At 40.4% G+C, this 116264-nt stretch overlaps 2 protein-coding genes across 4 annotated transcripts in view; both read right to left on the reverse strand.

The window, feature by feature from the left end:
- Positions 1 to 32454: 32454 nt before the first annotated feature.
- Positions 32455 to 94973, reverse strand: SNX4 (sorting nexin 4). 2 transcript variants are annotated; one of them, XM_060198213.1, is made up of 15 exons: positions 94736 to 94872; positions 89228 to 89324; positions 85498 to 85619; positions 76678 to 76813; positions 76454 to 76603; positions 65451 to 65498; positions 61835 to 61890; positions 56019 to 56091; positions 53775 to 53836; positions 50545 to 50610; positions 48125 to 48214; positions 46179 to 46278; positions 42868 to 43013; positions 38637 to 38751; positions 32455 to 33605 (listed from the first exon to the last, which is right to left on the reverse strand). In XM_060198213.1, the coding sequence occupies exons 3-15, from the start codon at positions 85617 to 85619 to the stop codon at positions 33558 to 33560; spliced, it is 1212 nt and encodes a 403-aa protein (XP_060054196.1). In that variant the 5' UTR covers positions 89228 to 89324; positions 94736 to 94872; the 3' UTR covers positions 32455 to 33557. The 2 variants fall into 2 exon arrangements, with proteins under 2 accessions (XP_060054196.1, XP_007537075.2); XM_007537013.2 differs by lacking the exon at positions 89228 to 89324 and having other exon boundaries at positions 94736 to 94973.
- A 7622-nt stretch (positions 94974 to 102595) lies between these two features.
- Positions 102596 to 116264, reverse strand: part of OSBPL11 (oxysterol binding protein like 11) — an 80845-nt gene continuing 67176 nt past the window's right edge. For both annotated transcript variants that reach the window (XM_060198214.1, XM_007537012.3), the window contains 4 exons: positions 113142 to 113328; positions 110084 to 110266; positions 105598 to 105751; positions 102596 to 104240 (listed from right to left, as the gene is read on the reverse strand). In XM_060198214.1, coding sequence (XP_060054197.1) covers positions 104175 to 104240; positions 105598 to 105751; positions 110084 to 110266; positions 113142 to 113328 — 590 coding nt within the window. In that variant the 3' untranslated portion in view covers positions 102596 to 104174. The remainder of the gene's footprint in view (positions 104241 to 105597; positions 105752 to 110083; positions 110267 to 113141; positions 113329 to 116264) is intronic.

The following is a 116264-nucleotide window of genomic DNA, read 5'->3' on the forward strand; positions in this document are numbered from 1 at the left end:
AGTGATTTATGTAAATAGACGGCAGTGGTTATGTAAATAGAATACAGTGGTTATGTAAATAGAATACAGTGTTAAGCAGGGGGGATTTAAACCAAATGAAACAGAAGGGGTTTTTAAAAGCAGAATCAGAAGATACCAACACAAGAAGATCTGTCTCCCTCATTCTTGTAAATAAATAAATCTAAAAAAAAAAAGTGGGGCGGGGGAGAGGTGGTATTTCAGGAGGTGGCACAGTGGATAAGGTGTTGGACTCTCTGGCAGGCAAACTATTTCACTTGGATAGTGTTTTTCTTTATCATGTGCATGGCCCAGCCCCATCACACTAAAGGAAGCTTTGGTGTTGTGGTCTCTTTCACTCTTTTTATGCCTTTCTTCCTCTCTGTCTCTATGTAAACAAAACAAAACACACGTTGAACTCTCAAACATGAGGTCCAGAGTTTGATTCCAGGCATCACATGTGCCACAGTGATGCTCTGCTTCTCTTTCTTGCCCTCTCCCTTATTTTCATAAAAATAAGTAATAACAATAAATCGTGGGTCAGGGGAAAGAGCATAATAGTTATGCAAAAAAAGACTTTCATGCCTGAGACTCCAAAATCTCAAGTTCAATCACTTTCCCCACAATAAGCCATAGCTAAACAATGCTCTGTTGAAGAAAAAAAAAAATCTATTACATGCATGATCTCTGACCACTATGAGAAGGGACTCTAAGTTTTTTTTCCCCCCAAATGCCAAGTTCTATCTAGGCCAGCACTAATTGGTGGCTCTGATTTCTGTCCAGTGCATGTTGAGTGCATCCATTTCTGTCTAGGGGTTTCTGGGATGGCAATGTGGTACTTGTCTCTGTTCTTAGCAACTCTAACCTGGAAAAGAAGAATTTGGGTTTTGACTTCCTGGGCTCTTACTACTACCCCAATAAGTAATTGTCCTGAGAGTAGTTGCAGACATTTGGACTAATTAACTAATTAAATTTTATGTGTGTCTTGTTAGGACCTTAAATTCAATCTACTAATTAATGGCAGCTCACATGCAAATAAATGGAGTACACACTCCCTAGACTTTATGGTTTTGTCTTTTTAAACAGCTCTACTATAGTCTATGAGCCAGTACACTGGTCATTTCCCCTCTAATTCTAAAAAAAAAAAAAAAAAATGTATTTCTGATTCATTAAGCACTTGATTGCACTGCTCTTGAGGGATGTTCCTACTAAAAATGAAAACTAGCATCCACTAGGCCTCAGCCTCAGCTCCTCAAGTTCAAATGCCTACACAGCTCTCCAGAATGCTTGCTTAAGGGACCTGTCTTGGGGGCTGGGCAGTAGCACAGCGGGTTAAGCGCACATGGCACAAAGTGCATGGAACAATGTAAGGATCCCGGTTTGAGCTCCCGGCTCCCCACCTGCAGGGAAGTTGCTTCATAGGTGGTGAAGCAGATCTACAGGTGTCTGTCTTTATCTCCTCCTGTCTGTCTTCCCCTCCTCTCTCCATTTCTCTCTGTCCTATCCAACAATGACGATGTCATCAACAACAATAAAAAAGGGGCAACAAAAGGGAAAATAAATAAATATGTACATGCCATACATCAGACAAGAGTTTAATAACCAACATATATAAAGAGCTTGCCAAACTCAACAACAAGATAACAAATAACCCCATCCAAAAATGGGGGGAGGACATGGACAGAATATTCACCACAGAAGAGATCCAAAAGGCCAAGAAACACATGAAAAAATGCTCCAAGTCTCTGATTGTCAGAGAAATGCAAATAAAGACAACAAAAAGATACCACTTTACTCCTGTGAGAATGTCATACATCAGAAAAGGTAGCAGCAGCAAATGCTGGAGAGGGTGTGGGGTCAAAGGAACCCTCCTGCACTGCTGATGGGAATGTAAATTGGTCCAACCTCTGTAGAGAACAGTCTGGAGAACTCTCCAAAGGCTAGACATGGACCTACCCTATGACCCTGCAATTCCTCTCCTGGGGATATATCCTAAGGAACCCAACACACCCATCCAAAAAGATCTGTGTACACATATGTTCTTGGCAGCACAATTTGTAATAGCCAAAACCTGGAAGCAACCCAAGTGTCCAACAACAGATGAGTGTTTGAGCAAGTTGTGGTATATATACACAATGGAATACTACTCAGCTGTAAAAAATGGTGACTTCACCGTTTTCAGGTGATCTTGGATGGACCTTGAAAAAATCATGTTGAGTGAAATAAGTCAGAAACAGAAGGATGAATATGGGATGATCTCACTCTCAGGCAGAAGTTGAAAAACAAGATCAGAAAAGAAAACACAAGTAGAACCTGAAATGGAATTGGCGTACTGCACCAAAGTAAAAGACTCTGGGGTGGGTGGGTGGGGAGAATACAAGTCCAGGAAGGATTCAGAGGACCTATTGGGGGTTGTACTGTTATGTGGGAAACTGGGGAATATTATGCATGTACAAACTATTGTACTTACTGTTGAATGTAAAACATTAATTCCCCAATTAAAAAAAAATAAAACAAAACAAAAAAGGGACCTGTCTTGACCTCTAACACCTTATCTCTTCTTCCCAATCTCACCATTCTTCCCCTCCTACCCTCAATCTCACCATTCTATCTGGGTCTATCATAGTTGGAGGAAAGCACTCAATGTTGACTGTCAGGATATGTCAGCTCACCCTGCTGGCTAGTTGTATTGTCAGAGTCATCGTTTCTCTCAAGTTTTCTCATCTAAATCCAGGGTGGTGGTTTCCCCTGAAGGTAATAGGGAACTTTGCTGAGAAGAAGGATCTAAGCAACAATGGTGATGACCCTTGGGAAGAGGACTGAAAAGATTTCCTTTGGGCTTTGGGAACTGAACATGGGGATGTTGGGCAGATAGGAAGCAGATGGTGATAGGTGGATTGGTTCTGACTAGGTGGAGGAAAGACTCCCAACATTAAAAGGTAGCCATCTAACTTTTGCTAGCATCTACAACTGCTTCCAGCTTCAAGGAGATGCACAACTCCTGGACTACATTCTCTTGATTTGTGAGAATGGGCAGAGGCTGATGAACACCTGTGAGTATGTAAGTTCAAAGAGCTTAGTCTCTAAAACATTGTCACCACAGGAACCCTGGCTGACCCTAGACAGAGAACCTAGGCAACCCTGCAGAGAAAGGAGTCTTCATTCATGTTCTGCACCCTGAAATAACTACAACATGGGAAACAGATCTCAGTGGCCTAGAAGCTTCCTGAGTAGACACTGTTAGGCTGACTGCTTTTGTCAGCAGTAGCTCCACAAAAACTGGTTCTTTTGACCTACTTGAATCTTCTCAGACATAAAGTGGCCAAAACCAAATAGACTCAGGGGTCTCTAGATTCACTAATGGGAGAAAAATTAAAATAAAAAATTTAATTAGTGATTTAATATTGATTTACAAAATTATACGTTAAGGGGTGTAATTATACATTTTTCCCACCAATAGAGTTTTATGTCCCTATTTCCTCCATTGGAAGCTGAATTAATTCTCTCAAGATCACAGATATGGGTTGACTATTATTTTTATAACTATCTAAATTTTTATATATGTGCCCATTTTTCTTTTCTTTTTTTTAAAGATTTTTATTGTTTATTTTCCCTCTTGTTGCCCTTGTTTTTTTATTGTTGTTGTAGTTATTATTGTTGTTGATGTCATTGTTGGACAGGACAGAGAGAAATGGAGAGAGATGGGGAAGACAGAGAGGGGGAGAGAAAGATAGACACCTGCAGACCTGCTTCACCGCCTGTGAAGCGACTCCCCTGCAGGTGGGGAGCCGGGGACTCAAACCGGAATTCTTACGCAGGTCCTGTGCTTCGCGCCACGTGCACTTAACCTGCTGTGCTACCGCCCAACACCCCCTTATTAAAAGATGTTATTTATTTATTAATAAGAGAGAGAGAGAACCAGACATCACTCTGGTACATATGCTGCCAGGGATCAAACTCAGGACTTCATGCTTGAGAACACAATGCTTTATCCACTGCACCACCTCCTGAACCACTATGTGCCCATTTTCCTATGGTCCTGCCTTTTCTTTCTCAGTCACACTACTTATGAGTGTCATTCCCCCCTTTTTTAAAAAGAGTAAGAACCCCAACTTGGCTTTTTAATTTTTTAAATTAATTAATTAATTATTGGATAAAGACAAAAATTGAAAGGGAGGGGTAAAAAAGAAAGGGAAAGAGACAGATAGACACCTGCGACTCTGCTTCACCACTTGTGAAGCTTTCCCCTGCAGGTGGGGACCAGGGGTTTGAACTCAGGCCCTTGGTCCTTGCACACTGTAATATGTGCACTTAACCACGTGTGCCACTGCCTACTTCCCCACCCCCTACCCCCAGTTTTTTTTTTCCAGCTCTGGGGTCACTGTTTCCAAGCTGTTTTTCCACTCTTCTAAAAACTTCAGATGGATGGAGCTGGGCAGTGGCACACCTGGTTAAGTGCACATGACAAGGACCATGCACAAGGACCCAGGTTTAAGCCCCTGTTCCCCGCCTGTAGAGGGAAGCTTCACAAGTGGTAAAGTAAGTACTGTAAGTGTCTTCTCCCTCTCTCCCTCATTATCTTCCTGCCTGTCTCAATTTCTCTCTATCAAATAAAGGTGGGGGGGGGGGACTGGCCTTCAGTAGCAGTGGATTTGATGTGCAGGCACCAAGCCCTAACAATAACCTTGGTGGCAATAAAAAAAAATAAAAACTTTAGATGGAAAGAGAGAGAGGAGAAACACAGCAACAATTTGTCTTGGAATCTCCCTGAACTGGGTTAGACACAGGCTCTTAAATGTGCAAGGTAGGCTCTCTAGCACTGAACCATCTCCCTACTATAACTATAACCTACTACAGCCATCTCCCTACTATAACTAGCTCCTACTATAACATTTCTGCAAAACAGGTGTTATACTTACCCCCACTGCCCACTTCAGAAACAGAGGCTCATCAAACTAATAGCTTACTCAAACTCACAGGTAGAACCAGAGCTGGAACTTGACTTTGAAACTCCCATATTTGCAAACTAGGTCCTCACTCCTGGCTTCTTTTCTAGGTCCAGTACCACCTAGACACCCCTAACTCAGAGAAAGAGTTCAGTCTGTGAAGTAGATGCCTCTCCCCCAACTGTGAGGACTGGAGATTGAGAGGTGGTCAACCACAGCCAACGACACTGCTGGGAGTGGCTTACAGTTCAACCTTGGACCATCCAGGCAGTACTGATGTGTGGTAGAAAAAACAAAATCCTTTTTATTCTCTATTTCTACTGAAATACAATAGTCAGACAATGAGAATGTGTGTTCAAAGATTTGAAACTGATGTTGTTGTCCAAGTGGGAGAGATCAGCAAAGTCCTAGTGTTTATTCAGGAAATCTAAAAAGAGAAGAATTTTTTTTAATAGTGACAGGAAAAAAAAACACCTCAAAACAGGGAGACTGATGACATGAAAGGGGTTTTGTGGACCCTTAGATCAGAAGCAAAAAGAACTTTACAGAGGATGAAGGACATATGGGTTTAATGGTGAGAGGATTCTTTCCAAATCCAGGACTTTCTGAATCTCTGGAAGACTTTCACTGATCATGAGAGTTCTCCTCGCTAGATCTCTTGCCTCAAATTCTGATAGGTCCTCCTCCTTAAGAATTTCCTTTTAACCTCCATTATTGCTCTAGGTATCCCAGCAGAGAGGCAATGGCAGAAAAAAATGGACAGAAAACCAGGGAGGATGATCCAAGTGTGGATAGGTTTGGGAAAGAGTGTTCCCCTAAGGAATTATACTGATGAAATCTAGGCTAGAAAGGTCCAAGTCTGTTTACTTTATTATTCCCCCCACCCCCGAATATGGCTGTAGAGTTAATGTTTATTTTATTGAATACTCTAGTTTTAGGCATGTCAGTAAGTGTCAGTGCTAGGGGCCGGGAGGTGGCGCACCTGGCTGAGTGCACATGTTACAACATGCAAGGACTCAGGTTAGATGCTCTGATCCCTATCTGCAGGGGGAAAACTTTGTGAGTGGTAAAGCAGGGCTACAGGTGTCTCTCTCTCCCCCTACCTCCCCTCTACCATCTTGATTTCTGGCTGTCTCTACTCTGTAAATAAAGATAACAATAATAATAATAAAGTGTTAATATTGCTATTATGGAGAAAGAAAATACAGTTTTGTGGCTACTTTCAGATTTCAAACAGTAGGTCCACTGGCTCTACTGCCACCTTGTGGTCAATTTCCTGAGTGGGCTGCCCCTTCTGCTAGCTGGTAAGAGACCAAGTCTAGGGGGGAATTATGGTTTGTCTCCTGGCAGCAGGATGACTAATTACAATTCTTCTCTCTAAACCTCAGTTTCCACATTAGAGACCAGAATATCTACTTTGGGGGGGCCTATTGTGCTATTCCACTGACTTAATTCATGCTAGTACCTAGCATGTGGTAAATGTTTAATGAACTGTTACTATAAGTCTTACCAGAAAAGAACTTGATATCTTCATGGGATTCTGTTCTCTTCTCTTCATTTCCATCCTGCCTCAAGTGAAGCTATAGACAACATGCCCCTACATTGCTGTGCTGAATCAGAGGCAGAGAAATACTGGCAGGTTGGGAGGGATGTGACAGGCTTAATAAGAAAAATTTAATGAGGATAACGTAGTTTTAAATTTCAAGTAAAGTCCACCAAGTCCAAACATGGGAGAAGTGTCATTGAAAAAAAAAAACAGCCTAAACCACAGGAATTTTAGAAACAGACAGCTCAAGGAGAGCCAATAGGACAATTCTGCATTAATTTTTTTTATTATTTATAAAAAGGAAACATTGACAAAACCATAGGATAAGAGGGGTACAACTCCACACAATTCCCACCACCAGAACTCCGTATCCCATCCCCTCCCCTGATAGCTTTCCTATCCTTTAACCCTCTTGGAGTATGGACCCAAGGTCATTGTAGGGTGCAAAAGGTGGAAGGATTTGATGTGCCTGAACATCAAATCCACTGTTACTGAAGGCCAGTTTCTCCCCCCCCCCCTTTATTTGATAAAACAGAGAGAAATTGAGACAGGCAGGAAGATAAAGAGGGAGAGAGAGAGAAGACACTTGCAGTACTTACTTCACCACTTGTGAAGCTTCCCTCTACAGGTGGGGAACAGAGGCTTAAACCTGGTGGAAGCTTCTGTAATTGCTTCCCCGCTGAACATAGGTACTGACAGGTCGATCCATACTCCCAGCCTGCCTCTCTCTTTCCCTAGTAGAGTGGGGCTCTAGGGAAGTGGAGCTCTAGGACACACTGGTGGGGTTATCTGTCCAGGGAAGTCTGGTTGGCATCATGTTAGCATCTGGAACCTGGTGGCTGAAAAGAGATTTAACATACAAAGCCAAACAAATTGTTGCTCAATCATGAACTTAAAGGCTGGACTAGTACAGATGAAGAGTTGGGGGGGGGGGTTCTCCATTTTGTAGATAGCTAGTAGGCATATTTTAGTTATATTCCAAAGGGCCTATGGCTAAACTAGTTTTTTTTTTTTCCCTGAGCCTGAAATCTGATATACAGGTGGATCTAAGTTATTGTCTGGGGAGATGATGTCATGGCTGGAGAAAAATTTTTCTTTTCTTCCTTCTCTTTTTTTTCTTTCTCTTTTCAGTCTTTCAAGATTTATTCTGTTTATTTCATGAGAAGAGAGAGAAACAGAAAAAGTGAGGAAGATAGGTCAGAGTATCACATCACTCTGGCATGTCAGGGTTTAAACACAGGTTACAAGTCTAATCTTCTATCACTGCACCACATCCTGGCTCACTGCACTAAAACTTTTGATTAACAACCTGGAAGGAGTAGCATACATAACCCATCTTTAAAATATTCATACTCAGGGAGTTGGGTGGTGGCGCACGTGGCGCAAAGCGCACGTGGCGCAAAGCGCAGGGACGGGAGTAAGGATTCCGGTTCGAGCCCCTGGCCCCCCACCTGCAGAGGAGTCGCTTCACGGCGGTGAAGCAGGTCTGCAGGTGTCTATCTTTCTCTCCCCCTCTCTGTCTTCCCCTCCTCTCTCCATTTCTCTCTGTTCTATCCAACAACAAAAGCAACGTCAACAATGGCAATAATAACCGCAACGAGGCTGCAACAACTAGGGCAACAAAAAGGGGGGAAAAATGGCCTCCAGGAGCGGTGGATTCATGGTGCAGGCACCGAGCCAGCAATAACCCTGGAGGAAAAAAAAATATTCATACTCATACAACCTGCTCTTGTAACTTACTACTATAATTCTACCCAGAGGAAATAAGCAGGAATATATAAATATGCTCATTACAATATGATTTGCAGAAGTGGAAACTTAGAAAATAATGTTAACTAAATGTAGTTTATCCACATGTAGCCCTTAAGAGTTTTAAGATTCTTTTTTTAATTGTATTTATATATATATATATATATATATTTATTTATTTATTCCTTTTTATTGCCCTTGTTGTTTTATTGTTGTAGTTCTTATTGTTGTTGTTAGATAAGACAGAGAGAAATGAAGAGAGAAGGTGAAAACAGAGAGGGGAAGAGAAAGATAGACACCTACAGACCTGCTTCACTGCTTGTGAAGCCACTCCCCTGCAGGTGGGGAGCCAGGGGCTCAAACCCGGATCCTTACACCAGTCCTTGTGCTTTGCACCATGTGAGCTTAACCGGCTGCGATATCGCCTGACTCCCAGCCCTTAAGATTTTTAAAGGGAAAATGCTCATAATATAAACTGGAGGTGGGCTGGTGAGAGAGTATAATGGTTTTGCAAGACTTTCATCCCCAAGGCTCCAAGGTCCCAGGTTCAATGCCCAACACCACCATAAGCCAGAGCCTCTCTCGCTGTATCTATCTCTCTTTATCTTGCTCATAAGTGTATATATATATATAAATATGTGTTTACATATGTATATAAGAACAAATAACTCTGGTGTGTGTTGGGGGGAAATCAGGGTTTAAATAAAAATAGAGAGTCATAATATAAAAGGATTTTAATTAATAAAGATATAAAATTAAAAGCCTGCATGTCTAATAAAAGAAATTCAAATTACATAAGGAATAAACTGACAAAACTAAAGAGAAATCGACAAATTCAACACTAGATTTTATTATAATTAAAATATTTTATTTACTTTTTATTTATTTATTTTCCCTTTTGTTGCCCTTGTTGTTTAACATTGTTGTGGTTATAGATGTCGTTGTTGTTGGATAGAACAGAGAGAAATGAAGAGAGGAGGGAAAGACAGAGAGGGGGAGAGAAAGACACCTGCAGACCTGCTTCACTGCCTGTGAAGCGACTCCTCTGCAGGTGGGGTGCCAGGGGCTCGAACCAGGATCCTTACACCAGTCCTTGCGCTTTGCGCCACCTGTATTTACCTTTTAACAGGTGAGATAGAGAGACAGACCAGAACACTGCTTAGCTCTGGCTATGGTGGTGCTGCAGATTGAATCTGGGACATCTGGCATCTCAGGCATGAAAATCTTTTTGCATAACTATTATGCTGTCTCCCAAGTCTACTTTTTATTTTTTGTTTTTAATACTTTAATGGATAGACAGAAATTGAGGGAGATGGGGGAGACAGAAAAAGAAACATTTGCAGCACTGCTTCACAGCTCATGAAGCTTCCCCCTTGCAAGTGGGGACCAGGTACTTGAACCCAGGCCCATGCACTCAACATGTGTACACTCAACCAGGTGTACCACTGCCCAGCTTCAAAATAGAAGTTTTTATTTTTAATTTATTTTTATTTTTTTTTAAAATGGAATCTTTTTTTAAATATTTATTTACTCCCTTTTGTTGCCCTTGTTTTTATTGTTGTAGTTATTTTTTTAAATATTTATTTATTCCCTTTTGTTGCCCTTGTTGTTTTGATGTTGTAATTATTATTGATGTCATTGTTGTTGGACAGGACAGAGAGAAGTGGAGAGAGGAGGGGAAGACAGAGGGGGAGAGAAGCAGGCCTGCTTCGCCGCATATGAAGCGACTCCCCTGCAGGTGGGGAGCCAGGGGGCTCAAAACCTGTTGTAGTTATTATTGTTGTCGTCGTTGTTGAATAGGACAGAGAGAAATGGTGACAGGAGAGGAAGACAGAGAGGGTGACAGACACCTGCAGACCTGCTTCACTGCTTGTGAAGTGACTCCTGTGAAGGTGGGGAGCCGGGGGCTCGAATGGGATCCTTATGCCAGTCCTTGCGCTTCATGCCATCTGCGTTTAACTCTGCGCTTAACTTTCTGCCTGACTCCCTTTTTAATTTTTTAAAAATTTTCTTTATTTATTAGATAGAGACAGCCAGAAATCGAGAGGGAAGGAGGTGATAGAGAGAGAGAGAGAGAGACAGAGACAGAGACCTGCAGCCCTGCTTCACCTCTCATGGAGCTTTCTTTTTTTTCTGATTTTTTTTTATTGGGGAATTAATGTTTTACATTCAACAGTAAGTACAATAGTTTGTACATGCATAACATTCCCCAGTTTCCCATATAACAGTCCTGCATTGGTGGTTCAGTGGTAGAATTCTCATAGAGCTTTCAACCTACAGGAAGGGACCAGGGGCTTGAACCCAGGTCCTTGCGCACTGTAATGTGTGTGCTTAACCAGATGCACCACCACCTGGCCCCTGTTGTTTTTTTAAATTTTTTAAATATTTATTTTCCCTTTTGTTGCCCTTGTTTTTTTTATTGTTGTAGTAGTTATTATTATTATTGATGTTATTTTTAGATAGGACAGAGAGAAATGGAGAGAAGAGGGGAAGACAGAGAGGGAGAGAGAAAGATGGACACCAGCAGACCTGCTTCACCGCCTGTGAAGCAACTCCCCTGCAGGTGGAGAGCCAGGGGCTCGGACCTAGGGCTTGAACCTGGATCCTTGCGCCGGTCCTTGCGCTTTTCACCATGTGTGCTTAACCTGCTTTCCTACTGCTTGGCTCCCTAGGAGTTTTTTTTGTTTTGGTCTACAGTTATTGCTGGGGCTCAGTGCCTGCACTGTGAATCCACTGCTTCTGGAGGCCATCTTTTTATCCATTGTTGCTGCTGCTGCTACTGCTGTTGTTGGATAGGACAGAGAGAAATTGAGGGAGCAGGGGAAGACAGTGAGGAAGAGAGACAGACACCAGCAGACCTGCTCCACAGCTTGTTGTTAAAATTCGGAGGCTCCAGCTAGCCGGGCTAGCTTCACGGGCGGGTAACAGACTCAAGAACACACGGCTGGGCAGGGAAGTGTCGTATGCTTTACATTGGTTTGTTCTAGCCCTCCCCCGCCAAGAGAATTGGATCAGTCCTATTAATTTCGCGGGCCTGCTTGGCCCTGCCCCAAGAAACCCCGAGAGAGGGTTCCTGAGTTCTAGAGGAAGAGAGAGAGGGCCAGAGAGTGCCAGAGTTGGAGAGTTCCTGAGTTCAAGAGTAAGAGAGAGTGCCAGAGAGACAGAGTTCCTGGGTTCCTGAGTTCCAGAGTAAGGGAGAGGGTTCCTGAGTTCGAGAGTGCCAGAGTTCCTGAGTTACTGAGTTCGAGAGTAAGGGAGAGGGTTCCTGAGTTCCAGAGAAAAAGAAAGAGTGCTTGCGCCGCCGCAAAGAGACAGCAGAGTTCTGTTTGGTGATTAGTTTGTCTTAGTTTGTGAATCATTGTTCCTGAATAAAGAAATACAGCTTCCCTGCCCAGCCGTTGTCTCCGCGTCTCTGTTACCCGCCCGTGAAGCAAGCCAGCCCGGCCAGAGCCGTCCGAATTTTAACAACAGGGAAGCTGTATTTCTTTATTCAGGAACAACGATTCATAAACTAAACCAAACTAATCACCAAACAGAACTCTGCTGCCTCTTTCCCCCACCTAACTCTCCAACTCTGGAACTCTCTCAGGGTTCCTTGGGGCGGGGACAAGTGGGCCCGTGAAACTAGCAGGACTGAACCAATTTTCTTGGCAGGGGGAGAGCTAGAACAACCCAATGTAAAGCATATAACAATTCCCCCCTTTTTTTTTTTAACTAAATGACCACAGTATCAGGGGTGTGGGATGAACAGAAGCCTATATCATACAGGCATTTCTAAAAAAGAAACTGGCACGAAGCTCCAAATTTTAACAACAAATGGCGCCCACGTGGACCTTACCTGCTCATCTCTCAGATAATTGAAGACAATTTGGCTACCTATGTACTATGCCTTCTCTTCTGCTTGTGAAGAGATCTCCAAAGGCCTCTGCTCTTTCTTCATGAGACTGTTTTGCTGTTTCTGGAACATTTATCTCTGGACCACTCTGTGGTTTCCACTCGCTTGGGCGCATTCAAAACAGCCAGAGGAGTCGGGAAGAGCCAGCGGGCAAGAGGTGAGGCACGGAGCTGCCTTTTCCACCTGGTGGAACAGCCAGCCAGCCGGCTGCGCCCAGACAACCCCGCGCACCGTGCCCACAGCCCCGCAGCCCCGCAGCCTGCAGCCCGCAGGAGGCCGACGCCAGCACACAGGAGGCCGACGCCAGCACACAGGAGCCCGACGCCAGCACACAAGAGCCCGATGCCACCACACAGGAGCCCAATGCCAACACGCTAGAGCCCGATGCCAACATGCAGGAGCCTGATGCCAACACGCAAGAGCCCGAGGCCAGCCCACAAGAGCCGGCTCTCCACCGCATGGCGCAGGGCACTGGACACGTGATCCCTCCACACTGCTCAGCCACTGCGAGCAGGACAGCAGACATGGCAGGGCCATGGGGCAGGGCCGCGGCAGTCTATCATGGCCGCCACCCCAGGGCACCTCGGCCCGCGCCTTCTACAAGGCTGGCCCGCCCGCCCTCGTGCTATGAATTCTGGAACGATCCCGGACCACCTGGACCCCCGGGCTCCCTGCTGAAACTGGGCACACGAGATCTCCAGCTGCCGGTCCGGTCTGAAGGCAGACAAGCTGGAGTATGCAGAGATTTGTACAGAGATTGCAACCTGCAATTCCTAGAAGTGAAGTTGCCCAAGAGACCACCACTGGACAACGCACCCCCCCAACAACTAAGACAGTACAGATTTAAATTCGTGTTTAAAATGACATGTCTTCGTAACAAAGGTTTCTCTCCTTGTGCATTAATGACCATGTTTATGTGTATGTTTAAAGTTTGGTAAACAGTAACTTTAAGGCTAAATTCTTACTAGTCAAAGTTAAATGAAAAAGATTTTCAACGTAATTCTCATAAATGTTGTTAAAATTCGGAGGCTCCAGCTGGCCGGGCTAGCTTCATGGGCGGATAACAGAGACAACCAGAGACATACGGCTGGGCAGGGAAGCTGTATTTCTTTATTCAGGAGCAACGATTCATAAACTAAGACAAACTAATCACCAAACAGAACTCTGTTGCCTCTTTCCCCCACGACAGCGCCAAGCACTCTCTCTAACTCTGCAACTCTCCAACTCTCGAACTCTGGAACTCTGGAACCCTCTCGGGGTTCCTAGGGGCGGGGCCAAGTGGGCCCGTGAAATTAGCAGGACTGATCCAATTTTCTTGGCGGGGGAGAGCTAGAACAACCCAATGTAAAGCATACAACACATAAAGATAAAATTAACTTACATTTAAAGTCTGAGGTAAAAATTAGTTAACAATCAATATATTTTAACTAAGTTGGTCTAAAGACCTGCGCATACCTAGGGTGTGTCTTCATCTTGAATGGGTATAAAAAAAGGTTAAATAGACTTGTTGATATGTAAAACTCTTGATTACCTTCTCTATTAGAAATGGTAGATTACACAATGGCTATGCTAATTATTCTCATGCCTGAGGTTTTCTTACCTGCGCACACCTAGGGTGTGTCTCCATCTTGAATGGGTGTAACAAAAGGTTAAAAAGACGTTGTTGATATGTAAAAGTCTCAAATTCCTTCTCTATTAGAAACGTTAGATTGCGCTATGATTATGCTAAAGACAAGTTTTGTTTCATAGTAAGTAAATTGCAGCCAGCTGCCTTTGGGACTCTAGACCATTCCCCGCCCCCATACAAATGCCTGTCAAGGCAAGTATGCCCCCCAGAGGCAAGTAATGTTTTTTTTAAGCTGATAAAGTTTTGCCCACAGAGGCAAAAAAAAAAAAAAAAAAAATGGCCCCCTCAGGCCTTCCCTTGGCAGCACACTGGTTCTTGTTTCTTGCTTACATGTTTCTCCATGTTTGTGCCAGTTTCTTTTTTAGAAATGCCTGTATGATATAGGTTTCTGTTCACCCCACACCCCTGATACTGTGGTCATTTAGTTATAAAAAAAAGGGGGGAATTGTTGTATGCTTTACATTGGGTTGTTCTAGCTCTCCCCCTGCCAAGAAAATTGGTTCAGTCCTGCTAGTTTTGCAGGCCCACTTGTCCCCGACCCAAGGAAACCCGAAAGAGTTCCAGAGTTCCGGAGTTCCAGAGTTAGAGAGTGCTTGGCACTGCCGCGGGGGAAAGAGGCAACAGAGTTCTGTTTGGTGATTAGTTTGGTTTAGTTTATGAATCGTTGTTCCTGAATAAAGAAATACAGCTTCCCTTCCCAGCCGTGTGTCCTTGAGTCTCTGTTACCTGCCCGTGAAGCTAGCCCAGCCAGCTGGAGCCTCTGAATTTTAACAACACTTGTGAAGTGACCCTCTTGCAAGCAGGGAGCCAAGGGCTCAAACTGGGGTCCTTGCATTTTGCACTATATGCACTTAACCCAGTGTGCCTGGCCTCTGAAATAGAAGATTTTGATACACCTCTCTCAATAATAGACAAGTGAAGGTGACAAAAACAAAAATATTAAGGTAATCCTGGGGATATATCCTAAGGAACTCAACACACCCATCCAAAAAGATCTGTGTATACCTATGTTCATAGCAGCACAACCTGTAATAGCCAAAACCTGGAAGCAATCCAGGTGTCCAACAACAGATGAGTGGCTGAGCAAGTTGTGGTATATATACATAATGGAACACTACTCAGCTATGAAAAATAGTGATTTCACTATTTTCAGCCCATATTGGATGGAGCTTGAAGAAATCATGTTAAGTGAAATAAGTCAGAAACAGAAGGATGAATATGGGATGCTCTCACTCTCAGGCTGAAGTTGAAAAACAAGACCAGAAGAGAAAACACAAGTAGAACCTGAACTGGAGTCAGTGTATTACACCAAAGTAAAAGGCTCTGGGGTGGGGGCAGGGGGAGAGTACAGGTCCTAGAAAAGGATGACAGAGGACCTAGTGGGGGTTGTATTATTATGTGGAAAACAGAAATGTTGTGCATGTACAAACTATTGTATTTACTGTCAACTGTAAAACATTAATCCCCCAATAAAGAAATTTAAAGAAATAGTAAAGTAAAGCTTTAAATCCACAATTTAGAAGCTTAAAGCCCCGTATGGCATTTACTATAATGGTACTGTATAGCTGTAGAAGACATGTTCTTTTTTAATTTTTATTTTACAAAATTACATGTCAACAGGGGTTTAAATCCACACCAGTCCCACCACCAGAGTTCCTGATCTTCAATCTCCCCACTGCAATCCCCAAGGTTGTAGACATGGACCAGCCATCATCTCTACAACTATCTGTCTACATTTACATATAATTGTCCCCTTTTTGTCCTGATTCTATCCTCTCTTCCCCTCCAAGTCACTCATGACAATATTACTACCTCCGTATGTCCCTTTCCTTTTCCTTCTCTCTCTGTGGTTGCTGATGGAGCCTGACTTCAAAGCCCTCTTATCTTCCTCTCACATCTCCTCCACTAGGAGAAGAATCAAGGTTGTTTTTGGAGTGCAGAAGGTAGAAGTTCTGGCTTCTGTAATTGCTTCTCCACTGAGCATGGGCATTGACAAGTTGATCCATACCCTCAGCCTGTTTCTATCTTTCCCTAGTGGACCAGAGCTCTGGAGATGTGAGGGTCCAGGACACATTGCTGAGGTTGTCTGCCCAGAGAAACTGGGATGCAGTCATGGTAGCATCTGTAACTTGGTGTCTGGAAGGTGGCAGAACATAAGTTGAGACAAAATGGTTAATGAACAGGAACTGAAAAGTAGGATTAGAGCAGATGAAATTAGGGATTTTAGGATAAAAGAAAGCTCAGAAGTCCACTTTAGGCATGTTCCTGGGGGCACACAACTATGGTAGTTTTTGCTTGAACTTGATAGCCTAAAGTTGGATAAGAATATTGGAAGAGGGGAGTCGGGTGGTGGCACAGCGGGTTAAATGCATGGGCATAAGGATCCTGGTCCGAGCCCCTGGCTCCCCACCTGCAGAGGAGTCGCTTCACAAGTGGTGAAGCAGGTCTGCAGGTGTCTATCTTTCTCTCCCCCTCTCTGTCTTCCCCCTCCTCTCTCCATTTCTCTCTGTCCTATCCAACAACAACAACATCAATAACCACAACAATGTTAAACAATAAGGGCAACAAGAGGTAAAATAGATAAATAAATAAATATTTTTTTAAAAATTTTAAAAAAAAAGAATATTGGAAGAGGGAGTCAGTCGGGTGGTAGTGCAGCGGGTTAAGTGCATGTGGCGCAAAGCAGAAGGACCGGAGTAAGGGTCCCGATTCAAGTCCCTGGCTCCCTACCTGCAGGGGAGTCGCTTCACAAGCAGTGAAGCAGGTCTGCAGGTATCTATCTTTCTCTCCCCCTCTCTGTCTTCCCCTCCTCTCTCCATTTCTCTCTGTCCTATCCAACAACAACATCAACAACAATAAGAATTACAACAACAATAAAATAAAAAAGCAAGGGCAACAAAAGGGAAAATAAGTAAATATAAAAAATTTAAAAAAAAGAATATTGGAAGATGTTGTTTTCGCCGGGCTGGCTTCACGGGCAGGTAACAGACGACCCTGGACTCATGGCTGGGTTGTACGTAGTATCTCTTTATTCATACAGGACTCAGTGCAATCTATACCAAGCTAAGCTAAACTAACTACTACAAACAATCTTGTCCTTATAAATATACTAGAACAGTAGGGTGGGAACAGGATGCGACACAGAGAGGGTGGACAGAAAAGGGACTGGTGAAAATCAGGGTATGACAAGGAGAGGGGGCCAAGCAGGCAAGAATTCTACCACTGAACCACCAATGCCCTGGAGGGAGGGTGGTGCTTGTTAACAGAGGTTATGTAAATAGAATACAGTGTTATGTAAATAGAATGCAGGGGGGATTAAACCAGATGAAACAGAAGGGGTTTTTAAAAGCAGAATTAGAAGCATACCAACAGGGAGATATGTTTTTTGTTTTTTCTTTCCCCCAGGGCACTGCTCAGCTCTGGCTCATTTTGGTGCTGGGAACTGAACCTGCGACCTTTGGCTCCTCGGGCATAAAAGTCTTTATGCTTAACTATTATGCTGTCTCCCCAGACATGTTATTTTTAAAAGCTTATGGGGCATTCATAAAATGTGACCATAAGGGGGTCGGGCGGTGGCGCAGTGGGTTAAGCGCACGTGGCGCAAAGCGCAAGGACCGGCGTAAGGATCCCGGTTCGAGCCCCCGGCCCCCCACCTGCAGGGGAGTCGCTTCATGGGCGGTGAAGCAGGTCTGCAGGTGTCTATCTTTCTCTCCCCTCTCTCTGTCTTCCCCTCCTCTCTCCATTTCTCTCTGTCCTATCCAACAACAAAGTAACATCAACAATGGCAATAATAACCGCAATGAGGCTGCAACAACTAGGGCAACAAAAAGGGGGGAAAAATGGCCTCCAGGAGCGGTGGATTCATGGTGAAGGCACCAAGCCCAGCAATAACCCTGGAGGAAGGAAGAAAAAACAAAAAAAACAAAGAAAAAAAAATGTGACCATACACACACAGAAACCAGTACATTCAGCACTTAGTATTAAATTTTTGAAATAAAGGAAGAATGGAGGCTCAGTGCACGACCCAAACTGCCCCTGCGGCTACAGACAGACTATGACCCACATAGTCAACGACTGCCACCTCTCCAGATTCAAAGGAGGTCTCGAAACTTTACATCAGGCTCAACCTGATGCTGTTGACTGGCTACGGAAGAAGGGCAAACGCTAGAAGAAGAACAGGTAAGTTTGTAAGGATACATTCTCCAGATTGAAGGTGGGACAGGGGCTATGTGGTGGCACAACTGGTTAAGTACACACATTATAGTGTGCAAGGACCTAGGTTCAAGCCCCTGGTCCCCACCTGTAGGGGGAAAGTGGTGAAGCAGGGCTGCAGGTGTCTCTCTGTTTCTTTCCATCTCTATTTCCTTTGTCCCCTCTCAATTTATGTCTATATAATTAATAAAATATTTTTTAAAAAGAAAGTGTGCTTAGGGGGTGGGGGAGAAAGTGGGACTGAAAAATGAGCTTTATCAGTCAGCAGAAGCAGCAGGTCCAAGGATCCTTGGAAAAACAAAAACCAAATTCACACTAGCAGAAAGTGATCCAGAGTTCTCTTAACCTTCCATTTACTTCCAGACAGGGATAGTCATGAACATCCAGGGGCCTCACTAACCAATGCCTGTGCTTCAGTTTCCACCTTTAATAGTAGATGGGGGTGGGGGGCAGGGAGGGGGTCTTCAATTACCACCACACTGGGCCATGTCCCCCAGAGAGGAACATGAGATGTCCCAAAAAGGAGCCATCCAGGGCTCGGATGTCAGGCAGTCTCTGTCATCTCAAGACAGATGGGAAGGTCACAGCACTCCCAAGGCTCTGCCAACAGCTAAAGAAACCCTCTGCTCACCTCCTACAGTTGCCCCGACAGAGGCTTGAAGGACCTCACTGACGGAAACAAAGTGGGATCCAGGACTTCTAGGCCTGGTGTACCCACACTGTGTGACTCACCTCACTTAGGAGCTCAGGCCATTTGTCAAAACACAGGTACCACCGGCTTCCTGCTCACACAGCAGGCTCATGTTTAAGAGGGAACTCTAGAGGCATTTGCAACAGTAATTGTCCAATGTTCCTGGATGGTTGAAATACAGTGCTTATTCTAAACCTTCATTTTAGCTGCGTTTCTAAAACCACTTTCCAAGTACAGCCTGACCTGACATAGGGACTCTTCACTACTTTACAGTCCTCTTCCTTGGTAACTGGACTCACAGTGGCAAGGTATGATAGTAAGGGGAGTGCTACTCAGTTCTACTGCTGACCAACACCCCAACAGTGGGATAGAGATGGGGGATGGGCTGATAGATGGGAACAGATGGTATTTTTCATATATTATCTTTTCTTTGGGTGATTGTTTCCTATCCACATCTTTTTAAAAAATCAGATTTTTAAAAAATACTTATTTATTAATGAGAAACATAGGAGGAGAGAAAAGAACCAGGCATCACCCTGGTACATGTGCTGCCAGGGATTGAACTCAGGATCTCATGCTTGAGAGTCTGATGCTTTATTCACTGTGACACCTCCCAGACCACGAAAAATCAGATTTTTATAATGTAAATACATAATGGTGCAAAAAATTTCAACAGCATTGAAATGAAAAGAAAATCCCATTAATCCAACAACTGCTAGCCTACACTCTAAAGACAAACACTGAACCAAATAGAGTGAGTGTGTGAGTGAGTGTGTGTTTGTATGTGTTTGAAGCCTAGAAAGTGTGATCTCCCAATTCTGGGCCACTTTTTCATTCAGCTAGAGAGACAGAGACAGGGAAAGACCACAGCACCAGAGTAGTCCCATATGGCCCCAAAGTTTGAATCTGGGCCCCAGGCATGCTAAGTAAGCTATCTCTCTGGCCTTGATTAGTAGCTTATCAGATACTTCCCAGGCATATGCAAACATAGGGGCACAAAGATATAATTAGCCCTTTTTGCTAAATAATTAAAACTGGCTCCTGTTATACATACTGTCCTACAGCTTGCATTATTTGCTTTCTACAAAGGGTGCATGGGCTTAATGTCAAGTCACTTACTTTTAAAGTACTTTTGATCAGCTTTCATATATTTTAAATATTAAATAGCAGTTAAAGATCTATAAATAAAAACAGAAGCCCCACCCCAACTGCTACTTATTCTCATAAATTCTTTTGACATTTATCTATGTATACATACATACACACACACACACACATATATATATATATACACACACATATATATATATATGTCTACCATACATACATATTATTACAAACAGGATTATTTCTGGGGCTCAGTTCCTGCATCATGAATCCACTGTTCCTGCTGGCCATTTCCCCCCCTTTTCTTCCTTCCTTCCTTTCTTTCTTTTTTTCTTTTTTTTAACCAGAGCACTGCTCAGCTCTAACTTATGGTGGTGAGAGGGGAATTGAACCTGGAACTTTAAAGTCTCAGGCACTGAGAATCTCTTTGCATAACCATTATACTATCTACCCTTGTGCCCCCTTTTTTTATTTGATAGGACAGAAATAAATTGAGAGGGGAGGGGGAGACACAAAGGGAGAGAAAAACCTGCAGTATTGCTTTACCACCTGTGAAGTCTAGCCCCTGTAGGCAGAGACCAAGGGTTCAAACCTCGGTTTTTGTACATGCTAACACATAGCACTTGACTGGGTATATCACCACCTAGCCCTGAATCTTTATACTTTTAAATAAAGTTTCTAGTGCTCTATCAAAGCATATTAGAGGAGTATTTGGCTCTCTTAACTTCCCCTCCCAACCAGCCCTCTCATCATAGTTCACTGTTTTGAATAAACTGATTCTTGCCAGTATAATAATTATGCAAATACTTTAAATGGCAGAACCATGCAATGAATTCTCAGTATGCTTCTCTTCTTTTTCTCCTTCTCTCCCCCCCCTTTTATCCTGAATGATAATACTCATGTTTTCTTTCTATGATTAAATCAGGGTTGGGGAGGTAGCACAGTGGTAACACAAGATTTGTATATAAGAGCTTCCAGGTTCAATCTTTCTCACTATCAACAGTCAGAGTTGAGTGGTGCTCTGGTAACAAAAGGAAAGGAAGGGAAGTCGGGCGGTAGTGCAACGTGGCACAAAGCGCAAGCACTGGCCTAAGGATCCCCACCTGCAGGGGAGCCGCTTCACAAGCAGTGAAGTAGGTCTGCAGGTGTCTCTCTTTCTCTCTACCTCTCTGTCCTCCCCTCCTCTCTCCACTTCTCTCTGTCCTTTCTAACAATGATGACCATCAATAATAACTATAATAACAATAAAAAGCAACAAAAAGGATAACAAAAAGGGAAAATAAATAAATAAATAAATATTTAAAAGGAAAGAAAAAGGAAATGAAAAGAATAAAGTCAAGATCAAATATGACTAAGTCACAATACTCTTCAAATACAATATCCCATATATATTAATTCTATATATAAGCCTACAATTCCAACGTTTTCCCAGTCGCTCTTCCTTCTGGTATCTTCCATCCTTGGCTCTGCTCAGACCAGTGCCTTCTTGGAACTTCCTTTCCTCTAACTGTGTTGGCACACTTTAAAACAATTCATACTTTCAACTTTTAAAACTCTATACCTATTCCTTCTCATCAGTATACTTGTCTCCTCTAATTTTTTTTTTTTTTTTGCCTCCAGGGTTATTGCTGGGACTCTGTGCCTGCATCACAAATCCACTGCTCCTGGAGGCTTTTTTCTTCCCCCTTTTGTTGCCCTTGTTTTATCATTGTTGTGGTTATTATTATTATAGTTGTTATTGATGTCGTTGCTGGATTGGATAGAGAGAAATGGAGAGAGGTGGGGAAGACAGAGAGGGAGAGAAAAAGATAGACACCTGCAGACCTGTTTCACCACTTATGAAGTGACCCCTCTGCAGGTGGGGAGCTGGGGGTTGGAACCGGGATCCTTACACCCGTCCTCATGCTTCGGGCCTTTTGCACTTAACCCGCTGCGCTAACGCCCAGCCCCCATCTCCTCTAATTTTTTTTTTCCTCCAGGGTTATCACTGGGGCTTGATGCCTACACTATGAATCCAGTGCTCCTGGTGGTCATTTTTATTGGATCGGACAAGGAGAAATTGAGAGGGGAGGGAGAGATAGAGAGGGAAAGAGAAATACAGACAACTGTAGACCTGCCTCACTGCTTGTGAAGTGACACCCCTGCAGGTGGGGAACCAGGGGCTCCAACTGGGATCCTTGTGCGAATCCCTGTGCTTTGTACAGTGTGCATTTAAGCTGGTGCACCACCACCCGGTCCCTCCCCTAAATTTTGAGTCATTATAAAAATCAGTTGTGCAGGGTGGAGGGTAGATAGCATAATGGTTATGCAAACAGACTCTCATGCCGGAGGCTCCAAAGTCGCAGGTTCAATCCCCCACACCACCATAAGCCAGAGCTGAACAGTGCTCTAGTTAAAAAAAAAAAAAAAAATCAGTTGTGCATGCTAGCTTGCTTCTCAGTATCTCCAACCATAGGCAGGTACATTTCGACTGCTATCATTAAAATAAATTATTTACTTTTGCCACCAGGGTTTTCATACCTACACTATTTCACAGATCCCAGCAGACAAGTCTTCCCCCTCTTCTTCAGATAGAGGAAGAGACTTGATAGCAACACTCAAGTGTGCTCAAGAAGCTTCTGTTTGTCTAGTGGTGGCTGGGTACTGGAACCCAGTTCCCCCACACAGTGAAGATGTAGGGTGAGTTATCTTCTGGTCCCAGCTGCCACCACTTTAAACTAGTACAACCCCATCTTGCTATCTTTAAAGATTCTGAACATTTGTTATTTTATTTTAATTAATTAATTAATTTTTTTACCAGAGCACAGCTCAGCTCTCTGGATTATGATGGTACAGAGGATTAAACCTGGGACTTTAGAGCCTTAGGCATAAGAGACTCTTTGCATAACTATCATGCTATCTACCCCTGCCAAAGATTCTGAATATTTAAAAGCTATTTTTAATTTATTTTTGGATAAAGATGGAGAGAAATTAAGAGGGGGGGGGGAAGAGAGAGGGAGATAACTACAGCACTGTTATACAGCTCATGAGGCTTCCATGCTGCTGGTGGGGACCAAGGGCTTAAACCCAGGTCCTTGTGCATTGTAATGAGTGTGCTCAACCGCGTGCCACCACCTGGACCCAATTCTGAACATTTTTTTTATCTTTAATGGTACTTGAAAAAAATCTTAGCTATAATTTTAGAGAAATTTTTAGAAGACACAAATACAAATCTATTTTAAATCATTGCACTTAACAGGAAATCTTCTAAGACATTTGATCAAAGCCTAAATAATAGTATTATGTTATTATCATATAATTTTTCAGTTTTGATTTTTTTGCACTGTAATTATCATCATCCTACTCCACCTTTATCATTTAGGTATTTGTTTAAATTTACTGCTTTCTTTTTAAAGAAATGGACATATTCATTTTTACTTCTATTCTGAAAGTTTGTGTAGAATTACAGAATTTTACTTCCTTAAATGTTTGATAGAACTCATCAATAAAGACATCTGAATCTGTAGTTTTTATTTGTAGGAAAAATTTTTGGTAATAAATTTGAGGTAAGGCTATTCACATTTCTATTTCACCTTGTATCAAGATATGTTTTTCAAGGAATTAATTTACCTAATTTATTGTTTTAAAGTTACACATGAAACATGGACAACTTCGCCAACGTGTCCAAGAACCTCACCTCTCCAGAGCCCTCCCCAACTAGGGAAAGACAGAAACAGGCTGGGGGTATGGATCAACTTACTAATGCCCATGACCAGCAGAGAAGCAATTACAGAAACCAGAACTCTTACCATCTGCATCCCAAAAAGAATTTTAGTCCAGACTCCCAGAAAGGGAGAAATGTTAGGGGAAGACAACTAGAAGGCTTTGAATCCCAATTCCATCAGGACCCAGAAGAGAAGAGAAAAAAAGGAAGGCCATTCAGAAGTAATAATAGGTGACGGTGACTTAGGAAGAAAAGATATGACCATAGAAAATATATAGAAAGAGACAATTATACAAATAATAGTAGGGAGTGGGGCAGTAGTGCAACAGGTTAAGCGCATGTGGCGCAAAGCACAAGAACCGGCATAAGGATCCCAGTTCAAGCCCCCAGCTCCCCAGAGTCGCTTTACAAGTGGTGAAGCAGGTCTGTAGGTGTCTATCTTTCTCTCCCCCCCCTCTGTCCTCCCCTCCTCTTTCCACCTCTTCTCTCTGTCCTATCCAACAATGATGACATCAATAAAAACAACAATAATAACTACAATGATCAAACAAGGGCAACAAAAGGGAATAAATAAATATTAAAAAAAAGTAATAATAGTCAACCCATATCTGTCATCACCTTGGGAGAACCACTGCAGTTTCCAATGGAGGGAACAGTGATACAGAACTCTAGTAGTGGGAACAGTGTGGAATTGTACCCAATATCTTGTAATTTTGTAAGTCAATATTAAATTGCTAATAAAAAATGCTCAAAACAAATGCTTGTCAGGAAACTAGAAAGAGTTCTATTTTACTTATTTCATATGAGACATCTTTACAAGAGATAGAAGCCAGAGCACCACTCTGGTATACATGCCACTGGGAATTGAATCAAGTCTCAGGAAAGAAGTACTGTGCTCTCTACCAGCTGAGCTATTCCTTTAGATAAACCCGAATTTTTTATTTTACTACAGCATTGCTCAGCTTTAGTTTATAATAGTATTAGGGACTGAACCTGAGACCTCCAGTGTCTCAGAGATAAAAAGCCTGTTGCACTACTGGTGGTATTTCCTAGCTCTTATTTTCTCAGTATCAGTAAGATCAATAACATCTATCTCATTTCTGGTAAGTATGTTAGTGCCTTTTGGTCCAGTTTCATTGGAGTCTTTTTAAACTTTTTAAAAATATTTATTTATTTATTCCCTTTTGTTGCCCCTGTTTTATTGTTGTAGTTATTATTGTTGCTATTGATGTCATTGTTTAAAAAAGAAAAAGAAAATATAAATGGAAGCTTAATGTAAAAGGATGGAGCAAAATGTTCTATACAGAAAAAAAGAGCAGGAACAGCAATTCTGTTCTCAGATAAAATACACTTTCAGGTAAAAGAAAGTCTAATCAGAGATAGAGAGGGACACTACATAATGGTCAAAAGATCAACCTAACAAGAAGACATAACCATTATAAGTATATATGCTCTAAATCTAAGTGTACCCAAATATATAAAACAAGTACTCACTGAGCTTAAGGGATATACTGATAGTAACAGAGTAATAGTATTTTTTTTTTTTGCCTCCAGGGTTATTGTTGGGGCTCTGTTCCTGCTGCACCAGGAATCCACTGCTCCTGGAGGCTTTTTTTTTTCTTTCTCTTTTTCTTCCCTTTGTTGTTTTATCATTGTGGTGGTTATTATTACTGTTATTGATGTAGTAGTTGTTGGATAGGACAGAGAGAAATGGAGAGAGGAAGGGAAGACAGAGGGGGGAGAGAAAGACACCTGCAGACCTGCTTCACCACTTGCGAAGCGACCCCCTGCAGGTAGGGAGTTGAGGGCTTGAACTGGGATCCTTATATCAGTTCTTCTGCTTCACGCCATGTGTGCTTAATCTGTTGTGCTACCACCCACCCGACCCCCAATAGTAGGAGATCTTAACACACCACTCACTCACAGCAAAAGACTGATATCTGGACAAAAAACCAACAGGGAAATAGCAGTTTTAAAGGAAACCATAGACGAAATGGTCCTTATAGATATATACAGAACTTTCTATCCCAAAAGAAATAAAAACAAATTCTTCTCAAATACACATGATCATTTACAAGGATTAAAGAAACCAAGATCTGGTTCTTTGAAAGGACAAATAAAATAGATAAAATAGAGAAAGCTATGGCAAAATTACTCAGAAAGAAAAAAGGATATATTACAACAGATTCCACTTCACATCTGTGAGAATGGGATTAATCAATAAAACAAAAGAAGTTAAGTGTTGGAAAGGATGCAGAGAGAGAAAATTTACTATACTGCTAGAGGGAATGCACATTGGTGCAGCCATTATGAAGAACAGTATGGAAAATCCTTAAACAAATACAAATGTGTGGGACTATGTGAAAGCTTGGTAGAGCTTAGGGGAGATCTCCCATCCTCGGATGGAGGTCTGGAAAGACAACCCACTTGTTAGCCTCTCTCCTTATAGAGAGGGAAAAGTCTCCCAGACTCAGTTTCTCCTTGTTAGTCTCTCAAGCTCACAAGCCTCTCACACTTAGTTTCCCCTGCTAGTAGCAGGCCAAATGGTTGCCTGCTTTAGGGTTCACTCAAAGTTCACACATCCACTTCACCTTTTGATCATAAAGGAGAACACAGTCTATCATACACCCCCAACACCAGACAGTGAAAAGCCCCAAATCTTATTTCCTTGTGTCCTTTGATATCTGTGATTTACATCACGTTTTGTTTTTCTTTTCTCTACCTCACCTTACTGGTTTAACCAGTAATGAAATGCCTTTGGATAATTAACCTGCCTGCATCATGGAGAATAATCGTTTTGACCTTTATGTATCACATCAATTCTTGTCATACCAGCCTGTGCCGCCCTGTCACAAACGCCAGGGAGCCTGACAGGGTCATCTCCTCTGGACCTGCATTCAGACTTCAAAAAAGCTGGGCAGGAGAACAAAAATAGGTCGACGCATTCTCCCCCCATTATTGCTACAAATAATTATACTGTCATAATTGATTAATAGTGCTTTGGCAGTGCCTGGTGGGAATGGAGAGTCAGAAGCACCCCCTCTCCCTTACTCAGGGGCATATTTGAAAGTTACATTATAAAAGTGGGGAAGGTGGGTCAACATAGACGGACAAAAGAAGTCATGTTATGACCTGCCCCTCATAGAAAGAATGCAGAGATTGAGGCCTCCCAGGTACAAGTTGACGTATTGAAACAAAGAAAGATTAATAGTTAAACTGTACCAGACCTAGATGAGCAGTGGTCCACGACTAGGCAAAGATCTGTATGCCCCCCATAAAAGATTAATGATAGAAATAGCCCTCCACAAAAGTCAAAAACAATTCAGGGTATGACATCCCTTGAGAACAGGGAGATACTAAGTACTGTACCATTCTTTACAGTAAAAGGGGAGTAACATATAGCCTGCCAAAGCCACAAGACTATAATGCTTATTGCTACTTCCTTATGAGCTGGTTGTTTAGACAACCTGAATGTAACCTGAAAAAAGTATAAAAGCTAATGCAGTTTCACTATTAAAATGAGTCCAGATTCACCCTCCAATAGAGTGTGGTGTCTATCTGTTCTCCCTCGCACTGACTCCTGACCCAATGGGGAGGTTGCCTTCAAGACCCCTGACCCTCCTGCTGCTCATCCACTGTGGTGGTCCGCAGCACCAGCCCCCTACCATAGGGGCAAGCTGATCTTTAAGAAACCTGTAATTTCTGACATATGTGAAAAATGTTCGTTTAACTCTCTCTATAAACCTGTACCCATCTCCAAATAAATGAGTGTTCATACCAGAGTACTCCCCAATGCCTCCTTTATGAATCACACAGTCCCTGAGAGCCAGTGAAGGAGGGTCGGTGACTTACCCCATGGCTGGATCCACTCCACGAGTGCCAGCACAAATGAACATACCTTATGATCTTACCCAAATAATGCGGGGCAGCACGCTCCAGGTTCCCCACCTCACTGGCCATTGGGCAAAACACAATGTACAGTAATTCATGGCTTTTTAAAAAAATTTATTTTCTCTTTTGTTGCCCTTGTTGTTTTTCATTGTTGTTGTTGTTACTGATATCATTATTGTTGGACAGGACAGAAAGAAATGGAGAGAAGAGGGGAAGACAGAAGGGGGACAGAAAGACAAGACACCTGCTTCACAGCTTGTGAAGCAATTCCCCTGCAGGTGGGGAGCCAGGGGCTTGAACCAGGATCCTTTCGCTGGTCCTTGGGCTTTGTGCCACGTGCGCTTAATCCGCTGTGCTACCACCTGATTCCCCATGGCTTTTAAGGGGAAAGGAGAGGCATGTGTAGAAAGGTAGCCCCCCTTCCAGAGAAGCCATCCATCATTAGTTCAAGAGGTCAGGGGAACCTGCCCTTCTCTTGACCTAAAGGGAGAGCTGGGGGTCAACCTGCTTGAACCTCATGGAAACAGTGGCCTAGACTTCCTGGGACAATGGGCTCTAGTCTCCAACATAATAACACCAATTCAAAGAGATATATGCAACCTCATGTTTTTAGATAAAGCTTTATTCACAACAGCAAAAATTTGGAAGCAACCAAAATGCCCCTAGACAGATGATTAGATAAAAAAAGTTATGGGGTATATACAATAAAAAGATACTATGTCCTCTGGGATAAAGTGGATGGAATTGGGAGAAGATTGTGCTTACTGAAGCAAGTAAGGAGGCGAAGAACAACTACAGAATGGTTTCACGAATATGTGGAACTGAATATACAACTGTGGGAAAAAAAAGTCAACCTGTATCTAAGACTGTGGAAGAACTATAGTGGTTATCTATGGGATGGTGATGGGGATACTGAACTTTGGTATAGGGAGTGGAAAAAGAGAAGAAAAAAAAAGCCTAGAATTCCAGTTACATAACTCTTGGTTTTTCATTTCATTCTAAAATGGGTGTTTATTTTAAAGATGCTTGAATTTTAACAAACCTCAGTTCCTGTTTCAAATGCTATGTTGTAATTACCAATGATTCATTCATCCATACTCAAGTGTTTGGATGTAAATGAAGGCTAAGCATGATTTCAGTTAATTTTAATGTTTTACCAATAATAACTGCATCATTCTTGCATTATCAAGATGAAATCTTCCTCTGTTGCTAAGTATTTACATTAATATAACAAATCACTTTTCTTTAGTTATTACTTACATTATCTTTTTCTATTTATCTTTGAAGATCTAATTACCCCCTTTCCAATAATTTTAGGTTTAGATTTTTAGATATCAAAAGAGGGTTATCGTGGCAATCCAGGAAGTGGTATTGTGGATAAAGTGGACTTTCAAGCATGAGGTCCCAAGTTTGATCCCCACCACTGCATGTACCAGAGTGATGTTTGGTTCTCTTTCTCTCTCTTCCTATCTCTCTAATAAAAATATTATAAAATGTGAAAGGATGTAAATATATTTATTTACATATATACTTTTTTCCTTCACACTTATTATGGATTGTATAAAAATAGCTTTCTTTTTTTTAAATTTCCTTTTGTTGCCCTTGTTTTTATTGTTGTTGTATAGTTATGATTGTTATTGATGTCAATGGAGAAAGGAGGAGAAGACAGAGAGGGGAGAGAAAGACAGACACCTGCAGACCTGCTTCACCACCTGTGAAGTGACTCCCCTGCAGGTGGGGAGCTGGAGGCTTGCTTGAACCCGGATCCTCTCACCAGCCCTTGAACTTTGCACCATGTATGTTTAACCCGCTGTGCTACCACCCGACTCCCAAAAATGGCTTTCATGACCTAAAAAGACACCATAAAGTTCCTAATGAAATAGTTTCTACATATACCTAGATACCCTTCTCATCCACTTCCTATTATACTTCCTTCAGTCACTCCAAAACTAACCTTATCAAAGTAAGGACTACAAAAGCTGAGTAAGGGCAAGAGACTGGCATACTTTAATGATGACTCTTTAGTCAGTATCAGGCCATCCCATCATCTGGAGCCCTAGTCGGGGAATCCTGGGATTCCCCCACAGACATGATGGGCCTAGACCTCGAATAAATCCTTCTCTTTATTGTCACTGGTCATCTGCATCAGCAACAACATAATGGACCCCCATAGGACCCAGCCCTCAATGTGGATCAACACGGCAGAGAATGTTCCATGCTCCGAAGGGAGGCTGGATAACATACTGTTATCTACCACCTGAGGAAGATGGGTCCTGAAATTGGGGCACCTTGGAATGTTCCTACTCATGACCACAGAATGCAAGCTCAGGACCTACAGGGATGCAGAGGTTACATAGGCTACTGTGCTGAATATGGGCCCCAGATCAAATCGATGGGGTTTACAGTCAGTAATATTTATATATGTTTCCCATATTTAGGAGCTACTCTCTTCCCTGATTCAGCTTTCTAGCTCTTTTTCCAGCCATGACATCATCTCTCCAGACATTAACTTAGGTCCACCTGAATACCAAGATGTAAGGCTTAGGAAAAAACTAGTCTAGTTATGGGCTCTTTGGAATTTAACTAAAATAGGTCCAAGAATCACTATCTTCAAAACGGAAACCCCAGAGAGTCGGGCGGTAGCACAGTGGGTTAAGCGCACGTGGCGCAAAGCACAAAATACCTGGCAGAGGGGGTCGGGCGGTGGCTCAGGAACCCACGTAAGGATCCCGGTTCAAGCCCGGCTCCCCACCTGCAGGGGAGTCTGCCTCACAGGTGGTGAAGCAGGTCTGCAAGTATCTATCTTTCTCTCCCCCCTCTGTCTTCCCCTCCTCTCTCCATTTCTCTCTGTCCTATCCAACAACGAACAACATCAACAATGGCAATAATGATAACCACAACGAGGCCACAACAACAAGGGCAACAAAAAGGGGGGTAAAATGGCCTCCAGGAGCGGTGGATTCATGGTGCAGGCACCGAGCCCAGCAATAACCCTGGAGGAAAAAATAAATAAATGAAATAAATAAAAATAAAAAAAATAAAAAACCCAGTGGAAGGATCCCGGTTTGAGACCCCGGCTCCCCACCTGCAGGGGAGTCGCTTCACAGGTGGTGAAGCAGGTCTGCAGGTGTCTATCTTTCTCTCTCCCTTTATGTCTTCCACTCCTCTCTCCATTTCTCTCTGTCCTATCCAACAACGACTACAAGAATAAAGCAACAAGGGCAACAAAAGGGAATAAATAAAATAAATAACGAAAAAAAGAGACCCCAACTCTTCATCTGAACTAGTCCAACTTTTAGGTTCATAATTAGTCAACATTTATTTGGCTTTATATGTTAACTTTTTTTTCAGCCACCAGGTTCCAGATGCTGCCATGATGACAGCCAGACTTCCCTGGGCAGACAACTCCACCAATATGTCCTGGAGCCCGGCTTCCCTAGAGCCCCGCCCTACTAGGAAAAGAGAGAGACAGGCTGGGAGTATGGATCAACCTGCCAACACCCATATTCAGCGGGGAAGCAATTACAGAAGCCAGACCTTCCACCTTCTTGTACCCCATAATGACCCTGGGTCCATGCTCCCAGAGGGTTAAAGAATAGGAAAGCTATCAGGGGAGGGGATGGGATACGGAGTTCTGGTGGTGAGAATTGTGTGGAATTGTACCCCTCTTATCCTATGGTTTTGTCAGTGTTTCCTTTTTATAAATAATAAAAAAAAATTTTAATGGCTTTCATAAAATCTCCTTAAGAGTTTTTCTTTTTAGGGCTGGGGAGATAGATTGATGACTGAGGCTCTGAGGTCTCAGCTTCAATCCCCAGCACCACCAAAAGCCAAAGTTGAACAGTGCTTTTTCTTCTATCTGTATTTAAAAAAGAATTTTTTTTTCTAAAAAGGAATGATTGCCTTATTAAATTAACATTTTTCAAAATCAACCCATCAAGTCATTCCTAGTTAAAACCATGTGACTCCAGAGGCAGTACAATGTGTAGAATGTCAGACTTGGATATGTGGGTTCTGAGTTGATCCTTGGCATCACATGTACTAGAGTGACACCCTAGATCTTGCTCTCATAAATGAATCAATAATAAAAAAAAACCAGATTAATATATACTTCAAGGATATTTTCCTAATTTGCTTTTCAAAATATAGGTAACAATGACATTTCTCAAATTAGCAAGCAAAAATATTTAATTTTTTTAAAAACTATTTTTAATTTATTTATTAGAAAGGTAGGAGGAAAAACAGAAGGAACCAGACATCACTCTGGTACATGTGCTGATGGGGACTGAACTCAGGACTGCATGTTTGGGAGTCCAATGCTTTATCCACTGTGCCACCTCCCAGACCACAATAGATTTAATATTTAGTGTAAAGTTAGTTTAGCATATTTTTAAAATTTATTTTAAAAAATTTATATAGTTTTAAAAATATTGCTATTTATTTATTATTGGATAGAGACAGAAAGAAATTGGGGGGGAGATATAGAGGGAGAGAGACAAGAGAGATATACATGCAGCCTGTTTCATCATTTGTGAAGCTTTCCCCCTCCCTGCAGGTAGGGACCACCAGGGGCTAAAACCTGGGTCCTTGCACACTGTAATGTGAGCACTTAACCAGATGCACAACCGCTTGGCAGCTCATTTTTGAATTTTAAACACCAAATGCAAAGTGTTTTGTCTAGTAACAAACTATAACATAATTCAGTGAAATGAAATGAGTACCTCTGCGAATGGCTTTTGCTTCTAATGTTTTTTTTTTTAATGTTTTTCAAGTTTATTTATTTAATGAGAGAGACCAGAGCACAAATTCTTCTATGATAGATGAGAAGCCAAGGAAGGAACTTGGCCATGTGCATCAAGTCCAGCATCCTACCTACTTTGCTATCTGTCTAGTCTCACAATTTTTCCGTAAGAAAAATAAAATAAAAGTCATATTTCATTTCAGTATCTTACTTAAAAATATAGACAAATATTTTTGTGTGGAACAAATTCACATAAACACTTCAAAACATAACATGGCATGTATTATTTTTCATAGGTCACTAAACATGTAAAGACTACTTTGTTAATATAATAAAAATCATAAGAAAATCAGCATAATACTTTATTTTATAAGTTTGGCCAACAGCACAAAAATCCAGCAACACTTTAAACATGTAAAAAATCCAGATGCTAAGTAGTACCAGGGATTTGTAAATTATATATAATTAATAATGAATACACATTTACGGTAATGAAAAGCTAGCAAAATGAAGGTACTTGGCTTCTGAACATATAATACAAACACACACACACACACAAAAACCAATATAATTTATCTTTACAAAAATTACAGCCAAGCAATAAAAAAGATGTTAATCATGAAGTTGGTTAATACATGTTTCCTACATACATCTCATATACTGAAATGCTACATCTTATACCCTGAAATGCCTTGTGAAGAGAGCCAAGCAGAATAAATTCAGGCTCATCACTGAGGTTAAGAAATATTTCAGAAGAATTTAATGCTTATATGTACTATATGCAATTAAAAATTTCTGTACAGCAATTCCTATATCATAATAATTCATTCTACTATACATCTGAGAAGCTGAGTCATCTTTGTGGCAGTAAAAAATTTCTGACCAGTATCAAAATTTTGGTAAAACACAAATTGAAGGCATTTTCTAGTATATGCCAACATTACTAGGGCATCAATGAATATGAGAGAAAAATCTTAGATTTCATACTGTTTTCTGCTGAGCTTTATCAAATCAAACAGCTCGACTATAAGGCAAGAAACCCCCCCCCCACCAAAAAAACATTAGTGGGTCTTACCACAGAAAGATAGGTATTCTATCTTAGGAAAAAAGTTCCTACATAGGGACCAAGAGATCTGAAATAACATTGAAACAAAAAATGAATAAATTACCTAACATCTTGACATTTAGTCACTGGTTCAGAAGTCTGACAACTTGTTGGTAAAAAACTTTTTGGAAACAGCACCAGCTCCCCAAGCCTCAAATAATAACATTTAATCTTCACTAAAATACATCCTTTTTGTGTTATATTAACAAAGCTAAAGTAAAATGAAAGAAAGTTGAGGCTAGTGAATTTATATTTCTGTTTACTGGGTCAGCAACTTAATTTCTTTCTTTTTTACTTGTGCTTCTGTTTTGGGGCACTTTGATTGAAGAGAAATTCATTTCACAGGATTACATCTTGCTAAAGCATTCCTTAGCATTGGTCCAAACTTGTATCCCCTTGAAAAAAAAAAAAGAGTAAATGAAAAGGGAATATATAAATATGAAAAAAAATGGATTGAATGTCTCAAACTTTTTGATGCATAGACAGCTCTGAGTGTATGTTCCTTCAATCTAAGCACTTAAGACTACAAATTGCTGGGGCCCTAATCATGGAGTCCTGAGACTCCCAAACAGACCTGATGGGCCTAGAACTCAAATAAATCCCTCTCTCCAATGTTACCGGTCATCTCTATCAGGAACAAAAGAAAATAGACCCCTTTGTGGGCCGCCATAGGACCTTGCCCTCAACCTGGATCAACAATGTTCCATCCTCCAAAGGGAGGCTGGACAACATACTCTAAGCTATACCTGAGGAAGATGGGTCAATACTGGGGCAGCATGGAATGTTCTTACTCATGACCATAGAATGTGAGCTCAGATCTAGAGGGATGTAGAGGTCACACAGGCTCCTAAGCTAATTACGGGCCCCAATTCACATCAAATTGATGGGGTTTACAGTCAACAATATTTATACACCTTTCCCATAATAGGGAGCTACTCTCTTCCCTGATCCAGTTTTCTGGTCCTTTTCCCAGCCATGACATCATTTCCCCAGACAATAATTAGGATTCACTTGCATATTAGATTTCAGGCTCAGACAAAAAAAAAAAAAAAAAAAAAACTAGTGTAGCCACAGGCCCTTTGAAATATAACTAAAATATGCCTACTAGCTATCTACAAAATGGAGGAACCCCCAACACTTCATCTGCACTATCTCAGCCTTTAGGTCCATGATTGGTCAACAATTTGTTTGGCTTTGTATATTAACTCTCTTTTCAACCACCAGGTTCCAGATGCTAACAGGATGCGCCAAGGCTTCCCTGGACAGACAGCAGACAACCCCACCAATATGTCCTGGAGCTCTGCTTCCCCAGAGCCCTTCCCCACTAGGGAAAGACAGAGACAGGCTGGGAGTATGGATCAACCTGTCAGCGCCTATGTTCAGCGGGGAAGCAATTACAGAAGCCAGACCTTCAACCTTGTGCATCCCACAAAGATCTTGTGTCCATACTCCCAGAGGATTAAGGAGTAGGAAAGCTATCAGTGGAGGAGTTGGTATACGGAGGTCTGGTTATGGGAATTGTGCGAAGCTGTACCCCTCTTATCCTATGGTTTTGTCAATGCTTCCTTTATATAAATAAATTTTTTTTTAAAAAAAGGCTGCAAATTAATAATGATTGAATTTTTTTTTAAAGAAAGAAATGACATCTTTATTGTGTTTCTATTTTCCTTTTTTTTTTTTTTTAACCTCCAGGGTTACTGCTGGGGCTCAGTGCCTGCACTACAAATGCACTGCTCCTGGAGGCTATTTTTTCCCTTTTGTTGACCTTGTTGTTTATCGTCATAGTTGTCATTATTGCTGTTGTTGCTCTCATTGTTGGATAGGACAGAGAGATGTCAAACAGGAGGGGAAGACAGAGATGGGAAGAGATAGATAGACACCTACAGACCTGCTTCACCTCTGTGAAGTGACCCATCTGCAGGTGGGGAGCCAGGGGCTCAAACAGGGATCCCTGCGCCAGTCCTTGCACTTTGCACCATGTGCGCTTAACCTACTATGCTATCGCCTGGCCCCCTATCAGAATGAATTTTACCAGTGAGCTCAAATTGTTCATACATTTCTAATAATGACTTGTTCTTTGATACATTAAATCTCCTAAAAGCTTAGACCAGGGAGAACAGAAGCAACTGGTGGCATTACTTTATAAGATACAGCTATCTGTGGTCCGGGAGGTGGCGCAGTGGCTAAGGCACTAGACTCTCAAGCATGAGGTCCCGAGTTCGATCCCCGGCAGCACATGTACCAGAGTGATGGCTGGTTCTTTCTCTCTCCTCCTATCTTTCTCATGAATAAATAAATAAATAATTAAAAAAAAACCAGCTATCTGTAAATATCATTAAAGGACATAAATTACGGTGAGGTCTTGTATGATATAGCAAATCCTAACAATGAAATTTTTGAAGTTAACCCAATTGCCAAATAACTTGGTTATAGCAATAACTATCTCTTGTGTTCTTAAATCCTAAGATAGCAGGAATACTCCCCCTTCTCTATAAGGCCTATATTTCTCCCAGTCCTGGAACCTCTAGGATGGGGCTCACTTTCCTGCATACTTCTCTCAATTCAAACCAACTGATACTGCTTCTGCTGATCCCAGCCTAATCAATGCAACCAGTACCACTTCAGCATATTTCACTTCGAACTGTGTCCAGAGACAGAATTCCGTATCTCATCCCCTCTCTTGAAAGCTTTCCTATTCTTTATTCCTTTGGGAGTATGGACCCAGGATCATTATGAGGTGCAGAAGGTGGAAAGTCTGGCTTCTGTAATTGCTTTCCCACTGAACATGGGCGTTGGCATGTCGATCCATACTCTTAGCATGTCTCTATCTTTCCCTAGTGGGGCAGGGGCCTGGGGAGATATAGAGCTCCAGGACACATTGGTGGGATCATCTGCCCAGGGAAGCCAGGTTAGCATCTGAAACCTGGTGGCTGAAAAGGAGTTAACATATAAAGCAGAACAAATTGTTGACTGACTAATCATGAACCTAAAGGCAAGAATATTGCAGATAAAGATTTGGGGTCTCCGTTTTGGAAAAAGCTAGTAAAGGTCTATTTTAGGTATATTCCAAGGGACCCATGACTTTATAGTGTTTGCTTAAGCCTGACATCTAATATGCAGGTGGACCCAAGGTATTGGCTGGGGAGATGGTGTCATAGTTGTAAAAAGGAGTAGAAAGCTGGATCAGGGAAGAGAGTAGCTCCCAAATATGGGAAGTGTATAAATATTGTTAACTGTAAGCCCCATCGATTTGATTTGGGGCCCATATTCAGCGCAGGAACGTATGTAACCTTTGCATCCCAAGAGGTCTGAGCTCGAATTCTGTGGTCACAACTAGGAACATTCCAAGCTGCACTAATTTCAGGACCCATCTTCCTTGGGTGGAAGGTAGAGTATGTTACCCAACCTCCCTTTAGAGAATCTAAAAGTCTCTAACATTTTTGATCCACCTTGAGGGCAAGGTCCTATAGGGGCCCACAAAGGGGTCCATTATGTTGTTCCTGATGGAGATGACCAGCAACAATGGAGAGAGGGATCTGTTAGAGGTCTAGGCCCATGATGTCTATGTGGGAATCCCAGGGCCCCAAGTGATGGGATGGCCTGGTAATGACTAAAGAGTCATCATTAAAGTATGCTAGTCTCTCACCCTTATTCAGCTTTTGTAGTCCTTACTTTCTCTGTCAAGGTTAGCTTTAGAGTGACTGAGGGAAGTGTAATAGGAAGTAGGTGAGGAGGGTATCTAGCTAGGTCTTAAGTAGAAACTATTTCTTTAGGTACTTCATGGTGTCTTCTTAGGTCTTTCTACTTGCTTGCTGCATTTATTGACTCACTGCAGACTATTGTACACTTTTCCTTTAAGGTATATATTTTCACCTAACTTATGGATACATGTACATATGCCCTACCTCATGGGCCTTGGTCTATATCTAGGTTTTGAGACTTTGTTAGGAAGTGCACCAGCTGAAATTGAATTAAGGAGTCCTATGAACTAGGAAAGGTCTCACCAGAGTAATGAAGGTGAAGGGTTGACATTCTACATCTGATGTCTCTGGACACAGTTCGAAGTGAAATATGCTGAATATGGGAGCTGTGTGGAATTATAACCCTCTTATCTATGGTCTTGTCAATATTTCTATTTTATAAATAAAAATTATATAAATAAAAAAAATATCTTTACTCTTGAATGCTACTGCTAGTTTAAGTAAAAGCATACAGGAAAGTGATAGCTCTTAGCCATAATACACACATTGTGGCTAAATTAAAGCATTAATGTTTATACAAATGAGATTTAAAAAATATTTATTCCCTTTTGTTGCCCTTATCGTTTTATTGTTGTAGTTATTACTGTTGTTGTTATTGATGTTGTCGTTGTTGGGATAGGACAGAGAGAAATGGAGAGAGGAGGGGAAGACAGAGAGGGTGAGAGACAGACACCTGCAAATCTGCTTCACCGCCTGTGAAGTGATTCCCTTGCAGGTGGGGAGCCGTGGGCTTGAACTGGGATCCTTATGTCAATCCTTGCGCTCTGCGCCACCTACACTTAACCACCTGTGCTTAACCCGCTGCACTACTGCCCGACTCCCACAAATGAGATTTTTACCCTCTAAGAAAATATTCACAAATATGGGACCATCTTACTTAATGTGAAATAATACACACTGTGAAGTGTTTGACAAATATGAAGTGCAGCAGTAACTGGTAGATCACGGGTATGAAAGAGAGATAGGAAATATTTTATGTTTTGTTCTTATAACAGCCTGTTCAAGACTACTATCAATGTCAAAATGCTTGTTTTAATCAGAAAAAACTTCAATATTCAAGGCACTGTGGATATCAATTACAATTTACTCTGACAATGAACCACACTATAATTTCATTTTCCCAAAAGAAAACTTGAGCTATTATCTAAATAAACTATCTACATACATATCATTATTGGGAAGAGCACTTTACTGTCCTCTGCAAGAATACATATAGTTAAAGTAATGCTATTGGTATACATTTTCAAATAAAGGTTTTTTAAAAATTGGAATTGAATGGGGACTATATGATTAGAATTTGGTTATAATATTTTTTTAGAAAATTAAGTGGAGAAATTAGGAATCATTCCAGAGGTGGATGATGGGTTTTAAAAATGAAAATGAGGTGACAGCACACCCAGTTGAACACACACATTACCAAGCACAAGGACCCAAGGGAAGCTTCACAAATGGTGAAACAGTATAGCAGTGCTCCCTCCCTCTCTCTTCTTCACTACCGAACCCTACCCTTTCTCAATTTCTGTTTAATAAAAAAATATACTTTAAATATTAAAAAGATAAAAATGAAAATAATACATTCTTTAATCTAAGTAAGAACAAAATTGTTTTCAGGGAAATCTATGAGTACTTCTGAACACACTTAACTGCACTGAAGCCCAAACATACCTTTTTACACATACTGATCTGCATGACTGCGTAACTTATCAGGGCCTCCTTTAAATCATGGTTCTTCTGTTCTTTAAAGCGTTCAATATCAGCCCATGCATTTTTCAGAAATTCCCTGAAATAAAAGGTAGTAATTATCATTCTCATTAAAATTAAGTAAACTATATTATTTTTTTTTTTTCTCCAGGGTTATTACTGGGACTTGGTGCCTGAACCATGAATCCACTACTCCTGGAGGCTTCCCCCCCCCCTTTTGTTGCCCTGGTTGTTTTATCGTGGTTATTGTTACTGTTGTTATTGCTGTCATTGTTGTTGGATAATAGAGAGAAATGGAGAAGATGGGGAACACAGAGAGGGAGAGAAAGATAGACACCTGCAGACCTGCTTCACCACTTGTGAAGCCCCACCCCTACCACCAGAGGAGGGCTGGGGGCTTGAACTGGGATCCTTATGCCAGTCCTTGAGCTTAGTGTCATATGCATTTAACTCATTGTGCTACCTCCTGGCCCCCGTAAACTATATTCTATGACTTCAAATAACCAGCTCGCATTTGAGAACTTCTGTCTATATAAAAGAAGCTGTCATTGCTTGGATACTTCTACTGTTTATTTTCTCTAAAAAAAAAAAAACAAAACCAAAAAGTATTTATTAATGAGAGAGATAAAAACCATCATCACTCTGGCTTATGCAAGGTTGGAGACAGAACTCAGAACCACCACCTACGCACAGATCTTTTTTTTCTTTGCCTAAGAATTATAGTGGGTAAAAAAGTCATATATATATATATATATATATATATATATGTACATTTTAATAATTTATAGTTGTCAAGAATTCCAACTTCAAATTATTTCTATAAATAATGCTAATGTGCCTGGGGAGACAACATAATGGTTATGCAAACAACTTGCATACCTGAAGGGCTGAGCTCCTTGATTTTCATAAAATTAAGTGGAGAGGGGGGTCAGGTGGTAATGCAATGGGTCTCTCCATTTCTCTGTCCTATCCAACAACGATATCAGTGACAACAACAATAATATCCACAACAACGATAAAACAACAAGGGCAACAAAAGGGGAAAGAATAGCCTCCAGGAGTAGTGGATTCGTGGTGTATGAAATGAGCCCTGGCAATAATCCTGGAGTCAAAAAAAATTTTTTTAATTATGTGGAGAAATTAGGAATCATTCCAGAGGTGGATGACAATGGGTTGTAAAAATGAAAAAGAGGTGACAGCACACCCAGTTGCACATACACATTATCAAGCACAAGGATCCAAGGGAAGCTTCACAAATGGTGAAACAGTATAGCAGCACTCCCTCCCTCTCTCATCTTCACTATCTCCACCACCAGCACCACCACTGGCCAGAGCTGAGTAGTGCTCTGGTTAAAAAAGGGGGGGGGGGCAAACAAACAAAAAGACAGATACTAATGGTTTCTTGAACCATTTTAAAACTGATGCTGAGCAAGTAACATGATGCTGCCTTTTTGGGGTTATAGGAAAACATATTCTTCTGACAAGATAGACTACATATTTATTGTATATTTTAGATAGGTTTTCTTGTTTGCTTGTTTTGCCTCCACAGTTATTGCTAGGGCTCAATGCCTGAATCACGAATCGACTGCTCCTGGAGGCCATTTTTTCCTCTTTTGTTGCCCTTGCTTTATCATTGCTGTGGTTATTACTATCGTTGTTGTTGCTGGATAGAACAGAGAGAAATGGAGAGGGAAGACGGGGGGGGGGGGGGATACTGGGAAATTGTGCAGATACATTCACATCTGCCATGTTTTCCCCTCAGGCTACTAGTTCCCATGAGAGTTGGGACATTCTGGGAGTGCCTGTTCAGCCATGTTGTGCCCTCAGGACATTGTCTATATCCCAGCGATATTTGGAGTGCTTTGGTTACTCCTCCCCCCTCCCATTCTCACGAGAGTTATCATCCTATCCTGGAGTGCTATGGTTACTCCTCCCCCTTCCCATTCTCGTGAAAGATACTCCTATAAAAACCCTTCGTTTTCCACACCTCGCTCTCTTGCCAGCACTTCACTCTGGTGTTCAGACACAGGAAAGGTTACTGCGTGAGGCGGCCATTTTCGCTACCTCCACGTGGCCCAACCTGCTTCTCTAGCACCCAACTCTGAGGTGCCAGCGCAAATAAAGATTTGTGTTTCCTCTTCGCTCCGGACCCCTCCTCTTTCTCTTCTCCGCAGCCCGCACTCAACAACAGGGGGAGAAAGACAGACACCTGCAGACCTGCTTCACTGCCTGTGAAGGAACTCCCCTGCAGGTGGGGATCCGGGGGCTCGAACTGGGATCTTAACGCCGCTGGTCCCTGCGCTTTGCACCATGTGTGCTTAACCCACCAAGCTACCACCCGACTCCCTATTTTAGATAGTTTTAGAAATTCTGAGAGGCACTTACTTTTTAAGTCATATTTGTTAAACTTTGATTACTCGGTGCCAGTAGTTTTAAATCTACTCACTATCACATGAAAGCAACAATAAGGGAAATTAATCAAGTAACAGATCTTTAAGAATTTGATTTATAGAACTATTTGTGGAATAATAAATCAAAAAAACTTATACAAGGTATTGGGAGATAAAAATGAAAAAGAAAAGTCAGAGGTCAGGCAAAAATGCAAGTTCAACGTTCGGGTTCAAGCCCCTGGTCTACCCATCTGTGAAAGGAAGCTTCATGAGTGAAGCAGTGCTCCAAGTGTTTTTCTCCCTATTTCCCCTTTGTATCCTGATTTCTGTCTCTATCCAATAAGAAAAAAAAAAAAAAAAACAATGACTTCCCCCCTTTGTTTATTTAAGTAAACAAATTTTATTTTTTTAAATATCTACACATTGACTTATATTACTTACTATTTAAATATTTACACATTTTACCATGTGTGAGGACTCAAGGACACACGTTCAAATTGCAGATCATTATATGAGATCTAATGTATGAGGAAAGATTCACGAGCAGTGGATTAGTGCTGTGTTCTAGAACCTCTCTTCCTTCATCTCTCCCACCCTTTTTTAAGAGAGAGGTTATGAAAAATATTATGAAGCTGAAACTCTTCTTCCGTACACCAAAACAACTTAGAAAATGTTTATTATCTTTATTAATAGGATAGAGTGAGTCAGAAATTAAAAGGGAAGGAGGTGATAAAGAGGGAGACAGAGAGACATCTGCAATACTACTTGAGCACTTAGAAAGTTTGTCCCCTGCAGGTGGAGACCGGGGAGGCTTGAACCTGGGCTCTTGCACATTGTAACGTGTGATCAACCAGGTGTACCATCACCTGCCCCCTAACTTTCTATAGTAAGATTTTTTGATAATTCAACTTTTTAAGAAAAGAAATCACTTGCCTTATATATGCAAAGGTACTAATAAAGGAAGGAATCATCATAGAGAATTAATCAAGGTGGGGTCAGGTGGTGATGCACCTGGTTGAGCACATATGTTACAATGCTCAAGGACTCAGGTTTAGGCCCCTGGTCCCCACATGCAGAGTGAAAGTTTTGTGGTGAAGCAGTGCTGCAAATGTCTCTCTTGTCTCTCTCGCTTTCTATCTCCCGCTTCCATCTTGATTTCTGTTTTTATCCAATAAATAAATAGATAATAAAAACTAGTCACGGTTATACAAATTATTTTCATGCCTAGGCTCCAATGTCCCATAATCAATCACTGATACCACCATAAATCAAAGCTGAGCAGTGCTCAGGTAAATCAGCCAACCACCAACCAACCAACCATCAATCATGTATAGTCTACATGTCAGGTGTTTAAGTTAAACATTTTATTATTATTATTTTTTTTTGGCTCAATGGTTATCGCTGAGTCTTGGTGCCTGCACCACAACTCCACTACTCCTAGAGGCTATTTTTTCCCCTTTGCTGTTTATCGTTGTTGTTATTATTGCTGTCGTTGTTGTTGGATAGGACAGAGAGAAATTGAGAGAGATGGGGAGAGAGGGAGGGAAGAAAAATATGACACCTACAGACCTTTGTTATTGGCTAGGACAGAGAGAAATTGAGTGAGGAGGGGGAGAAAGAGGGAAAGATAGATACCTGCAGACCTGCTTCACCGCCTGTGAAGTGACCCCCCCCCACACACACACACACACAGGTAGGGAGCTGGGGGCTTGAACTGGGATCCTTAAGCTGGTCCTTGCGCTCTGTGCCATGTGTGCTTAACCTGCTGCGCCACCGCCCAGCCTCCTATATTTTAGCATTCTTACCTGCCTTCCAGATTTTTAGACTTTAGGTACTGTTCTCCTTCACTTATTTGTTCTTCTAATACCTTTATTCTGGCTTCTCTCTGCTCTGGAGTTTCTTGACCAAAAAGCTTGGTAGTCATTCCTTTCAAAGAAAATGTTCTCACAGTCTAAAAGGAAACAGAAACAGATGAGTGGATAACAAAATGTGATAAGCACATATAACAAATTATCTAGATTTAAAAGGAAAGAAATTATGGCACATGCTATAACATGGGCCAACTCTAAAGACATTATACTAAATGAAGTAAATCAGTTACAAAAGATAAATATTGTATAATCTCACCTAAATGGGGTATGTAATCAAATTATTACTTTTTCCATCACTATGTTTTTATTCGAAAAATGAGGAATGAATGTTCTCCTTTTAGATGATCACATATGCCTGAGACAATTACAGCTTTGAGTCAATAGTATGCCAACTAATTCTCCCAAATTTCCAGGAAGTAAATCAACACTTATTAAGTGTAATCAAATTCTTATAGATAATGGTGTGGGAGATAGCTCACAGGGGAGAATCCCTGCTGTACCGTGACAGGTCTGGAGTTTGATCCCTGGCACCACAAAAAAGCACCAAGGACAGAATAATGGAATTCAGTGTTTTGGTCTTGTCTCTACTTCTTCCTCTTTCCTCAAAAACAGAAAAAAAATTAGGTTGGATGGTACTGGTTATTGTGAATGCCCAAGGTCCTTTGTTACTCCTCAGCAACACACATAAAAAATATTCACAGAAACATACAGACAGAAAATAGAATGGCGGTACCAAGGGTTCAGACAATCAATATTCAACTGGTACAAAGTTTCACTTCTATAAGATGAGAAGAGTTCTGGAGGCTGGGCTGTGCACCACTATAAAAGTACAACTGCGGGAGTCGGGCTGTAGCGCAGCGGGTTAAGCGCAGGTGGCGCAAAGCACAAGGACCAGCATAAGGATCCCGGTTCGAACCCCGGCTCCCCACCTGCAGGGGAGTCGCTTCACAGGCGGTGAAGCAGGTCTGCAGGTGTCTATCTTTCTCTCCTCCTCTCTGTCTTCCCCTCCTCTCTCCATTTCTCTCTGTCCTATCCAACAACGACAACAACAACAATAATAACTACAACAATAAAACAACAAGGGCAACAAAAGGGAATAAATAAAATATTAAAGAAAAAAAAAGTACAACTGCACTATATATAATGGCTTTTTTTGCCTCCAGGGTTATAACTGGGGCTCAGTGCATGCACTACGAATCCACTGCTTCTGGAATCCATGTTTTCCATTTTTGTTGCCCATGTTGTTGTTGTTATTGTCAATGCTGTTGTTGTTGGATAGGACAGAGAGAAATCGAGAGAAGAGGAAAAGACAGAGGGGGAGAGAAAGGCCCATGAAGCGACCCCCTGCAGGTGGTGAGTCAAGGACTCAAAGAGAGATCCTTAAATCAGTCTTCAAGCTTCACGCCATGTGCTCTTAACCCACTGCACTACCACTTGGATCCCAAATTGAACTATACTTTAAAAATGGTTAGGATGATAAATTTTAAAATTTTAAAAAGAGGGGCTGGGTGGTAGTGCACTTGGTTGAGGGCACAAGGACCCAGGTTCAAGCCCACAGTACCCATCTGCAGAAGAGTTTCATGAATGGTGAAGCAGTGCTGCAGGTATCTTATCTCTCTCTCTCTCTCTCCCCCTTCTATCTCAACTTATCACTACCTAATAAATGGGTAAATAAAAATTTTTTTAGTTGTCATTTGACTTTTTAGAAAACAAAACTAATTTTTAATGTATTTTTTCCTTTATTTATTTTGGGGGGGTTTAATCGTTTATAGTCAACAGTAAAATACATTTCTCAATTTTCCACAGAACACTCTAATCCCCCACCTAGGTCCTCCTCTGCCACCATGTTCCAGGACCTGAACACTGTCCCTCACCAAAGCCCTTTACTTTGGTACAATACACTAAATCCAGTCCAAGTTCTGCTTTGTGTTTTCCGTTCTATTCTTCTTTTTTTCTTTTATATATAAAAAGGTTTTTCTATAGCTGGTGTTTTATTTATTTATTTATTTATTTATTCCCTTTTGTTGCCCTTGCTGTTTTATTGTTGTAATTATTATTGATGTCATTGTTGTTGGATAGGACAGAGAAATGGAGAGGAGGGGAAGATAGAGAGGGGTAGAGAAAGATAAGACACCTGCAGACCTGCTTTACCAGCTATGAAGTGACTACCCTGCATGTGGGGAGCTGGGGCTCAAACTGGGATCCTTACACTGATCCCTGCAATTTGCGCCAACTGCACTTAACCTGCACTACCACCCAACTCCCCTGTTCTTATTTTTCAACTTCTGTCTATGAGTATGATTATTCGATATTCATCCTTCTCTTCCTGGTTTATGTCACTTAAAATGATTCCTTCAGGGGTCTGGCAGTAGTACAGTGGGTTAAGTGTATGCGGCACAGAGCACAAGAACTGGCGGAAGGATCCTAGTTTGAGCCCCCCCCCCCCGCTCCCCACCTGCAGGGGAGCACTTCACAGGTGGTGAAGCAGGTCTGTTTCCCCCTCTATCCATTTCTGTCCTATCCAGCAGCGGCGACATCAGTGATAACGATAATAATAACCACAACAGTGGTAAGGCAACCAGGGTAACAAAAGGGGAAAAAAATGGCCTCCAAGAGCAATGGATTCATGCAGGCACGGAACCCTAGCAATAACCCTGGAGGCAAAAAAAAAAGATTCCTTCAAACTCTATCCAAAATGAGGTGAAGAAGGTGAAATCACCATTTTTAATAGCTGAACTGTATAAAGTATTAAAAAACAGTTTATAACAAAAATTTTAAAGTAAAATGAAAATTATTTTTGCCATTCTCCGCTTCAGATGAAAATATTTTTTAAAAATATTTATTTCCTTTTGTTTTACTGTTGTATTTATTGTTGTTGTTGTTATTGATGTCGTTGTTGTTGGATAAAACAGAGAGAAATGGAGAGAGGAGGAAAAGAGAAAGATAGACACCTGCAGACCTGCTTCACCACCTGTGAAGCGACTCCCCTACAGGTGGGGAGCTGGGGGGCTCGAACTGGGTTCCTTACGCCGGTCCTTGTGCTTTGTGCCACTTATGCTTACGGAAATACTATTTATGCCTTATTAAAACCAGGAAGCTGGCTCCTTCTGTAATGAAGAAAGTCTTAGTGCTATAGTGGTCTGTTTCACTAACCTACCCCCCCCAAAAAAAAAAAAAAAGCTATAGACAAACTGATTAATACAAGTTTGCTAAAAGATCAGAGACCTGCATGGTAAAACACTCACCCCAGTTGCTAGTTCTTCACATTGCTGTTTTTTTGATGCTAAGTCTTGAGCAGCCATTTCCAAGTCATACTGCATAAGCTCATGTTTCCTGCATACAGCCCTAGTTATGAAAAAAATGCTGCCATTTAATTTTTCAGGTTTCTGTTTAGTGTTTCCTTTATTATTATTATATTTTTAATTAAGGTTAAAAGGGAGGCACAGGGCCTCCCTGCTTTAGCTCCAGCCTCTAAGGGACAGTAGCAATGCAGACTCACAGTTGCTTTTGGTGAGCCTTAGGGGAGCCTTTCCTCCAGTTAGCAATTTATTTTTTGATAAAATTCAGACCAGAGGTATTACCTCAACTGGCAAACTGCTGGACTGTTACCTGTTGCTCCTGAGTAGGTATGGGCTTTCAGCCCCAAGAATCTCTCCTCAGTCCCCTCTGTCCATGAGCCACATGTGTTTGCATTCACCTGTGACTTGATAGGTTCCCAAAATATTACAAGTCTTGTCTTGTTGCATTCTCAGGTGATCTTCTTTGTTATTCTTAGTTGACCAGGGAGAGGAGAGAGATGCAGCTGCTGCTACTTTCCTATTACATTTTTTAAAGGTAGCACTGGGGAATGAACTTGGGGCCTCACATATATGTGATTACACTGAGCACGTTCCCAGGTTCAATTATTTTTATTCAATATATTAAAGGAAGGCGAGGGAGGCAGGCAGAAAAAGGACATAAGGAAAGAGACCAAAGCACCCCCTACTACCATCCACAGTGTTCCACTTGGAGCAGTGCAGGAGATTGAGCCCAGGACCTCATACATTCTTAGGTACCCTCACACTGAGTTATTTCCTATCCTTCACATCTATATTCAACACTTTTAAAGATCTGTCATGTAGTATAGAAACTAATGCTGTAATCTCAGAAGGAACTGAGTATTCTTTGGAAAGATAATACATGAAACTTATTTCTTTTTTATATAGATATGCATGCCTCAGGAGTGAGGTCTCAGTCCAGGGCCTTTGTTGTTTTTGTTTTATTCAGGGGGGGTAAAAGCACCAGTTTCTGCAGATGTGTTTCCCATGATGTGTTGGGGCTTGAACTTGGACTGTGCCCTACTTGAGGAACTCTCTCTGGTCCTGTTTATTATTGTTATTGTTATTGTTGTTAGCTGAGTTATTTCTTTTAAATATTTATTAATGGGACAAAGAAAGAGTAAGAACCAGAGCATTATTCTGGTACATGCATGCCAGGGATTTAATTCAGGATTTCATGCTTGAGAGTCCAAGGATTTTATCCATTGTACCACCTCCAGAATCACTGGCTCTATTTATTTTTATTATAAAAATTATCTATGCTTACTGTAAAAAGTAGACTCTAATACACAAAAGTTTAAAAGTCTTAAGAATCTTCCCTTTCCCAGTCCCAATATTCAGAGACAATCCATGTTAAAGAATGGTAAATAACTTTTTAGACTTTAACAAGACACTTAGATATATCCACATACTCAAAGGCAGAGGTAACTTTTAGTAATTTTTTTTTGGATCTATTATTATTTTTTAAATTTTTTTTAGTTTTTATTTAGTTTTTATTTATTTATTTCCCTTTTGCTGCCCTTGTCTTTTTATTGTAACTTTTAGTATTTTCTATGCTTATACTCTGTGATACAGAGAGATTCAGTATCTGAAGGAAATATCCATTTAAAATCATTTATTACTATTCTTTTTTAAACATTTTTATTAGTGGTTTAAGATTAACAAGATTGTAAGATAAGAGAGTTACAATACCATATAGTTCCCCACTGCCAGTGTTCTGTGCTCCATCCCCTCCATTGGAAACTTCCCTATAATTTGTTTTAAGTGGTTTAATTATGATTGACAAGATTGTGGGATAAGAGGGGTACAATTCCATACAATTTATTATTTTTATAGTAGCATATGAAGAGACTGGTGACCCGTCATATACTCACCGCAGTGCTTCTGTATAAAAAAGATACTCTTTTAACTGATCTGCATAATGTTCTTCATCTTCTAAAATATCATCAATGGAAGATGCATACCTATTCAAAAGGACATTGAACAGGTGAATTTTATACAGACATAATTATTAATGTTCTAGAAGTGCTAATCAATAATCATTTGCTACTCAATAATAACAAAAGTTACAAACAGTGGCCATAAATATATAAAAACACTAAAAGCATTTTTAAATTACCGTAATGATTTTACTAAATATTATCCAAATATTTCTTTCTTTTTTTTTTTTTTTTAAAGATTTTATTTATTTATTAATGAGAAAGATAGGAGGAGAGAGAAAGGACCAGACATCACTCTGGCACATGTTCTGCTGGGGATCGAACCCAGGACCTCATGCTTGAGAGTCCAAAGCTTTATCACTGCGCCACCTCCCAGACCACACAATCCAAATATTTCAATTAGAAGTATCTTGGGAAAAAAAAGTTCCTCCTCAGAAATAACATATTAAGTGTTGTAAAACTACAGTATTTAGGTGGGAAATAGTATACATATAGAATACAAATGAATTTCATGCAATAAAGTCCTGATACCACCATAAGCAATAGCTGAGCAGTTCTCTGGTTAAAAAAAAATTTAATTAAATTAAATAAAAAATACTATAATATCTTCTGTTCACAGATATTATAAAAGAACTATGTATAGTAGTTTAATATAATATGTGCATAAGTATTTTTGGTAGCAACTATATACAGTAAAGCCAGAAAGCAACAAAAAGGAAATTAAAGAAAATAAAGATTATATAAAATTTTAGAAGTTTTATTTTATACTAGTTCTCATATGTAAACAGTAGTTCAATTTGGATCACATATATAGGAAGCTACAATTACAGTTTTTACTAGAAAACATAGAACTCTGTTATAATCTTGGTATAAGAAAACTTGTGTGTGCTCAGCCACCATCATAAACACTGCTCCTTTGTGATTCTCAGGCTCAGATCCCAGAACTCATAGATAGCAGAGCACGTGATACCCTCAGGTCAGGTCTGTTTATTTTTATGCTAACGTTTCAATATCATTTTAACTATATAGCTTTATTGCAAATCTTGAAAACTAGGTAATACATTCCAGGTTTGCTTTTTTGAGATTGTTCTAGTTGTTTTAGGTCCACTGAGTTGCCATGTAAAGTTTAGAATCAACATATGAATTTCTATAGAAAGTCACTAAAAAGCTAGTGGAATTGGTCCCTTGAATAGTGTGCTACTTTGCCATGTGTACAGCCCAGGTTTGAGCCTGGATCCCACCACAATGAAGGAAACTTTGAAACTGCGGTCTCTTTCATGCTCTCTCAGCCTCTTCACTTTTTTGTCTCTATCTGAAAATAAAAAGTCAATAAAATTTTGATTGGAACTGAAATTCAAGAAGGGACATAATAATACTATTGAGTATTTTAGTCAACGAAGGTTATTTATTTGTTCAGGTCTTCAATGTCTCTCATCAGTGTTTTACATATAAAGGTGGTAGTGAGTAAGCCTTTCACTACTTCCTAATATTTATGGCTCTTATTTGATTTTCTTGCCTCAATTCACAGAATAGGAATTCCATTGTAATGCTGACTATATAGTAGTGGGAGCTAATCAACTTGTCTTGTTCCTGATCCTACAGAAAGATTTTTCCTTTTACTTCTAGTCTGTGAGTTTTCTGTGGTGGTGGTTTTTTTTTTTTAATCTATTTATTTATTTGCTTGCAGAACTGGGACCTGACACATGTGCAACTTATGCCCATGCCTACAAAGCTTTTACATTCAGGTAGAAAGAGATACTATACACTATCTAGCTTCTTCCAGTACCATAGCAATTTTTAAAAAATATTTATTATTTATTCCCTTTTGTTGCCCTTGTTTTATTGTTGTAGTTGTGACTGATGTCATTGTTGTTGGATAGGACAGAGAGAAATGGAGAGAGGAGGGGAAGACAGAGAGGAGGAGAGAAAGATAGACACCTGCAGACCTGCTTCACCGCCTGTGAAGCGACTCCCCTGCAGGTGGGGAGTCGGAGGCTGGAACCGGGATCCTTACGCCAGTCTTTGTGCTTTGCGCCACCTGCGCCTAACCCGCTGCGCTACTGCCCGACTCCCTACCATAGCAATTCTTAAGTGGTGCCAGGGCTCCAAGCCAAAAGGCAACATACCATAAGACATATGGCCTACCTTGTGAGCTGGCTATCTCTCTTGATACCAGCTGAAAAAAATTATTGATTTATTTGAAGAGAGAAAGACATGCATGCTCTAGCATGTGTAGTACCAGGGATCCTTGAGCTTGGGGCCTTGAGTATGCAAATTTTGCACTTAACCCACCAAGATACCTTCCTTGCCACAACTTTACCTCATGTTTTACCTTAAATTCTCCAGAAACTTACACATCCATATGATGACCAGCACTCTGTAGTCCATCACCCATTTCTTTTTCTATGGCACTCCATTCACTAGGAAGAAATAAACACTCCCAAATATTAGATATAGAATATTATTATTTCATTGGAGAAATGTTATTTCATTAAGACTTACATGTAGAATGTTATTAAATGGAGTCATTTAAAAAAATCATCTGTTTACAGTTAACGATATTTATACACCTTTCCCATATTTGGGAGCAACTCTCTTCCCTGATTCAGCTTTCTGGTCCTTCTGCCAGCCATAATATCACCTCCCCAGACAATAATTAGGATTCACCTGTATATCAGATTTCAGGCTCAGGAAAAGAAAAAAAAAAGTATAGCCACAGGCCCTTTGGAATATAACTAAAATATGCCTACTAGCTATCTACAAAATGGAGGACCCCCCAACTCTTCATCTGCACTATTTCAGCCTTTAGGTCCATGATTGGTCAAGAATTTGTTTGGCTTTGTATGTTAACTCTCTTTTCAACCACTAGGTTCCAGATGCTAACATGATGCCAACCAGACCTCCCTGGACAGACAACTCCACCAATGTGTCCTGGAGCTCTGCTTCCCCTGAGCCCTTCCCCACTAGGGAAAGAGAAAGACAGGCTGGGAGTATGGACTGACCTGTCAATACCCATGTTCAGCGGGGAAGCAAATACAGAAGCCAGACCTTCCACCTTCTGCATTTCACAATGACCTTGGGTCCATACTCCCAGAGGGTTAAAGAATAGTAAAGCTATCAGGAAGAGGATGGGATACAGATTTCTGGTGGTGGGAATTGTATGAAGTTGTACCCCTCTTATCCTATGGTTTAGTCAATGTTTCTTTTTTATAAATAAAAATTAAATTTAAAAAACTTACCTATTAACATGAGTGTGTGAAAAGAACCATATTATCACTCTGACATATGTGACTCCAGGGACTGATTCCATGATCTCATGGATCCAAACCTGGCACCCCTTGTTGTTAAAATTTCGGCGGCTCTAGCTGGCCGGGCTACCCAATGTAAAGCATACAACACACCCCACCCTGCCTGTTGTGTCCTTAACTGCTTAAATGGAAGTCTGTTACATGGGTTTTCTGTGGGGTTTTTTTGTTGTTATTTATAAAAAAAAGGAAACATTGACTAAAATCATAGGATAAGAGGGGTACAAACTCCACACAATTCCCTACCACCAGAATTCCATATCCCCTCCCCTCCCCTGATAGCTTTCCTATTCTTTAACCCTCTGGGAGTATGGACCCAAGGTCATTGTGAAATGCAGAAGGTTGAAGGTCTGGCTTCTGTAATTGCTTCTGTTACAAGGTTTTTGAAGGTGTTAAATTTTACTAGAATACAAAAGACTAAAGAAACCGATATTAGTTGTTCAGGAGACCTGGTTGATGGAGGAGAGGTTTCACTATATAAACTTTTTGTTCTTTTAAAATTTGGTTTCATATAAATGCATTACCTATGAGTTATACTTTAAAGGTAACTAAAAAGACTTAGCTTCTTCCAGTACAGTAGGTAATACATTTCTCTTATGTAAAGGTTTAGATAATTTTTTTTTCATGTGGCACTAGGACCTCATACATACTGAGAACATCATTTGGCAAATGTGGTAACAGGGATCAAACTCAGAACCTCATTCTTACAAGTCCTACCACTGTGTGCCTCTTGGGCTGTAGTATAATAAACTTCTACAATGTCATAATCTGTTATGGGACGAGGGAGGCACAAAACTTTGGTGGTGGGTGCAATGTGGAACCATATCTCTGTAATCTTATTATCCTTTAAGCTATTATTAAAACACTAATAAAACTATATTAGCTTTGGGGAGATAACATTAAAGGTTATAGAAAAGACTTTTTTGGGAGTTGGGCTGTAGCACAGCGGGTTAAGCGCAGGTGGCGCAAAGCACAAAGACCGGCATAAAGATCCCGGTTCAAACCCCGGTTCCCCACCTGCAGAGGAGTCGCTTCACAGGCGGTGAAGCAGGTCTGCAGGTGTCTATCTTTCTCTCCTCCTCTCTCCATTTCTCTCTGTCCTATCCAACAACAATAACAACTACAACAATAAAACAACAAGGGCAACAAAAGGGAATAAATAAATAAAATAAATATTAAAAAAATTAAAAAAAAAAAAGACTTTTTTGTCAGAGGCTCTACGGTACCAGGTTATATCTCCAGTACCATCATAAACCAGAGCTGTGCAGTGCTGGGGGGGGGGGTTGTTTTGTTTTTTTCTCTGCGGTATGCGTGTGCAAGCTCTCTCTCATTAAAATATAATGTTTTAAAATTATATTTAAAAATAAAGAAAAGCCACAATCAAAATAAATCACATGAAAATTCACAAAGGCTAAAAAATAATCAACATACAAATTACATACACAGATATTCAAATGTATGTTAAAATTACCCTAAAACTTAAAAACCTGTCATGTAAAACCTTCAAAATAATGAAGTAACATGAAAAAAAAAGAGGAAAATCACTTGTTCTATAAGACAATGATTTCACATAATACCTTTTTGGATATATGCCAAAAAGTAAAGGCACTGCTTACTGCTTTATTCAGAGTAATTTACTTTTCTCTGCTCAATATATTGGATTGAGGTTTGAGCCCCCACTCCTCACCTGCAGGGGAGATGCTTCACAAGAGGCGAAGAAGGTTTGCAGCTGTCTATTTTCTTCTCTCCCCCCTCTCAATTACTCTCTATCCTATCTAATAAAAAATAAAAAACTGAGAGAGAGGTTTTCCTGGAAAAAGTTTGAAAATCACTACTAAATAAGGCATTATTTTGAAAAATAAGATTATTTACTATATAGTCTCATACATGTTCAAGAATTATATTTCTCAGCTAAAATTAGGCTAATGAGAGCTAATAATTTATTTTAAAAGTATGTTATAATGCGGGAGTCGGGCTGTAGTGCAGCGGGCTAAGTGCAGGTGGCGCAAAGCACAAGGACCGGCATAAGGATCCCGGTTTGAACCCCGGCTCCCCACCTGCAGGGGAGTCGCTTCACAGTCGGTGAAGCAGGTCTGCAGGTGTCTATCTTTTTCTCCTCCTCTCTGTCTTCCCCTCCCTCTCTCCATTTCTCTCTGTCCTATCCAACAATGACAACAACAATAATAACTACAACAATAAAACAACAAGGGCAACAAAAGGGAATAAATAAAATAAATATTTAAAAAAAATTTTTAAAAAAAGTATGTTATAATGCTTACCTGAAAACTCGGCCATAATTCCCATGGACTTTATATACACCATAAAGACGATCTGCTACCCTCTGGAATAAATATGTATATTTAAAAGTGGTGTTAGGTCAAAGTTTACATATACATCACTTTTTAAAGAAAGATTTCAACTACTTTAAAAAAAATGCTTAATACAATAAACTTGGAAAATAATGGGGAGCTGCAATTTCATCATGGAAAAAACTACTGCTATCATATTTTAATTGTTTTTTTATTTTTCTATATATAAATTTTAATTATTCATCTTAAATTTCTTATATGAAGGGTGGCTAATACTTTTACCCAAAGGTTAACAATTCTCTTAGGAAAAGGCAATTTAAATAATTTTACAGAGTCAGAAATCTTTATTTTACTAACATGCTGGGTTTGATCCCCAGCAACACATGGGAACATGATGAAGAGCATCAGTGGTACACTGGTGTCTCTCCTATACGTATTATTCTCTTCCAATAAAAATACAGAATTTTAAAAATGGGCCCAGGAGGTTGCTTTGCAATACTGTGCATGTGCAACAGCCTTGATGCAGTCCCAGATTCAACCCCCGGTGCCACCATAAGATAGAGCTGAGCAGTGAGTGTTCCAATCTCTCTCTCTTTCATTAAAATAAAATCAATAAAAATTTTAAAAAAGAAAACAAGTAAATTATTCTGGGAAATCTCATGCCATCAGTATTTGAGACCTAGGTATCACAATAAAAAAAAAAGTGACGGAATCACCATTGTAGATATTTTGACAAAGTATAAGAGGATCAAACTATTTCCTATCTTTCCTTGTTCTTTTTTTTTTTTTTTAATGTTTTACTTATTTGAGACAGAAAAAAACTGAGAAGGTATGGAGGAAATAGCGAGAAAGAGACAGACTTGCAGCACTGTTTCACTGATGCCCTACCAGGTGAACTCTCTTTCCAGTCCCATAAGCCTTCCTACTCTCCCTCCCCTCCTCCCAATTGGGGTTATCACTTGAGATGTGGTGCCTTCATGACTCCACTGCCTTGTGGCCTTCCCTCCACCCCTTTCCTTTTGATACAGGTTGAAAGACAAAGAAAAGAGAAAACTGCAGCACTGTTCCACTGCTCATGAAACTTCTCCCCTGCAAGTAGAGAACCTGGAGATTTAAACCTGGGTCCTTGTGCATGGTGGCATGTGATCTTTACCAGGTGAGATACCACCTAGCCCTCAAGTCTTACTTTTCTTCCTTTTAATTTCAAGAAAGAAAGGGAAGAGAAAGAGATCACAGAATTGTTCCACCACCCGTGGAACTTCCCCTGGTGCCATGATTTCCTGGGTGGTACCAGGGCTTTAATCGGGGATTTTTAAAAAAATATTTATTTATTTATTTATTCCCTTTTTGTTACCCTTGTTGTGATTATTATTGTTGTTACTTATGTCATTGTTGTTGGATAGGACAGAGAGAAATGGAGAGAGGAGGGGAAGACAGAGAGGGGGAGAGAAAGATAGACACTTGCAGAACTGCTTCACTGCTTGTGAAGTGACACCCCTGCAGGTGGGGAGCCGGGGGGCTTGAACAGGAATCCTTAAGCTGTCCTTGTTCTTGGTGCGACATGCACTTAACCCACTGCACTACCACCCAACTCCCTCAATCTGGGATTTCATGCGTGGTAAGCTATCCAGTAAGCTATACCCCCACCATTATTTTGATTGATATTAGTACTGTCTATGACTGATTTCACAGCAAAATTGAACAGATTCTACAGGGAACATATCGCCAAAAGCAGAAAAATCAGTAGCCCTTGCACTAGACATACTTTCAGGAGTAGAATTAGTGGTCTTTATATTGCTTGAAATTATCCAGGGTTATCAAACTAGTATTTCCAAACCAATATCTTCTAGGATGCTAATTAATTATTTTGTGAGAGCAATACAAAGTGTTAAAGATTGTTTGCTTAATATTTTGTTTTATTTATTTTATAAAAGACACAGACATCACAAAATCATAAGGATACTAATATGCCTAAAATCCCACAAATTGTACAAAACAGAAAATAATTATTTTGACAAGTTGTCAAGTTACAAAGAAAACAGTAAGTTAAAATTATTCATGTTGTTTATGCCGCAAGAATTGAGGAGAAATACACCAAGTTTGAATGTAAAAATTAGCTATTAATCATAACATATTTGTCTATTATCTAAAAATATGAAAAATAAGAAGCATTTCCTAATAAGAATGTATCAAAAGCTCTTGAGAACCACTTACAGCTCTAACCCGAAGAAGATGCGAGATGATGGACTGCAGTTCATCACTATAATGTTTAAGATCAGTAAATCTCCTGAAATAAGAAAAACAAAGTTTTTTTTTCCTTGAAAAACATGTCAAAAGCTGAAAGACAAACAAGTAGTCCCTGAGAATGAAACTGATTTTATTTAACTATATGTTGGCCTTGGACATTCACACAGTACAATAAAAATTTCTAAAATAAAACAATCACATTTTCTCCTTTCATAATTTGTAATGTAGGACTGGGATAAAGATAAAATCTGCTGGCACAAAAATTACTTAAACAAGCCAGTTTAATAGCTCACATACTGCTTTGGTATGTGTGTGACCCAGATTCAAGCTCAGCCCCCACTGCTTTAAAGAATGGTCTATGAAATAGCTCACCTGGCTAGTGTACTGCTTTGCTATGTGTAAAACTAAGCTTCAAACTTGTCCCTCACCATATTGAAGGAAGCTTTGGTACTGTGATCTTTCTCACTTTCTTTCTCTCTCTAACTCTATCTTAAAAAAAAAAAAAAAGAATGGTAGGAAGGGAGAGGGAGGAAAGGAAGAAAAAAAGCAAGAGAGAAAAATAGGGCAGAGAAAAGGGGAATCTTGATTCCTCTACTCTTTTTTAAAAAAATATTTATTAACATAAAAGAGGGGAGAATATATATACATCTACATACATACGTGAGGATCAAATTAGGAACCTCAGGCATATAAGTCCATGCTCTATCAATTAAGCCATCTTTCCAGGTGATATATATTACTTGAAAACAAAATACAGGATATAAAACACACGGTGCTAAATACCTACTTTACAGTGTAGCCATAAATTCATGCTTCTTAATCTCAATCCTAATGATACTCAATAATTTTGTTTCCCAAATCTAGTAAGAGTCATTCTCCATAAGGACTTGAAACTTTTGATGGCACTCCCTAATCAAGCCCATGTGCCAGAATGATACTCTGTTTTTTTGTATATATATTCTCCTTCTCCCTCTCTCATGCTAATTCTCTATAGCATGAATATCAAATAAAATTTAGCAATCTAGAAAAATAAGGTGAGAAAAGGGAAGACAAACATCCATAGACAATAAAAAATACCCCCTGGTGTACTGCTGTTATTACACCAAAGTAAAAAACTCTGGGGTAGGTGTGTGGGGGGGAGAACAGGATGGCAGAGGACCTAGTGGGGGTTGTATTGTTGTGTGGAAAATTGAGAAATGTTATGCATGTACAAACTATTGTATTTATGATCAACTGTAAACCATTAATCACCCAATAAAGAAATAAAAATATGTGGTCCAGGAGGTGGCACAGTGTATAAAGCATTGGACTCTTAAGCATGAGGTTCTGAGTTCAATCTCCAGCAGCACATGTACCAGAGTGATGTCTGATTCTTTCTCTCTCCTCCTATCTTTCTCATAAGTAAATAAATAAAATACCAAAATAAAATAAAAAAGAAATGCAAATAAAGGCAACAATGAGATACAAAAAAATTCCCCCCCAATTTATGTACATCTAATATTTGATAAGGGGGCACAAAAATATTCAACAGGGAAAGGAGTTTCTTCAACAAATGGTGTTGGGAAAAGGCTTAAAACATGCAGAATGAAAATGGACCACTATATCTCACCACATAAAAAAGTAAACTCCAAATCAATCAGATCTGGACATTAGGCCAGAAGCTATCAAATATTCAGAGCAACACATTAGGAGAACTCTTTGATCTAAGCTTTAAAAGCATCTTCAATAATTCAAGTTTAATCACAAGGAAAGCAAAATAAAAATTACATAAATAGGATATAAAACTGAAAAGCTATTTTGCATGGCAAAAGGAACCACAACCACACATGAAATCCTTACAGAATGGGAGGTCTTTACATGCCATCTATCAGAGAAAGGGCTAATAACCGAAGTACACAAAAAGATCTCAAAACCAACCAACTAACCAGGCAAATATGACTCCACCCCAAAGTGGGGAGAGGATATGAACCAAAAAAAAGGTATATATGTATACCAAAAAGGTATATATGTATAAGATATAATGAAAAACAAAGAAGAGATCCAAAGTGCCAACAGATATATGGGGGGGGAGCTTAAAGTTACTGATTATCAGATAAATGCAAATAAAGACAATAAGATAATAAGATACAAATAATAAGATACTTCATTCCTGTGAGACTGTCATACATTAGAAAGGACAGTAACAACAATGTTGGAGAAGTTGTGGATATAAAGAAACCCTACTACTACACTGCTGGCAGGAATGCAAAGTAGTCCAACCCCAGTGGAGAGCAATCTGGAGAATTCTCAGAATTATAGAAATAGATCTATCCTAAGTCCTGGTAATTCTGCTGCGGATATATCTCAGCAATCATCATCTGTGTACATCTATGTTCACAGCAACACAATTTATAATAACCTAAACTGGGAAACATCCTCAGATGCCCAACAACAGATAAGTAGCTAAAGAAGTTGTGATAAATATCTACAATGGACTACTACTACTCAGCTGTTAAAAGTGATGAAGTCATCTCCTTTGTCTCATGTTGGATGGTATTTGAAGGAATTAAGTAAAATAAGCCAAAAAGAAAAGGATGACTACCAGATCTCACTCATGAGAGAAACTTAAGAAACAAGGACAGAAGGGGAAAACACAAAGCAAAACTTAGACTAGTTTTGGTGTATTACACCAACGCAAAGGACTCTGGGGAGGAAGAGGGAGGAGGATTGGGTTCAGGTGCATGATGGTGGAAAAGGACCTAAGTTAAGAATGAGAGTGTTGTGGGGTTCAGGAGATGGCACAGTGGGTAAAGCATTGACACCTTACTCCTCACATTTTACTCTCTACATCACCTCCCGTGCCATACTTTTTTTTAAGATTTACTTTCACAGATGATTTCATTGCAGCAGAAATACTTGCTGAATACAATGATGAATGCAAGTCATTTTGTCTTTGTTAAACCCATATGATATACCAAACCAAGAGTAATAATGTAAACTATGAAAGTTGAATGATAATGGCAAGTCAAAGTAGTTTCACACCAACAATAACTACAACAATTAAAAAAAAAAAGTAGTTTCATCAACTTTAATAAATATACAAACAAAAAACCCCACCAATATGGTGAGGGATGTTGACAGTAGGGGTGAGGAGAGATAAATCTCTGAACTTTTACTCAATTTTGCTTTGAACCTAAAAGCTAATCTGAAAATAAAGTCTATTAAAATAAAACTCAAAGCTCCCGGCTCACCACCTGCAGGGGAGTTGCTTCACAGGTGGTGAAGCAGGTCCGCAGGTGTCTACCATTCTCTCCCCTGTCTTCCACTCCTCTCTCCATTTCTCTGTCCTAACAATGACGACATCAATAACAACAATAACTACAACAATAAAAAAAAAAAACGAGGGCAACAAAAAGGGGAAATAATAAAACTCAAGTTTCTCTCATAATATCATTTTTTTAATATTTATTTTCCCTTTTATTGCCCTTGTTGTTTAACATTGTTATGGTTATTATTGTTGTTATTGATGTTGCTGTTATTGGGGTAGGACAGAGAGAAATGGAGAAAGGAGGGGAAGACAGAGAGGGGGAGAGAAAGATAGACACCTGCAGACCTGCTTCACCGCCTGTGAAGTGACTCCCCTGCAGGTGGAGAGCCGGGGACTCGAACCAGGATCCCTAAGTTGGTCCTTGTGCTTTGTACCACATGCGCTTAACCCGCTGCGCCACCGCCCGACTCCCTCATAATTTCTTAATGACTAAAACTTAAAAATATTTATTTTTAAAGGCCAGGGGGTGGTTCATCCAGCAGAGTACACATTTTACCACACATGAGGGTTTGAACTCCAGGCCACTACATAGAAGCACCATGCAAAGAGGAAAGTTTATGAACAGCAGAGCATTGCTATGGTATTATCTCCTTCACTCTCCATCTTTCACCTTATTTGGAAAACAGTCTGACAGGAGCAGTGGAACTGTATAGGGTACAAGCTCCAGCAAAGTTCTAGTAGCTTAAAAGGTTATATTGAGGGCTGGGGAGATAGCATCATATGATTATGTAAAGCACCTGGTTAAGAACTCACATTACAGTGCGCAAGGACCCAGGTTCAAGCCCCTGGTCCCCACCTGCAGCAGGAAAGCTTCACAAGTGGTGGAGCAGGGATGCAGGTGTCTATCTCTCATCCTCTCTATCTCCCCTTCCGCTCTGAATTTCTCTCAGTCTCTATCCAATAATACAGAAATAAAATATAAAAAATATTTTTAAAAAATGGTTATGTAAAAAAAAAATTCATGTTTGAGACTCAAGTCTAAGGTTCAATCCCAGTACCATCAAAAGAACTCAGAAGAGAGCAGTGTACTGGAAAAAAAAGAAAAAGAAAAAAAAGGCATATGTGTATAAGATATATATATATATCAAATTGTCATTCACTTTTATTTTAAATCGTTTTTAAATATTTATTTTCCCTTTTGTTGCCTTTTTTATTGTTGTTGTAGTTATTATTGTAGTTACTGATGTCGCCATCGTTGGCTAGGACAGAGAAGAATGGAGAGAGGAGGGGGAGACCGAGAGGGGGAGAGAAAGATAGAGACCTGCAGACCTGCTTCACTGCCTGTGAAGAGACTCCCCTGCAGGTGGGGAGCTAGGGGGCTCGAACCGGGATCCTTAAGCCAGTCTTTGTACTTCAAGCCATGTACACTTAACCCACTGCGATACTGCCTGATTCCGTCATTCACTTTATTTTAAAGTTCCATATCTTTTTAATTTATTTATTTGCCACCCGGGTATCTCAAATCCACCACTTCTAGTGGTGATTTTTTTCCCTTGTTTTTTATTTGATAGGACAGAGAAATTGAGATGGGAAGGGAAGACAGGGAGACAGAAACAAAGATATTTGTAGCTGCTTCATCCTTCACTGCTGATGAAACATTCTCCCTGAAGGTGAGGACTGAGAGCTTAAAAACCCTGATCCCTGCACATGGTAATATGTGTGCTCAACCTAATGTGCCATGGCCCATTCCCTCTATCAAATTTTCTTGGTATACAAAGGAGAGAGCATATGTTAAACTAAGTATAATGTATACTTTTATCTTAAACTTTGATTATATTTGATAAGTAAAATCATAATACAAAAAATTATTTATGAGCAGTTCAAGAGGTGGCCTAGTGGATAAGGAAGGCACTGTATTCTTAAGTATGATGTTCTGAGTTCTATCACTCGCAGCACATGAACCATAGTGATGTTCTGGTTCTCTTTTCTCTCTTTTCCAATCTCTTTTACTAATAAATAAAATCTTCAAAAGAAATCATCATATATTTTCTCATTTTTATTTCTTTTGTTTTTGAAGGTTTATTTATTTATTGATTTGATGAGAAATTGAGAAGGAAAGGGAGAGAAAAAGAGAGACACCTGCAGCCCTGCTTCACTGCTCATGAAGCTTTCCCCCTTGCAAGTAGGGACTGAGGCTTGAACCTGGGTTCTTGTGCATGGAAATGTGTGCACTAAGCTGAGTGTTCCACCACCCAGTCCCTTCTATTTTTCTGATACCTTCAAAAGAACTTAAACCCTTATTATGGAAAAAGTAGTGATTGAGTTTTCTAAAACTTCAGTTAGTTAACACCCTACGATCCAATTAAGTCACCAAATTTGAAAGTCAGTTTCAGATTACAAAATGTTTTTACTAGATGGGAATTACTATTCAAAATATCTAGCAAATAGAGTGCATACATTCAGAAATGAAAAATCAAATAGACTAAAATGCACCATTCAAAACAACATTATAACTGTTATTAAAACAAAACCTTACTTATCTGGGTTTTTCACTCTGAATGTTGCATTAAGCGCTTTTAACCTGGAGTCTGCCTGGAAAAAATAATTTGTTCACTTAATACAATTACATTTCATAGTATAAATCCAAACAGTTTTACTTTCCCTTAGAAATAAGATGTTCAAATACAGGTTTCTTCTTAACATTTATTTTACATGGTGGTACAGAGGATAGAACCTGGAACATTGAAGCCTCAGGCATGAGTCTCTGCAAAACCATCAGGCTAGCTATCTACCCCTGCCCCTTTTTTCTTTCTTTTTTTTTTTTTTTGCCTCCAGGGTTATTTCTGGGGCTCAGTGCCTGCACCATGAGTCCACTGCTCCTGGAGGCCATTTTTTCCCCTTTTGTTGCCCTTGTTGTTGTAGCCTTGTTGTGGTTATTATTGTCATTGCTGTCATTGTTGTTGGATAGGACAGAAAGAAATGGAGAGAGGAGGGGGAGACAGAGAAGGGGAAAGACAAGACACCTGCAGACCTGCTTCACCGCCTGTGAAGCGACTCCCCTACAGGTGGGGTGCCGAGGGCTCGAACCAGGATTCTTCCACCTGTCCTTGTGGGCACTCAACCCGCTGCACTACCGCTGTACCCCCGCCCTTTTAGCATTTATGACAAACACATTAAACATATCTAGGAAACAGGTTAGTAATTGTTCTAAACACTACAAAAATGTTGCAGATTAAACTGAACACATAGCATTCAATAATACCAAAGTAAAATAACTAATAAAAGCAAATTAAAATAACTACAAACACCAACACATTAAAAGATACAAACACCAACACACTAAAAGATATATATAGCAAGTTATGTAATAAGTAAGTCTGTTGTTATAACTTGCTACTATAACTTAGGTTGTATAAAGAAAATAGTTTACTTTCTCTGTAAATGAAGAATAACAATGCTCTCTATATATACATATTAAATAAATGTAATGCTCTGTGCACTACTGAGCATAGTTCTTTTTGGAATTCAAACCAGATATACTAGAATTTCTCTTTCATGTCAGTAATTTAGAAAACAATACAAAAATATTTACTAAGGTAATACTCTACAGAGGTTAAAACAAACTAGGTAACATGATAAATATTCTATCTAGCAGGCATAAAATGTTGAAAGACAACACAATTTTAAAATTATCTTTCGTTATTTCTAACTAATTGTTACAGAAAGAGGGACAGAGTAGGAACATTCCAAGCTGCCCTTATTTCAGAACCCATCTTTCTCAGGTGGAGACAGAGCATGTTGTCCAGCCTCCCTTCAGAGGATGGAACATTTCTCTACCGTTGTTGATCCACGTTGAGGGCAAGGTCCTATGGGGGCCCACAAAGGGGTCTATTGTGTTGTTCCTGATAGAGATGGCTGGTAACAATGGAGAGAGGGATTTATTTGAGGTCTAGGCCCATCATATCTGTTTGGGAATCCCCAACAAGGGCCCCAACTGATGGAGGGGCCTGATAGTGACTAAAGAGTCATCATTAAAGTATGCTAGTCTCTTGCCCTTATTCGGCTTTTATAGTCCTTCCTTTGATAAGGGTAGCTTTGTAGTGAGTGAGGGAAGTGTAAGCAGGTGCAGAGATTATCTAAGTCTAAGTAGAAATGATTTCATTAGGAACTTTATGGTGTCTTTTTAGGTCTTTCTACTTGCTTGCTGCATATATTGACTCACTGCAAACTATCGTGCACTTTTGCTTACAGGTATATATTTTGCCCTAATTTATACATACATGTGAACATGAGCTCATATCTACAGGAATGCAGAGGTCATATAGGCTCCTAAACTGAATATGGGCCCCAGGTCAGATCAAATCGATGGGGTTTACAGTCAACCATATTTATATACCTTTCCCATATTTGGGAGCTACTCTCTCCCCTGATCCAGTTTTCTGGTCCTTTTTCCAGCCATGACATCATCTCCCCAGACAGTAACTCAGAAAAAAAAAAAAAAATACGAGTATAGTTATAGGCCCTTTAGAATATAACTAAAATAGGCCTACTAACTATCTACAAAACGGAGATCCCCAAATCTTCATCTGCACTATTCGAGCCTTTAGGTTCATGATTAGTCAACAATGTGTTTGGCTTTATATGTTAATTCTTTTTTCAGCCACCAGGTTCCATATGTTACCATAATGCCAACCAGACTTCCCCGGGCAGATGACCCACCAATGTGTCCTGGAGTCCTGCTTCCCCAGCGCTCTGCCACACTAGGGAAAGAGAAAGACAGGCTGGGAGTATGGATTGACCTGTCAATACCCATGTTCAGCAAGGAAGCAATTACAGAAGTCAGATCTTCCATCTTCTGCATCCCATAATAATCCTGGGTCCATACTCCCAGAGGGTTAAAGAACAGGAAAGCTATCGGGGGAGGGGATGGATATACAGAGCTGGTGGTGGGAATTGTACCCCTCTTATCCTATGGATTGAGTCAATCGTCACAAATTTTTAATTTTCTATTTGTAAAGACATCATTAAAACAATTGTGTTGTATGTATGTGTATATAAAAGATTTATTTCATGGGGAGGGGCGAGCCAGAGCAAAGTTTGAGACTATTTGATACCCAAAATTGACCTCTAGGCCTCATGTATGCAAATCCTTCCTGTACTCTACTGCTATTTAATTAACTTTTAACATATCACAGACTCATTCTCAGAAAAAAAAAGCAACTATTAAATTATAAATAATTTGAGATATTTCAAATCTATCTCTAAATCAAATCCAGTGTTCTCATTGCAATAATGAATTATAGCCAAGGTAATTCTAATTTTTTATGTTATCTGTCAATAAAGTATTTATAAATATGAAGTCTATAACAGTTAAAATATTCAGTTATATTTCCTATGCAGAAAAAATTCTCTTCGCAACATTTTTGTGTTAAATCTTCACATATCAATATGTTAATACATAGTTCTGGTATTTTAAAAGTTACTCTATGGAACCAGATGGTACCACACCTAGTTGAGCAAATACAAAACAGTGTGAAAGGACCCCAAACTCCTGGTCCCCACCAGCAGGGGGGAAGCTTCACAAGTGGTAAAACAGTGCTAGGGGCAGTCTCTCTGTCTCCCTTTGTATCTTTCCATTCCTTTCTGATTTCTCAGTCCTAACAAATAAAAGAAAGAAAACAAACAGGCCAGCAAGAGTGGTAGATTCATCATACTAACATTGAGTGTCAGTAGTAACTCTGGTGGCAATTAATAGTAAGAATCATTATCACCATCATCATCTTAATAGTAAAACTAAAATCACACCAATCAATAGGAAATTGCAGTCTTGTGAACTAACATTCCCTTTAAAAAAAAAAAATACAGGCTAGGGTAGATAACATAATGGTTATGGAAAAATACTCTCATGCCTGAGGCTCTGAAGTCCCAGGTTCAATCACCCACACCACCATAGTTGAGCAGTGCTCTGATAAAAATGATAATAAGTAAAATATACTTAAATTACAATGTTTCTTTAAAAACTCTACTACTAACATTACATACAAAGCTGATTTCTAACCTTTCTTTATTCAATAAATACTAAGTATCCACTAAATGTACAGCATTGTGCTAAGAATTGCAAAAGAACAAATTATTTCACTAAATATTCTTACCTTCAGCTGAAATCCAGTTTCATTCACTGTTTCTTTCCAGTTACCTTCCTAAAATTAAAGTTAATGTTAGAAAACATCACAATATAAAACAAACTGTAAGTGATATTCCACATTAAATAGCTATTGTCCACTATTCTCTCAGGAAAGATAGACAAAAGATTACAAAAAGGAAAACTCTTTATTAAAAAATTAAATACACTTGTGGCACTATATTGTTTTGTCAATATTTCCATTTTATAAATATATTTTTAAAAAATTAGATACACAAGAGACTACAAAAAAACCTACAGAATTTTATAGATCTGCGTTTTAAAAGTAACTAAAGATTATTGTATTTACTGTTTAATGTAAAACATTAATTCCCCAATAAATAAAAAAAAAGAAAAAATAACTAAAGACTAATTGCTATTGAAGTGCTACCAAAGTGTCATTTTTAGTATCCTTAAGCATAAATATTAGTTAAAGAAATATAATCCAGGGAATCAGGTGGTAGCACAGCGGGTTAAGCGCACGTGGCACAAAGAGCAATGACCAGCTTAAGAATCCCGGTTCGAGCCCCCGGCTCCCCATCTGCAGGGGATTTGCTTCACAAGCGGTGAAGCAGGTCTACATTTGTTTATCTTTCTCTCCCCCTGTCTTCCCCTCGTCTCTCCATTTTTCTCTGTCCTATCCAACGACGACAACATCAACAACAACAACAACTACGACAATAAAACAAGGGCAACAAAAGGGAATAAATATTTTTAAAAAAGGAAATATAATCTAGCAGTTTCAGAGGTGGGACAATAAAGCACTTAAGTGTTTTGTTTGTTGTTGTTGTTTTTTTGGCCTCCAGGGTTATCGTTGGGGCTTAGTACCTGCACTATAAATCCATTACTCCTGGCAGCCATCTTTTTTTCCCCCATTACTATTATTGTGAAGTAACCCACCACTTTTCTCTCACCCTCTCTATCTTCCCCTCCTCTCTCAATTTCTCTCTTCTCTACCCAACAATAGCAATGGCTACAATAAATAACAATAACAAGAGTAACAAAAAAGGGAAAAATGGATTCCATTAGCAGTGGATTCATAGTGCAGGAATCAAGCCCCAGCGATAAACATGAAGGTAATAATAAAAACAACAATAAGCTGGGGTCCAGGTGGCAACGCACCTGGTTAAACATGAAGTTACCATGTAAAAGTGAAAGTTACCATGCACAAGTAAAAGTTACCATGCATGAGTGTTGGGAATATGTGATTCATTATGACTATTAATTGTTAAAACCAATAAACTAAGAGAAAGGCAGGACCATATGGGCGGAATTAGCAGACAATTTTAGCATTAGTATAAAACATAACACAAGATAGACTCCCCATCCTTCTGTTACTAACTTATTTTACTTAACATGATTTCGTTGGCTCCAACCAAAATGGGCTGAAAACGGTTAAGCCACCATTTTTAATAGCTGAGTAGTATTCCATTGTGTATATAGACTACAACTTGTTCAAGCACTCATCTGTTGCTGGACACCTGGGTTGCTCCCAGGTTTTGGCTATTACAAATTGTGCTGCTATGAACATAGGTATACACAATCTATTTGGATGGCTATATTGGGTTCCTTAGGATATATCCCCTGGACAGGAAGTGCAGGATCATAGGGTAGGTCAATTTCCAGCCTTCTGAGAGTTCTCCAGACTGCACTCCACAGAGATTGTACCAATTTACATTCCCACCAGCAGTGTAGGAGGGTTCCTTTGACCCCACAACCTCTCCAACATTTGTTGCTGCTATCTTTTCAGATGTATGACATTCTCACAGGAGTGAAGTTGTATCTCAGTGTTGTCTTTATTTGCATTTCTCTGACAATCAAAGACTTGGAGCATTTTTTCATGTGTTTCTCAGCCTTTTGGATCTCTTCAGTGGTGAGTATTCTGTCCATGTCCTTTGCCTATATCCCTTTCATTCCTTGCTCATGCTTGATTGCTATGGCAAGAACTTCCAACACTATGTTGAATAATAATAGTGATGGTGGGGGAGTCGGGCTGTAGCGCAGCGGGTTAAGCGCAGGTGGCACAAAGCACAAGGACCGGCATAAGGATCCCGGTTCGAACCCCAGCTCCCCATCTGCAGGTGAGCCGCTTCACAGGCGGTGAAGCAGGTCTGCAGGTGTCCATCTTTCTCTCCTCCTCTCTGTCTTCCCCTCCCTCTCTCCATTTCTCTCTGTCTTATCCAACAACGACAACAACAATAATAACTACAACAATAAAACAACAAGGGCAACAAAAGGGAATAAATAAAATAAATATTAAAATAATAATAATAATAGTGATGGTGGGCAGCCCTATCTAGTACCTGATCTGAGTGGAAATGCTTCCAGTTTTTCACCACTGAGTATGATGTTGGCTGTAGGTTTGCTATATATATAGACTCCACTATCTTGAGGAATTTTTCATCTATTCCAATTTTTTGTAGTGTTTTGTTAATAGAGGGATGTTGTTTTTTTTTAAAGGATTTCTCTGCATCTGTTGATATAACCATGTGGATTTTGGTCTTGCTTTTATTGATATGGTGGATCACGTTGATTGATTTCTGTATATTAAACCAACCTTGCATGCCGGGGATAAACCCCACTTGGTCATGATGAACAATCTTTTTAATATACTGCTGTACCCCGTTGACTAGAATTCTGTTCAATATTTTCGCATCTGTGTTCATCAGAGATATTGGTCTGTAGTTTTCTTTTTTGGTTGTGTCCCTGTCTGCTTTTGGTATCAGGGTGATGTTGGCTTCATAGAAGCTGGCAGGGAATATTCCAGTGTATTCAATCTTCTGGAAAACTTTTAAAAGTAAAGGTATTAGTCCTTCTTTGAAGGTTTTGTAGAATTCATTTGTTGCTGGGAAATTGTGCCAATGCAGTCACATCTGCCATGTTGTCCCCTCAGGCTACTGCTAGTTCCCGCGAGTCCCACGAGAGTTGGGACATTCTCGGAGTGCCTGTTCAGCCATGTTGTGCCCTCAGGGCATTGTCTATATCCCCGCGATATTTGGAGTGCTTTGGTTACTCCTCCCCCCTCCCATTCTCACGAGAGTTATTATCCTATCCTGGAGTGCTATGGTTACTCCTCCCCCTTCCCATTCTCGCGAAAGCTGCTCCTATAAAAGCCTTTCTTCTTCCGCACCTTGCTCTCTTGCCAGCACTTCACTCCGGTGCTCAGACGCAGGAAAGGTTACTGTGTGAGGCGGCCATTTTCGCTACCTCCACGTGACCCAACCTGCTTCTCTAGCAAACAACTTTGAGGTGCCAGCGCAAATAAAGATTTGTGTTTCCTCTTTGCTCCGGACCCCTCCTCTCTCTCTTCTCCGCGGCCCGTGCACAACAATTTGTAAAACCATCTGGTCCAGGACTTTTATTTTGGGGAAGATTTTTGATAACTGTTTCAGTTTCATTAGCTGTGATAGGCCCTTTCATGTTATCTACTTCCTCTTTACTTAGTTTTGGAAGTTCATAGGTATCTAGGAAATAGTCCATTTCTTCCAGGTTCTCTAGCATGGTGGCATATAGTTGTTCATAGAAGCCTTGCATGATATGTTGAATTTCTGCAGTATCTGTTGTGATATCTCCTCTTTCATTTATGATCTGATTTATTTGGGTCTTCTTTTTTTGTTGTTGAGTCTGGCTAAAGGCACAGGCGCCGCCGTGCGAGCTGCTTGACACAGTACCAACTTCACAGTACCAACTTCACAGTACCAAGTTCAGCACAGCTGGACTCTCCAGGCCAAACTGAAACCATCTTTCCTTTTGCTATGTATAGGGCTTGGGATTAAGCTCTGTGTGGTCTTAATTAATAGTCTTTGCCTATGGCCAGGTTCAGAGTCTGATCAGTAAAAAAATAATGACAAAACCTGCACTGGACTCTGTAAGACTGATCATAATGAAACAAACAATATCAGTAATGCAGAATTTTTTAGGAGACTCCTAGAGGAAGAATTGTTTCCCCTTTTATCTACACCACTTTCTTTAGTATTCCCCCTAAAATACAGAGAAAGATTGGTGCTTCCCACAGTGGAGAGGCCACCTTACAGAGCATAATTAATCAATGGAAAGTTATGGCACCCGCCTAGATACAATGGGCCTTTTAATCTAGCACCCAACACTATGCTTCCACTTCCTTACACAGGATTAGTACATGAGAACCTAGGTCACATAGTGAGCATACAAAAAAGATGGATTAACTTTATGGAGAGGCTGGCGAGGTCTTTTTATATACAAAAAAGAGAGCTTAACTTTATGGAGAGGCTGGCAAGGTCAGCACCACCTTGGTGCCTTCTCAGTAAGGAACAAAACAAAACTTGATCAAACAATGGAACAGATTTTATGAAAAATGGGCTGCTCAATTTGTTTAAGGCCCCTAGAAACATAACAAACTTGAACTTTCTATGAACCATGGCTTCTGATGCATAGGGACAAAAAGATGGCATAAACAGACAAGCAGAATATTAATCTTAGTCAATAAGACATCTGCCTAGCACACAGATATAGGAATAACAAAAGACATAGAAACTGTGATGTGATCTCTAGGGAGAAAAGTGCCCCTAGAATGTGAATGTTCCACAAAGCAGGAGGTGTTCCCTACATGTGCTGTTCTTACTTGGTGATTTTTGTATTAATAAAGTCTTGGCAATTTAGGTATTAGTAATCAAAGCCAATAGTTCCAGTTTATCTATGTCCTCATTTAGCTTTCTCATTTCTTTACTGATTTTCTGGCTAGATGATCTGTCAAGTTGATAGAGTGGGGTGTTTAAGTCCCCCTACTATGACTGTGTTGCTGTTAATATATTGCTGTAGCTCTTTCAGTAGACGTCTGATATAGTTAGATGGCTTCTCATTGGGTGCATAGATGTTAATAACTGTTAAGTCCACTTGATTGACTGATCCTCTGAGTGTTAAGTAATGTCCATCCCTATTTTTTTAAGTTTTATTTATTTTAAAGTCTATCATGTCAGATATGAGAATAGCTGTTTCTGCCTTTTTGTGGGCCATTGCCTTGTATGATAGTTTTCCATCTATGTTTGTTTAGTTGAGTTAAGTGGGTTTCCTATAGACAGCATATTAGTGGCTTGTGTTTTCTGATCCATCTTCCTACTCTGTTCCTCTTAATAGGTGAATTCAGGCCACTGACATTTACTGATATTATACATTGAAGATTTTTTATTAAAATATTTATTCAGGATTCGACTTCCGGAGGCGGAGCTACGAGCAGCTTTCTCTCCTCTCCTCTCCTCTCCTCTCCCGGATCAACTAGGAATACCAAAGGAGACCACCCGGACCGAAACAAGACAGGACTAGAATGACCACAGAAACCCAGTAAATCACCCGTGAGTACAAACACGCGTGGCTGGTGACAGAGAGGAGAGAGGGGCCTAAGGAGAGATTAAGTGACTGCTAACAGTTCGACAGTTTGTTGGTGGAGACACCACCTCCAGTCTGCTCCACCAACAAGGGGACAGCTGAAGGGAGGAAAGGACTCCCCAGAGACTCACCAAGTACAACTCTGAGTCTCCATTGCTACTACCCTCAGAATCTGGAGCAGCAACAGGGAGGGACACCAGGGCACAGAGATCTAACCGGGAAACTCAGGAGAAGACCTATACCTCGGTGGCATAGCTGAAGGGCTGTGAAAGTCTCTTTGCATAACCACTGGATTATCTCTGCCACACCCTGCTTTATCTCTTGGTCAGGAGTCATTGATTAAGCCAAGAAGCCTATTGATAGTTTAAAAGCCCTCAGGCTACCATAGCCTACAGGGGAAAAAAAAAAGGCTTTTACACCACTGAACTCCAACTCAGGGATTGAAAAAACTGTTAACTTATATAAAATGGTTAAAACAACAAGAAAAAATAATGGAGACTCGAACCAGGACAAGAGTCCAGCTAAAAGTCCTCCAGAGGGCAAAGCACAAAACAACGAGTTCAACATCCAAACATTAGCTAAGGAAATAATAACAGGAGTGAGTAAAGAATTTGAAAAAATTGTAATCAGAACTGCAGGAACAACAAATGAGAATATGGAAGAAAATTCTAATTATCTCATGGTTATTAGAGAGCTGAAAGCTGAAATTGCTGAGCTAAGAAGGCAACTAGCTGAACAAGCTAAAACAGTATCAGAGCAGGGCAACAAAATAGATGAACTCCAGAAAGCAGTAGAGGGCAGAGAGAATAGAATCAATGAGGCTGAAGACAGAATTAGCAAGATTGAGGATGAATTAGAGACAACTAAAAAAGAAGTAAGAGATCTCAAAAAGAGATTAAGAGATGCTGAAAACAACAACAGAGTCCTATGGGATGACTTCAAAAGAAACAATATACGCATTATTGGCTTACCAGAGGAAGAAAGAGAAGGGGAGGAAGAAAGCATTCTCCAGGCCATAATAGCTGAAAATTTCTCTAGTCTAGACAACACCAAAGACATAAAGATTCAAGAAGCCCAGAGGGTCCCAAACAGAATTAACCCAGACCTAAAGACACCAAGACATGTCATACTTAGATTGGAAAGGAATAAGGATAAAGAAAGGATCCTCAAGGCTGCAAGAGAAAAACAAAGAGTCACCTACAAAGGAAAACCCATAAGATTAGCAGCAGACTTCTCCATACAAACACTACAGGCAAGAAGAGAATGGCAAGATATCTATCGAGTGCTCAATGAGAAAGGCTTTCAGCCAAGAATACTATATCCTGCTAGACTGTCATTCAGACTAGATGGAAGCATCAAAACCTTCTCAGACAAGCAACAGTTGAAGGAAGCAACCATCACCAAGCCTGCCTTGAAAGAAGTTCTGAAAGGTTTCCTATAAACAACAGACCACCACAAATAGAACATATATCAAAACACTCTAAAACTCTACAAGAATGGCGTTAAAATATCTTCAATCTTTGATATCAATAAATGTGAATGGCCTGAATTCACCTATTAAAAGACACAGGGTAGGAAGATGGATCAGAAAACACAACCCAACAATATGTTGTCTACAGGAAACTCACCTAACGCAACAAGACAAACACAGACTTAAAGTGAAAGGATGGAAAACTATCATTCAAGCCAATGGCCCACAAAAAAGGGCAGGAACAGCTATTCTCATATCTGACATGATAGACTTTAAAATAGATAAGATTAAAAAAGATAGGAATGGACACTACTTAATGCTCAGAGGATCAATCAATCAAGAGGACTTAACAATTATTAATATCTATGCACCCAATGAGAAGCCATCTAAATACATCAAACTTCTACTGAAAGAGCTACAGCAATATATTAACAGTAACACAATCATAGTAGGGGACTTATCTCAACTTGACAGATCATCCAGGAAGAAAATCAGTAAAGACATAAGGGAGCTAAATGAAGAGATAGATAACCTAGAACTATTGGACATTTTCAGAGTCATTCAGAGCAAGTTGTGGTATATATACACAATGGAATACTACTCAGCTGTAAAAAATGGTGACTTCACCATTTTCAGCCGATCTTGGATGGACCTTGAAAAAATCATGTTGAGTGAAATAAGTCAGAAACAGAAGGATGAATATGGGATGATCTCACTCTCAGGCCGAAGTTGAAAAACAAGATTAGAAAAGAAAACGCAAGTCGAACCTGAAATGGAATTGGAGTATTACACCAAAGTAAAAGACTCTGGGGTGGGTGGGTGGGGAGAATACAGGTCCATGAAAAATGATGAATGAAATAGTGGGGGTTTTATTGCTAAATGGGAATCTGGGGAATGTTATGCATGCAAAAAAAAAAAAAAAAAAAAGTAGAAACGCAAAGCAGAAATTGACTGAGTTTGGAGTATGGCACCAAAGTAAGAAAGCAGAAGTATACTAGAGTTTGCAGTGAGTACCTCCCTAATACTTCCTCTCCACTTTTCCAAGCTTTGGGTCCATGATTGCTCAACAGTTTGTTTGGCTTTGTATGTTAACTCTCTTTTCAGTCACCAGGTTCCAGGTTTCATCAGGATGCCGGCCAGACTTCCCTGGATTGAAGACACCACCAATGTGTCCTGGAGCTCAGCTTCCCCAGAGACCCATCCTACTAGGGAAAGAGAGAGGCAGACTGGGAGTATGGACCGACCAGTCAACGCCCATGTTCAGCGAGGAAGCAATTACAGAAGCCAGACCTTCTACCTTCTGCAACCCTCAATGACCCTGGGTCCATGCTCCCAGAGGGATAGAGAATGGGAAAGCTATTGGGGGAGGGGGTGGGATATGGAGATTGGGCGGTGGGAATTGTGTGGAGTTGTACCCCTCCTACCCTATGGTTTTGTTAATTAATCCTTTCTTAAATAAAAAAAAAAAAAAAGGGAAAAAAAATAAAAAATAAATGAAAAATAGGGCGGGGTAGACAGCATAATGGTTATGCAAAGAGTCGCATGCCTGAGGCTCTGAAGTCCCAGGTTCAAGCCCCTACACCACCATAAGCCAGAGCTGAGCAGTGCTCTGGTAAAAATAAAAAATAATAATAAAAAAAAAATATTTATTCATTCCCTTTTTGTTGCCCTTGTTGTTTTATTTTTGTAGTTATTATTATGGATGTCATTGTTGTTGGATAGGACAGAGAGATATGGAGAGAGGTGGTGAAGACAGAGAGGGAGAGAAAGACAAGACACCTGCAGACCTGCTTCACCACCTGTGAAGGGACTCCCATACAGGTGGGGAGCCAGGGGCTTGAACCTGGATCCTTATGCCAGTCCTTGCTCTTTGCCCCATGTGCGCTTAACCCTCTGCGCTACCGCGCAACTCGTGGTTGAAGATATTTTAATGCCATTATTGTAGGCTTTTAGAGTGTTCTGATATATGGCGTATTTATGGTGGTCTGACTGTTTATAGAAGACCTTTCACAACTTCAGGGCAGGCATGGTGATAGCTGATTCTTTCAACTGCTGCTTTTCTTGAGAAGGTTTTTATGCCTCCATCTAGTCTGAATGAATGTCTAGAAGGATGCAGTAGTCTTGGTTGAAAGTCTTTCTCATTCATCACTCGATAGATATCTTGCCATTCTCTTCTGGCCTGTAGACTAGAGAAGATCTCAGCTATTATGTACTGAAGAATGCTTTCTTCCCCTACCTTTCTTCCTCTGGTAAGCCAATAATGCATATATAATTTTTCTGAAGTCTTCCCATAGGTCTTGTTGTTTTCAGTATCTATTCATCTCTTTTTGAGATCTTTTACTTACTTCTTTTTTAGTTTTCTCTAATTCGTCCTCGATCTTTCTAATTCTGTCTTCAGCCTCATTTATTCTATTCTCTCTCCCCTTTACTGTTTTCTGCAGTTCACCTATTTTGTTACCATGTTTTAACTTAGCTTGTTCACGTAGCTTGTTAACTCATCTAATTCAGCTCTCAGCTCTCTAATAACCTTAGTACAGTGTTTTCCAGAGTCTCTCTTGTTGTTTCTGCATTTCTAATGACAATTCTTTTAAACTCTTTACTCACTCCTGTGATTATTTCCTTAAGTAGTGTTTAGATGTTGACCTCATTATTTTGTGCTTCAACTTTTGGCTGCACTCTTGTCCTGGTTCATTTCTCCAGTATTTTTTCTTGTTTGTTTAACCATTCTATATAGTATGTTATGGGGTTCCTCTCTTAGTACTTTTCAAATTACTGATCATTCTTGCCTGGAGTGATTTGTGTCTAAGTAAAGCACTTAAAGGGTTCACAGTTGTGGAAATTAACAACTGTTCCAATATTATTCCAGTCCCTGAGTTGGAGCACAATGGCTGTTAAAGTCTCTTTTGTTTTGTTCTTTTTCTTCCCTGTAGGCTATGGGAGAGTGAGGGCTTTTAAACTATAAGTAGGCTTCTTAGCTTAATCCCTCCCTCCTGACCAAGAGATAAAGCAGGGTGGGTGAGAGATAGCACAGTGATTATGCAAAGAGACTCTCACATTCCAAGGATCCAAAGCTGTGGGCTCAGCTTCTCTGCCAGGCCAGGCAGCACTCCTGGGCCCTATGAGTTTCTAAACAAGTCCCATTTATAGTATGTAGGTTCTGAAGGAATTATTCACCATGTTCTCATCAGGAGAACAATGTGGAAAGGCTCCCACTATACAGCCCCACTGCTAGGCCACTGAGGTGTAGCTCTTCTCCTGAGTTTTCTGGTCAGTTTTCTATTCCCAGATGTCAGCACAGGACCTCCCCCCTACTGTTCCAGCTTCTGAGGGCAGTAGCAATGGAGACTCAAAGTTGCATTTGGTGAGTCTTAGGGGAGTCTTATCCTCCCTTCAGCAGTTCTTTTGTTGGTAAAACAGACTGGAGATGGTGCCTCAACTGGTAAACTGTGGGACTGCTACCAGCCACTTAATCTCTTCTCAGGTGCCTCTCTGTCCATGAGCCACATGTGTTTGCACTTACCGGTGATTTGGTGGGTTCCTGAAGTTGTTTTAGTCCTGCCTTGTTGTGGTCCCAGGTGACCTCCTTTGGTATTCCTCACTGACGCGGGAGAGGTGAGGAGAGAAACATAGCTGCTGCTGCTCTGTAGCCCCACCTCCGGAAGGCTCTTTAATTTTTTTTTTTTTTTTTTTTAGTACTAACCTTTTTTAGTATTAACCTGAGCTTAACCCGCTGCGCTACCACCCGACTCCGGTCCCACATTTAATACCCATTGCTAACATAAGGCAGAGCTGAGCAGCGCTCTGGTAAAAAATAAATTTACAGATTAAAATAATACTAATAATAAGCTTTTTTTTTTTTTTTTTAAAAAGCAGACTGGGAGGGAGATTGTACAATGAATAAATACAATGGATAAGGTCCCAAGTTTGTTCCCCAGAGTAGTAGTCTGGCTCTCTCTCTCTCACTACTCTCTTGTAAATAAATAAATCTTTGTGTGTGTGTATTTTATATACAAAAGAAAACAAACAAAACCACAAATTAACAACGCTGATCCCAAGAGCCCTTAAGAATAAGCACTTTATAATTGGGGGAAAAAAAAAAAACACTCAACGAATTCTTTAAAGACAAAATTAAAGAAAAATACCTGTGTTAAAAACAAATAGAAGATTTTGTCTCTGCAGAGGATAGGATGTGAAGAAACTCTCAAGAGAAAATTTTCTAGACCGATTCGTCGTCTTTCCACAAAATCCGGGTCCATGTTGTCAGCAGATAGTTTATGCCAAACAAATTCTGCCTAGGTAAACAAATTAGTCATGAAAAACAGTTTTAATATTAAATAATTCTAAGCTATACTGTCATGTCACTTACCCTTTTTTCTGGTAGAGGTGGCACAACAATATGTGGATAGTAAACTAAAAGGTAGTTTCTCAACAACTCAAATTCACTATATCGCCTCCAAAGTGAGTCTGTTAGGACACTTTGACCATCAATATTTTCAACTGACCTAAAAAAGAATAGAATATGATTTCTGTCATTTTTTTTTTATTTCCTCCTCCAGGGTTATTGCTGGGCTCGGTGCCTGCACCATGAATCCACCGCTCCTGGAGGCCATTTTCCCCCCTTTTTGTAGCTTCGTTGTGGTTATTATTATTGCCCTTGTTGACGCAATTCGTTGTTGGATAGGACAGAGAGAAATGGAGAGAGGAGGGGAAGACAGAGAAGGGGAGAGAAAGATAGACACCTGCAGACCTGCTTCACTGCCTGTGAAGCGACTCCCCTGCAGGTGTGGAGCCGGGGGCTCAAACCGGGATCCTTACACCGGTCCCTGTGCTTTGCGCCACATGCGCTTAACCCACTGCGCCACCGCCAGACCCCGATTTCTGTCATTTTTAATACAAGTATATGTACACAATTATCTATAAAATTTAAACACCAGGGCTGGGGAGATAGCATAATGGTTATGCTGAAGACTTTCATGCCTAGGCTCTGAGGTCTCAGATTCAATCCCCATCACCACCATAAACAAGAGTTGTGCAGACTCTCAGGCCGAAGTTGAAAAACAAGATTAGAAAAGAAAACACAAGTCGAACCTGAAATGGAATTGGAGTATTACACCAAAGTAAAAGACTCTGGGGTGGGTGGGTGGGGAGAATACAGGTCCATGAAAGATGATGAATGACATAGTGGGGGTTGTATTGTTAAATGGGAATCTGGGGAATGTTATGCATGTACAAACTATTGTATTTACTGTTGAATGTAAAACATTAATTCCCCAATAAAGAAATAAATTATATATAAAAAAAAAAGTTGTGCAGAACTCTGGTCCCCCTCCCCCCACCTCTCTCTACCTATCTCATTAAAAATCAATAAAGATAATTTTAAAAAACTTCAGCTTCATTTACTGAATGAACCAGAAATGAAGTTTTTTTTAAAAAAAACCTTTCATGTATTATCTGATTTAATCCTTACAACAACCCTGTGAAGCAGGGATTACTGTCCCCATTTTACAGATAAGCAAACCACTGCAAAGCATATGTTCTTAACAATCACAGAGATCTAGGGGTAGAGGACTTAATTTATCTAAGTGTAAAGTCCTAAGTCTAACTCCTTTCTTACTGTTAAAAACTTTTTTTGAGCTCAAAACTGATAGTTACATTGGAATAGTCTAAAAACCTTAGTGTATAATTGATGTACAATAGTTGATTTTATAACAGAAAATCTGGTTTTGCTAGTATGTCATTAAATAAAAAGCATTTCTAACTGCCCTCCTGACACAATGAAGGGATATTGACGAAAACCAAGTTATTACAAGTTATTATTGATTCAAGGTTATAAATAAATCAGATGCATGAGATTGCCAAAAAATATCTGTTTATTATTTTTATTTACTAGGGGATAAAGACAGAGAAACTGAGTGGTCTGGGAGGTGGTGCAGTGGCTAAAGTGTTGGACTTTCAAGCATGAGGTCTTGAGTTCAATTCCCAGCAGCACATGTACCAGAGTGTTATCTGGTTCTTTCTCATTCCTCCTATCTCTCTCACAAATAAAAAAATAAAATAAAATAAAAGACAGAAACAGAGGGAAAGAAGAGTGATAGAGAGGGTCAGAGAGAGACGTGCAGCCCTGCTTCACCACTGTTAAGCTTTTCCCCCTGCAGGTGGGGACCAGGGGCTTAAACCTGGGTCCTTGTACACTGTAATGTGTGTGCTTAACCCAGAAAATATCCATAAAGGCAAAACATTACTTAATTCTGAAAAGATGGGGGAGAAGGAATGTAAAAATTCATTTCTACTGGTATAGTAGGAAAGTGTTGAACTCTCAAACATGAGGTTCTGAGTTCAATTCCTAAGCAATAAATATGCCAGAATGATGCTGCTCTAGTTCATTCCCCTCCCATAGTAACTACTTTAAAAATTAATTTCTAGTCTTACCTTTAACATAAAAGCTGCAGACAATGCCCTATCATATCTACACAAATGTCAGTTTACATAATTGGGAGGAAATTAGGGTATAAAGCATGTATGAAATTATTTTTGACAATACTAAAGAGTTCTGCTGCCATAATCACTGTTAAGACCCTCAATCATTTGCCTGACAATAATGTACATTCTCCAAAACAATGCCCATACCACCACAATGTATATTTGCATAAGGCTACCGAAAATAAATCTATCTTGGAATAAAGTCTGAGCAAGTATATATGCAGGAAATCGAACACACTTGTTACCATGTGCAAGGAACTGGGTTCAAGCCACAGGTCCCCATTTGCAGAAAGGAAGCTTCAGATGGGGTAAAATAGTGCTGCAGCTCGATTTTTTTCTATGCTATCTTCCCCAGCCCTCTCAATTTCTGCCTATCAAATGAAAGGAGAAAAAAAGAAAGAAAAACAAGCACCAGGAACATTGCACTTGTCATTCAGACACAGAATTACAGAAACAATCCCGGTGGAAAAGAAAAAGAAAAGTAGGTATACTATGCCATGCTCAGTACAAGGGCTGGTAAATATGTATAGTTTGCCACTAAATTATTAAATATTAATAAAAAGAAAAAAACGCAAGATGTACAAAAAATAGCTTGCATGGCAAAAATATAGGTCAGAACTGACATTAATTATGACTAATATTATTCTAATTCAGATTCTCAACTTGAGTGCAAATATGTGTATTACTCAAATTACAAATTATACAAAGTAACTACCAACAGAACCTATAGCAAGTTAATAAGAAGATATAGTTTACACACAGTGGTTATTTGATTTTTCTTTTTTTTTTTTTTTTTTTTAAGATTTGACTAAGAACCAAGGCATCACTCTAGTACATATGATATTGGGGATCAAATTCAGGACCTCATGCTAAGTTTTTGCCTTTTTTTTTTTTTAAGGTCACTTAAAGCAGGGCCTAGTAACTGGAAAATTCTCAAAATGCATAAATATTTCTATTGAACTATAAAATCACTGTATTATCCAATCCTTTAACAAGGCACATAATTTGTTTTACATACAGCATCTAATTTTACCCTCACAATAAAGTATATGATGTCATTATTAACTCTGTCTTACAAACTGTTATGGCTTAAATTATGACATCATACAACTTCATATTCTTTTTAAAATATTATTTAAATTCATTTTATTTTTGGACAGAGCAAAGATAAACTGAGGGGAGGGAGTTGAGAGGGAAAGACAGAGACACATCTGCAGCACTGGTTCACCACTCTTGAAGCTGGGGGCTTAAACCCAGCTCCTTGAGCACTGTAAAGTGTGCACTCAACCAGGTACACAGTACTCAGCCCCTACCTCTCATATTCAAATTCATTTTTATTTAATGGATTTCTGGTCTACAAACAGGAAAACACAAAATTTGGAGGGGGGAAAAAAAACAGGGGCTAGGGAGATAGAACAATCATTATGCAAATGGTCCCTGATTTAATCCCTAGCATGATCTTGTGAGAAATAGCCTAGTTGGTTGCAGCCTTTTCATTGATGTCTATCAATGCAGTCTGACTACAGACCCCTGACTTTTACATGTCTACATGACTACAACCATGCCTTGTTTTTCTTCAAAATTAGTTTAGACTTCCCATCCCCTTGCTATATCTCTCATTCCCATTATAGCCACATTGTAAACTCAGACTTCCTGGCCAAAAGCCCCTTCCTCAATCTGTCTTTCTTAGTAATAGTCACATTGTCCTGGCCAGAATCCTTGCACTTCCTTTCCCACTATAGTCCCCCATCCCCTTTCCCACTATAGTCCCCCATCCCCTTTTCCTGAACCTGGTTAGATTGTGAGCCAATTCCCTTTCACCAAAGGGGAAGAGGACAGGTTGTTCCCATATCCAGTAATGTATAAAAAGGCTCCGAAGATTGCCTTTGGTGTGCTTGCTGGTTTATACCCTTGCACCCATATATACATATACATACGTGTGTGTGTAAAATTTTTGTGCGTGCGCGCGTGTGTATGTGTGTGTGTGTGTGTGTGTGTGTGTGTGTGTGTGTGTGTGTGTGTGTGTGTGTGTGTGTTGAAACTTTTGCTTTGCTTATGGCTCTCGGTGTCTTAGTCCTTGTTTTAAGGCATAGACAGAGTGAATTTTGCATTATTTCCCACAATCATAAACCAGATCTGAGCAGTTCTGTGAGGGGGGAAAAAAAAGAGGAAAAAATGGTGACATTTAGCTTTATTCAATTGTAGTCTACTAAAAGATAACACTATATGAAACTACCAGGTAGAAAGTATTTGTAAGGTAAGCTATATGATAGATGTTCAATTTTTCTTATTTATTTATTTAGTTGTTGCTGTTGTTTTGGCCTCCAGGGTTATTGCTGGGACTCAGTGCCTGCACCATGAATCCACTGCTCCTGGAGGCAATTTTTTTCCCTTTTGTTGCCCTTATTGTTTTATCGTTGTTATTATTATTGTTATTGACTTTGGATAGGACAGAGAGAAATGGAGAGAAGAGGGGAAGACAGAGAGGGGGAGAGAAAGATAGACACACCTGCAGACCTGCTTCACCGCCTGTGAAGCGACTCTCCTGCAGGTGGGGAGCCAGGGGCTTGAACCAGGATCCATCCTTAAGCCGGTCCTTGTGCTTTATGCCATGTGCGCTTAACCCACCATGCTACCACCTGACCCCCTGATGTTCAACTTTTAGTTAATAGTAAGAATAATACCCACCTTGCCCAAAATTATCTACATTAACACTGAATTACATGAATCCTGCTTTAAAACAAGAATTCTGTGGTTGCTAATGATTAAGGATACTGATAAAACAATCTGTTCAAAAACGTTAAATTTCAAAGTAAATATCTATATAATATGAAGTAGGCAGTAATTCAAGATAAGGAAAACACAAGAGATAAAAAGATAGATAAACTGACTTTTTAAAATGTAAAAGTCTTTCTTGTGAGAACCATAATGGTTATCTTTGGGAAGTAGGAGGGTGGGGATACTTTTGGTAAATTTTGGTGGTGGGTGTGGTGTAAAATTATACACTGTAACTTTACAATCTTATAACCTACTATTAATCACAATTTTTAAAATATATAAATAAAATTCAAAGTCTTTGTACCCTTAAAGATAACCAAAGCAGGCACAGGAAGGTGGCAAAGTACAGGAGATCAGGACATGAAAGCATGAGTTTGTGAGTTTGATCACCAATACTACATACCTCACATCAGTCATAGTTGGTCTCCCCCCTTGCATTAGTAGATAAATTTATAAGAAAAAAGACGATAAAAATTATGGCCCACAGTCCATGTTTCAACACCTGGAGCCTCAGTAAAAGTTGTAAATTCCTGAAGTCGGGCAGTAGCGCAGCAAGGCTAAGTGAACATGGCACAAAGCGCAAGGTCCCGCATAAGGATCCCGGTTCCAGCCCCCATCCCCCACCTTTAGGGGAGTCACTTCACAGGCGGTGAAGCAGGTCTGCAGGTGTCTTTCTCTCCCCCTCTGTCTTCCTCTCCTCTCTCCATTTCTCTCTGTCCTATCCAACAACGACGGCATAAACAGCAACAACAATAACTACAACAAGAGCAACAAAAGGGAAAATAAATAGATAAATAAATATTTTTTTAAAAGTTGTAAATTCTTAGACTCCATATAAAACTTAGCATCTTGTGGTCCAGGAGGTGGCACAGTGGATAACGTGTTGGACTCACAAGCATGAGGTCCTGAGTTCGATTCCCAGCAGCACATATACCAGAATGCTATCTGGTTCTTACCTCTCTCCTCTTATCCCTCTCATTAATAAAAATAAATAAAATATTTTTAGAAATTAAAAAAATCATTAAAAAATAAAATAAAACTTAGCATCTTAAAAGAATTCTCCAAATAATTCTATAAAGTCTGAGAACCACTATCTTAAATTTGTAAATAAAGTAGTTGTGAAAGTCAACTTGGGAAACCTTATGTGTCTATTTGCTGGTGATTCACTTATATATTTATTTAAAGTCTAGCTATAGTACTCAAGTTTGGTCACTACTAATTTCTAAATTTTAAATTACTGGAGAATTGAACCTGGAATCTTAGAGTCTCATGCATGAAAATCTTTTGCATAACCATTATACCCTCTCCCCAGCTCCATAAAAGGTCATTTAAGTGGTCTGGGAGGTGGTGCAGTGGCTAAGGCACTAGACTCTCAAGCATTAGGTCCCAAATTCAATCACCCGCAGCTCTCCTCCTATCTTTCTTATGAATAAATAAATTCTTTTTTTTTAAAAAAAGGGTCATTTAAAAGTAAAAACTAAGTAACTGTAAATGATTCTAGGTTATTAAAACCAATTGGGGGGGTAGATAGCATAATGGTTATGCAAAGAGACTCTCATGCCCAGGTTCAATCCCTCTGCACCACCATAAGCCAAAGCTGTTCAGTGCTCTGGTATTTTTCTCTGTGTCTTTCTCTGCATCTCTCTCAAAAATAAAAATAAAATAAAATAAAATAAACCAATTACCCTCCAGCAGTAAAAGCTAGCTAAACTAAAAATATCCTTTTTAGTTTTCTATATGTTGGTTTTTATTTCTGAGAAACAGAAAGACACCAAAGAAGCATTCCAACCCTGATGTTGTTCATGGTGTTCCCATGTGAGGCCAGAGATTCCAATTTACTTTCAAAAAATAGTAATTTACTTTAGGTTCAAGCTCTCAATTCTCCCCTAGTCCTGCAGGGGGAGATGTTTCAAGCAATGGAGCAGTAAACTAGCCATCATTAGCTATTGTCTCCATTTAGCTAGTCTCCATTTAGCTACTGTCTCCTAATTCCCCTCAAACCTGGTATCTATTTTCTCAAAATTGCACAGAAATTATCTCTAACACCAAGCATGTACACAAAGCAAGTATCAGGCAATACTCCTCATTCTCAAAACAATTATTATTATGGCTACCAAGAGCACCACAGTAACAGACACATCCGTCTACCTGTGCAAGGAAAAGTAAAGAAACAAAAAATTTCTCATAAATGTAATGACTTCCAGGGGCTGTTCAGGTTCAAGCCCCTAGTCCCCACCTGCTAAAGAAGTTTTCTGATCCCAAATTTCCTGATATCTATTGTTAGAAATCCTACAGATTTTTTGTCTAAGCCTCCCATGTTTACAAAATGTCTGACTGACTGTTATCAGGTGCATTCCTTTGGTACACTGAGCCCCAGCAATAACCCTGGTGGCTAAAAAAAGATAATTAATTAATTAAAAACAAAAAGGGGAGACAGTAACGCACTAGGTTAAGTGCACATAGTACAAAGCGCAAAGACCCATACAAGTTTCCCAGTTTGAGCCCCTGGCTCCCCACCTGCAGGGGGGAGGTCACTTAACAGGTGAGGCAGGTAAGCAGGTGTCTATCTTTCTCTCCCCCTCTCTGTCTTCCCCTCCTCTCTCAATTTCTCTGTTCTATCCAGCAACAACAATAAATGGAAAAGATGGCACCAGGAGCAGTGCCAAGAGCAGTGGATTCATGGTGCAGGCACTGAGCCCCAGCAATAACTTTGGAGGGAAAAAAAAGGCTTCAGGCATTCCTTCTGTCATAGCTCCCTCTAGCCTAAAGGTTAATGCAGAAGAGTGTTAAAGATTTAACTATCAGCCCACAGGCATAGGGATAACGCAAAAGTGCATTCATAACTCTGACATTTGGCTCAATCCCTGAAGGGTCTGGGGGTTGTGCAGAGTGATCTGACAATAAATATAACTTGGGGCATCAAGAAGTACACCTGACTTAATGACTTTCAGACAAAGAATACTGTAATTAAGGCTTAACATATTCTTTTTTTTTTTTTTTTTGTATCCAGGATTGCTGCTGGAGTTGGGTGCCTACACCATGAATCCACTGTTCCTAGATGCTATTTTTTTTTTTCCCTTTCGTTGCCCTGGTTGTTTTTTGTTTTTTGTTTCCTTAATCATTGTGGTTATTATTGTTGTTGTTGGCTGGAACAGAGAGAAATGGTTGTTTTTTGTTTTTTGTTTCCTTAATCATTGTGGTTATTATTGTTGTTGTTGGCTGGAACAGAGAGAAATGGTTGTTTTTTGTTTTTTGTTTCCTTAATCATTGTGGTTATTATTGTTGTTGTTGGCTGGAACAGAGAGAAATGGAGAGAGGAGAGGAAGACAGAGGGGAGAGAAAGATAAGACACCTGCAGACCTGCTTCACCGCCTATGAAACGACCTCCCCTGCAGGTGGGGAGCCAGGGGCTTGAACCAGGATCCTTATGCCAGTCCTTGCACTTCGCTACTCGCTGCGCTACCGCCAGGCTAAACATATTCCTATTGATGCAGTATATGATTTTACCAATAATCTGCCAGAGTTCTGATCAGCATACCTGACACTGTCCCATCTCAAGATGTCTGAGTGTGTCTGGATACAACCCTTCAAACTTCATCAGATTAACTATATGATGATTTGAGTTATGTTCTCTCAACCCTGAGATGCTTCAGATCTCAGGGTCCAGGCATCTGGCAAAGGTTCTCTACCCAAGAATTATATATACCCATCCGCAGAGGAGAAGCTTCACTAGCAGTGAAGCAGTGCTACAGGTATCTATCTCTCTCTCTTCCTCTCTATCTCTCCTTCCCCTCTCAATTTCTCTGTCATATCAAATAAACACTAAATTAAAATGTTTAAAATGATGACTTGCAAATAATTCCATATACAACAGAAACTACATAAACACCTACCAAACAAGTTTTTTCTGGATAACCTCACCACTCACCTGGTTTCAATGAGGTAAGCAGTATATGTTTCTTGCATATTCATCGCATTTCTTCCAGTTCGTTTTTCTGCTTCTGAAACACTGATTTCTATCTTCTTTAAACTAAAGTTATTTTCTGTCATCTGAACAACAACACAAAAATGGAGCAACATTTTAAGATAGTATTAGGGAAAAAAAATCAATACATTATTAGTACATATTTCAAGATTTTTTTTTTTTAAACCAGAGCACTCCCCAGCTCTGGCTTATAGTGGTGCTGGGGACTGAAGTGAGAAACCTCAGGTGCTGTAGTTATGAAAGTTTGTTGTACTGAGAGTATAGATTGACCTGTCAACGCCCATGTTCATCCGGGAAGCAAATACAGAAGACAGACCTTCCACCTTCTGCATTTCACAATGACCTTGGGTCCATACTCCCAGAGGGCTAAAGAATAGGAAAGCTATCAAGGGAGAAGATGGGATACGGAGTTCTGGTGGTGGGAACTGTGAGGAGTTGTACCCCTCTTATCCTATGGTTTTTTTTTTTTTTTTAATCCTATGGTTTTGTCAGTGTTTCCTTTTTATAAATTAAAGAGAAAAAAAAAAGAAACCTCCCCCAATCATGCTCTTGGCAGAACCTGAAAATGAATAAAGTCCAACATTCTTAATAAGTATTTATTGAATTAATAAATTCTCCCCAAACCAAAAAAAAAAAAAAAAAAGTTTGTTGTTCTATCACTGGTACTGTATCCCTAGTCCCAAAATTTTTCGTATTTCTTGAACTGTCAGGGTTAGTGACAATAATAAATGATGTGCTATCAGCATATTGAACTTTTCTAGAATCAATTTGTTATTAAAATATAGATATCTATTACCATTAATTTTAATGTTTTGATCATGAGGAATATTGGATCTTGTTGAAGGTTTTCCTTTTGTGGATGTGGTGAATTACATTTACTGACTTGAGTATGCTGAATCAGAATCAGCCATTCATCCCTGGGATAACTCCCACTTGCCCATGGTGTATAACTTTTTTGATGCACTGCTATAGTTGTGTTGCTAGGATTTTGTTTAAGATCTTAACATTTATGTTCATTAGGGATATTGGTCATTTTTAGTTGTACTTCTTGTGATTGGCTTCATAGAATGTGGAAGAAAATGTATCTGAGTCTTTGATATTTTGGAAGAGCTTGTAAAGTTTTCTAGATCTTCTGGGTTCAGTCTTGGGATGCTGTATGCTTCAAAGAACTCATCCATTTCTTCCAGATTCTCTAGTTGAGTGGCATATAGTTGTCTGTAAAAACCTCGTATGATGGGGGGGTCGAGCGGGTTAAGCGCACATGGTGCTAAGTGCAAGGATGGGGTAAGGATCCCGGTTCAAGCCCCCGGCTCCTCAACTGCAGGGGAGTCGCTTCACATGCGGTGAAGCACGTCTGCAGGTGTCTATCTTTCTCTCCCCCGTCTCTCTCGATTTCTTTCTGTCTTATCCAACAACAATGACAGCAATGACAAGAAGAATAACAATTATAAACAAAAAGGGGAAAAAGTGGTCTCCAGAATCATAGGGAAAAAAACCTCGTATGGCGAGTTGAGCTGACGCAGTGGATTAAGTGCAAGTGGCGCAAAGCACAAGGACCAGCATAAGGATCCGGTTAGAGTGGGGAGTCCCTTCACAGGCAGTGAAGCAAGTCTGTAGGTGTCTATCTTTCTCTCCCCTCTCTGTTTTCCCCTCCTCTCTCCATTTCTCTCTCTGTCCTATCCAACAACAATGACATCAATAACAACAGTAATAACTACAATAAAAAAACAAGAGAAACAAAAAGGGAAAATAATAAATAAATATAAATGTATATGACTTGTATGATATTCTAGATTTCAGTGGTGTCTGCTATGATTTCTCCTCTTTGATTTGTTATTTGATTTATATGGGTCCTCTCCTTTGTCAGTCTGGCTAAGGGTTTGTCAATTTTGTTTACCCTTTGGAAGAACCAGCTTCTAGATTAATCAATCTTGCATACTGTTTGTTTTCAATACCATTTATTTCTGCTCTCATTTTTAATATTTCACACTATCAGTATTTTGTAGCCTGTATACACATGAATTTCACCACTGAGGAAAGGTCTAGCATATATCCAAAGCAACTCCACTTACAAGCCAAGACAAAGTCAAAGTGGTAACTATTATATCTTGGTTTTCCTTCTCCTTTATTCACTTTCAGGAGTAGATTTTTAAAAATATTTTTATTTATTTATTCCCTTTTGTTGCCCCTGTTGCTTTTATTGTTGTAGTAATTATTTATGTCATCGTTGTTGGATAGGACAGAGAGAAATGGAGAGAGGAGGGGAACACAGAGAGGGGGAGAGAAAGATAGACACCTGCAGACCTGCTTCACCGCCTGTGAAGCGACTCCCCTGCAGGTGGGGAGTCCGGGGCTCGAACCGGGATCCTTACACAGGTCCTTGCACTTTGCACCACGTACATTTAACCCGCTGTGCCACCGCCCGACTCCCAGGAGTAGATTTTAATTAATGATAGACTAGGGGCTGTATGGGTAGATCACCAGATAGGGTGCCTACATTGCCAAACAACAATCTAGGTCAAAGCAGTGAAGAAGTGTTTCTCTTCTCTCTCCTCCCTTTCTCTCTTCCTGTCTCCCCTTCCCTCTCAGTTTCTCTATCCAGTAAATAAATAATAAACAAACAAAACCTATGAGATTTTTCACACAGAAAAATAAACCACTTTTCCAGCCTTTAGGTTCATAACTAGTCAACAATTTTTTTGGTTCTATTTATGTTAACTCTTTTTTCAGCCACCAGGTTCAGATGCTAACATGATGCTAGCCAGACTTCCCTGGGCAGATGACCCCACCAATGTGTCCTGGAGCCCTGCTTCCCCAGAACACCGCCCCATTAGGAAAAGAGAGAGACAGGCTGGGAGTATGGTTTGACCTGCCAATGCCCATGTTCAGTGAGGAAGCAATTACAGAAGCCAGACCTTCCACCTTCACCCCATAATGACCCTGGGTCCATACTCTCTGAGGAATAAAGAATCAGAAAGCTATCGGGAGAGGAGATGGGATATGGAGGTCTGGTGGTGGGAATTGTGTGGAGTTGTACCCCTCTTATCCTATGGTTTTTGTCAGTGTTTCCTTTTTATAAATAAAAATTAAAAAAAAAAAAACCTATATGCTATGAGGACAGAAAAGGTAAGTGAAAGTGCAAAAAATTAAATCAGAGGGCCATGTGGTTCCGCACCTGGTTGAGCACACATGTTATAGTGCGCAAAGACCTTAGTTATAGACCCCAGTCCTCACCTGCAGGGGGAAAGCTTCATAAGTGATGAAGCAATGCTGCAGTTATCTCTCTGTCTTTTTCTTCTCTATCCCCCATCCCCCTCAATTTCTCTGTCTCTATCCAATAATAAAGAGAACACATTTAAAAAGTGTTCCAGTTCAATCCCCTGTACCACCATAAACCAGAGCTGGACAGTGCTCTGTTAAACAAAACTAAACAAAACAAACAAACAAACCAAAAAAAGGTAAAGAAAAGTAAAGAATGTTAAAAAGAAGATAAAGGGAAGAGAACATAAGAGTCAATCCAATAAAATTAGCATGATGAGTCAGCAAGAACAGAAAGTATTCAGTTGTTAAATAAGACATTACATAAAGCAGAAGTTGTATGTTTATGTTCTAAGAGAGAAAATCAAACAGATACAAGGAAATCAAAAGAAATCTGAAGAATTTACATATGCACCAATTATTCAGCAGATTCTGAAGCCCCCACTGGTTGAAAAAAAAAAATTCCAATTTCAGCTAACAGCAAAGCACCAACTCTTCTAGTGAGAAACTCCCTGAAACACATGAATGGAAAAGCAAGTTATCTCTCTTAATAGAAATAGACTCCATCAGTCATGAATTTTATACTGTCATGCCATCCAATTACACTGAAGAAAAAGAATTAAATAATTATCATATAAACTAAAGAATAAAAGCAAAAAGTACAATAATAACAGTAGTGCTTGACAAATAAAATAAAATTGCTTATGCTATGAATATTAAAGCATAGAACAGTAGCTAGGGAGGAGGTTCAGCAAACAAAAACATAAGATTAGAATGTGTAAGGCACTGCATTTAAAAATCTTAATGGTGGGGGTCGGGCGGTGGCGCAGTGGGTTAAGCGCATGTGGCGCAAAGCGCAGGGACCGGCGTAAGGATCCCAGTTCAAGCCCCCGGCTCCCCACCTGCAGGGGAGTTGCTTCACAGGCGGTGAAGCAGGTCTGCAGGTGTCTTTCTCTCCCCTTCTCTGTCTTCCCCTCCTCTCTCCATTTCTCTCTGTCCTATCCAACAACGAATTGCGTCAACAAGGGCAAAAACAATAACCACAACGAAGCTACAACAAGGGCAACAAAAGGGGGGGAAAAATGGCCTCCAGGAGCAGTGGATTCATGGTGCAGGCACCGAGCCCAGCAATAACCCTGGAGGAAAAAAAAAAAATCTTAATGGTGTATGTGTGTGTGTGTGTGTGTAAGACTAATATACAGGGGGCTGGAGAAATAACTTACTAGCATGTCTTACCAAGTGTACATGTATGTTAGGTTCAAACCCCAGCACCAAATGGAAACACCACAAGGCACGTGGTGAAGCTCTGTGTTAAGGTGTCTCTCCCTCTCTGTAACTATGTATACAGAGATATCTATATGTATATCTACATGTATATGCATACATACGTATATCTATGTATACAGAAACCTGTATCTCTATCTAAAGTAAAATAAATAAATAAGTATACCTGTAAGCAGTTCTACTGTGCATACTCAAGGCCTTGGTCCAACATTTTAAAAAGTACTAATAGTGGCTGGGCATTGACAAATCTGGCAGAACGCATGTCACCATGCACAAGGACCTAGGCTCTGGGTCCCACCTACGGGGTGGGGGTGGGAGGGCGACTTCACAAGTGGGGAAGCAGTACAGTAAGGTGTCTCTCTCTTTCCTTCTCTATCCTCCCTTCCCTCTCAATTTCTGTCTCTATCCAATAAGTAAATTAAAAAAAAATAAAGTAATAATAAGGGCCTGTAAGAGTTTACCTAGAGGGACCCTGTCCAGCAGTAGTGCAGCAGGTTAAGCGCATGTGGTGCAAAGTGTAAGGACTGGCTTAAGAATCCTGGTTCGAGCCCCCGGCTCCCCATCTGCAGGGGAGTCGCTTCACAAGCGGTGAAGCAGGTCTGCAGGTGTCTATCTGTCTCTCTCCCTCTCTGTCTTCCCCTCCTCTCTCCATTTCTCTCTGTCCTATGCAATAACAATGACATCAATAACAATAAAAACAAGGGCAACAAAAGGGAAAATAAATAAATATAATAATAATAATAATAAAAGAAGTTTACCTGGATAGTGCACCTGCTTTATCAAAAATGTGACCCAGGTTTGAGCTTGGCCTCCACTGTACTAGAGAAAGTTTGAATGCTGTGGTGTCTTTACCTCTCCCTTTCTAACTCTCTCTTCCTGAAAAAGTCAGCCTCCAGCAATACAACTCTGGTTAAGCAGGAAAGTAAAGCTTCACACCTGGAATGTCTGAAACTCTAGGCTGTTTCATGGCACTACAAGAGATTACATAGTTTAGGTGTGTGTGGGGGGTGCAGTCTAGATGGAGACATAAAAGCAGCAATGAGACAGACTCTCCCAAAAGCTGATCCAAACCTTATGCTGGTCCTTGTGCTTTGTGCCACCTGCACTTACCCCGCTGCGCTACCGCCCAACTCCCTTTTTTGTTTTTATTACTGATTTTTTTCCCCTTCTCTCTGGTTTGACCAATCTTGGATTTTGTTGATATCACTGTTGTTATATTTACTGAGGTTTGCTTGTGATTTCATATGTGAGAGAAACCTAGTGTTGTGTGCCTTTGCCTTCTAAGTATTTTTTTTTTCCTTCTTGCTCCCTAGCTTGATTAGCAAAAGTGGTTGCTTTTGTTGCATTGGCTGGTGGTAGATGGTGTTCTCTGCGGCGGGAGGGGTGTGAATGGGTCTAGCTGGTACATTTTGTTTGTTTTTGTTTCTTTTCCACCTTTTTATCTTACTAGGTTTTTTTTTTCCCCCTGCTTTTTGGTTTAATTCATCTTTGCTTTTGTTGCATTTGCTGAAACTTGCTATACCATTAGTGGGAGGACTTTGGTAGGAGGACTTAGTGTGGTTTCCCCTCACACAACACAGTAATAAACAGCAACAGCCAGAACACAAAACTACAAAACACACCAAAAAATATAATAAGTAAAAATAGGAGGGGGGACTTCCGGGAAGCGTGGCCATGGAATAACTGGGACCAAATCACCTCTCCTCCCAAGACAACAAATAAATACAACAGGAGACCCAACTGAAGCCATAATCTACAGCTGAAAGTTCTGCAGCCTCAGATGGGTGCTCACGTGTGGTTGGAGCAAAGAGGGGCACCTGTGAGGGTTGAACAGCAAAGTCAAATCAGAGCTCTGGGCTGCGACATTTTGGCGATTTCATTTAAGTGCAGCAAACAACACTGTTCCTAGTGCCGGAAGAAAGAGACGGGCTTAAAACCTCTGGCCTATCCAACATCAATGGCAAAAAAAACACAAAACTGTTGAATAATGACACTGCAATGCCTTAAATCCATAATGTCAATGGCTTAAATTCACCCATTAAAAGGCACAGAGTAGGAGGATGGATGAGAAAACACAACCCAACCATATGCTGTATATGCAGGAATGGCACCTGACCCAACAAAACACAGACTTAAAAGTGAAAGGATGGAAAACTATCACACAGGCTAATGGACCACAAAAAAAGCAAGAACAGCCATTCTCATTTCTGACACACAGATTTTAAATTAAATAAAATAAAGTAATAAAAGATAGGCATTGGGAGTCGGATGATAGCGCAGCGGATTAAGCGCACATGGAGCAAAATGCAAGGGCCCAGCTTAAGGATCCCGGCTCGGGCCCAGCCCTCAGCCCCCCACCTGCAGATGCAACCCCTCCTCTCTCCATTTCTCTCTGTCCTATCCAACAACAATAATAACTACAACAATAATAACTACAACAATAAAACAAGAGCAACAAAAGGGAATAAATACTTATAAAATTTTTTTTTAAAAGATAGGCATGGACATTACACAGTGATCAGAGGATCGACCAATCAAGAAGACTTAACAATTATTAACATATATGCATCCAACAAGAGTCCACAGCACTTGCTTAAAGAGCTACAAAAACATATCAACATACAGCAAACCATAACAAAAGGACTTTTCAAAGTTAACCCAATTACCAAGTAATGTGATGATAACATTAACTATCCATTGTCTTTTTGAACCCTAAGACAGCAGGAACCTCACATCTCCACTATAGAGCTCCTACTTCCCCCAGACATAGCGCCCACTTTCCCGTATGCCTCTCCCAATCCATACCAAATAATATTGCATCCGCCAATCACAACCTAACCAACGCAACGATTGCCACCTCAACATGCTTCACCTCAGACTGTGTCCAGAGACTTCATGTGTGGAATGACAACCCTTCAGCTTCATTACTCGGGTGAGACCTTTCCTTTTATAGTACACTCTAATTTCATCTCAGGTGGTTCACTTTCTAACAAAGTCCCATAACCTAGATATACACCAGTTTCTGTGAGAGAGAGCATATGTTCACACGTATCCATAAACTACTGCAAAATATATACCTGAAAGCAGAAGTACACTAGAGTTTGCAGTGAGTAGCTCCCTAATACTTCCTCTCCGCTATTCCAAGCTTGGGATCCATGATTGCTCAACAATTTGTTTGGCTTCGTATGTTAACTCTCTTTTCAATCACCAGGTTCCAGATGCCACCAGGATGCTGGCCAGGCTTCCCTGGATTGAAGACCCCACCAATGTGTCCTGGAGCTCCGCTTCCCCAGAGACACACCTTACTAGGGAAAGAGAGAGGCAGACTGGGAGTATGGACCGACCAGTCAACGCCCATGTTCAGCGGGGAAGCAATTACAGAAGCCAGATCTTCTACCTTCTGCAACCCTCAATGACCCTGGGTCCATGCTCCCAGAGGGCTAGAGAATGGGAAAGCTATCAAGGGAGGGGTAGGTTATGGAGATTGGGTGGTGGGAATTGTGTGGAGTTGTACCCCTCCTACCCTATGGTTTTGTTAATTAATCCTTTCTTAAATAAAAAAAAAATTTTTTAAATAAAATAAAAACATATCAACAGTAACACAATAACAGTAGACTTCAACACTCTACTCTCACACTTAGACAATCTAAGCAGAGAATCAGCAAAGACACATAAGAATTCATTCAAGAGATGATAGACTAGACCTCCTAGACATGCCTGAGGCTTCCAAGTCCAAGTTCAATCCCCAGCACCATCATAAACCAGAGCTGAGTAATGTTCTGGTCTCTCTCTGTAGGTTTCTCTTACTGAAATAAATAAAACACGAAGGAGGAGAAGAAAAGGAGTAAGGGTAAAAGAGGAAGAAGATGAAGTAGGGGCCGGGTGGTGGCGCACTTAGTTGAGTGCACACGTGACAGTGCGCAAGGACCCAGGTTCAAGCACCAGGTCCCCACCTGCAGGGGGAAGCTCTGCGAGTGGTGAAGCAGGGCTGCAGGTGTCTCTGTCTCCCTATCACCCCCTCCCTCTCAATTTCTGGCTGTCTCTATCCAGTAAATAAAGATAATAAAATTTTTTTTAAAAAGATGAAAAAAATCAACTTTTGGTTGAAAGAGATTGCACAACGCAGGTACCTGAGGCGTCAATGACAAGTCTCCACCCTGAAGACCACCCCCCCCTGAAGAAATTGCAGCTGAGTGGGGTCTCTCTCCAGACATTCTTCAGTCGGCAGCAGGCCGGCCCAACACCCTCACCACCCCCTTAGTTGTACATCGAAACCTGGCCAAGCCCCTCCTTCAGCAACAGCACCGCTCACAGCCTCCCAGACGCCCAGCCCGCCACCCGCAGCTCAACCCTCACGCCCACAACTGCGGCCCCAGCCACCCGGACGCGCGCCGGGCCCCGCCCTCGCCGCCACGTGACCGCACCCACCATCTTCTCCGCTGTCCCTCCGCCGGCCTCTGGACCCGCCGCCCGGGCCCGCAGCACCTGGCCTGCCTCCGGCCGTTTCCCCGGAGCCTGCCGCCCACTGCACCTGCGGCCGGGCCTTGTCAGCCCCCGCGCCCGAGCCCCGGCTTCGGGTCAGCCCGGCTGGCCCTCTAGGCCCCACACAGGCCCCGTGGCCTCTGCCGCCACTTCTCACCGTGCCGTCTCCCGGGCCCTCTTTCCTGGTGTCCTCCGCGTCCTCACTGACCGCAGCCTCCAGCCCAGCGGCAGGGTGGCCCAGCGGTTCCAGGGGTGCGGATTGGAGCTGCCTCCCTGGGTCCTGTGGAGGTGACTGCTCCATGGCTGCAGCTCGGCGCTGGGACTTAATGCGCCTGCGCAGCCGCATTCCGCAAGCGTCGCCCCGCCCCTCGCTCGGAGCCCGCAGGTCCCTGGGGCTGAATCTAGAAGACACCCTCCACCACCATCGAGGGTTGGGGCTAGAGACTGGTCAGACTTTAAATCTGAGAGCCTATGGCGGGTAAGAAAAACAGTAAGGCAAGGTGAAGTTACTTTTAAGTGTTCAGGTAGTGGACTGAAGAAAAACTGGAGCACTCCTATGTCAACAGTTCTGTAAATTGGACCAGCAAAATAGCTCACTTGGACAATGCAGCTTCTTCACCATATATGGACTTAGGTGTAAATCTGGCTCCTACTTCACTGAAGAAAACTTCTGCGCTGTATTCTGTCTGTCTTTCTCCCACTCTTCCCTCTCTCTGCCTCTGCAAGATAGCCTGGAGCAGTGACAGGTCTAGAGAGGCCTAGAGATACATCTCTGTAGATACATAGGGGAGATTTAAAATCTCTCTTTCTCTCTATATATATACACTGTGAATCAACATTTCCTCAATAAAATTATATATTGAGTTGTTTAAAAAAAAGAAATAAAACTAGAAAGAATAGGGGGTTGTGGTCTGAACTTTTTCAGTTTCAGCCTTTTTTTTTTTTAACCACTGTTCAGTTCTGGCTTATGGTGTCGGGGGCGATTGAACCTGGGACTTTTGAGCCTCAGCATAAGCATTAAGCTATCTACCCTCCGCCTGGTTTCAGCCAGTTTTACCTACCATTACTATTTTCCCCCCAGAAGGAGCAGCATAAATTAACATTCAACAGGTTGAGTGATACATTAGAAAAAGGTAAAAGTGTTAGAGGGAGTGTGAAGTGTTTGGCTGAAGGAGTGCTTGAGTTCAGTTGAAGTGTTTCATGAAGCCCTGGAGATGTCTCACAATTTTCCAAAAACAGGTAGTTGAGTTTTCAGACCCTGCTTTTGTTACACACATTCAGTATAACCTGACAGAAACATTGGATGTGCTAGACTGTAGTGCCTTGGGGTACCTTCTATATACTAAGCCTGTTCCCCAATTTTTCACGAAGAGTAACTGACCTTTCTGTCCCAATACCTGGCTATTTTAGGCTATAATAATATCCTACTTCTGAGAGCTTTCTTTGACTTTGTGAATTTCCGATTCTTAAAACCTCAAAAGTATGTCCACATGGCAATACTCTTACCCACAACTTGGTGGTATCGCTCTGTTAAGTGTTGTCATTGCTGTAACATTCAATCAGCAAACAACTAAATTTCCATTTTCACTAGGAAGGATAATCTGGAGAAAGGCTGAATCAGTATTTCCAAAGACCCCCCCCCCACTGTAAAGTTCTAGGTGGTGTTGTGTGTGTGTGTGTGTGTGTGTGTGTGTGTGTGTGTACACACACAAGGATATGTTCAGTTGAGAACTGAAGATGACAGCTAGCCAAGTGTCTTTAGGTATATATATAATTAATCAGCTAACTGTTGGGTCATCAGAAAGTCAGGTATGTATTTTTCCATGTTTTTCTATGAAAAAATGTATATAACTTTCCCAACAATCCAGCATGTGCCAAGGGGGATGGTGTGTTGAGTTATATACAATTCAGTGTCAACTATAAAGTCGAACAGAATGAGACCTCTGAGAGTCAACATGGCTTTAAGACCTGGTGTGTGGTGCAGTAGCTACAGTTTTAGACTAATAAACATGAAGTCCCGAGATTGATTCCCACCCCAGCATTGCATGTGCCAGAATTATCTTTTGCTCCTTCTTTAATGAATAAATAAATAATGGGGGGAACAGAGAAGATAGCAAAATGGTTATGCAAAAAGACCTTCATGCCTCAGCTCCAAAGTCTCGATTAAATCCCCTGAGCTGAGCAGTGCTCTGGGGAAAAAAAAAAACAAAAACTTTTTTGCCCTCATACAGACTGTTGACAAGGTGTCTCAAAACATCAAATGGGGGAGTCAAGCGGTAGCACAGCAGGTTAAGCACAGGTGGCACAAAGTGCAAGTATCAGCTTAAGGATCCCAGTTCAAGCCCCTGGATCCCCACCTGCAGGGGAGTTGCTTCATAGGCAGTGAAGCAGGCCTGCAGGTGTCTCTCTTTCTCTCCCCCGTCTTCCCCTCCTCTCTCCACTTCTCTTTGTCCTATCTAATGACAACATCAACAATAATAACTACAACAATAAAACAAGGTAAACAAAAAGGGAATAAATATTTTTTTTAATTATTATAAAAAAAAACATCAAATGGAGGGGCCAGGTAATGGCACACCTGGTTGAGCATGGTTGCACAGTGGCTAGAGCAAGAGTTGAAAGCATGAATTCCCAAGTTTGATCCCAGGCACGACATGTGCCTGAGTGATACTTTAGTCCCCTGTCACTAAATAAGTGAATCTGAATAGTTTCGCCCCCCTTATCAAAAATACTTCCCTCACTCACTCCAAAACTATCCTTATCAAAGTAAGGACTGCAAAAGTTGAATAAGGGCAAAAGACTGGCATACTTTAACAAGACTATTTAGTTACTATCAGGCCAACCCATCAGCTGGAGCACTAGTTGGGGAGTACTGGGATTCCCAGAGACATGATAGGACTAGATTGCAAACAGATCCCTCTCTCCATTGTTACTGGTCATCTCTATCAGGAACAACACAATAGATCCCTTTGTGGGCCCCCATAGGACCTTGCCCTCAACATGGATCAATAACGGCAGAGAACGTTCCATCCTCTGAAGGGAGTATGGACAACATACTCTGTGCTCCACCTGAGGAAGATGGGTCCTGCAATGGGGGCAGCCTGGACCATCCCTACTCATGACCACAGAATATGAGCTCAGATCTATAGGGATGCAGAGGTCACATAGGCTCCTAAGTTAATTATGGGCCCCAGATCATATCAAATCAATAGGGTTTACAGTCAACAATATTTATACACCTTTCCCATATTTGGAAGCTATTCTCTTCCCTGATCCAGCTTTCTGGTCCTTCTGCCAGCCATGACATCATCTCCCCAGACAATAACTTGGATCCATCTGCATATCAGAGGTCAGGCTCAGGGAAAAAAAAAACAAATAAACAAAAAAACTAGTATAATCATGGGCTCTTTGGAATATAACTAAAATAGGACTACTAAATACCTACAAAATGGAGGACCCCCCCCCCAATTCTTCATATGAATCATTCCAGCCTTTAGGTTCATGATTAGTCAACAATTTGTTTGACTGTGTATGTTAACTCTTTTTTCAGCCACCAGGTTCCAGATGCTACCATGATGCCAACCAGATTTCCCTGGGCAGACAACCCCATCAATTTGTCCTGGAGTCCTGCTGCTCCACGAGGGAAAGAGAGAGACAGGCTGGACATATGAATTGACCTGCCAACACCTGTTCAGCGGGAAACAATTATAGAAGCCAGAACTTTCACCTTCTGCACCCCATAATGACCCTGGGTCCATACTCCCAGAGGGATAAAGAACAGGAAATCTGGGAGTCGGGCTGTAGCACAGTGGGTTAAGCGCAGGTGGCGCTAAGCTCAAGGACCGGCCTCAGGATCCCGGTTCAAGCCCCCGGCTCCCCACCTGCAGGCAGGTCCCTTCACAGGCAGTGAAGCAGGTCTGCAGGTGTCTGTCTTTCTCTCCCCCTCTGTCTTCCCCTCCTTTCTCCATTTCTCTCTGTCCTATCCAACAACAACAACGACATCAATAATAACTACAACAATAAAACAACAAGGGCAACAAAAGGGAATAAATAAATAAAATAAAATAAAATAACAGGAAATCTATCAGGGGAGGGGATGGGATACGAAGTTCTGGTGGTGGGAATTGTGTGGAGTTGTACCTCTCTTATCCTATGGTTTTTGTCAGTGTTTCCTTTTCATAAATATTTTTTTAAAATCTGAGAGACTGAGCAATGGAACATCTAGTTAAACACACATTTTACCATGAGCAAGGTCCTGGGTTTGAACTCCCACTCCCTATCTGCAGGGAGGAAAAAAGTCCTGCAGATGTCTGTCTCTCACACTATCTTCCCCTCCTGTCTCAATTTCTCAATTTAACAAAGACAAAAAAAAAAGGAAAAACTTATATGTCTAGGGAGTTAGGCGGTAGCACAGTGGGTTAAGCGCATGTGGTGCAAAGTGCAAGGACCAGCGGAAGGATCCCGGTTCAAGCCCCCAGTTCGCCACCTGCAGGGGAGTCAGGTCTGCAGGTGTCTATCTTTCTCTCCCCCCTCCGTCTTCCCCTCCTCTTTCCATTTCTCTCTGTCCTATCCAACAACGATGACACCAAATAACAACAATTAATTACTACAACAATAAAAACAACAAGGGCAACAAAAAGGAAATAAGTAAATAAATAAAATATTTTTTTAAAAATTATGTCTATAGGTGTGGGGGATTATTTGGGGGCTCTCAATTCTATTCCACTGGTCAGCGTGTCTTTTTTCCCAGTATCAGTCAGTTTTGCTTATAATAGTTTTGTAATATAGTTTGAGATGGGGGAGTATGATGCCTCCAGTTTGGTTCTTTTCTCTCAAGACTGTTTTGGTGATTCAAAAAAATTTTTTTTCACCTCCAGAGTTATTGCTGGGGCACAGTGCCTGCACTACGAATCCACTGCTCCTGGAGGCTGTTTTCCCCCTTTTGTTGCCCTTTTTATTATTATTATTGTTGATATTGCTGTTGTTATATTGCTGTTATTGACCTGCTTTGTGTTTCTTTTCTTTTTTTGCCTCCAGGGTTATTGTTGGATAGGTTATTGTTGGATAGGACAGAGAGAAGTCAAGAGGGGATGGGAAGACGGGGAGAGAAAGACAGACACTTGTAGACCTGCTTCACTGCTTGTGAAGTGACCCCCACTGCAGGTGGGATCCGAAGGGCTCAAAGTGGGATCCTTTATGCTGGTCCTTGAGCTTTGCACCATGTGCGCTTACCCAAGTGTGCTAGTGCCCAGTCCCGATTCTAGGTATTTTCTTAGGTAGAATATTAATTTTGATGATATTAATTCATCTAATCCATGAACATGGAATATCCTCCCATTTCTTTTGTTACGTTTATTCCTGGATGTTTCATTGTTTTTGCTGATATAATAAATGGAACTGATTTTTGGATTTCTTTTTCTGATTTAGTGTTTGCATAAAGAACACCACCAACTTTTGTAGGTTAACTGTGTAGCCTGACACTTTACTATATTGCTTGATAATATCCAGGAGCTTCCTCCTGCATTCTTGAGGTTTTTCTATGTTTGTGGGAATATAAATTGGTCCACTCCCTGTGGAGAGCAGTCAAGAGAACTCTCAGAAGGCTAGAAATAGACCTACCTTATGTCCCTGCAATTCCTCCACCCATCCAAAAAGATCTATGTATACCTATGTTCATAGCAGCTCAATTTGTAATAGCCAAAACCTGGTTTTCAACCTAAATTTCCAACAACAGATGAATGGCTGAGAAAGTTGTGGTGTACATACTGGAATATTACTCAGCTATTAAGAATAATGAATTCGGTAGTCAGGCTGCAGCGCAGCAGGTTAAACGCAGGTGGCACAAAGTGCAAGTACTGGTGTAAAGATCCTGGTTCAAGCCCCCTGCTCCCCACCTGCAGGGGAGTCGCTTCACAGGTGGTGAAGCAGGTCTGCAGATGTCTCTCTCTTTATCTTCCCCTATCTTCCCCTCCTCTCTCCATTTCTCTCTGTCCTATCCAACAAAGATGCCATCAATAACAACAATAAATACAACAATAAAACAACAAGGGCAACAAAATGGAATAAATAAATACATATTAAAAAAAAAGAATAATGAATTCACCGTTTTTATTTCACCTAAGCTAGAGCTTGGAGGAATCATGTTAAGTGAAATAAGCCAGAAAGAAAAGGATGAATATGGGATGATCTCAATCATAGACACAAGTTGACAAGTAAGAAAAGAAAGGGAAATCACAAAATAGAATTTGGACTGGGTTTGTTGTCTTGCATGAAGGCAAAGGACTCTGGGGAGGTGTTTAGTGGTACACAATAGTGGAGGAAGACCTAGGTGTATGTGTGTGTGTGTGTGGGGGTTACAGTGTTTTTCAGAAAACTGAGAAACTTTACATATATACTAGCAACTATATTTACTGTTGACTGTAAATAATCCCAGTTTAAAAAAAGGCTAAAAAAATAAAGGTAAGTTGGGGATATAATATAATGGTTATGTAAAAGGCTTTCTAGCCTGAAGCTCCAAGATCAGAGGTTAAATCCAAAGTACCACCATAAATCCAAGCTAAGGGAGGGAGGAGCAGAGAGAGAAGAAGAGGAAGAGGAAGGAAAAAGAAAGTTCTATGAGAGTGGTGAAATCTCAAAGGCACAAAGCCCCATAGGAGAGAAAAAAGATTTTACTTATTTGATGATAGAGACTAGTACACTACCCTGGAATTATCTGGTGCCATGGATCAAGTCTAGGTAGGTCTCATACAACCTAATACTGCACTCTACTTGCTGAATCCTGGTCACTCCTATATATTTAGAAGATAATAAAGTTGAAACAAACATTAAATTTGCTCACTTGTCTCCTCAAGAGTTATAAAGATGAAGGTCGGGCAGTACTGCAGTGGGTTAAGCGCATATGGTGCAAAGCACAAGAACTGGCATAAGGATCCTGGTTTGAACCCCCGGCTCCCCACCTGAAGCAGCTGCGCTTCACAAGTGGTCTTTCAGGTGTCTGCAGGTGTCTGTCTTTCTCTCCCCCTCTGCCTTCTGCAGGTGTCTGTCTGCAGGTGTCTGTCTTTCTCTCCCCCTCTGCCTTCCCCTCCTCTCTCGATTTCTCTCTGCCCTATCCAACAACAACAACATCAATGAGAACAATAACAGTAAGGGCAACAAAATGGGAAAAAATGGCCTCCAGGAGGAGCAGATAAGTGGTGCAGGCACTGAGCCCCAGCGATAACCCTGGAGGGAAAGAAAAAAAAAAAGAGTTATAAAGATAAGGATTGAAAGAGAAAATCAATATTCCTTTCTAACAAACAAGGCATTAACTTCACTAAGAAAAAATCTTTTTTTTGTAAATATTTCTTTAAAAGATTTTATTTATTTATGAGAAAGATAGGAGTAGAGAGAAAGAACCAGACATCACTCTGGCACATGTGCTACTGGGGATCGATCTATAGACCTCATGCTTGAGAGTCTAAAGCTTTATAACTGTGCCACCTCCCAGACCACTTTAATATTTTTTAAAATATTTGTATTTATTTCCCCTTTTGTTGCCCTTTTTTAAAAAAATTGTTGTAGTAGTTACTGTTGTTGTTACTGATGTCGTTGTTAGATAGAACAAAGAGAAATGGAGAGAGGAGGGAAAGACAGAGAGGGGGAGAGAAATACACCCGCAGACCTGCTTCACCACTTGTGAAGCACCCCTGCTGCAGGTGGGGAGCCGTGGGCTTGAACCAGGATCCTTATGCCAGTCCTGTCCTTCGCATCATGTGCGTTTAACCCGCTGTGCTACCGACCTACTCCCTACTAAGCATAAATCTTAAAATATAAACATTTGTGGCCTGGAGGCAGCACAATGATAAGAGTACTGGGCTTAGAAGTATAAAGTCCTGAGTTTGATTTCTAGCAACTTAAGTGCCAGAGTCTGTCTGTCTCTCCCCCCCTACCCTAATATATATTACATCTTTCTCTCTTTATCTACCTATATATGTATATATATATTTCTATTTCTCTCCAGTCACAAAACAGACAGACATCATTGTTCTCTAGTTTTATTTTTTTCAATCTTCCCAACACATGAATTATAACTCATTTTGAGATTTTTTTTCAGTGCATATAACAGCAAAAATGAACAAAGGAAACCAACTATTTTCTTGTAATTTACAATTTGTTGAAAAAAATTTTTTTTTGCTGTTTTCATCCTATTAACTCCTTCAATAGAACATAGTTTATCAGTGCACAAAGTTTAAACTCCTAATGATGATACAGCTATCTGCAATGGCTGATGAATAACAGGTATGTTACATGCAATGATTGGAAGACCACATCAGAAGAAACAGAGTAAGGCACCACTCTTGGAAAATTAAGGTAGCTTGCAGTAACAAGTGTTGAGCACCATAACTAGGTGCTCAATAAATACTTGTTGAATGATGAAAGCCATAATTAGCACTATTCTTTTAATTGCCAGCAATTCTTCAACCTCAGTAAAATACCTATTCTAAAAAAGATTAGTACCTAAATACAACCTCCTGATCTATTTATTTTGTACTTTCTTCAGCATTTGAGTTTTCTTGAAAATAAAACCATACCTTATGTGTGTTCAGTCATGTATATAACTTCTGAATTACTAACAAATAAGAACAGTTGCTTTAAATTTTGAACAGTGCTAAGATAAAGCATACTTATCCAGAGGGATAGCATATAATACTGGATATCAACCTACATGTGAAAAAAAGTAAGGAAAAAGTAAGTTTTATTTTTTTTTAATATTTGCTGTGTACTTTAATGCCTCAGTTCTTGTGAAAGGCCAAAATTTCATCATGTTGACATGAACACATTAAAAAAATTGTCTCCCAAGAATAGTATTTAATAAAACTAGGTATTGAAAAATGTTCTGAAATTTTTCAAGTCAATGTTTTCAAGTATATTAAAATGCTTAGAAGAAAAGTCTCCATGGTTACAATTCTAATTTAATTTATAAATACATATTTTAAAAGAGTTCCAGCAGAGGTGGAAAATGGGTAAGTTCCTCAGACACAGGCACACAATCTTTTTGAAGAAGCAGAATGCCTTGTTACTACAACCTGGTTGAATTTTTAACACTGATTTCAGGCACAATGGCTGAATCCACTTCTGGGTCATCTTCCTCCTCTTGTTATGTTTTTAAGAGTAGTGAATACTTTAGTTACTGACAGAAAGCAAAGCACAAACTCTGAAAGAGACTTCACTTTTCACGATAAAGAAATCAAAATCATTGAGTTCTCACTGTTGTACACCCGCTGCCCCCATCAGAAATTGGGGATTTGAACTTAGCCTTAGGACCTGCAACTGGATAAGTGTTGCAACAACAGATAAGAGATTAATCATCTTAGAATTCAGGTAAACGGTCTTATGATGATATTGCTCACATCACATAAACATTTTGGTAAGACGTCCATTGCGCTTCTTCAACACTTTGGTCTTGCTGTAGTTCTACAGTGGCCTAACAGGTACATTCATGTTTACCTAGTTTTAGTCAGTGCAGTCAGGAAGCAGGTCACTCAGTGCAATGACTCCATTCTGGGAGGTTTAGGGCAAACAGAGAAGAAGTTCATTTAGTCAAGTGTTAGTGTGTGTCACTCTGCTGGTTGTGTTGTTGGAATTATCTTCCAAAGGGGTTTGTGGTAAACCCAGCCATCTCCCTGAAAGGGAAAAAAAATAAACTGAAGAGCCATTTTCAGAATTAGCAACCAAAACCAGAACTGATACCTTCACCAAAGTGGAATTCTAGCCTTACATTAAAAACAGAAGCTTTAGTGAAAGAAAAAATGTCACTGTGTTTAAAGACATTACATGGGCTTTAGAGATAGCATAATGTTTAGGGAAAAAGACTTTTATGCCTGAGGCTCCAAGAAACTAGGTTCAACCCCACACACCACCATAAATGAGAGCTGAGCAGTTCTCTGGTAAAGAAAGGGAAAAAAGGTGGTCTGGGAGGTGGCACAGTGGATAAGCATTAGAGTCTCAAGCATGAGTCCCCAAGTTCAATCCCTAGCAGTACATGTACCAGAATGATATTTGGTTCTTTCTCTCTCTCTCTCTTCGTTTCTCATGAATAAATAATTAAAATTTTTAAATATTTATTTACTTTCCCTTTTGTTGCCCTTGTTTTTTATTGTTGTTGTTATTGATGTAGTTGTTGTTAAATAGGACAGAGAGAAATGGAGAGAGGAGGGGAAGACAGAGGGGGAGAGAAAGATAGACACCTACAGACCTGCTTCACCACCTGTGAAGTGACTCCCCTGCATCCTCCGGGAGCCGGGGGTTTGAACCGGGATCCTTACTCCGGTCCTTAAACCACGTGCGCTTAAACCGCTGCGCTAGGGGCTGGGTGGTGGCACAACCAGTTGAGCACACATGCTACCATGTGCAAAGAGCCAGATTCAAACTCTCAGTCTCTACCTTCAGAGGTACAGCTTTCCTAGTGATGAAGAAGTGATACAGGTATCTTTCTCCCTCCCTACCTTCCCCTTCTCTCTTGACATCTCTGTTTCTATCCAACATTTTAAAAAATATTTATTTATTCCTTTTTGTTGCCCTTGTTGTTTTATTGTTGTAGTTATTATAGATGTCGTTATTGTTGGATAGGACAGAGAGAAATGGAGAGAGATGGGGAAGGTAGAAAGGGGGAGAGAAAGACAGACACCTACAGATTTGCTTCACCGCTTGGTGAAGCGACTCCCTTGCAGGTGGGGAGCTGTGGGCTCAAACTGGGATCCTTACGCTGGTCCTTGTGCTTTGCGCCACCTGCGCTTAACCCGCTGTGCTACCGCCAGACTCCCTTTATCCAACATTTTTTAATGGTCAACTTTAATCCATAGATATACTGTATCTGGATACTGGTAAGCCATTTTACTACAGCAAAATGTGAAAACTCATGAAAGTTCATGGCTAAGCAGGACTATTTTTAGACTAAAAGTTAGTGTAATTCAGCAAAGCATAGTAAGCTACATTTCTAAGTAGATAATGATTTTTAGTCTGAAAAGATCTAAGGCATACCTCTTTAATAAAATATTTGGTTTTCCAAGGTGTTCCTGTTTCTGTCCGATGCCTTTCTTCGGTCCTCTGGCGTTCTTCCAAAGTACGTTTATGCTCTGTGGCTTTATCAATTTCAGATTCTCTCAAAGAGTCTGTTACATTTTTCCACAATCGCCTCAAATCAGAAATACAGTCATTTTTTTTTCAAACATGACTTTAAAGATAAATAGAACTCATATCCCAAAATTAACACCTTGGCATTACTATGAAAATTATGAACCCAGGTGAAAAGACCCTCAAGACCCCAGGGATCTGCAAAACAATCTTCTTTTAAGATAAATCCTTAATGGGGGGGAAAAAGTCATGAAACAGGTTAGAGACATACCTAGTTAAGTACATACAATACTGTGTCAAATCCCTGTTAGCCACCTGAAGGGAAGAAGTTTCACAAGTGTTGGATCAGTGCTGCAGCTATCTCTCCTTCTCTCTGTCTCCCTCTCACTTTTTCCCTTATTTCAAAGAAAATGAACAAAATGGACACCAGGAATGGTGGAGTTGTGAAGACACTTAGCTCTAATGATAACCCTAGTGGCAAGTATAGAAGTCAATGCTGTTAAGAAGCCAGAGAGGTAGCTCAATAATAGAAGTCATGCCTAGCATATGTGATTTTTTGAGACCCACATTTAAGTAAGGTAGCCCAGGAAGTGGCATAGTAAATAAAGCACTGTTCTCTTAAGCATGTGTGTCATGTGTGTCAGTGTGATACTCTGCTTCACTCTCATTTACTTGCTCATTTTTTTTTTTAAAAAAAGGACAAAAACAGAACAGAAAAGATTTTTAAAAATTATTAGTTAGGGGGTTGGGTGGTAGTGCAGCAGGTTAAGCTTATATGGTGCAAAGAACAAGGACCAGCTTAAGATCCCAGTTTGGGTTGCTTCACAAGCGGTAAAGCAGGTCTGCAGGTATCTGTCTTTCTCTCCCTCTCTCTATTTTCCCCATCTCTCTCAATTTCTCTTTGTCCTATACCAACAACAACATCAATGGCAACAATAACGACAACAACAAGGGCAATAAAATGGGAAAAAGTAGCCTTTAGGAGCAGTGGATTTGTAGTGCAGGCACCAAGCACCAGCAATAACCCCAGAGGCAAAAATAATATTATTTAATAAAAGTGATGGAGGTGGTTGAGTGCATATATAATAGTGTGCAAGGAACCAAATTCAAGCCCTCTATCCCCATCTATTGGGGGGAAGCTGCATGAGCAATGAAACAATGCTGAAGGTATCTTTCTCTCTATTTTCCCAATTCCAATTTCATTCTGTCTCTATCCAAAATAAGCAAGTAAGAATAAAGAAAGCTACCATTTTATCTTTTGGGTTTTTAAAAATATTTATTTATTCCCTTTTGTTGCTTTTTTTTTTTTGTATTGTTGTGGTTATTGATGTCGTTGTTGTTAGATAGGACAGAGAGAAATGGAGAAAGGAGGGGAAGACACAGAGGGGGAGAGAAAGATAGACACCTGCAGACCTGCTTTAATGCCTGTGAAGTGACTCCCCTGCAGGTGGGGAGCTAGGGGCTTGAACCAGGATCCTTAGGCCAGTCCTTGTGCTTTGTGCCACATGCATTTAACCCACTGCGCTACTGCCCGACTCCCCATTTTATCTTTTGATCCAGTCTGAGTTTTTGTTTAATGGGCATTCCTTTACACATATAGATATAAATTGTTTAGTCCTATTTGTGTGATATTAAAGATGTTTAATCTTTTCTGTGTTTCCTTCTTGTTTTATAGATATATAAATTTTTCAATTCATGCCTGCATAATCCCACTGCTCCCAAAGGACTGTTTTGTTTTGTTTTGTTTTGTTTTGTTTTAGGTAAAGAGTAAGAGCACTATAAGGAGAGAAAAGACAGGACTAAATCCACTATTCCAGAAACTTCCCCTTTGCATGGTGCAGTCCGGAGCTCAAACCTAGGTCACTGAGCATGGGAAGGTGTGTATTTGACCAGGTGAGCTACTTCCTACTCTATTTTTTAATATGTGCATACACACAACACAACACAACATAATACAACACATAAACACACACATCCAAAGCACTGCTCAGCTGTGGCTTACAGTGCTACTAGGGATAGAACCTAGACGTCTGGACCCTTAGGCATGTAAACCCTGTACTCTTAATACATTGAGCTATCTACTCAGCATCCTCTATTCTTTTTTTTTTTTTTTTTTTTTGCCACCAGGGTTATCACTGGGGCTCACGAATCCACTGCTCCTTGAGGCCATCCCCCCCCCTTTTTTTGCCCATGTTGTTGTTGTTATTGTTGTTGTTGGATGGGACAGAGAGAAATTGAGAGAGGAGGTGAGGCAGAGGGGGAGAGAAAGATAGACACTTGCAGACCTGCTTCACTGCTTGAGAGGTGACAGCCTGCAGGTGGGGAGCTGGGGCTAAAACCAGGATCCTTAGCTAGTCCTCTGTGTGCTTAGCCTGCTGTGCTACTGCCGGACCACGCCCCCCATTTTTTTTAGACTGACACAGTAATACCTTCACATGTATACATTTTAAGTATTACAAAAGGACATTGTGTGAAAAATTTCTTTCCTACCCTAGATTCTAGTACATTTCATCAAAAGCAACCACTATAGACATATTTTGGAGGTCATACATTAATACTTAGTAAATTATATATATATTAATATTTATTAATTTATCATGTTTATTAATAGTAATAATAAACTTGCTTCATTTATTTTTTAAAAGTTACTGAGTTTTCTTAATATCTTTTAAAAAATTGATTGATTGAATGATTAGGGGGGGAAAGTGTGATAGAGAGTGGTCCAGGAGGTGGCACAGTGGATTAAACACTGGACTCTCAAGCATGAGATTTTTGAGTTCTATCCCCAGCAACGATATACCAGAGTGATGCTCTGGTTCTCATTCTCATTCTCTCTCTCTCTCATCTCATTCAATAAGTAAATGAGATCTTCAAAAGAAAGAGAGAGTAAGACAGACACCTGAAGAACTGCTTAACTGTTCTTGAAGCTTTCTCCTCTGCAGGTGGCAATTAGGGGCTTGAACCTGGGCCCTTGTACATTGTAACACGTGCTCTCAACACAATGCGCCACTGCCGGGCTTCCCTTCTAAGGATTTATTTCATATGTGATAATGGAGAGTTCCACATAAAAAAGAAAAAGAGACATGCACAGGTTCAGTGTAGTACTGAGGACCATGCAGTCTTGAAATCTACTCAAGTGTGCTATTTTTCTTGGGTCCTATCTCACTTATGTTAAAGCCATAGAGCATTTATCATCAAAACACCCTCCAGGAAGGTTGTACCAGTTTATCGTCTAACTAGAAACATGAAAACCAGTATTTGCTCATTTTTTTCTTACACAAAAGATATTATTTGAAAACCAATTTATCTTATTGTTTAATTATTATTTATTTATTGTACTAATTTTTTCAATATTTATTTACTTCCCCTTTTATTTCTCTTGTTTTTCATAGTTGTTGTAGTTATTGTTGTTGTTATTGATGTCGTCATTGTTAGGACAGAGAGAAATGGAGACAGGAGGGGAAGACAGAGAGAGAAAGAGAAAGACACCTGCTTCACCACCTGTGAAGTGACTCCCCTGCAGGTGGGGAGCTGAGGGCTCCAACCAGGATTCTTGTCAGTCCTTGCACTTTGCACCACGTGTGCTTAATCTGCTGTGGTTGTGGTTATTATTGTTATTGCTGTTACTGATGTCGTTGTTGTTGGGTAGGACAGAGAGAAATGGAGAGAGGAGGGGAATACAGAAAGCAGGAGAGAAAGAACCTTGGGCCAGTCGTTATGCTTTGTGCCATGTGAGCTTAACCCGCTGCGCTAACGCCTGACCCCCTTCCCCCATTTTTGTGAGATACCGCTTTGTCTTTTTTTTTTTAATAGGTTTTTTTCTTTTACTAACCTCATCTTTTAAAAAAAATTTTATATTTATTTATTTTTCCCTTTTGTAGCCCTTGTTGTTGTAGTTATTATTGTTATTATTAATGTCATCGTTGTTAGATAGGACAAAGAGAAATGGAGAGAGGAGGGGAAGACAGAGAGTGGGAGAGAAAGACAGACACCTGCAAACCTGCTTCAACGCCTGTGAAGGGACTCCCCTGCAGGTGGGAAGCCAGGGGCTCGAACCAGGATCCTTACACCGGTCCTTGCGTTTCGCACCATGTGCACTTAACCTGCTGCACTACCACCTGACTCCCAATAACCTCATCTTTTTAAAATATTCCCCTGCAGGTGGGGAGCCGGGAGCTGGAACCGGGATCCTTACGCAGGTCCTTGAGCTTTGTGCCAAGTGTGCTTAACCCACTGCGCTACCGCCTGACTCCCTTCTTTTTGTCTTTTAACCTGTTTTCTGGTAACAATTAGTTAAGAGCATTCAGGATGGGGATAATAGTCACTTCACAGCTAAGTGTTGTAAGATCCAGGACTATTAATTCATCCCTGGATGGATGTGAAGAAGACATACCTGGATTCAAATGGATCCTGCTTCTCCAATGGTCTTACTCTTTTCTTCGTCACTGCCAATTTAGTCAAGTCCACATACTTTGTCTCTCCATTACTATAGGTAAATTCAAGAACACTGTTCCATTCCCCTTGCACTCTACATACCACACTGTTGGAGGTATTATGCTTCACTTCACCTGTAACCCTAGAAACAGGTAGGGGGACAATTTTCATAAATGATAAGAATGTATCACTTAAGATTTTGATAGCCTAGAATATAATCTGTCAATACTTTTTAAATTAGTTATACAGGGCAGGGTGGTACCACACCCAGTTAAGCACATAGTACTATTCACAAGGACTGTGTAAGGCATGAGGTTTTAGCCTTGGCTCCCCACCTGCAGGGAGGATGTTTCACCCTTCCCTCTCTATATCCTCTTCCACTCTCAATTTCTCTCTGTCCTATCAAATAAAATAGAGATTAAAAAAGAAGGAAAGGAAGGAAGGAAGGAAGGAAGGAAGGAAGGAAGGAAGAAAGAAAGAAAGAAAGAAAGAAAGAAAGAAAGAAAGAAAGAAGAAAGGAACCACAGAATGTGAGCTCAGATCAAGAGGGATGCAGAGGTCACATAGGCTCCTAAGCTGATTATGGGCCCCAGATCACATTAAAATCGATGGGGCTTACAGTCAACAATATTTATAGCCCTTCCCCATAATAGGGAGCTACTCTCTTCCCTGATCCAGTTTTCTGGTTGTTTTTCCAACCATGACATCATCTCCCCAGACAATAACATGGATCAACCAGCATATCAGATTTCAGGCTCAGGGGAAAAAAAAGAAAACAAACAAACAAAAAGCCAGTATAGCCACAGGAGCTTTGGAATATAACTAAAATATGCCTACTAGCTATCTACAAAATGGAGGACACCCCCCCAACTCTTCATCTGCACTATTCCAGCCTTTAGGTACATGATTGGTCAACAATTTATTTGGCTTTGTATGTTAACTCTCTTTTCAACCACCAGGTTCCAGATGGTAGCATGATTCCACCAATGTGCCTTGGAGCTCCGCTTCCCCAAACCCTTTCCCCACTAGGGAAAGAGAGACACAGGTTATGAGTATGGATCGACCTGTCAACGCCCATGTTCAGCGGGGAAGCAATTACAGAAGCCAGACCTTCCATCCTCTGCATCCCACAATGACCTTGGGTTCATATTCCCAGAGGGTTAAAGAATAGGAAAGCTATCAGGGGAGGGGATGGGATAGAGTTCTGGTGGTGGGAATTGTGTGAAGTTGTACCCCTCTTATCCTATGCTTTAGTCAATGTTTCCTTTTTATAAATAAATAACTTTAAAATATATATAAAAGAAAATAAATACACAAGGACCCTTGTTCAAGCCCCTGTTCCCCACCTGCAGGAAGGAAAACTTCATGAGTGGTGAAACAGGGTTACATGTGTCTCTCCCTCTCTACCTTTCTCTCTCCTCTCAATTTCTCTCTGTCTCTATACAATAATAAATATATGTATTTTTAAAGTACGGTGTATATCACTTCCAGATAGTGTACTGTTCACCCAGTAGCATACCTGATAAAGAGCATATGTTACAATGTTTAAGGAACTGGGTTCAAGCCCTAGGTCCCTACCAGTAGTTGGGGAAGCTGAAACTTCTCAAGAGGCAGCAGTGCTTCAGGTCTCCGTTCTTCCCTCCCTACCCCCTGCCTCTTTCAATTTCTATCTCTGTCCTAAATAAATAAACATCCAGTTGAGGTGCATTCCATGAAACTGGTTGGTATTCTTCAAAAATGTCAATATCGTAAGTGGTAAATACTGAGGATACATCACAGACTAAAGGGACATAATAAAATGTAACGTACATATCCTAAGTCAGAAGAAATTACAAAGCAATTAATTGGTAGAAACTGAATAGACTGTACATCAGGTAAGAGTATCTATATCAATATCAAATTTCCTGAAGTTCACAACTGGTCTATGATTAAATGAATTTCCTTGTTCTTAGAAAATTCAGACTAAAACATTATTTATTTAAAAAAAAAAAAAAAAACCTTTTTGAGGGCTGGGCATAATGCACCAGGTTAAGTGCACACCACAAAGCACAAGGATCCGGGTTCAAACTCCTGGCCCCCACCCGCAGTGGAGTCACTTTTCAAACAAGCAGTAAACCAGTTCTGCAGGAGTCTATCTTTCTCTCCCCCTCTGTCTTCCCCTCCTCTCTCCATTTCTCTCTGTCCTATCCAACAACACAATAACAACAACAAAAAACAACAGCAAAATGGGAAAAATGTCCACCAGCAGTGGATTCGTAGTGCAGGCACTGAGCCCCAACAATAACCCTGGAGGCAAAAAAAAAAAAATTAAGTAGGGAGCAGGGGCTTGAACCCAAGTCCTTGTGCTTGGTAATATGTGGGCTTAACTGTGTGCGCCAATGCCTGCCCAAATACTTTGATTAATGAGAAAATAAGAAAATCTGAATATCACTTTAGCACAAGCAATGCCAGTGATCAAACTCAAGGCACCATTTTTGCGGGTACAAGGCTTTATCCATTGTGCTACCTCTCAGGCTGATAACATTAAAAAATATGTATTTTATCTTAAGCCAGGTCTGCAGGAGTCTTTCTCTCCCCCTCTTTCTTACCCTTCTCTCTCAATTTCTCTCTGTCCTATCCAACAACAACAAAAACAACTAGCAAAATGGGAAAAATGTCCACCAGGATCAGTGGATTTGTAGTGCAGGCACTACACTATGAAGACCAGAGAACTGCTCAACTCTGGCCTGTGGTAGTGCTGAGGATTGAACCTGGGACCTCATAGACTCAGGCATGAAAATCTCTTTTGTGATTTCTCCAACTGGATAACATATCTTGGTTAGCTACTTATTAAAGAAAGTTTAAGAAGAAAGTTCACTCATAATTATCAGAAGTCCTTGAATGATAAAACATATCAAAGAAAAATTTCATGTGAATAAGAACCCACTCATACTGTACACAAAACAAAAAAAATAAGAACTTATTAATAGAATATCAAACTGATAGAACAAAGTAAGGTAACATCAAACTGTTCTTACCGGTGCAGTTTGCCACCATAAAATGGCTTAGTATGAAAAGTGATGCTGGCTGAATACCCAGTTTTTGCACAGTTGACACTCACTTTGCCACCTAGTTCTACCCAAGGTACAGTTAAAATTGACCGAGCATATGCAGAAGGCAAAGAAAATGTATATTCTTCTCCGTGTTCCAACAGACTGAGGATACCTAAAATGTGAAAACATTAAGATGGTTAATATATATTTTAAAAATATATATTTTAAAAATATTTTATTTATCAAAGAGACACAGAGAAAAGCTACAGAGAAAGAGAAACCAGAGTACTGTTCAGCTTTGGGTTCTGATGCTAGAGATTTAACCTGGACTCAGAGCCCTAGGCATGAAAATCTTTTATATAACCACTATGCTGTCACTCCAGCCCTGGCTAGTTTATTTTTTAAAAAACAGAAGCTAAAAACTTCAAGGCTGAGAGATGACATAACAGTTATTCAAAGACTTTCATGCCTGAGGCTCTGAGGTCTCAGGTTTAATCCCCCGTGGCAGCATGAGATAGAGCTGAGCAATGCCCTGATTAAAAAAAAATTTTTTTTCCACATTATGTTTTATACTGTTTAATAAGTAAGCACCATAATTTTGTTTGCTTTTCATTTATTTATCTATTTATTTTTAATTTTATTATCTTTATTTATTTATTGGATAGAGAAAACCAGAAATTGAGAGGGAAGGGAATGATAGAGAGGGAGAGAGACAGAGAGACACCTGCAGCACTACTTCACCACTTGCAAAGCACTCTTCTGCATGTTGGGACTGGGGCTCAAACCAGGGTCCTTGCACAATGTAACATGTACACTCAAAAAAGTGCACCACTACTCTGACCCCCTTTTCATTTATTTTTAGATTAAATTGATTTCATACTTTCTGGTGATAGGAAAAAAAAAAGGTTATATAAGGTATATCCACTATGACCTTATTATCCCTTTGGAGTCCCAGGGACATGAAAAGTGTGTGGGGTGGAGGGAAAGTTCTCTTTAAGGTTAGAAAAGTGGCTCGGGAGTTGGGCGGTAGCGCTGTGGGTTAAGTGCACGTGGTGCAAAGCGCAAAGACTGGCATAAGGATCCCGGTTGGAGTCCCCGTTCCCCACCTCCAGGGGAGTCACTTCACAGACAGTGAAGCAGGTCTGCAGGTGTCTATCTTTTTCTCCCCGTCTTCCCTTTCTCTCTCCATTTCTTTCTATCTTATCCAACAACGACATCAACAATAATAACTACAACAACAATAAAAACAAGAGCAACAAAAAGGAAATAAATATTTTTAAAAAATTTTTTAAAAAGTGGCTCAACAGAAGAGTGCAAGCCTTGTACATGGGTGAGTGGGGCCTGGGTGGGAATCTCAGCACCCCATAAAAACAAAGGAGACAAAAAACAACAGAACATCATAAAAGGTGGTCTCTGTCTCTCTGTTTCCTCCCCCCACACGTTTTTTTTTTTTTTTAAGATTTTTTTTTTTTTTTTATTAATGAGAAAGATAGGAGGTGAGAAAGAACCAGACATCACTCTGGTACATGTGCTACCGGGGATCAAACTCAGGACCTCAAGCTCGAGAGTCCAATGCTTTATCCATTGGGCCACCTCCAGACCACTCCCCCTCACCCCCCTACACACACACACACACACACACACACACACACACACACACACAATCAATTCAAATGAGAGCTTCCCTTCTCAGTTTCTCTGTCCTAGCCAATAAAAAGTGGGAAAAATGCCTGCCAGGAGCAGTTGATTCATAGTGTTGCCACCAAACCCCAGCAATAATCATGGAGGGAAAATTAAAAAAGAAAGAAAATAAAAGGAAAAAAAATACCAAAAAGCAACAATAAATCAGGATGAGACACTTAATAGGAAATAGTTTGGGCTATATTTATACATAATGGGAGTTATCAGAATATATATAGATAACAAACCTGGGTATCTTTATATGTGTGTGTACACTTATCCATGGATTTAACCCTTACACCAATCGTGTTCTTTTTTTATTTTTTATATTTATTTTCCCTTTTGTTGCCCTTGTTGTTTTTCACTGCTGTTGTAGTTATTATTGTTGTTGATGCCGTCATTGTTGGATAGGACAGAGAGAAAAGGAGAGAGGAGGGAAAGACAGAGAGGGGGAGAGAAAGACACCTACAAACCTGCTTCACCGCCTGTGAAAAGACTCTCCTGCAGGTGGGGAGCTGGAGGCTTGAACCGAGATCCTTAGGCTGGTCCTTGCACTTTGCACCATGTGTGCTTAACCTGCTGCGCTACCACCTGACTCCCACCAATCGTGTCCTTAAGCTTACTAGTAATTGGGGGTGGGGCATGAGGGGGGAGTAATACACATAACCTTTCATAAACTATCCATAAACTGGGGCAGAGTATATACCTGAAAGCAGAAGTACACTAGCATTTGCAGTGAGTACCCCCCAACACTTCATCTCCACTATTCCAACCTTTGGGTCCACGATTGTTCAACAATTTGTTTGGCTTTGTATGTTAACTCTCTTTTCAGCCACCAGGTTCCAGATGCCATCAGGATGCCGGCCAGGCTTCCCTGGACTGAAGACCCCACCAATGTGTCCTGGAGCTCCACGTCCCCAGAGACCCACCCTAATAGGGAAAGAGAGAGGCAGACTGGGAGTATGGATCAACCAGTCAATGCCCATGTTCAGCGGGGAAGCAATTACAGAAGCCAGACCTTCCACCTTCTGCAACCCACATTGACCCTGGGTCCATGCTCCCAGAGGGATAGAGAATGGGAAAGCTATCAGGGGAGGGAGTGGGATATATGGAGATTGGGTGGTGGGAATTGTGTGGCGTTGTACCCCTCCTACCCTATGGTTTTGTTAATTTATCCTTTCTTAAATAAAAAAAAGTTTTTAAAATATATTTATATTTTTTAAATATTTATTTATTTATTCCCTTTTGTTGCCCTTGTTGTAGTTATTGTTATTGTCACTGATGCTGTTGTTTTTGGATAGGACAGAGATAAATGGAGACAGGAGGGGAAGACAGAGAGGGGGAGAGAAAGATAGACACCTGCAGACCTGCTTCACCGCTTGTGAAGTGACTCCCCTACAGGTGGGGAGCAGAGGCTCGAATTGGGAT

This window comes from Erinaceus europaeus, chromosome 9 (assembly GCF_950295315.1).
Source record: "Erinaceus europaeus chromosome 9, mEriEur2.1, whole genome shotgun sequence".
Classification (NCBI taxonomy): Eukaryota; Metazoa; Chordata; class Mammalia; order Eulipotyphla; family Erinaceidae; genus Erinaceus; species Erinaceus europaeus.

Bases quoted from the DNA above. Each gene is read 5' to 3' on its own strand.
- SNX4 (XM_007537013.2), bottom strand. From the start codon at position 94,924: ATGCGGCTGCGCAGGCGCATTAAGTCCCAGCGCCGAGCTGCAGCCATG. The intron at 53,837-56,018 runs GTAAGTGGTTCT...TATTTATTCCAG, and splicing joins ATCTTCTTCGGGTTAGAGCT to AGGGTAGCAGATCGTCTTTA. The intron at 48,215-50,544 runs GTAAGTTTCTGG...CCTTTTGAATAG, and splicing joins GCTGGTCATCATATGGATGT to GTATGCATCTTCCATTGATG.